Below are 144,179 nucleotides of genomic sequence, written 5' to 3'. Positions count from 1 at the left end.
AGGTGTGATGAAGACCCCAGATTGGATGATAGCTGACCCGGAAATGACTGTTTATTACCCATAGTGCCCATAAGGAGAGGGTGCCAGGGCTAGCAAGGAAACAGGGTGAGGAAACAGGAGGGAAGGAACTTCTTTTGTTCTCTGTTTGGGAAAGAACAGGTAAGGCCTGGAGGGCCAGCTGAGCTGACTTAGAAATGGCCATGTGCACGCTTTCCCTAAGCTCTGAAAAGTCAAGGATAGACCTAGTTATGGGTGTCTGGTGCCGCCACGAGGGGAAGAGTTTCAAAGGTTGAAAGCCTACCTAAAGGAGGCAGCTGGGTGTGGGACTCTTAACTGAAGCCATGCAAAGCTTGTGTCTGGCAAGCGATTTCTCTTCTGGTGTCAGCAAGACCTCAGATGGACAATTATTGGAAATTCAGAAAATTAAAAAGCCGTGATTAATCCAAAATTCATTGCTCTTGTACTCTTGCCAATAGTTTAAAAATATGTATGTACATACAGAAATTAGTTTACAAGATAAAGGTAAAAATTAAAATTCAGACACATTCTGGATAATAGCATTGAAAACCTGCGTGTTACTGGAGTTTTGATGAGAATTCTACACCTTGTAAAATACATTCTCTTCTATTGTCTAGTGGGGAAAATCCTCCCAATTTCTGATAAAATGAACCACTTAAGCACAAAATACTATGCCTGACTCTTGATAATGCATCAGCTGTTTCATGATATGAATAATATATTTTCCGCCAAAACCACAATGTATAATTCAAATAGCAGTACACGATTCAAAAACAGGTTGAACACGAGTTGTGATTTTCCTGGCAGTTCTCTTCTCCCTGGGATGCGTTTCTAAGGTGAGTTTAAAATGAGCTTTTATTTCTTAAGTACCCACCAGCTGGGCAGCAGCTGGTCATTTAGGATGAAGAAGTTTGGAAGTTACAGATGTACGCCAGTCTTCCATTTCATCTCCACAGACTTTAAAGCGTATACTTTTTAAACTTTCTTTATATTTATTCTTTGTGTCTTTCACATCATGCATCCTGATCCCAACCATCTCCCTCCTCCCCAGAATAAAATAAAACTTAAAAGAAAAAAATGGGGAAAAAGAGAAAGGGAAAATCTCACTATGGAAGCAGCAGTGTGACACAGTGAGCCACCCATATATTTTTACAGGCAGATGCTCATTGCAAAGTCCTTGTTCTGGCTCAAGGCCCCTGGTCTCTGCTGCACCATCAACACCCTCACTGGAACTCTTCCTGGATATCCTGTTGCTGCCCTGTGTTGTGGAGATCCTGCAGCCCTGTGTCCACAGTATCAGCCTCACCCCCAGGCCTACCCTGGTGCTCCAGATAGGGTGGATGCTGGGGTGGGCCAACACATAGCCCTGGTTCTGGACCTCGGTAGTTGCAGGGTTGGCCAGTCTGCCAGCTCTCCCTGACTTCACGACTAGGATGGGCTCTCCATCATTGCCCTGACTGGTTCACCCCTTTCAGTTATGAGCAAGGGACAGGGTCAGCTCTTTGCTTTCACACCCTCAAGGTTGGTTCTTCCACACCTACACCTTCAGGGCCAACTCTATTGTGCTGAACAGAAGATGTGTAAGGACCACAGCAATGAGGGGCAGGACCAGCTCTCCTGCTCTTATGGCCTCAGGACCAGGTCTTCGACCTGCCTTAGGCATTGATGGGGGTCCTCTCCCCTGCTAGGCTTCCACATGACAGGTGTGTAATGGGGGACAAGTCTCCCATGCTCACAACTTCAGGACTGTCTCGCTCACACCTCCACCAACAGGGTGAGCTTTATTGTGCTGCCCAGGTGAGGAGAAGGGTCAACTTTCCCAAGTGCTACAGCTGGCAATGGGGAGGGTCAGCTTGCTAGTCTGTCCCAGGCAGTAAGGGGCGAGGGGTAAGCAGATGCATCTCTCCCTTACTCACACCAAGGCATGACAGGCAAGTCGTCATGGAGACAGTACTCCCATGCTCATAACTTTGGGGTTGGCTCACCCACATCTCCACCAACAGGCTTGGCTCTATTGTGCTGCCCAGGTGAGGTGCAGGGCCTGCTTTCCCGAGTGTTAAAAGACATTAAAAAAAAAAAGGCAAAAGGAAGATGTATATTTTTACATAGACCCAACAGTATATGTTCATAATTAAAGTAAATTGTTTGAATAAGAGAAATGGCTGCATTAATGTAATGAGAACTGTTTTCATTGTCTTACTCTTTCTAATTAATTCCTAGTTTAGGTAAACTATCTCTCTTCAATGACTTTATTTTTCATTTTGATTTTGCTTGTGTCTTTCAGTTTTTCTAAATAAAACATCAGGAGACTTATCAACTAGAGATATAGTCAGAGAAATGCTGGAAACAAGTAAGTTTTTGAACTAATCTCAAGATAGCCACAACATCTATGCCACTTAAAGTTCATTTATTCAATCTATTGGGCTGTTTATTGTTGTACTACACACACAAAACTCATTGGTTTTCTAAAGCATAGCTAGAAAAATCCAGAACTTACAATGCTCACAATAATTTCACTTACAAAATGTCTGCAGTACATAAATTTATTACAAAAGAAATTTGACTTTTTATTCTGCTTATTCTTATGAAAGGCCACAACTCTGCTGATCACAGTGCATCTGTGCCTCCCTGGTACTCATTTTCTTTTCTTCCTTTCTACCAATCAATGCAATTAAGAGAAAAGAAGTTAAAGTCTTTTTTCCCCATGGATTTATATCATATTATTGGTTGAGGTATCTTCAAAGTCTTTAATTGAAACTTAAAGTTCATGAAGATGAAAGTGGGAGACAAAGTTATTCCTTGCCCTTGCGTGGGGAGCTCACATGTGGATGGGTTTGGGAAATACAGGTCTTTAAATAGTGCACCTTTGCCATTCAAAGTTCCATGCCTGCTCAGTGTGGTTCTTAGGAGGAGTGCCCATTAAAAGGTCGTGAGAACTACAGTGCTGCAGATGCAGGTAAATTCTGAGAGAGTGCAGCATCTTAGAGGTAGCATTTAGACTGAACTGTAGAGATTGTCAAGCAAATAACAGTAGTGTATGGTACCGAACATCCAATTCGGACAACCAGGGAGCAGATTTGTTTTTGAATCCAAATATATAACACTGCTAATGCAAAGGCTTGATTTGTCATGGCAGCAATGGAAATGGCATGCCAGTGCCTCTTTTCCTGATGCAAATACAGACTGCAGCAGCCTGCACAGGATGACTGTGTCCATAGTGCCTGGGTACTGTGTGATCCCACTTGATCGTCATGGGGAAATATGCTTGAATACAGAGGGTGTTTCGATTTGACTGTGCTATTAGAGACACCAGGGAAACCAAATGCTGTTGTTGAGTTGGTTTTTTTTCTTTTTCAGATAACCCAATTCCATATGAGGTGACTCAGCAGAGGTGACAGAACCAAGCACAGCTCTGAACTGGATGACAGTGTTCCTGTTCCTGCACAGCCCTCAAAGCGCTGTGTGAATCTTTGGAGCTATTTAGGCTGATATGTAAATTGTCTCACCCAGCGTGTTCCGAGAGTCACTGTGCGGCGACATCAGAGATCAAAAGCAGTGTGAGCTGTTATTCTATTGAACTTCAAAGACATCCGAAATAACGAAGTGAAGTGAAAAGTATTTTATATCCAATTTCAGGAACACTTTGGCAGTATCAGCCATGTAGCCATGTGAACAGAAAAAGAAAAGGGAATTGTCACAATTCAAGGATGACATTTAACCTAGTGCTAAAATCTGACAGGAATTACCATTACCTCAAAGAACCTTGGGAAGAGCTGCTAAGTATAGGAATAGACTCCTAACCTGATGCCATTTTGTGTGCTTGGAAGGAACAGAAAAATAGTTTTCTTTCTGTGTCATGTCTGCTTGTCAGCCTTGCCCTGAAGACTTGCACATTAGAGAGACTGAACTAACAAACGTGGGGCAAACTGGGCTGCTGCTTTGACATCTTCTCCTTAACTCCTTTTGAGAAGTGGGCAAATGTACAAACACACACACACACACACACACACACACACACACACGCACGCATAAGAGAGAGGGAGATGTAGAGAGGGGAGAGAGAGGAGAGATAGAGGGAGATGGAGCAGAGAGACAGAGGAGAGGAGAGAAGGGGAGAGAGAGGGAGAGGGAGTTGAAAGGAAGGGAGAAAGAGAGAACAGAAGTTGTAGCATTTGGAAGGATACCAGGTAGACGGAGGGCAGGAGTCTATTTATTGGTAGTGCCATGATGAAACCTGGAGACTATGGCCCTCATGCCAGGAGCACAGAGATTCCCAGAGTTGAGGGTATCAAGATTTTCTGTGGCTTCCATTGTTCCCAGCTCAGCATAAACAAATGCACGGAGAGCCTGAGAGAAGGTGGGAGTAGAAGGCTCCACTTCAGTGCAGAGGAACCTTGTGGGTTAAAAGCTGCTATTTATTTAGCGTGGAGCTGGGGGCAGGCTTATTAGCTACAGCCCTGTACATTATTCACTGGAGAGATTGAATCAGGAGGGCACGAGGTAAAGTTAGTTTGTTTATTTACTAAATGCCTGTACCAACAAAAGTTCACAACCTGGACAGGAATTCATCATGGTGACTATGAAAAATTGAGGGGAGGCCGTGCTAAGAATGCTGTTTTATGAAATAAATGATAGCATCTGATATAATGCCTAAGGACAGGGATTTCAGAGACAAGAGGAGAGCAGGGAGGGGGTCGAGCTGCTGAATTGGCAATAGGGTAAAATAGAAAAGGAGATTCATAGCTTAAAAGGGGATTACAGGGAACAAAAATTTCATTACCTAGATCAGAACTCACAGGGAACGCTGTAAAAGAAAGATTTAATACTGTGAAAGTGGACATGCGTGGCATGAATAATGAGCAGCTTTCTTAGAACACAAGACAAAAGACACAGGAATAACATAGGTGCAGAGAAAGAACACAGATATGAGATGTCCAGAAGAGAAAGTCGAGCTCAAAACCGCACACTCCAAGGAAGAATATTGTCCAGAGTCCTAGCTCCAGCTGTGCTTGATGACACACATTCTGGACTACTGTTGGCCAGCAAGAGAGCCTTCTATGTTGAGACAAGCCTTGCAACAAAACTTCTCAGGAAGGCCTAAACAATTTCGGTTTTTATTTTAGTAGAGTATCTCTCCATTTCTGAAGCTCTGGAGCCATCAGAAGCAGCCTACTAACAACAGGTTAAAAGGTTAAAAGCTGTGCTCACAATCTTATCACTAAGGAATGTCTGCAGGATGATGACGAGTCAATCAATGTGTAATAAGCATAGCCTTTCAAGGGAAAGATTGAAAGCAAAGGATTTTACATAAACCCCAGTTTTACGTCGCAAGTGAAGAGAGCACAATGTCATTTTTACAGAAGCAAAATCCTCAGAGGACTATGGCTTATATATTTTGAAAACTATCATGACAATATAACAGCAAACCAAATGGCAAATCAAATCCAAAACTGAGGGCACTGGGCTAGAAGGTGACTCAGCAGGTAAAGGCACTTACTGCCAAGCAGAATGGTTCTCAAGCAAGATGAGAACTCACTCCCAAAAGTTGTCTTTTGATATCCACAATCTCTCTCTCTCTCTCTCTCTCTCTCTCTCTCTCTCTCTCTCTCTCTCTCTCTCTCTCTCTCTCTCGCCCACCCACCCACCCACACACACACACGAGCTCTCTCTCACACACACTCTCAAATGTGCAAAAAATAAGTGGGTAAAAATGACATCTTAAAATATTGCCCTGCATAGCTGGATAACATCCTTCTCAGAAGCCATAGGTTTTGTAAATAAGAACCCTAGTGTCAGATGTGGGCTACCTCCCAATTAGTTATTGGCCAGGGACGCTTGAGAGACTTCTGAATAAATACAGGCCGTTGCTATGCTACTGTTTGCCCAGCAGAAGATGGTAAATCTCTATTGCTAAACAAACTGTACATGTTAGGTGCAGGGGATATAGAAATCAAGTTGGAACAGAGCCAAAGGCTTTTGTAGCGTCAGAAGGTCCTATTCAGGCTGCCGGGAGAGAAACATCATCTTTGGCTTCCCCCAGCTGAGAACCCTATGAGTCACAATACAAATCGGCCAGGCCGCTTTACAATTGGATTTAAGGCCTGTTCCACAGAAGAAATCTATGTCTGGTCGGAGAGGCTAGGAAGGTCACAGACCCTCCAGGGGACCTAATGCTGTTGCTTTGCTTTGCTAAAGGTACATGGCATCAAATTACCTCCTAAATATGTCTGTTAATACCCGTGGGTTAGTGCTGCTCTCAGCCTTGGCCAGAGAAGGGCCCTTTTTTGCAGCTGGTGATGACTAATGCAGAGATTCATAACTGGTCCAAATGCTCAGAACAAGTGGCTGTTCAGTGTTCAGGCTCAAATGGGACATCTTGTATCTACCTCCTTCCAGGCTCAGGGAACATCACGAAAGAGTAGGTAGAAAGAATGTAAGAGCCAGAGATGCTGTCTTTTGGGATGGGCTGAGGTTATACTGCCCACGAATTCAGCACAATGGCTACCTGCAAGATGGGGCTGATCAACTTTCCAGCATGGGTAAGGACATGAATTTTAAGTCCCCATCCCTCTCTGAGAAGTTGTAGGCAGTTAGTTGTTGCTTGTAGACTGAACGTCATATTCCTGAAAATGGTGTAGCTGCTGGTAGGTTGTATTTGATCAAAGAAATATCCCTCCACCCATGTAATGCAGACAAACCCTAATTAAATGCAGCGGGCTAAAATTATTATTTCTATGGAATCTGCAGCTTCTTACTTAGAAGGGCTCCCTTAGCAACACGGGTTCTGAAGCAGTCTTTCTTTGTTAAACCTGTGTGCTAAGGATTTGTTTCTATGAGAAAGATGCCTCATCTCTCCGTGCTTTTGTTTAGTGAGGCGTGAAGAGAAGGAAATGGTAGTACGTGTTTCACAGGACACACGTAGGTCTCAGCTGTTGTTCCTTCCAGACTCTAAAATGACACAGTATGTTATGTATCATTAATGTGCGTAAATCGTAGAAAAGAGTAAGACGGAAACTTCTCCAGTGGAAACAGCACTTAGAAAGCGCTTAAGAATACTGACTAGACAGGGTGAATTCGATTTCTGTCCCCATTCTTACAGTGGTGAATTTGGAGAAGTTACGGAATCTCTTTTACTTTATAAAATGGAAAAGACACACAATGTTTAATATACAAGTAGGGTGGCCCCCTGTCCTGGTTTCTCCTACACATTTAAAGTTATCCTCGTTAAAGTCCCGTTCCTCAACAGCACCTCAGTCAGGAACTTTACAGGTTATCCTACAACAGAGTTCAGAAGAGCTCACAAGGGCCTGACATGCCATCTGAAAATGTGTGTTTTAATAAATATGTTGTTTCTACTTTGGTGATAAGCCTTCAACAAACAGTAATGCAAACTAACAAGGCATTTCAGTTTTGATAAGCACATTACAAGTACCAAAGAACCCCTGATGGCTCTGGACTACTTTCTTGGGTGGGGTGGGGGTGGGGGAACAAGTCTAGAGTCAGGCAGGTGTAAGTGGAAAGAAAATTGAGAGTCTCTCTCTAATTCTTGTTCTTGCCCTAAATGGTAATTATTTTTTATCTTTCTTGTTTTACATACTTACTCAATATGTCCAAATCCAGAAATTCTTGTGTGAGGTCAGATGATGGTGTAAAAATCCATTATTTTATCTCCTGTTTTAGATCAGTGGTTGGCAATCTGTGGGTCAAGACCCTTTTGGGGATTGCCAAAGATCATTAGAAAACACAGATATTTGCATTAAGTTTCATAACAGCAAAAATTGCAGTTATGAAGTACCAACAGAAATAATTTTATGGTTGGGAGTCACCACAGCATAAGGAACTGTATTGAAGGCTCGCAGCATTAGGAAGACTGAAAACCACTATTTTAGATTATCAACTACAGTGATAAGAAATTTGATCTCCATAGTTTTGTTCATCTGCTTTCCTCCGAGAAATCAGGCAACAATGCACAGATGTAGGAAACCTATAGTTTAAGCGCTGTAGAAAGTCTTAGCTTACGGTTACCCGTCTACTGGGGCGTGGCCTCTTATACTATATATGCTGATGCAGAGCCTGTGTCCGCCCTCTTTTCTGGCTGCTCTTCCTGGTTGCTGGATTCAATTTCTGTTCTCCACTCAAGCAGAGGATTCTGATTTGTGAGTTTTCTTCTAAATAAATAACCATCTATTTCTCAATTCTGAGCCAGTGTGGGATTTCTTTTAAGCGTTCATCCACATTCAAGCCATCCTATTGCTCACTTATTTTTTTAACTAATTCAAACTTAGACATGTTCATATGTTAGCCTGAGTTTGAGAGCTACCTTGGACTTCTGCTCACTCTTTATTAGGCAATAATATTTACTCAAGTGATTATTAAAAACGGCATGGAATACAAAACCATGGCAACCAATATTTAGTGCTTTTAGATGTTTGTGTCAGCTCTCTCTACCCTTTATGGCTATGACTAAGTCTTGTGAGATATTTGTTGAGGGTCTTAATGGGCATCAGAAGCTTGCCCAGCTCTTCCTGAGTTATTGCTCAACATTAGGCGTCAGAATTTTGATTTACGAACTCATGACTGATTATGCAGTTAATAGTAATTTAACTAAAGAAGGAAATTAATAAAGTCCTATCTTTTAAAATACTTAATTCAGGTTTAATATGAAAATAAAATAGACTTTTTACTTGAAAAAATATCTTATTCACTCTAATTACATCCATTTAGGGAAAACTAACTCAGGGTAGATGGTATTTCCTACACATTTGTGTACTTATTGTATGTTCTGTAGTGATATAAAATTTGGTTTCTGATCATTTTAGTTTATTTTAGATAAAGGTACAGGAGGCAGACAATCTGGCTTAGAGTGGCAAGTTCCATCTGGAATGCCAGCACTAATTGATTATTAGTGGCTGAGGGGATCTGTTCTGCCGAGGAGAACTGTGACTCTGAAGCAGTTCTCTGCGAAGGCTCAACCACAGATGTCAGTCAGACCACGGAAAGTGTGGGTGCCTCTGAACACCCTAATCTCTCATTAACAGCGGGCCCCGCAAAAGTGAGAGTGCACAGTCATTATTTCCACAGACTGTCTGGAGCTTCAGGCAGCACTTTAGGAAAAAAACCACAACATACACACACACACACTCACACACACACTTACACACACAAATACACTCTCACACACATAAACACACAAGTGCCCACACACGCACACATATATATACACACATACACATACACAAACACACACACACACAGCTCGTTCAGATCCCAGGGTAGAGGAATCAAATTCTGTTGGAATTCTGCAAAACATGGTGGCCTTGGTCTATAAGGTCACAGGTGCCATCCTTGGGGATGCCTGCATGTTGCCTGGGTACCCTTAAGCACTTGAGCATGGAATGATGCTGTTAGGAAAGGTCAATTTTGAAAATAAGAAACCTCATAAAATAGCATAATACTTAAAGAAAATTATGAAAATATTAAAAGTTCAATTCTACCAGTATATTAGGGGTAAGTTATATTTAGATCATCTTGCCAAAAGACAACATTTGACAGGATTCTACCCTAGCTCTGAGACAGACAAGCAAATAAAACTAGCAACCATAACAACAAAAAGCCAAATAGATAAAAAAAAAATCTAAAGAAGGAGAGTAAAGTCCAAGGTCTGAGAGTGTGCACAGCAGGACTCTGTGCAGAATTAAGGTCTGCAGTTGTACCAGGCTATGTTAGTTCTGTGATCCAACAGGTTCTGCATCTTAGAGGCCTGCTAAGATAAAGTGGGAGGAATTGGTTTTCCTTCACCACTTGATGGAGAACTTTTCTAGAACTGTTTCGGATAGATAGTTTCCTTTTGACGTTAAAGAGCCCTATAATATCTGGTTGTTGCTATTGCTATATTTGAAAGAAATAAATCTCTTCTTCGCTTGCTTCTGTTTTGCTGATTCTCTTGAAGTTCTGTATTTGTCTCTGAAATTGTGTCATCATACCTGAGAAAAACAATGCAGGCCAGGGAAGCTCTGTTCATGGCTTTGTTCGTGTTTGTTCCTGGCTTCAGACCTTTCAGCTCGTTGGCGGGATCCATTGTCTAGAAGCCTGTGGGAAGGCAGCAGCAACATGGTAATATGTAAACAATTTTGGCATAGTCATAGTCTGAATGAGGAAGATTCTTAATCTGTTAAAATGACTTCTTTGTACTATGTAATTTGGCGTTCATTTTGTTCTATTGTTTTTGTTTTTAAAGTTCTGTTATTGGACGACTCAGTGGGAATGAGACTGCACACAATTAAACACAAAATGTCGATCAGTTTTGGCAATGTTTAAAATACCATAATTTTAGTCATAAAGTGATAAGTTTTTCTTCATTAAGCATTTTTTAATTCTGGCAGTATGGATATAGACAATGAAGAATGAGGGGGGAAACAAAAGAATGCTATAAAACTTACACAAGTTACATAAATAATACGGACAAACTGGGGACATCTCCTTGGACACCTGGGAACCCCCTAGAGTCAAGTCTCTTGCCAACCCTAAAATAGCTCCCTTAATTAAGATATATACTTCCCTGCTCCCATATCCACTCTTCCTCCATCCCAACCGTCCCATTCCCCCAAGCTCTCCCCATCCTCCCCTTCTCCCTTCTCCCTTCTCTCTCCCCATCTCCCTTTACCCTCACCCCACCCCCACCCCCAAGCTCCCAATTTTTGCCTGGCAATCTTGTCTACTTCCAATATCCAGGAGGATAACTACATGTTTTTCTTTGGGTTCACCTTCTTATTTAGCTTCTCCAGGATCATGAATTATAGGCTCAATGTCCTTTATTTATGGCTAGAATCCACTTATGAGTGAGTACATACCATATTCATCTTTTTGGGTCTGGGTTACCTCACTCAGGATAGTGTTTTCTATTTCCATCCATTTGCATGCAAAATTCAAGATGTCATTGTTTTTTACCGCTGAGTAGTACTCTAATGTATATATATTTCACAGAGATCCACCTGCTTCTGCCTCCCAAGTGCTGGAATTAAAGGTGTGTGCCTCCACACCCAACTTCTCTCTCTTTTTTAAAACGACTTTATCCTTTTTCTTTTCTTTCCTAAGCCTACATATATTTTTAATCACACTGTAAACTGCTTCGAGGCTTTTTCATCTGAAATTATCTTTAATGTATCTCTTTTCCTCACCACATGAGTCTTTAATTTGCTAAGTGATATGGCTAGGTTTAAAGCCGTGGCTTTGACAGCTAGATCCAGCCCATTCCTTAGCTTTCTGAGAGTCTAGCCTCATGGCAGAGGTACCAGCGAGAGCCATGTTTATTGTCACAACTCTATGGAGTTTCAAGGTCCCTGCCACCACCAAGAAGCATGCTGTCAGCAATTCATGAACACCATTTAAGAGTTTGGTGGCAGGGTCTCTTAAAAGAGCTGCAAAGTTTTTGCAGCTAAAGCTGAGTTAGGAAGCCTCTCTTAAATTAGACACACTTACCTCTAGCAAACAGAGCCCACCTGAGAATAGAAGCAGGTAGATCTCTGTGAGTTCAAGGACAGCCTGGTTTACAGAGTGAGTTCCAGGACAGCCAAAGATACACAGAGATACCCTGTCTCAAAAAGTCAAAACTTAAAAGTAAAAATGAAAGAAATAGAGTTTAAAATAAAGTTACATAAAAATGAAAAATACACAGAGAATGTATGTCATTGTGCTGTCTTTAAATTGTTTGAAGGCTAAGGGAGGAACAAGAGCTGCTAAAAGACATTTGTGGAATAATTTGAGGAGTATTGACATTAATATTCTTTTGAAAGAACTCTGTGATGACCCTGGGGTTTCTGTTTGTTTGTTTGTTTGTTTTCTTTTGCTTGGAAGACTTTTAATGACTGCTTCTATTTCATTAGCCATTATGCTATGTTTAAATTGCTTATCTGATCTTGATTTAACACTGGTAAGTGGTATTTATTGAGAAAATTACACATTTCTTTTAGATTTTTCAATATGGTGAAGTGTGAATTTTTAAAGTATGTCCTTAGGATTCTCTGGATTGCTTTGGTGTCTCTTGCTATTGTCCCCTTTTTCATTTCTAATTTTGTTACTTTGGAAATTCTTTCTCTTCTTTTTAGGTAATGTGGGTAAGGGTTTGTCATTTTTACTGGTTTTCTAAAAGAACCAACTCTTTGTTTCATTGATTCTTTATTCTTTGTGATTTTGTTTGTTTTTTTTCATTTCTCTTGTATTGATTTTGGCTCTGAGTTTTAATTTTCCATCCTTTCTACTCACCTTTGGAGTGATTTCTTCTTTTTATTTAAGAGCATTCAGATAAGTTATTAATATGAGATCTCGCTGATTGTTTTAGGTAAGTATTTATTGTTATGGACTTGGCTCTTAGAGCAGGCTTCACTGTGTCTCATAAGTTTGCGTTTGTTGTGTATTCATTTTCATTCAACTCTTGAAAGCCTTTAATTTCTGTTGTGACTAATTTTTCATTCAGGAGTGAGTAGTTCCACAAGTTAGTAAACTTTCTCTTGTTTCTGTTGCTGATAGCCAGTTTTAATCTAGGGTGGTCAGATAGGACACAGGGTGTTAGTTCAATTTTCTTGTATCTGTCAAGACTTACTTTATATTTTGCCAATTTTGGAGAGAGTTCCAGGAAGTGCTCAAAAGAAGGTGTATTCTTTTGTGTTTGGCTAAAATGTTCTATAAGTATCTGTTTGATATATATAAATCCATTTGGCTTATAACATTAGTTAGCTCCAGCATTTCTTTGTTTAGTTTTTGTCTAGATGATCTGTCTATCAGAGACAGTGGGATATTGAAGTCTCCCATTACCAGTATGTATGAAGGTCAATATCTGCTTTAAGCTGTAATGTGCCCTTGGGTGCCCTTGTGTTTGGTGCATAGACGTTAAGAATTATAATGTCTTCTCAGTGGAGTTTTCCTTTGATGAGCATGTGGTGTCTGTCTCTATCTCTTCTGATTAGTTTGTTCTGAAGTCTCTTTTGTCATCTATGTTACTTGGTCATTTTCTTTTGCAGCTTTTAATATTCTTTCTTTGTTCTGTGTGTTTTGTTTTATGTTTTGACTATTATATGTCTCTTTTGGTCAAGCCTATTTGGTGTTCTGTATGCTTCTTGTACCTTGATAGGCATCTCCTTTTTTTATGTTAGGGAAATTTTCTTCTAGGATTTTTTTGAAAATATTTTCTGTCCCTTTGAGTTTTTTCCTCCTCCATCTGTTCTTTTTATTCTTAAATTTTGTCTTTTCAAAGTGTCCCAGATTTTCTAGTTGTGTCAGGAGGTTTTTTGTTTTGTTTTTTGAGATTTAACATTTTCTTTGACCAAAGTATCCATTTCTTCTATTGTGTCTTCAATGCCTGTGGTTCTCTCTTCCATCTCTTATATTATTTTAGTGAGGATTGTCTCTGAGGTTTCTGTATGGGTCCTTAAAATTTTCATTTCAAGATTTCCTCCAGTTTCACTTTCTTTATTCATTCTATTTCTGCTTTCCAACAGAAATCATTTTATTCATTTCCTTCCATGGTTTGTTTGTGTTTTCATAGATTTCTTTAAGGGAGTCATTCAATTCGTCTTTAAGGACCTCTATCATGTCTATTTTAAGGTTCTTTTCTTGGACATCAGCTATACTGAAATCCCCAGAGATTACTGTGGCAGGATTGTTGAGCTGTACTGGAGACATATAGTCCTGACCATTATTGATTGTATGGTTATTACTGATATCTAGGCATCTGGGGCTCGGAGTGTTGTAATTCTAGGTACTGATATCTGGTCCTGGCTTGCTTTGGGTGGATATTTTGTTGCTTGGTTTCTGCTGCTCTTTCTGGTTCTTAGGAGAATGTGGTAGCTGTGTGTTGCCTGGTAGGTAATTTGTCTTGGATCCCAAAAGGTGTGGCCACTGGAGGTTCTTGGTAAAATGCATTTCTAGGTATTGGGAGCTGACATTTAGCAATGGAGATGGATGAGGTGGGAGGAGTTAGGTAGTCTACAGGAGGGACAAAAGCAGAATGTCCCATCAGGATCTGCTTAGAGAATAAGATTGGAGGTATTTAGGGAATAATATGAATAAGTTACCATGGTTATCTGTGTATGAGCTCAGTACCAACAAAATACAGTCACATATTGTGTGTGTGTGTGTGCGTGTGTGTGTGTATCTGTGTGTCTGTGTTTGTGCAAATGTGTATTTAGGTATGCAGTGGGTAGGGTAGGTTATTGTGAGTATTTGGTCACTCCTATATCATGTTCTTATGTGAGGCATCAGAGATATGTGATACTCATTTAGAGAGAATTGTAGGTGTTGGCCAATTTAGAGACAGTAGAAATCACAAGGGAAAATACCTTAAAGTATGTTTAATATGCTAGTAACTAGGTAAGTAGTTACTAGTGACCCTGTGAAAGTAATTTTTGCAAAGCATATTTAAAAACAAAGATCAGATTAAGGAGATGGGGAGTGACTGACAGACAGAAAACACAGGTCTCAAGTTGTGGCTCCCTGAGAGTCCAGGCTAGAATCCTGTCATTTGACATTTCCACTGAATATGTTAAGAGACAGATACCTTCAGGTCAGTCGATCAAGATGCTTGCTTCTGAGCCTGATACCTCGAGTTTGAGCCTGAGGGTCACACATGGAAGCAGGGAGCCGTTTTCCGCAAGCTCTCCTCTAACGTCTACAACTGCACTGTGGCACAGGAGCCCCTTCCCCACAATAAATAGAAAATAAAATAATGTACTAAAATTATATCAAAGGAAAAAATCTACTATTGTCATTTCTATAATTATCTCTTCTCGACTCCTTTACCTTCAAATTGCCAAGGACATGCTGAGTGGTGTGAAGGTGAATATTGCTTCTATTTATAGTTTCTGGACAAACTAGCTGTTTCAGGGGTTGGATCACTCCCCGTCCCATCACCAGCTGCTGCTTTGTACATTTTATATGGGTTCTCTACCATGGACCCTTTCTAATAGCCAAGACTTTCTTTACTCCTGTGTAAAACACATAGTTTGCCTTTCTCCAAAATTGTGTGTAATATTGAAACTACTAGAAGAATGGTTAAGTTAGTTGATGGTGGCATAGTAACAGAAGGAATTACAGATGGAAAGACATGAAGGATTTCAAAGTCTGTGGCCTTGCCTGGGTTGTGTTGTCTAAACTCGATATTTTGTACTTAGATAAGAGCTCAGACAGGATTATGGGGTGGGGGGACGTGAAGTAGACCCTAGAAGCAACTGTGACCAGCCCCTCTCTGTTTATTCAGCATCCCAACATACTCTGTATCATCATTCCCTGGCCTTCGGTCTTCAGTTCCACAACTGAGAACTCATAGTTACAGTAGGCCAGCTGTGTCAGACCAAGTTTAAAGAGCAGGAAAAGATGATGAGGTAAGACAATTAATGAGTTGACGATAATACCAGAATCAAAGACTAGTATATTAATAAAATGCCATTAATCTTACAAAAGTCAGATGAGCCTATCCCAGTGTGGTGCTGGTGATTCTATCCTCACGGGCAGGGAGAGATTAGTCTCTCCTAGGAGAACGTGTCCCAGGCTTGGGAGAGTTAATTGCATTTAGCTGTTGAGGTGAACGCACATGGAATGTTAAGCTGTCTGTGGCAGTCTTTTGCTGAAACTGCGAGGCAATGAGCTTATTCCCACATTCGTTTAAATTTTAATTGCATTTTTGAAGAAGTCCAGAAGTGTCCAAGATTTTTTGAAGAAGTCAAGATTCACAGATATTAGAATCTAGGTCATTATACTAACTCATGAATTCCACCTGTAGAATCGCTCACCAAGAGTTTATAAGAAATGATTTAAATAGCTCTCCCCTATGGTTTAGCAAGCCAGTAAAAATGTTTAAAAGAACTATGTGAGGCAAGGCCAGGGGATAATCCAGCTCCTCCCATTGTGTGGATTTTTTATCGTGTGTACTGGGAGGGAGGGGGTTTACAAAGCATGTTTCATCAATAACTTCTAGAGCTGTTGTTGCAAAACGGAGACTCTACTAGACTCCCTTTTTTATAGTACCTCGCAGAGGGCTGCCACCTCCAGTTTTATGTCAAGCCATCCCAGTCTGATGATTGTTCCTGCCTCCTCTTCTTTTTCTTCTTCAGAATTATCTAAGGAGTAAGAAAATAATAAAAAAATAAAGCAAGTTGCTCTCTGTTTTAGATTTATATTATACTTAATTTGATATGGCATATTATTTTAATCAATTTCGTACTCTTATTTAATATCATCTGATTGGCAAATCAAAAAGGGGTGTCAGTTTTCCTCAATTTGTTGGGGGACTCCATTTTTCAATTTTTTATTTCAGCTTTTCAGAGAGAATTTCAATCAATAGAGACACAAATCCTTATCTATCTATCCATCTATTTATCTATCTATCATCTATCTACCTATCTATCTCTCTGTCTATCTCCCATGCACCTTCTTTCTTTCTGTGTCTGTGTATTAAATTTAAAGTTTATAGGACAAATAGTAAGCATTAGCTAATGCTAATTTCGGTGGCTCTGTTGCTTAATCAAGAATTAGCACGAGAGTCTGTGGTGTAGTTTATGCTTCACGCAGTGAAACAGAAATATTGTCAGTTCATCTGTAGTGTTGAGGAGCTAGGCATCTCTCTGAACTCCCAGATTGAAAACTTCACAGGTCTGCAAGACAATAAGAAATTGCTAAATCCTTTCTTCCAATATTAAAATAATGAATAGCAGAGGATAAGGTAACAGGATCTAAGACAGGATATATCAAAATATTTACAAAAGCTTAGTAATGTTTAAGACCAAACCAAGAAAAGAGACAATGAAGCAATGAACACACACACACGTACATTTGAGCGTGCAAGTTTGAGTATGCACGTTCTTTTTCCTCCCCTGAGCTAAGTAGGGTCTCACTATGCTATTGTATCTGGCTTGGAACTCTCCATGTAGATCAAGTTGGCCTTGAACTTAGAGAGTTTCACCTGCCTTTGTCTCTCTCATGCCGGGAATAAAGATGTGTGTACTCATACCAGGGTAGAAATATATTTAAAGAGCTTTAGAAAGAAACCCTTTCTTATTTACATTGGTAATTTAATAAAAGAAAAATGGTTAAGTCCATGCTTCATGGAGGCTGTGTGGTTAAACATGATCAGCCCTATGGATAGCGTGTACACTGAAGAGGAAAGATAGCCTTTAGTTTCAGTTTTAAAGTTGTGATGAGTGGGTAACTCCATTTCAAATCCTTTGTTATATGTATATGTGTGTATGTATACATGTATATGTATATATATGCATATATGATGTATATGTATGTGTGTTTGTGTATGATGTATGTGTTTTAAGAAGCTTATAGTAGTAGTTCCATATTACATTTTTCTCTTAAAAATTTTGAAAATCATTTATTTTTATTTTATGTTTCTGAGTGCTTTGCCTGCCTGGATACTGGTGTACCATGTGTATCTAATGCCCAGAGTGGCCCACGGAGGGCATCTGATCCTCTGGAACTGGAGTTACAGATGCTTGGGAGCTGCCATGTGGGTGCTGGAAATCGAACGGAGCCCTCTGGAAGAGCAGCCAGTGCTCTGAACTGCTGAGTCGTCTCTCCAGTTTTACCATATGGCATTTTCAAAAGGCCTTCAGTGTTGATTATCACTCTTTCTATTTCATTCTCTACCCTGCCCTCCCAGCTGTAGCATGAATAATAGATACCTAGAGACAGATGTTGGAGTTCAATCTGAAGATCAGAAAGCAAAGCATCCAGCCGTTTGCTCTTACCTCTACCTCAGACCAAAACGACAATTCTGTTTCCACTAATCCTCAGAAGAAGACCAAACGGAGAGCTGTCTCCTCCCATTTCATATTCCTCTCTAGTGCTGGTGTGTACCCTTACTGCCCAGCTTCTATGGCGAACTAGTATGGCTGCTGGGATTAAAAGTGTGCACCGCCACTGCCTGACTGACCAGTGTGACTGTTTTACTCCGTGATCTTCAGGCAAGCGTTATTTATTAAAATACAAATGAAATATCACTACACCCACCCCACCCCATCTAATCCTTCTCAGTTCATTCTTCTGTTTCCCTCCTTTATATCTCTGTATTCCCTGTGCCTTCCTTTGAAAGCCTCCCCCCCCCCTCAGCATTCTCCTGACTCTTAGGAGTTTTCCAAATGCAGCACACATATGTGATGATTCACAGCTACCATCCACATATGCAATATGCAATGTGTATCTTTTGGGGTCTAAGCCCTCTCATTCAGGATGACTGTCTCCAGTTCCATTCATCTACCTGAGAACTTTTCAAGTTCGTTTTTAAACAGCTGAGTACCTACATTGTGTAAATGTGCCTCATTTTCATCTCCATCCCATCAGTGGATGGACACCTAGGTTTCTCTGTTTCTTGGCTATCAGCAGAGCAGCAGCGGAAATGAGAAAGCAGGCATCTCTACAGTGTGGACCTCAGGGGCACAGGCATCAACACCAGTAATTGACAAATGGGATCACATGGAACTCAAAAGCTCCTGTAAAGCAAAGGACATCATCATCTGAGTGAAGAGGTAACCTACAGAATGGGAACAAAGTATTCAACAGCTACACGTCTGACAGAGGCTTTTGTGTCGGGAATATGAAAAGAAAACATCAAGAAAATAAACAACCCAATTTAAAAAAGAAAAACTGGGGCACAGCACCAAACAGAGAGTTCTCAAAAGATGAAAGACAAAAGCCTGAGAAACAATATTTTAAATGTTCAACCTCCTTAGCCATCAGGGAAATACAACTTCAAATTACTTTGAGATTTCATCTTGCCCCAGTCAGAGTGGCTAGGGTCAAACAAAACAAAAATAAAACAAGGGCAGCAATTGCTGGTGTGGCTGTGGGAAAAAGGAAGCACAAGCCCCTTCCTTGCTGGGGGGAGTGCAAAGTGGTACAGCTACTATAGAAATCTGTGTGGTGCTTCCTTAAAAAGCTGGAAATAGATGTACTATACGAGCCAGCTATTCCCCCATTGGGCATATACTCTAAGGACGCTACGTCTTACTACAGGTATTTGTCCTGAGGGCTTTACCAGGGTCTGGTTTCTTGGGGAGAATGGAAGTGTTAAACTTGAGTCACCTCCAAGTCATCACATAGAGAAAGGAAGCACCAATCTTGCATCCCCTCTAGTCACCCTGTTCCCCCCAAGGGGGAAGATTGGAAAGTGAGGAGTACCGATGATGTTTACAGTCTAAGGGAATAGTCTCATAAAGGCTGTGACCTGATCCAGGGCCTGTATTGCTCCTCACCGTCTCCTGCTATGACTCATTCTGCGTCACTAACGGCCTAAGGGTCATTTACTGTGGTCCAAATGCCTCTCATCCCTTCTCCTTGGGCCTTGTTATTTCATGACTGAAGGTCAGTTTAGCCAGTGTTCCTCATACTCAGCCAGTCGTGTCTGCCCTTCAACCAATACTTACAAGGTCTACTGAAAATTAAAACAACACAGAAGAAAACCCAGTGCAAAGCACTGAAGAAACAGCCCAGCAGATATCCAGGATGCAGGAATGCTTCTAGTCACTTTAGCTAAGGAGGTTAGCTATGCTAGCAGCTTTGTAGAACAAAAGAGACACACAAGAGGACAACAAGGGGAATGTAATCAGAGAAATAGGCATTTTGAAATAGAATAAAAGATACCAGGAAAAAAAAGGCCCTGTGTGTAAAATAAAAGCATTTGGTGTGCTTATTGGTGGACTGTGTACGGCTGCAGACTTCATGTGTTGAGGACGATAAAAACTTGCAAAATTAAGAGAAAAAGACAAAAAAAATAAGAGAACCGAATGGTACTCTCCTACCTGAGAAACCCAAGCTCCTCAATCTTAAACACATCTCATCCTCTCTCCCCTTTAACACAAACTCTTAGATCTGTGTTGAAAGATTTTCTTAAGACAGCCCAACTTCACTGCACAAAAGTGGAGCAAATGGTCTGGGTGTGTGAAAGAAGCAAGAACAGTGAAATAGACACAGGCAGTGAGAATCCTGTACGGGGATGCGAGAGGAATACGGAAGACATCTGAAACAATACACGGCTGGAAAATTCTCTCCTCTTAAAAGAACGTGAAGCAAGCAACAATAGCAAATTACTAAACAAAACACGGCAATCTGACATGTGTCTGGAAAATACAAAGCTAGAGAGATGTTAAAATGGTCTGTGTCAAGAATAATAGCTAAGCTGACCACAGAGGGCTGTCAGAGCTACGGAGTTACCATGGATGCGTGGCATTTGCATCTCTCCAAAGGCTGAGAACCTTAATGTTACCAGGGCTCTCAGGGTGCATGCTGGAGGCTAAGGTCATGCCATAGCCTCTTTCACTGTGACAAGTATACACTCTGTTGGGAGTGCAGTCTTTATATTTTCTGCTCATTTTTCTTCTGAACACTTAATTGGTCGCATTTTTCCTTTTAAATTTTCTGGGGGTAAAAATTAAACTCTTCGTACGGTCAGAATAAAACAGTGATCCGGCAGCATTTCCTGTGTCTTCTCAGACAAGAAAGAAAGCCTTTTGTAATTAGCAGCCCTGAATTTGTACTGATGGAGCTGCCCAGACTCCAATGTGGTGTGCACTCTCGGATTCACACAGAACTAGACGTCGTATCTGCCATGGCAACCTTGACTTGCTGAAATGTGACACCTCATCCAAGTGAGTCACGCTTCTGGTAACCACGACATGATTCTCTTCCCTGACCTCTGCAGCAATTGACTTGTGTGTGAGGAAAAGAGGGACTGTTTCACGAGCCTGTGGGTTGTAAACAGAACAAAGGGGTTATCTGCAATTCTCACTAAAAATAAATTGTAGTTAGCAACAGCATTCTCAGGAAGGCTTTGTTCCAGAGAGGCTTCAGATAAAAATTGGTTAGAAATTTCTCTAAAGATGAATTCAAGCATAATAAAAAAAATTAACGCCTTTCCTGATATCTTTGCATATTTCACGATTTTTTTTTCCATAAAGCCCATTGACTGTAGACTTACTGTACGCCCTCATGCAATAATATGATTGTAACATTTCCTAAGATCTTGTTACAGAATATTAAGTGCCCCTCAAGGAATTAAATCCACTTTCCAGCCAGGAACTAGCGGTAACTAGTGAGTGCACTCAGCCCAAGGTTAGAGCTGTACACACAAAACAGGGATTTGATATTTAGTTCTCCTGCTTAGTGAATACAGAACACAGTGTAAAAGAAAACACTACTGTGTTAACATTTGATAATAAGTCCATGATGTAATATTGAGGTGTTTCCTTTGTTGATATAACTGGGAAGCCCCCCCCCCTTTTTTTACAGTTGGTATAAAAGATGTGTAGAATTTTTAAAGGAGAGAAGCATTTCTACAATGATTTCTCTAAAGATCAGTGGGACCACGGGACACTGAGTACATATGTGATTTCAGGCACGCTGGCTGTAGAAGGCTGATTGGAGGTTAGCTTCTGTCTCTGGGCACGCTTCTTTATACATAGGTGTATTTGTGTGTGTGTGTGTATGTTGGTGGCCCATATGATACTCACAGTGAAAGTATGCACACCCACTTGGTGCATGGCGCATGCGGACTGATGTTTTGCTTCTCAGCAAATCTTAATGGTTTTTCAGGATTCCTCAATTTTCTCAAAAAACCTTGAAAATGGCCATGTGTTTGTGCTTACATGTATTGCTGCTTGCTTAATTAGAAATTAAAACTCAGAAAAAATGAAAGTATATGCACTTATTGATTTAACTTAACACAACATAACCACTAAATAGCAATACGGGTGACAATGTTTGTGTATCTGAATAAGACCTCAATTTCCACAGCAAAGAATATGAAGTAAGGGGAGCTGTTTTATGTTTTACATCATCTCTCAAATGCATGATTGAATAAGAAAAAGCTGCCTCCCTGTATCTCCTTCTATCCCATCAATATATCGATTTGACTAAAGCTTATGAAGAACGGGGAGAAAATGGAGGAAAATTTTAATGGCTTTCCAGACACCTGTCAATACTGTTCTTTGAAGCTACCCTAAGATGTGCTAAGTGGAAATGCACTGGAAGCTTCTCCTACCATCAGACTTTGATGCCCCCATCTCATATATAACCTACTGAAAGTTGTTTGCAAACTGTTCTTGAGGCAGTTTTCTTGGCCTTGAACTTACAGTCAGACTCAAAGTAGTATTGACTGTGGATCTGCCTGCTTCAACTACCCACATGCTGGGATTATAGATGCGTACCAGTTCCCCTGTCTTAGCTTTGCAATTTGAACGCTTCATAACCCACAGTCTTGTGTTCGTCAACTGAAAGACAGTGTCACTTACTTCTGTAGATTTTCCAGCAATAATGCTTTTTATTATGTAATACTAAATTCACCTTTGCCAGAGTAATCACTAAATTCATAAAAAAAAAAGTTGCCTGGGAAGCTGTCAAGCTCGTGGCAGCAAATAGGAGTATCTAAAATTTGTATTTTTTGAAGCTTTGAATTTTATTATCAGTAAAAAAAAAATAGTGTCTTCTGTTTCCCTTGAAGTGACACCTTATTTCATTCAGTTAAAAAAAAAAAACACAAAAACCCACCTGTCAAGTTCCAGTGTCTGAAGTCTGAATAAGCCCGGCTTGTCTGTCAGTTCTTTCAAGTAAAGTTGTCTTCCATGGCAAATGTAGGTGGCTTATTTTGCAGCTCAGACACCAACGGTTTTTCTTCAGGTTGCATACGCAGCGAAAGGCTTTTCCTGTACTCGCCATTTTGTTACACAGTCATTTCCAATTTCAAATGGGGGTAAAATCTTGAACAAATCAGTGGTCAAGTTCTTGAAACATTTTTTTTCTTTTGTGGCTGAATCTGGCACGGTTTTAAATACAATAGGAATTAAAAATAAAATGTGACGTCACACAGGACTCACTGTGGAACTTGCTGTCATTGGCTTCACACACTGGGACATCTGCAGTTCTGCACACCAGCGTTGAGTGTGGGATGTCAACAGCAATGAAGGCAAATAGTTGTGACTCTAGAGGTCCCCTGGAGAAGTGTTAAGGTCACTGGGTATCCAAGCTACCACACCTAAGGGTTGCTGCTCACTGCTGTGCATCCACTGGAGGAACTGTAATCAACAGACCAAGGGTTTCTCACTCTTTCATCCCATCTCATACTTGTGTGAGATAACAATGCTCAGGAAGAAAGATGTGCAGTCAGACGCCGGGGACATAGTCACCGACTGTCCTTCTGACTCTTCTGCCTCATATCTACCTGCGGCGTGACAGGACAACAGAATGGAAATGTCTTGAAAACCCTTCTTCCCTGTGGCCTGACCACTTGGCTACCTTGGACATTCTTCATGCACAGTGATCTTTGGATGGTTAATATTCAGGTAAAGAGACTTCTTTCCTCTGAGGTCACAGTAAAAATTCTTCAATATGTTCATCTGTTGAAATCTCTTGATTAGGGGAGTCAGAGAGCACAAAAGCATTCCACAGGGAATATAGATTTACTCCTCATTGGGAGGAGTTGAAATAGCTTTTGACCATCTAACCTAACACACACAATGTAACCTAGAAGAGGCTCCTCCTTAAATTTCCCAGAATCCCAGAGTTCTTTGTTTTTTTGACTGTAAGGTAGAAATCATAGTAAATCTTACTTTTATCATTTTAAAAACCATTATTTTCTGAAAGTCATATATTAACCAATATTGCCTATGTTTTCATTTCAGTACATACTTCCAATTTTTAAAAAAATTTTGTTCATTTTTGTCTGTGTTTCCAAAAGCATGAGTGTGTGTGATGAAAGGCAAGGGGAGGAGAGAGAGAGAGAGAAAGAGAGAGGGGGGGGAGAGAGGTTGTATGATGTGTATGTGTGAGAGAGTGTGCCATGGTGCATTTGTGGAGATTACAGGGCGCTGTGGAGTTTGTCCTCTCCTCCCACCTTTAGGGGAATTCTGGGAATCCAACTCAGGTCACCAGGATTTCAGGGCAAGGCCTGCTAAGTCAGCCCACGGGCCCAGGGCACACTCCTCTAGAATTCTGCCAGCTTCAGAGTCTTTGAATCCATCTTCATTTGCTTGGCTCTCCTTTTTCTCTTCCAGTGACTTCAATGGAAAATTCAAAGTGCTACTAAGTGTACTTCTTCCCACCCCTGCCATTTAATAGGAAGTGCACTTCAACTCAGAAATTGCTAATGGGTCTGGATGTCATAGTCAGTCAGGAGAGGATCCATAGACTCTGGCAGGGAATAATTCAAGGCTTACTATAGAGCAATGATAACCAACACAGAACACTAACCTAAAAATAGAAGCTGTTGGTAAAGTTAACCAGTTAACTGTTTAGCAATCCTATTCTTCCAACTCTGGCCTCAATAGGTGTGGTTGTGTGCTGGCTGGTTTTCAACTTGACATATGTTAAGATTCATTTGAGCCAGAGGAAACTCAGTTGAGAAAATGCCCCAACTAGATTGGTCTGTGGAGAAGGCTGTGAGACGTTTCCTTGATTGATCATTGATATGGGAGTGCCTATCTCACTGTAGGTGATGCCACCCCTGGGATGGTGGTCCTGGATAGCATAAGAAAGCAACTTAAGCAAGTCATATGGAATGAGCCGGTCTCTGCATCAATTCCTGCCTGAAGTTCCTGGCCTGACTTCTCTGGAAGATGGACTATAAGCTATAAGATGAAACAAACTCTTTCCTCCCCAATGTATTCCATTAGCAAATGAACATGTTGCAACATGCTGAAGTAGAAAGATCTGGAAACCTCTGCACAGAGCCTGTTTCCAGCTGACAGGCCACAAGAAACCCATTTCCAATGATGAGTTCCAGGAAACAAGTTGAGGAGGATGGATCTTTTTAAATTGGTCTATGGTACCCATCGTTTTGTTTTATGATGATTATTGTCCCTATCATGTACTGTCCAAAGCAGAGAACTTCTCTTGTTAAAAATGAATTTTTCTTTCTTTCTTTCTTTCTTTCTTTCTTTCTTTCTTTCTTTCTTCCTTCCTTCCTTCCTTCCTTCCTTCCTTCCTTTCTTTCTCCTTCCTTCCTTCCTTCCTTTCTTTCTCCTTCCTTCCTTCCTTCCATCCTTCCTTCCTTCCTTCCTTCCTTCCTTCCTTCCTTCCTTCTTTCTTCTTTTCCTCCCTCCCTTCATCCCTCCCTTCCTCCTTGCCTCTCCTTTTAAAGAAGAATTGCAATCATATTACTTGGAATGGAGAATAAAGTAGAAGAATAGAACCCAATGACCCCAAAGTCATACTATACCAATGCAGAGAATAAATAAAATTGGAAATGTGCTGCCCTAAAATCTACTGCAATCTTGAAATCTATGGCAGTTCACACATGCAAATAAGAATTATATCTGAAAATAATTTTGCATCTAGTATACACAAGAATGAATCCTAATTCCAGTGTTCAGAAGTGTATGACATTCTCTGTTTTCAAATTACTTAAAAATAGTATCTGAAGAAGCTGAATAAATTCTGCTCTTTTATCTCTCATGTGAAAACTACAAATTAAGAGATCATTGAATATTTAAAGTTAGCCCAGAGTCTTGGAGTAAAATTTGAGAGTGGGAGAGAGGAAATGTAAGCAAACCTATCGTGACTGGGGAAAGCCAAGCTTCCTGGAAGAGGCTCAGAGCAAGTGAGTCACTTGGAGAGGATGTTTGCTAACCTGTTGAGCTGTCTGCAGGTTGTGTGGTGTGTTCGAGGTTGCCTGCTTTCATGGGCTCTCAAACGCGCTGGTAGGGGCTTTGGTGATAAAGCTGTCTTTGAGTCTGCTCCTGTAAATAAACCCCCATCAGTGCTCTATAAGTAGCTATAATAAAACTCATTGGTTGACCATGTTAGTCATCGGTGGTGTCTTTACTTTGGTCTATCATCAGTTCCCTAACTGGAATTGGTAGATGGCTGTTCATGTCACCCCAGAAATAGTGTCACATGACAAATAAAATGTTGTATTTAGAGTTGAATGCGCCACCGTCTCTTATTCTTTGCATGTTGACCTAATGTGAGTGTTAATTGCCATCTCTGAAGAGAGAATGTGAGAGATGTGCTAGCCTATGGGAATAAAGTTAAGAATTATGGGGCAGTTTATCACCATGCCCAATACTAGTATATTAATGCATTAGGTTATCTCTTAGGGATTATGACCAATCAACCAGTTATTCTTGCTCAGTTAACAGTACCCTGTATGAATTCTGTCTTGTAGATCAGGCTTTAATCCCAGCCATGAAGTGGTTGATCACTTCTAAAGCATTCATGCTGTTATTTCACCAGTGGGTATATCTCGCCAAGCCAGTCCACAGTATTCACTAACTGGTGGTACTACTAGTACATTTTTTTCTCCTGGAACTGTTCACAGTCCTTTTCAATGCTATGAAAACTAGTCTGTAGAAATAACGCCTGCAGGTTGGTACTAGCTTTGAAATACCATTCGAAGACACTGTTGGTAGTTTCAATAAAAATAGCCCCCAAAGCTTCATAAGAAGTGGTGCTATTAGGTGGTTTGTCCTTGTTAGAGTAGGTGTGGCCTTGTTGGAAGAAGTGTATCACAAGGGACTGGCCCACTCTCTCTCTTGCCTGTCAATCTGGATGTCAGTCTTGGCTCCTTACCCAGCACCCTGTTTGCCTTCACGCTGCAATGCTTCCCACCATAATGATCATAGACTAATCTCTGAACCTGTAAACCTGCCCCCAATGAAATGCTTTCCTTTATAAGAGTTGCTGTGGTCATAGTGTTTCTTCATAGCAATAGAAACCCTAACTAAGACAGACCCTCACTAGTCTCCCAACTCCAGTGGCTGCTCCAATTTAAACACACATATCAAATATTTAAAGCTAATATCCACATGTGAAAGAGACCATGTGACATTTGTCTTCCTGACTCTGAGTTACCTCATTCAGAAGGATTATTTCTGCTTCTATCCATTTATTTGTGAGCCTTAAGGGAACATTAGCATTCAGAGACCATTTGGGCTGCCCTTCTGGTATAGGAGTTTCTGTTCTCTGTAGGTAGGCCTAATCAGGAGAAGACAGGGCCCTGTCTTGCTGTGGGTCACAGTTGATTGAATATTATATAAACTAACACACAATACTTTTATATAAAAGACTCCATAAGATATCCAGAAAAAGAATTTTGTGAATTTTCTTGTGGATTTTTAGTTTCAACAGAAGTGGCTGTCCACAATCAGTTAGTTTACATGGATATAATTGCTAGGTTGGAACCTCCAGCTTGCCTCTGTCTGATCCTGAAAGCTACAATCCTCTCTCTCTCTCTCTCTCTCTCTCTCTCTCTCTCTCTCTCTCTCTCTCTCTCTCTCTCTCTCTCTCCAAACCCTGCCCTCTCAGAGAATCACCAACAAAGAAAAGGCACAACTCTGTATTCCTGGTGACTCTTACAAAGTCCTCCCCTGTTGCCCCCAGCAGTCCAAGTCCCCCACACACACCTAAGCATTCCAACTTTTGACCATACTTGGGAGTAAACCCAGCTGGTGGTGGTCACATCATCACCCCTCACCTGCAGGCTATACAATCTCCCTGCTTTAGTCCAGGCGTGTGGCTTTTCTACTTCTCTGGCTTTGATCTCTGGGATTGGAGAACCTGCCTGGGAGTTGCTTTGCCCAAATAAACCTGTTGTTTTATTTTTTTCAGTTCAGTTCGATCTGATTTATTGCATCAGTAGAGAAATCTATTAATGGGGTACAGAAAACTTATTAATACTTTTTGCTTTGTTATTTGTAGTGATCTAAATGGTTAGCAGACTATGGCCTTTATACTGGCTCGTATTTTTTCCTTTGAATTACTTTTCCAGATCTAGTTGAATCAATTTATTTTACTTAGTAACATAAATAGGGCATATTTGAAAAAGGAGAGGTTTTTCTTTTTTTAATGTGGTATTTCATATTTCTATTTATGTTTTAATCATTCTCAAGTTTTGGCTTGTGCTTATCTTGCTGTATGCGTTACTGGGTTTATTGACTGGCAGATGCCAATAAAGCCACTGATATGCAATTTTTCTTAAAGAGCTTAAACATCCCTTTTATAATGTCTTTTAAAAATTACTAACAACTATTGTTTTTTAATAGAGAGATTAAATGATTTCAGATAGGTAGTAGCTTTTCCCTGGTTGAAGCCTCGAAGAAATAAATGACTTTTCTAAAGGTAGGACTTTGATCTATTTAAATATCAGCTGAGTACGTAGGTGGTTAAAGTTTTCTTCATGTTCCTAATGCCATTGTATGGGTATGTGTGTATGTATATGTATGTGTGAGTCTGTGTGTGTGTGTGGCTGTGTGTATGTCCATATGCATTTGTGTGTGCATGTGTGTTTATATGTGTGTCTGTGTGTTCTTTTAATATTCTCTTTCAGTGCACTAGATTAAGGCTCGATGGTCACTGCCAGCCCCAGAAAGGCTGACTGTTGTGTTCCCACGTGGCTCCCAAACCAGCCCTGCTGGTTTCAGCTCAGAGGGTAGAGGAGGAGGGCCCTCCTTGTCTCCTTGACAACCATGTGTCCTCTAGGGAAGCTGCTTGGAGTTCCACATTTTCGAAGAGCTCAGGAGAGGCCATTTTGGAGGAAATAAGACCTCAATTCCCTGCTTTTAAAGCAATTTGCAAAATTATGTACACTTTTACATAATGCTATGTGTTTTGACATAATTCTGTTATCCCAAATCCATGCATATACCCTTTTCTCAGCAACAGGAAAGCTGTACTCCAGGGCTCTTTTTCTAGCATCTGGTGTCTATTTCCACACCCCTCCCCCTTCTGTGCTAAGTTTAACTGTGTTTCTGGTTCTCTAATGTACTGCGTTGGTTCAAATATTAATGACCCTTAGAAAGCCAAATACTCCCTCTATCCTGCAGCATTGCTGTGATATAGCATGAATATTTAAAAGAAAAAATTGTGCCCATTTTTTTTCTGCTTAAACAAAATTTTGCATACAATTTGAAATTACAGCACTAAAAACAAAGTCTGTTGCTGGGTGTGAACCCAGTAGTTGACGGACTGAAACAGGGGGATCACTGGGAGTCTGAGGCCAGTGTAGACTATCTACTAAGTTCCATCTGGATTAGCCTGGGCTACAGAGTCAGACCCTGTGTCAACAAACAAAACTAACAAGAAAAATAAAATCAGATAAAGGTATGTTTTCTGTGGAGTCTAGTTACTGCCTCTCACCAGCTGAGGGCCAGAAATCCCAGCATAAAGCTCCCTCCTCCCCGCTGGCTAGCTCGCATGGTGCCAGCAGGTACCGTGAGGCCTGCTGGGAGAAATGACAGTCAACATTCTTCCAGTGGATCCTGTGTGCAATACCAAGACCTTCTCCAGATGTGTTGGCCTATTGGTACAAGGGAAGCAAGGCTGCTTGGGGTAACCAACTGCTTTCTGATTGGATGTGGGGCTTCATAGAGGTAAATTCACATCTGGTACCAGAAACCAGTGAGAACCTTGTAAATGGGGAGATCTTAGGCCCTAGTAGAGAAGTTACTGATGTTGATCTGATAAAAGGACATGATGTACCGTCTAGTTGTCTTCCACATATTTATGCCCACTTCACTAATACCAATCATACAAACATCCAAATCTCCTAAACTTACTAAGCTAATTTGTTAGGAGGCTAATCAGCTGATTTACATTTGCCACACATTTTGAAATATATATATATATATATATATATCCCAAGACAGGGTTTCTTTGTGTATCTCTGACTGTCCTGGAACTCACTCTACCAGGGTGCCAGGGTGGCCTTGAATTTACAGAGATCTGCCTGCCTTTGCCTCCCAAGTGCTGGAATTAAAGGTGTGATCCACATTGCCCAGCTTACATACTTTTTTTTTTCTTAAGATTCTGTTCGCAGAAGATAATTTTGCCTGGTTATGGCAGATAATGTGAGTGGGTTCACACAACTGTCAACCTACCGCTCACCGTGCCTCTTGTTCTCCACAAAGGTCTCTTTGCTCTTTCCAGGTAACTGTGGTTATTTGGACTTTTAGTTCTATGTTAGGGGCATTGTCTGATAGCTGCCTCATGATTTTCAAGAGAGAAAACTAGAAATTTTATCTTAAGTCACCCCATATATTCCAAAGTGTTTATTACCCACAAAAGCCTAACTCACTTCCATTCAAACAAGGGAACATGGCGTGGTCTATATGAGGGCAGTTCTTGAAAAGTCTTTGACCTTTGCAAGGCATTTGACCTAACATATAACACATTTAAAACCGAGACCTGTACATTTGCAAAACTCACTATACTTTTGAAAATGTTGCTGTGTCTAAAACACCCGGTGTTAATTGTGATGTTCAAGAGCTACACACATTTTTAGAGTTTTTTCTACTTGAGTTATTGATTATTCAGGAAAATATTTGATTGCATAGTATACTTGTCTTCTTCTTCTTATGACTTACCAGATATTTTTCAGGCTGTCTTTGTTAGCTTTCATTGTCAACTTGACAGTCTAGAGTCACTTTAGAGAAAAAAGTTGATTGAGGACCTGCCTAGCCAAGATTAGTCTGTAGGCAGGTCAGTGGAATGGTGTTTTGAGTATTAACTGACTCAGGAGGGCTCAGTCCACTGTAGCCAGTACTCTTTCCTGCACAGGTAGCTGGGTTGATTAGAAAGTTAGCGAAACATAAGCCCATGACTGAAGAAACTCCGTGGTTTCTGCTTCCAGTTCCTGCTTGAGTTCCTACCCTTACTTCCCTCAGTGACTGACTGTGACCGATAAGGTCAAATAAAGCCTTCCCTGGATAATGGCCAAAAGCCAGAGAATGCTTTCTCCAATGCTCTTGGCTTTCTCACTACTTCTCTGACTTCTATGCCTGACTTTCTGTCTTCCCTGCTCCGTCTCTTTCCTCCAGCCACCATTTAGAATTACAGATTGCCCAATCTACTGTTTTCTTCTCAAACTTTGCTAAAACTGTCCTCAACCTCCCATGTATACATGTAAGGCAAATGGGAAACTTGGACTCTCTGGTAACAATGCATAGAAACAACAGCAAAAAAAAAAAAAAAAAACAAACCTTAATACAAGGTCATCATACTTGAATAGAGGGAAAGTGTGAGGTGGATTGGATTATACATTGAATTTGATGCCAAAAATGGAACTGAAGTCACGTGTCAGGGCTGCTGGCCCAGTTCATTTTATGTTTTCATAAAATGTCAGCATTGACTTCCTGTGCAGGTAGCCTGAGTGGATGCCATGCACAGGAATGGTATTCCTTATATCCTGTTTAATAAAAGTGCCCATAAGGCGCATCATTTTACAGAGTTCAGTATTTGAAAATCAGAATGTCCAACTTCCTGACACTCTTCAAAATCAAAAGGACAGCCATTCACACCAACATTCTTGGTTAATAAAGCTAAGTTTCCTTTATTTCATGGTCTTTTTGCTTCCGGGAGGAGGAATTTGGTTGCGTCACTGTGTTTCTCAAACAAAATTTCAATATAAAAGTTTTCCTGAAAGGACTTTGTTATGCACAAAAGCAACCATTTTAAAAGTTTACAGAATTACATCCACACCTCAATGTTTGCATAACAACCTTTAGCTCAAAAGGCATCTTCTATAGGTGCTTTCTTTCCATACAAAGCCTTTGTAAATAAATTTGGAAGGTAGTGGTATTGATGTAATACATGTTAACTGACTTCTACAGAAGCCTACTTATTGCTTACACATCAAAAAGCTTCCAAAGACTTAGGATTTTGCAAATCAATCTTTGGCTCCTCTGGTATGGGTCAAGCCTGTAGATTGACTTGTGGAGAAAGAAGCCGATGAATCCCATCAGTGGCCTCATGTCATTTATTCTGGGAAAATGAAAAATGTCTAGATCTGAGTCATCATAAAACACACTTGTTAAAACCCGAGTTTCCCACTGAGATAAAGGCTTGGTTAGGAGTTGACAAAAATGCAAGGGTCCTTGGGAAAGCAACCTACATTCTTAATACCATTGCTACTTTAGTGTCAGTAATACATTATAAGTGAGAATGCACTAAGGAAATAAAGCCCACGAGTGGCATGTTAGTCACCAAGATATCGGGGCATGACACCATTTACATCCAGAGGTGCTGTGACTGGATTCCTGGAAATATAATAAATTAACGGAAATAGACAGCCACTGGTGAGGGGTGCTGCAAATACTGCTGAACCTGAAGGTTGGATCATGCGGGCTGGCCCTTCGATGAAGTAAACAGTTCACAAAACGGCTTTTAACTAGTCTTTATTTTGACAAACTTCTGGGTAGATCATGTAACAGGGTGTTACAAAACTCATGTGAACTTTTATGCGTACAAATGTCAAATCAAATACAGGTTTTCATTAGTTGTGTAAAATTTTACCTGCCAATAATAATTAAAAAAAAAACTCAGTCCAACAAATGAGATACAGTTAAAAAATGAAATATTTATTCTTTTGGCTCAATAATGAAGTAGCTCACCATTCTTTTAGGAGTAGCAATTCCCTGCATGCAGTTCATCAGTATACTACAGTAAATAGTTTTGTAAAAGGGATGAACATTAAACTTTTGGCTTGTGCAAAAAAAAAAAACCCAAAAAGAATTATATCATGTTAGATAATTGTACAACTTTGTCACTTTGTTCCTGGCTAAAAAGGACAGAGCCCATGTTATATCCATGATAGCTTTAGTGCAGCAGAATTTAAAAAAATAAGCCTAGTCTGCATATGCAAATACTACAAAAGTTGAGTTAAAAAAAACAAACTTCCATGAGTGAAGGATTATCTGTAGGTAACCAGAGTCGGTAGAAAATGGTCAGGGTTAGAGATTTTGACCAACATATCTCTTATTAGAATGGTAGAAAATATATTATAACAAAGAAATCCACAAAACCCATTGTCTAACTTTTATTTTAGGAAATTATCTGCTGAAAAGTCTTTTGGATGCAAAAGTTTGGAATTCTGATTAAAAATAAAAAGCAAAAGGATAAGGTAAAATAAATTGCCATGTCATCAACCTGAAAATAATTTTCTTATGTACAAATGCTGACAAAGAAAACTGATATATTTTACATTATTTATATTTAAACAAATTTTGGACTCTTTTTTTTTTTTAGGAAACTATGAAGTATAGGTTTTAGTGAGAGGCCCTATACAGTGTGTTTCCTTGAAATCAATAAAGACACATTGTGATACTCAAGTTGATTTAACAATGCAAAAATAAAGGTGCTTTAAAATAATATCAATGAGATTTTCTTGACAGGTAGACAGAGAGCAGATTAAATTCATTCTACCACCAACATGTGACTCTTCTTACCAAAACGTGTGATAAATGGATTGATTAAAATAGAGCAGCTTAGGCAATATTAACATGCATTAGTGGTAGCCTTCCAGCTATTTCTGTGTGATGAATGGTACAAGATACCTCCCTGTTTGAAGCTTACAAAAGACACACACACTGTGGTACATATTTGATTTAATAGAAGTTGTGTATTAGGCTATATATACGTTTATATATATATAGAGATATCTGCCCAAACATGCACCACAGGATAAAATAACTATTTACATAACAGAGGGTATTTAATTGACACAAACTGTCAGTTTTGCTGAGAGTGGAAGATGGCAAAGAAATACTGCCACAGAAAGTGAATCAACTACTCTAAAGGGGTACTTTGGATAGATTTTTCTAGAAGAGAAAGATTAGATAACTTTGTGTGGGGATGGGGTCATTTAACCAAACTTAAATAGAGAACTCTGAAACTTAGAATACAATTTGCACTTATTGAAACAAAATATTTTGCATAAAAATAATCTTTCAAACATTAGGGGAGACTTTACAAGCACATAACTGCTCCAGTATAAACAAACATAAAAGAGTAAAATACTTGTAAGTTAACGCCATCCAGAAAGTAGAAGTATTTGAAACTGCTAACATTAGAATTAGTTTTGAGCAATAACTTTATCTCTCAGGCAAAATATTTTTTTTATGATTACTGGAGAAATCTGTGGACTTAAGAACACAGGCTTCTTATATATATATATATTTTTTTCCCTTAACGTAAACGACACTTACAAAAATAGTGACATAGTGTTATGAACAGACTATGAATCAGGAACCAGGAAGATCCCCTGGGACAGATTTTGTAAAAATATGGCAAATGTGGATGTTAAAAATAGAGCGGATGGGAGCGATGTACTAGCGGTGTTTGGTGGTGGTGTCATGGTCACTTTCACAAGGGAGTTCTCAGCAGTGTCAGCTGGTAGTGGGCGCAGCAACCTCTTGTCAATGTTGATACCCTGTCTCACAGAGTGGCGGCGACAGAGAGGCCACTGTCTGGTATAGGCACTGACCTTCAGTATTTGTTGAAACAGTCAGTTTGGCATGGACCTCTCCGTGGAGTCCAGTTGACACACACATGTTACCTTCAGAGGCTGTAAACAATTGATTACAAAGACATTTCTCTGTTTCTATTTACTTTTGATTTTCTCTGACCTCTTTCCCTTTGCTTTCTTTCTCTGGTTTGTCTTTCTCAAACTTTTCCGTGTCTGGCTTTGTCACACTATCATAGGAAGGAGGAGAGGTGGTGGAGGAACTTCCATCTGTCTTTTCTGGAGTGGAATTCCCATTTAATTTGTCAATCACCATATCTCCTTTTATAGGCAGGTCAATCCTCCCCTTGATTGTCTCTTTATCGTATTTACTTGATATGTTTTTTAACCTTTGCTTTAAAAGATAGCATCTGTAGTTGCGCTGAATAATGGCAGCAGATACTTCCTCTTGTTTGCGTTTCAGAGTGGTGGTGATCGGTTCATAGGAGACTTTGGAGGGGTTGGAAGCCATGAACCGATCTTCCATCTGGATTCGAAGGGCATCCATCTCTCCACTCTCACCCAAGACACGCTTTGTAAAAGCAAATAGGATGTCCAGGCAGTGGATGCGGTCTCCGCTCACCATGGGCAAATCCATGGCGATGAGCTGGACTTTGTTTGGCTTTGCGATGAGAAGGGGAGGATCCAGGGCAGCTGCAAAGTCAGAGAGCTTGCAGAACTCTATGAACTGAGTGGCGTCTGGGTCGAACTTCTCCCAGACCTCATAGAACATCTCAAAGTCGTCCTCACTCAGGGGCTCTGCGCTTTCTTCTGTGGCGACGCTGAAGTTCTCCAGGATGACAGCGATGTACATGTTTACCACCACCAGGAAGGATATGATGATGTAGCTGACAAAAAAGAATATCCCCACAGATGGGTTCCCACAATCCCCCTTCACCGAGCTTCCAGGGTGAATAGCATCGGGGTCACAGTCGGGAGGAGCACTGTTGAGGATGGGGGCCAGCAGTCCGTCCCAGCCTGCCGATGTGGTGATTTGGAACAGGCAGATCATGCTGTTGCCGAAAGTCTCGAAGTTGAACATGTCATCAATTCCAGCTTCCTTTTTAACGTAGGCAAAGTTGGACATCCCAAAGATGGCGTAGATGAACATGACCAGGAAAAGCAGGAGGCCAATGTTGAACAGCGCAGGAAGGGACATCATCAGAGCGAAGAGCAGGGTGCGGATGCCCTTGGCGCCTTTGATCAAGCGTAGGATTCGGCCAATCCTGGCCAGGCGGATGACTCGGAACAGGGTAGGGGATACAAAGTACTTCTCTATCAGCTCGGCCAGAAACATGCCTATGAAAAAGTACACAGAAGACAAATGAACAAAGAGTTTATCGATGTTTATATAAATGTTGTATGTATATGGCTCTTTTTTCGGGGGGAGGGGGCAGGGTTTCTCTGTAACCCTGGCTATCTTGGAGCTCTCTCTGTAGACCAGGCTGGTGTCGAATTCAGAGATCCACCTGCCTGTGCTTCCCGGTGTGGAGATTAAAGGCATGCACTACTACTGTCTGGCTTTTTGTGCATGTCTAATTTAAAAAATAACCTTACAAAAACTTGTCTTAACTAAACCTTTGAATCCACTCTAATATTGGCATTTAAAAACGATTTAGAGTTTTATTCAATAACTCTATAATACAACATTATGAAGCAATGCTGATATTTGTAAATTCCAAAATAATATAAAATATTAATATGGCAGTTTCTGGTTATACTTCCCAGTTACTATGCTTTACTGCTAAACATGAAATATGGCAATTAGAAATAAAGATTATTTCTAAAAAGACTTAATTCATTGTTCCCAATGGCAGTGGCATTCTTTAGTTTGAGAAAAGTTGACTATATCTGGCCTATAGTTTCTACATGTATAGTTTTATAATATCCTCATTTCCTCTTTCTGCCTGTTAAGACCCCGCCTTTTTGCAAGAGCTGTATCAAATGTCATTTATCTAACTTCTGAAAGACTGTTAAATGCTTTGGACAGTGTTGGCTACTGCTTAATTTTTTTAAATTATATATAGTACTGTTTGAATGAGAATGGTTCCCATAGGTTCATATATTTGAATGCTTGGTCCCCAGCTAGTGGATCTGTTTGGGAAGGATTAGGAGGTGTGGCCTTGTTGGGGTAATATGGCTTTGTGGTAGTAGGTGTGGCTTTGTTGTAGTACTATGGCCTTATAGTAGTATGTATGACCTTGCTGGAGTAGGTGTGGCTTTTTTGGAGTAGGTGTGGCTTTGTTGGAGGGGGTACAAACTTGTTAGAGTGGGTATATCACTGGGAGTGGACTTTGAGGTTTCTAAAGCCCATACCAGACTCAATCTCTCATTCCTTCTCTGCCTGCTACCTAAGGATCAGGATGTAAAGCTCTCAGCTACTGCTCCAGTGCCATGCCTGCCTGTATGCCATGGTGATCACAGACTAACTCTCCGAAACAGTAAGCAAGCCCCTAATTAGATGCTTTCTTGTGTAAGAGTTGCCTTGGTGTCTTCACAGCAGTGAGACAGTGATACTGCTGTGTTATGATGATGTGTTTTAAAGTCAGGTGCCTCATCCTTAAGCCTATTTACCTCTGGCCGAATGTTGTGGTTTGAGTGTAAGCCATTCCCCACAGGCTCAAGAGTTTGGACCTTTGCCATGATGCTGCTTGTGCTGTTTTGGAAAGTTGTGGAATCTTCAGGAGTTGAAGACTTATGGGGAGAAATTATGGGGTCCCTGGGGGGGGGGCAGGGCTTGAGGTTTTATAGCACAGCTCAATTTCCTGTTCTCACTCTCCATCTCAAATACAGGTACACTTTAGCCAACTGACCTTCTGTCCCATGCCAGGCTTCCCACACCAGGATAGAGTGTATCCCTACAACTGTGAGCCAGAGTATGTCCTTCCTCTGTAAATTACTTCTTCTTGATTACTGTGCCCCAACAATGAGAAAGGTAACTAACACGAAGAGGATACACTGAGTTGTTTCCTGCTTTCTTCACCCTTCCCCCGAATCCATTACTAATACTTTAACTTCTGACCCATTAACTTGGTAAAGAAACTCAAGTTTCAAAATTTTATCCAAATATGATAGCATTGAAATTATCATTCTGCACACTCCATTATTCTCCCATTGTATTTCTGCAGCAGGATTTGGAGGAAATGTTCTCTAGGAGCATGTCTCTGTGGTCAAAGTGCTCTTACCTACGATGGAGAGAATGACCACCACAAAGTCAAAGATGTTCCAACCGATAGTGAAGTAGTAGTATCGGAGGGAGATGAGCTTCAGCACAAACTCCCCAGTGAATAGGACGATGAATACAAGGTTGATGCGGGACAAAACCAGGGTCATGTATTTGCTCTGGTCGTCAGTCTCCACCATCATGGTGACCATGTTAAGGCAGATGAGGATCATGATGCTGATGTCAAAGACTTGCCTGGTTACAAAGTCAAAGACCATTCCTTGAAATTTGTTCTAGAATGAGAGGGAAGATAAGGTTACTGAATACATCACATAAATAGCGACCTGGTAACATCACAGATCCAGATGAGGCTCTCATGTATGCACCCTCCTTAAGATACTCTAAACAGTCTTTAAGCTCCAGTTTACTTCCTATTGTTTTTTTTTGTAAAATGAGAAGAACCGTACCACATGCCAGTAAATAGCATACTTGCTTTATTTGGGTTACCTAGTAAGACAGAACTGAATAAGCCAGAAACTGGTAGAAGCTGGCTAAAAATATGTAGAGCCTGTTTGTTTAACCATGAAAGTTTTTATACAGATGATTTCAAACAGTAGTGAAGATTTATGAAAAGGTAAATACAGATTTTTCAATTAATAATCTGTTTCATTTAAATATTTCAAGAATTTTCTGTTATTCCTTATTTTTCCCTCAAATGATGTTAGTTATACTTATTTAATTCTATTTGTTTATTTGCTAATTTATCTGTCCCCCCATCATATTTTCCTATCTATGCTTCAACAAGAATTCATGAAAGGATTAGAGCACTGTTGGGTCTTCCAGAGGACCCAGGTTCAATCCCTAGCACTCACACGGTGGCCCATAACTCTTTGTAACTGTAGTTCCTGGGTATCTGATTCTCTCTTCTGGATTCCATGGGTACAGGCAAGTACATGGTGCACAGACATATGCATAAGCCCAATGCCTCCCAAACACAGCTTTTTAGAAATGCATGAAAAATGCTTGCCTAATTAATACCTGTTTCAGGAGACATATGCCTTTAAAGTCCCATGTAAACCCAAGTGCAAATCTGGTTTTGTTAGATAACTAAAAATAATTTATAATACACACAGAAAATCCCATGGCTTATGGGAAAAAAATTCAAGGTCATAAACCAAGCATGTTTGTAGATATCAGTGACTTTTGGTGAAACAGACAGATTCATTCCTTTCCGGGTTCAGTGTCTTCCCATCGTTCCTCCTTGTACTACATCTCCCAGTTTCAATTACCTTTCAATGCATAGTAAGATGATGTCACTGATGAGGGTTCATGAAACTTTTCAATTGAGAGTTTTGATGACCAGAGGCTTTGTGGGCAGGGGTACAGTTACCTTATGGGCCTCAGTGACCTTTCTCGGAGGGCAGATGAGTTAGGGTGCAGCTCTGAGCATGACCCATCATCATCATGCCATTCTACGTTTGTAAGTGTGGCACACTATGCCTTTGAAAGATCTTTATTCTCTTGCTGGTGACACAAAGTTTTTGAGAGAGTTTTTCTTTCTAAGCAAGTTGGAAATGCTTTCTAGTCTCAAGAGTGAGAGAACCCCAAAAGACAAATGGTTTTCTCCTGTGTAGAACCTAAATTTAATATATATCAAGTCATAGATAATATGGAGAAATTATACCATGAATCTAGATAGACAGGGAAGCATGAGGAAGGAGAGGATGGAAGGGGTAGGGGGAGCTATGAAATGAGTGTGATGTGAAAACAAAAGAGTTTACTATTGGGGGGGGGGTGCCGGAAGGCAACCAGAATGCAGGGTGCAGAGGAAGTAAGGGGGGCAGCAGAAGAGGAAAGTTACAACGGAGTCTAATGATACACATGTATGAAAATGTTATAAAAGTATTTACCTTGTGTGATACCTTAAAAGCTAATAACAGAAGGAAAAGCTAAAATGAGATTTATACTAGGGAGGAAACAAGAGCATAGAGCAAGGGAATGGTGGTGGGCTGGGCCGTCTGGGAACCTCCATCTACTTAAAAAGACAAAGTCAGAGGAGTAGCCACCAGACACATTGGCAGCAGGAGAGTGAATCTTGGTTCAGGGCCAGTTCTTGGGAACTCTGAGTTGGAGATTTCAACACACTAGCTACTCAGAACATCCCAGAATTTTAGGAACTTGACACTTGTTACCAAGTTTGTATCTGTAGACTGTACCGCACAGTATAAGATTTGTGAATCGTGCTATAGATTGGTGGTATCACCCTCTGTGTTCTGATCTAGACACTATCATTAAAATATCATCTTAGACTCTTAATGAATACAAGATACCCTTCTTACCGAAGGCCGAGGGATGGGCTTCTGTGGTTTTTTGGAGCCGAGTTTCTTCATTGCATTGTAATACTTCTTCTGTTCTTCCGTCATAAAGATGTCCTGACCTCCAAAGTAAACACACAGAATAACCTGGTTACAATCCCAACCTGTGTCACAATAGCATTATAACTAAAATACTTCTGAGTCCTCCTTTGATCTTTTCTCAATTTTAAGTGGATTTTATCTTGCTAAATATAGATTCATTAATCTGCTTTTCTCATTTATGTGAAATACTGCAGAGTTTAATATTATGCAAAGCCCATAAGCATGCAAAATTCTGATTAATCCAGCATCCTAATTAGATTATATTATATTCACAATGCATTTTAAAGTACTCAAATATTTATTTTCATTGAGCCAAATATCTTTTCTTCCTCTCTTACAGTTGAGAGTTTTACTGCTGTATGCAACAGTTTTTAGCATTTTTGTTCATCAAACAATGTGATTGGCATAATTGCAAAGGTATATAACATGGTGTCATGCTTTTTACGTGGGTAGGTCATTGGAAAGGAAGGTGGATAAATGTGCAATCTTATGCAAAAGGGGGAAAGGCATAAAAAAAAGAACAAGCAAATGAACAGGAAGAAGGAAGAAAAGTTATTGTAGACACAACAACAAATTGAGAGAGTCAGGATTAAGCTTAAGACTTTAAAGGATAATATAGAGTTTGCTGGGCAATGCACCTCAGGAAGAGAAAATATCACATATAAAGCCACGGAGACAGCAGTGTGTGTCTGAGTTCAGAAAAGGTCAGAAAGATTCCTGCCGTTGCCATCTGACAAGTTCTGTTGATGATGTGCGTGAATGGGGGAATGAGTAAGTAACAGGGTCAGGGCTGAAAAACGAGGTGTGGGGGAAGAGGAGGCTGATGTATTGGTGAGGGTAATTCCTGAAAGACTCCATAAGCCATGCTAAGAGCTGGTAACCACTGGATGTCCTGAAATAATGGTTATATTTCTGGGCCAGAAAGATAGCTGTGCAGAGGGTGAAAGGAGAGAAGTCACTGAGTAGGGACTGTAGCCTAACTGGCTACAGAGCAAGAGTGGAAATAATCGAAATCCAATCTCTTGGAGTCATGACTCCAAGTATCTGGTTGGCTGGGTGCCACACAGGAGCTCTGAGCAGGGAAGGGTGAGCCATGGCAGACACTCATCTTCTTCTTTTGCTGGTTGAAGTTGTCTATGATGACACCGATGAACAGATTGAGAGTGAAGAACGACCCAAAGATGATGAAGATGACAAAGTATAAATACATATACAGATTTTCTTCATATACAGGCTGGAGTTTGACCTAAACAATAGTGAAAATACAGAATACTATTAGCAACGTGGACACTTCAACTAAATAATGTAGTGAGTGTTGGTACTTCCTATGAGCTTGTCTTATCATGTTTTCTGATATTATTTTACAATATAATTATTTTCTCAAAGTAGCATGACATTTGAAAATTTCACTTTTTATATCCAACATGTTTTTCCATTATAACCTTCCTGCCAACTATTCTACAGCACAAATAACACTGATAAAAAATGCATCTAACAGTTGGAATAGCTCTATTTGCAGGGCTGATGTGATGTCTCATTTTCCATGTAATCTGACAGCTTTGTAGAGTTAGACATACTACCTATTACATATCGTACCTACCGGGACCAAACTACTATCACCACATAAGCACCTGTCTTAAAACAACCGTTTCTACCTGCATTGGTAAATACTTTGGGTTTACGCACTATGGAATTCTGGGTCTCTCGGGTCAGTTCTCACCAGTGTCTACTGGGGACAATCTAGAAGCTGCGAAGAGTGTCTGCAAGCTACTTACGTCCCGCGAATCAACTGCTGCATACATAATATCCATCCAGCCTTTGAATGTGGCCTGTAAACAATACATATTAGAATATGTATGAATATCTCACCTAAATGTATTGCATTTGCCAGACATAAATACAATGGCGCTGTTTTAAGTATGTGTTCATACATCACCATAACATTTTCTACACACACAGGTATTGAAAGGAGTCAAATGAGGCTCTATGAAATACCACCCTACTACTGAATATCAAAATTTGTGTTTAGAGTTTAGAATTTGTTTTCTTTTCTTCCGTTTGGAGAAATTCTATTTTTTTTTTGGTTTTTCTATAGCAAAATATACCTGGAGAGTTGATTAATGAAAATTTCATCTCAATCTCATCTTAATTCTTTCCAGAAACAAGATAAAATTTGTGGTTGAAGCCTGGGTTGTATTCAAACACAATTCATTTTCACTAATAACTGACTAGCAACTGTGCTGTCATAAAGTTAAAAAAATATACATTACACATTTGACAATGTATCCCTTAAGATTTCACATGTACAATGACCTCATATTATTTTAGACATTGCTATGGAAATATCTGGCTAAAAATTCATGCATTTAATTCATAAATATAATATGTAACTGATATTTCAATCTATACAATTTTTACATAAAATAAAAAATTGAAATAATTATCAGTGATATAACATGAAAAACACAGGAAGAAGAAATAAATTCTGTGAAAACATTAAGATTGCATTCTTGGGGGATATAAAATCACTGTAATGTCTCCCTCACAGACAGATAATTAATTAGAAGCATCATCAACTACCTTCCTACTTTTGAATATGAATTATTCTGAGAACAACACAGAACGTTGTCAGATTTGCACAGTAGCCACTTACCACTTGCAGCAACGCCAGGTAGCCCGCCCCCACGTTGTCAAAGTTGACTTTCACGTTCTTCCACCGGGCTTGCTTGCCAAGAGCTTGGCAATCACTGAAATTGTTGACTTCGCTCACGTTCAGCGTGTTGCCTGTTGTCATGTTAACACAGTGATAGAACTTTCCAGCAAACAGATTCACACCCATGATACTAAAGATCAGCCAGAAGATGAGACACACCAGTAGCACGTTCATGATGGAGGGGATTGCGCCAACAAGAGCGTTCACAACCACCTGTGGGGGGACAGGAGAGCCAGGGCTTGCTGAAATGGAAGCTGTTGCAGATGTATATGCATTCGGCACTCAGACACATTTGGAAGGGATTAAATGGGTACCTGGGTAGACAGAAAGTTCTAGAATGTTTGTGTGTGTGTGTGTGTGTGTGTGTGTGTGTGTTCTACTGCATATTGACTGGTAGAAGCAAAGAACAGTACAGCTAAAGTGATAAGCAAGAAAGGCAAGCAAAATACAACAGAATTGAAAAGAAACAGACAAAATAGAATAAGATGGAGTCAGAAAGTGCACACTAGGGAAAAGGGGGTCAGGGAGGAATATGCATTAAATGCCAACAGTAGTAATTCTTTGCAGTAGTATATTAATTTTTGTGAACTTGAGTGAATTAATGATGATCTGAAAGATTAAGTACGCAACCCCATCACAGGTAAAGTGTGTAAAAGGCAAAATCTGTTTCCTCACGTCAGGTACATTTATATGATCATGAAAGTGAGGATTAGGGGTTTCAAAGTCTTTTGTTTTGTATTAGAAAATCTCTATCTTTTAGACATAGAATGAATTACAGGCAGAGGTAAGATTTCTCTTTAGATGTAAGACTAGAAAACAGATCCTATTATTATTACTTGTCAATTTCCTACATACATGTTCTCCTTGAGCCTATATTAATCTTTTTTGCTAGGCTGACCTGTTTAGTGAAGAAATTGCCCAACCACCTTTTCTTTCTCAGAATCTAGGAAAGATTAAGATACACTGAAGATCTCAAGGATAGCAAAAGCAGTTTTTATAACTTCACTTATTCTACTCAATAGTGGATTACTCTGCTAAGTATCCTACTCAATGAAACTATTGTCTTATTTAAAAGTATAGTCAACATTATTTTAGAAATTGACAGAAAAAAATGGTAAACTAGCATCAAAATTTGAAATCCAAAATTGTAGTGTTTTCCTGTTAATCCAATTTTATTTCCTTTAGAAACTAAGTCATGTAGATTATCCTTGCTAGTTTTCTTTCCAGATTAAAATTATGTACAATGACCTCTTCCATACTGCTACAAATTCTATCTTCAAATAGAGTGGCTACATTTGGCTGAAATCTTAGGTGTTCCATATGAATTAAAAGTACTAATCTTAGAATATTTTTCAGATAAGAGAAAAATTGTACGTTTTCAGACTTATTCAATTGATAATTCCTTTCTGTTATAAACTATAAATATGATTGTTGACCAAAGTCCCATGTGAACCCCAAACCACTCAAGCTATTGCCAAGACTCCAAGTTGCTGTCATTAAAACTGGTGGCGAGGCCCCATGGCTGAAGACAACACCCACATAACTCACTGAACATGGAGAATTAAAGCTGGTGCCTACATAAAGCCTTTATGCCAATGGGTTAGCATCTTTGGTACAGGAGGGTGCTCGGTAGGATACCACAGTAGAAATGTATAGAAATGTAAACAAACCCAGCTACAAACCTTCTGATCTACAATGGTGTCTTGCCTGCAGGATATGCTAGTGCAATAATGGCAGAAAATTTGTGGGAGTAACCAGCCAGACACTGATTTGATTTAAGGTCCACTTCACGAGATGGAACCCATATCCGGCACTGCTTGGGTGACCAAGAACCCGAGAGCTCGGGTAAAACCAAACAATACTCTTCTGAGAAAACAAACAAAAACATAGCAAAAAAATGACATTCTGCTACACTCACAGATCAGTGCCTTGCTCAGCCATTACCGGAGAAGCTTCTCCCTTTAGCAGATGGGAACAAAGACAGAGACCCACTGCCAGACATTATCCTGAGAGTAAGATACCTTGGAACACACAGGCAACCCTAAATGGGATGTCTCCATCAAATTCCTCGTGTGTAGGAGCTGGAGGGGATGGAGGACACCAAATAAACAAACAAGACCTCTAAATCAATAGGATTGATGTACATACGAACTCACAGAGACTGACAGAGCATGCATGGGGCATGCGGGGGTCTGCTCCAGAGGAATCCTACAGCTGAAAAGAGAAGTGGACACAGGCCCCCATCTATAACTCAGAAGCTTTCTGCAATTGACAACCACCTGAAAATCTAGCTTTCTCGAAGGGAGTCTCACCAGGAAACAATCTACTCTTATGGGCAGGAGGCAAGCCCAGCTGTAGATGGCCGACAGGAAACAAATTCAAACAGCATCTTTAAAGGTTCCTTGTCTTATAATGCTGCGCCAGGACTTTTTTCTTCTTTTAATTTTGTTTTTAATTTTATCTTACTTTTCATTTCATATATATTCTCTCTCTTTTTACTCTATACTTTGTGTATATTTTAAGGTTTCCTGTTTAGTGATTTTAGTCTTGAGTGTATGGAAGAGTGGGTCTCTGTATTTATATCTGCGTCTTGAACTCTTTTCTTTGTTTTATCTTCTTTCGATTTAAGGTTTCTTTTTCTGCCTTATTTTATTATTGTCTCTTAGAAGCCTGTTTGTTTTCTATTGAGAGATAGAAAGGAGTGTATCACGTGTCGGAGAGGGGGTTGGGCTGAGGGAAGGGAGGGGAAATTGTGATCAGCATATATTATATGAGAAAAATAATCTACCTTAAATAAAAAATAAAACAAAATAAGTTTACAACACGAAGCTCTGAAGCATCAGGAAGGCTGAGATGGCATCAGCCGACTGCTATTTAGAAGAGATTTCTATGAATTTGTTAGCATAAGCAATGACATAGAATTGGCTGCGGGCAAGCCAAGCGTGTCTCCGCTCACAGTGCTGCGAGAGCAGCTGGAGGGTGGTTTCATTTTCCAGGATGAGTAAATTCTGCAGTCAAGGCTGAAGGGGTTTATTGCCCCAAACAAACCACCTCCTAACATAAAAACCCCATGGCCTTGAAGAAATTCAATATCCACGTGCTTTTGCAAAGCAGATTAAACAAAGCCGGCCTTCTGTGCAAAGCAGTCCTGAAGGCGTGGCAGGCGTGCGTTTTCTGTTGTTGAGACAAGATATCCTTGCTCAGGAGGAGAGCAGGGGAGGACAAGGCTGGTGCTGTGGAAAAACTGAACATCACTCAAGATGTGTGCTTCGAAGATTTGTGGAGCAAAGCCAGCTTGTTAGAAACATGTAGCTAATTATCTTGGCAACTCACGGTAGATGTGAGGGATATACCAGTTTTGCTGGGTGCTATGACTTACTTTAATTCAAGAAATAAAGCATTGCCTTTTTAAAATGTTATTACTGATACCTTTTGAGAACTAAAATGTATCTACTGAAAGCCCAGCTGGGATGAATGTTGCCAATAGTCGTTCCAAAGTGACCGAGCAATGTAAATAATAGTGACACATGGAAGTTGTAGTGTGTGAGTGTGTGTGTGTGTGTGTAGTGTGTGTGTGTGTGTGTCGGGATGCAAGGGAGAGGGACAAGAATTGTGAACTCAAGTCCCAGATGCTGGTATTTGCTTTGTCTCAATTCCTGGGTGTGTGTTTAAATAAACGGCAATTTCCAGAAGAAAGGCTTGCTGTTCTCTGTGGCTTTAGCCCCGAATTATCTAATTCTGCGGGGATCACTGTGTGTCTGAGTCACGTCCTGCATGGAAACCTGACTTGAGTTCTAGAGAGCACCGTTGGCTTTTCTTACCCTCATGCCTTCAAAGCGGGATAAGGCTCGGAGGGGCCTCAGCGCTCTCAGCGTCCGCAGGGATTTGATGGCACCAAGTTCGGAGTAACCAAGAGCATTGGCTACCAGGCTAACCAGAGAAACCTGCAGATGGAAATGAAACTGTTAATCTACTACAAAATCAAGTGTTTGATCAAGGCACAGCATATACTGTCCATTCTTCAGTGACAGCCAATGGACGTGTGACTAGCACCCTTCTGGCTTCATCTTCCACACCCTCTGAAGCTGCCTGCCTCATCCCTAGCTCTGCTTTCACGACCAGTAAAATGTGATACTTATTCATACTTATTATCACTTAGAGGGATGTCATGTCGCAGGCTTCTTTGAGAAATATGTGTATTTTTATCATTGATAATTCAGGGCTTAGTTCAAAAGCCCAATCCTGTTGCATTACCCTGCCAAATAAAACTTAAGACTTCTCTCCTGAGTTGTATGATTTTAAGGTTGTGAATCCTAGAGATACTTGCCAGGAACCAGGGCTGGTCAGCTGGCTTGGTGTTTGATCTCTGCCTCTGTATCACAGAAGCATTTTAAAAGGTGGATGTGAAACTCTGTTCTTAATGTACCTAATATGGTCTTGTTAGATATCAATTAGTGGAGCCATTGTGTTCTCGTTGGATAAATTTGGCATATCATTTATAAAGTTCAAAACAACAATGCACTGGATTAATAAGGATAAAATTTATCTGAAAATAGTTTATCAGGTGTGGATTTCTTAATAATACAATACTCTTCTGATAGTGATCACACATCTTTCTGATACTTGTAATTAAGTTGAATTTTAGTTAAGTATATGCAACAGTAAATGACACACATCCTTTTGGGGGTAGGGGAGGTCATTTGACTTGATATTCTTTCTGTATCCTTCCAGGCCTCCGTTCCCAAGTCTGTATACATGAAGGCGGATACCACTGCTTGCTTTCATCCACCCTGTCCAGCCATGCAAGAGAGCAAAATGAAATGCTCTCTTCACAGCCAAGAGGGAGAGCTGCACTTGCTCAAGAGATCAGAGTGTGGATGCACAATCCTCACTGCTTGGGTTGCCCTGTGGCCCAGCCAAAGGCTATGAGGGCTTCATGCAATTGAGGTTTTCCAATGAAGAATACAAAAGTGTTTGAGTGGCGTGTGGGTTATCACAGAATTTCTCAGAAAAATGGAACCTGAAATGTCAGCTTGCTGGGTATGTAAGATGAGGACAGTTTAGATAGATTTAGAGGCAGGGACCTCAAAACTACCTGTTCTAATTCTTGAGCTTGGCCAGAAACACGAGATGACTTTGATTCTGTCCTAGCCACAGGTGGTGAATGCCAGAGAGAGTTCTAATTTCTTATCTCTAAATGAAATGAATACCCTGTTTGCAGGCTACCTGTGAAGTTGTGGCTAAAACTCCAGCCCAGACAGAAATTAATTCCTTCTGGTGAATACTCTAGAATTAAATATCTGAAGTTTCATTATAGAAATGGATACACACACACACACATATATACATGGGTATATATACACACATATGTAATTACACATATTTTCAATTTACTATATACATCAAATCATACATTTTATAATACATAATATATGCAAAATTTTGTTTTATAATTCATTGTATATAATATATAACATACAATTTTATATGTTATTATATTTTTGTATATTTATAATTTATTATATTTACTAAATTGTAAGTTTTACAAATTATTTTACAGTCTAAATTCTTTTTTTTGTATGTTGAAAAGATTAATTGTAATTCTTGTTTTGTCTCTCTTCTCCATGCAAGCATTTAGTTGAAAATAAAAGCCCCTTTTTTTCTTGTGAAACTATTTACATGCTGCTTTGGTAAAAAGAAAAAACTTGTAACTTTCATGTTTGGGTCAGAAAACTGACAAATGTGGTAGGATATGTATCCTGATTGCAACCCTTGAGACCCAGTTAGATACCCCGGGGCGATTAGGGTCTCCACTATTGAAGAAGAGAACATTATAGGAAACTCGGAGGCTATTAAGGATGACTAACAGGACTCTGTTGAGGCCCATTGAGGGAAAGCTATTTGCTCCTAGTCAAAGGAATGCACTATTGCTCTGGCCCTGGGTGGAGACTCAACAGTGTGATCTGCTCCACAGACTGGAACATTATGTACTATTGTTTCCTCCCTTAAGAATTAATCCAGTTGGGCTTGTCAATCACCTGACCAGGAGGCCGCCTCTCATGAAGGTCGATTCTCCTAAAGCCATGCCAAGGAGCTGAGGAGAATGGTTCTTTCTGTAATGAGATAATGTACTTATCTCCCCCAGAAGCCTTCGCCCCACTCAGCCACTTGAAGAGCATCGCCAGGCTGTTATGTGGCTCCTCAGCGATGTGTCCGTCTGCTTTTCTACGTCAATCAAAACAACAAAGATCCTTCTTCTTCTTTTTCCCTACACTGGTCAAAGGCTGGGCATGCTTTCCCTGGCATCCTGGGCCTGCCCATGCTTCGAATGCCTTCCCCTAGTCCTTCTATCACATAGCTTCTTATGGATGGCACGGCTTTCTCTCTTCCTCTTCTTCATCTCCTTTTGCTGGGAAAGTCCAGGATTTACAGTTGTCTGCCTTACAGTACTTCTCTGAGCCAGTAATGAATTTGCCCGTGAGCTTTATTTTTAACTTTGTTTTATTTTATTATTGTTATTAATGAGGCTAAGAAAGGATCCCCAATTTGTCCTCTGACAAAAGGGATAAATATTTTAAAAAGCCAGCTGCATTCTTACCAAAAACTGTTAATGGAATGACAGAGTCTCAGAGCTGAACTAGAGCAAAAGTGTGCTAAACCACCTGGGTCCATCTAGAAGCCCAGAAGATCACTGACTGTCCTCTGCTTCATTATAATAAGATCTCCATATCATTAGCCTTGCAAAACTATCTGCTACCTTCATTCATAGGATGTCATCAGGAAATACATAAGGGCAGAAAACTAAAATGTTGTATCGTGATTTTTTTCCTTTGGGTACAATGGAGTACTACTATTGGACTTTGCCCCTGATAACCATAGCAACAGTTGTCAGGCCTGTAGTAAGAGCACTCCCTCCCTCATAAGGGGAAAAAGGGAGGGTCCAAGACTCTCACCTGAGATGCCAGCTATTGTTGCTCTGCTCCCCCCCTTAGCTGGAAGGGATTGGGGATATATAGAAAGCAAAAGATTAGTTGAAAGCAGACTCTGTCATGCAGTTCCCATGAGGGCACCATTCATGACAGGGTGGAATTTTGCTGTGTAGTGTCTATGTTCCTGGTTAAAACTGCTTTACCTGTGCTCTGTAAGAAAACCCAATGAACTACTAGTATCAAGGTAATCTTGGATGAAATTATAATTCGCTCTGCCTTTGGCTCCCCCATAGGTGAGCTGATATTTGTCTCTGTCTCCCCAGAAAAAGATTAATACAACAAAGGAATGTAGGACAATCCCAATACATTCCTAGAATCCCACATCTCCTTGCCTGAACTGATATTTTTTTTCCCACTAAACATGGCCAAAAGGAGGTATCCAAACCTCTGGGGTCCATCTCTCCTCTCCCTCTTTCCTCCCCTCCCTCTCTCCTCTCTGATTGAATGGAGAGCTTCACTCATGCTAGATAAGCATTCTATAAGTTACAGCCCCAGCCTTGCATCTTTCTGTTCCCTTAGATGTGGACTGTGTCCTATAGCAAAGTTTCTCCCCATTCGTCATTCTGTTTCATCTTCAATTGTTTGCTTATTTCTTTACTGGTGACATAAGCTGGGAAAGGGCTTATGGATGGAAGCCTCAGATTGCTTTCTGAACATGAGATCCCCCACAACACACACACACACACACACACACACACACACACACACACACACACAGAGAGAGAGAGAGAGAGAGAGAGAGAGAGAGAGAGAGAGAGAGACCTTACTACCAGTAAAAATGGGGCGTATACCATAGGACATTTAGTCACAAAGGCTCTCAAATTATGAAATTGCCTGCGTCTTGATCATTGCAGTTTTGTCTATGATAGTGAGACGATGACCTAAATACTAATCTCTGGGCAAAAGATACATCCAGTGTGGTAGATACATCACCGGGGAGTGCTATGTAGTACCTCTAAGTCCTGGTTTCCACAAAATAACTCCATAAACCTTCAAAACACTATTTTTGTTTGTTTAAAAATGAGTGATCTGAATCATGTGATCTCTTCATATTTACTTCTTTGATCCTTTAAGGTGATTACAACAAAATCACACTACATGTTATTGATGCTGGAAAAATAAAAAAAGACCAAATTACAGTGTCTTTATCAATGGGCATATCATCTTTAATCAACTGCAACCCTGGATTTGAAATGCTGATTTGTTTGACTATGACAATGATTGCATATGTTTATGATGTCTGTAATTGCAAGTGATGAAGATGATTTTGCTGATGGATGATGTTATGCTTGCATAAAAATCTGCAAGGACCACACGCCTTCTAGTTGTTTTCAATACATTTCAAGTAAATATTAATTCAGTTACACATTTAGCCCATCAGCACTGGTAAAAAAAATAGTTTGCATAGTTCTGGAATATTATACCACATTGTGCATTTTTTGAAGATGAGATCATTTTGGTAATAAACAGCTACCCAAATGGCTGGAGTGATCTGCCTTGTACAATCTTGCGGCATGCAGAAGCATGGGTTAAGATGGTCGTCCATCTGTTGTCTGTGGACCTCTTTGTCACCATTCTTCTCACTCAGAACTTTATCCCACTTCTTCCATGTGACATCTCTTATCCACGACACCACTGACCTCTGCTTTCTATGTCCTAGCTTCTGTTTTCTGGGGTTACCCGTCTAAATCCCCGTGAAAACTTAAAGGGAATATGTCTTCCTTTAAAAAAATCCCCAAAGACATTTGATTTTCCTTTAAATTGTCACAGCTCAGTCTAATTTACTATTTGTTACTGCTTTGTTTTGTCTTTTGCCCAACTTCTTCACTGTGTTAAAGCACAGATTTTACCTCTGCGGTCCCTTGTTCGTTTCCACTCTGCAGTGAAAGCATGTCTGTAGCTTCAAAAAACATCTCTAACTTGCAAGGCCCTAAATTCACACATGGGATCCTGGTTTCTCTGTTGACTATCTTGACCATCTACACCTGAGTATCTGATAAACATCCCTTTCCTGACCCACCATTCTGCCCTTGTGCCAAACCTGCTTTCTGATAGTCTGCCTCCCAGTTGCTCATTCTGCCTGATACTCAGGTGTTTAAGGTAGAAGAAAACCTGTGTATGAAACTTACTCCATACCCTATCCACAATTTATATACCATAAATCATGACGTTGGTCTGAGACCAAATCTCCTCTTTACTGGAAGACTAAACAACTTCGTCATCCATCTCCCCACTTCCATTATTTACAAATGTCATTTAAAAATGTTGATTACATCCTTGCATGACTTGACTCCCCAAGCCTCCATCCGCAGGTACTGCATACCTAATTACAGTACATAGTGATGGCTTCAGTACCTTCAGACCCCATTTCTGTCTTTCCCCCGTGTCTCATCCCAGGCAAACACAGCAGTTTTCTTCTTGTCCGTGGCATTTCCACACTTATCCTCCCATCCTCACAACAGAGCCAAGTGGCTCTTTGCCTTTCTGCTCTCTGTTCTTTGAAGGGAGGCTGCCTCTCTCTGCCCACCTCTCAGGGACACCTACTTGGACAGCAGTTGACAACGACTTCCTGCTCCCAATCCGGAGTCACATCCTATCCATGACCCCTTGCTATTGCTCACCAATAATCTTCATTTCGACTTGGTTGTTTCCCTAATTGTTTACCATACCCCCAGCCTGCGGAGTACAGTTTCTGCTAGAAGTTGGCCTGTTTCCACCTATCTCCTTTGTCTCCAACACCTTGAGAATCCTATCAGGTTTTCAAAGAGATTTACTGAGTAAGTGGATTAATTTTAAGAGGTTAAAAAGATCATTGTAGCCTCATTTTGCATTTAGGTAGGATTTGAAAGAGGTTGCATTTTTTTCAAAACAGAAACATGACTCAAGTATATGAATGCATTTTTCAAAGATATGAAGTATTCCTTGTTCCAAATCCTAACTTTCTGTGGCTGTTTGGTATAGATCAGCAATTTACTTCTAAGATATTTTATTTGGGACTGGGGAGATGCTCCATCAGAGGTTAAGAGTAGCAACTGCTCTTCTAGAGGATCTGGGTTGGATTCCCAGCACCCATTGTGGTTTACAACCAGCTCTAACTCTAGTTCCAGAAGATATGATTTCCTTTTTCATCTTTTGTGGACACCAGGCACACATGTGGTCCACAGACATGTATGCCACCAAAGTATGTATACACATGAAAAGGAAAATAAAAATAAAAAAGATACTTATACTTTGAAAAATAGTGTTAATCTAGTGTAAACTGTAACTCAGTCGATTCAGTCCTTTGAAGATAAGTTGTTATCAACTGCTAACATTAATTTATATATTTTAGATCTTGTTTGGGATTAACGGATAAAAATATAGTATAAAACAACTTGCCTAGAAGTAGAAGGGTTTAACTAATCAGTTCCAATCTGGTAATTTTTTACTCAGTAAAAGACAAATAATTTTGGCATAATTGTCTTATTTCCTTTAAATATTACTAAATAGAATATTAAAAGCATCAATATTACATATTTTGAGCATTATATAAACCCTTGACCTTGAGAAGTTTAATTTTCTTAGAGAAAGAAATCCATGAGGTTACCTCATCAGTAAATGATTGCCATACATGACAAGAATAAAATATGAACAATTACACAGGAGATGCAGAAGGAAAAGGGAGATCTGAATTGAGGATCAAGAAATTTGGACACAGTGTTAGCTTTGTGACTAGTAGTTATTTCAGGAAAATTATTTAAGCGTCAGTTCCCTAATGTGTTGATTACAAGAAAGGCCAGCTTTCAAGACCCACCCCAGCTACACAAGAAAGAACATTAAACTTCCCTGTGTGCAGAGACTTCCAGAACAACCTAAGATAAATCTCTATTATCCATGAAAAACCAGCCGTGGAGATTGACAGTCATTTGTGGTGTATTCAAAGAAATTTAGCGGAAGATTTCTGATGAACTCAGAGGGTTGACCACATTTTGGCTGTAGGATGAGTGAGTATATGTAAGAAGAGAGACGATAGTAGTTGAACAGACCCAGGCTTGCTAAAATTGCTCTACTGAGTGGATGATCACATACAGAAATCACTGATTCATACTGTAAGGGTTAAGCTAAAAATTGAGTGCTTTTTTTTTATTACTAAGACACATCCAGAACATAGGACTTGGAGTGCCTTGTTCCACTGGGACGCTGTACAGTCTTAAACTGTGAGACATCACAGACTACAGGACACCAGCTGGCTGTGATTTCCATACTGTGACCCCATTGGTTAGACTGAAAAGATAAAACAGTCCGCAGGCCAGACAGATTCCAGGTTGTGATGTTTCTCTAACCACTGAGCCTATGTCAGTCAGAGCAGACCTTGTCTTACTCTTTCCATGGTAAATTTCTCACTGGCTACTGGGATACCCAACTACTGATTTAACAATATAGAAGCATTTCATTGTATATGTGTCTGATGGAGTATAGTAAATGAATCAATTATTCTTACTTAGTAATAACTACTTTAGTTGCGACTTAAAATACAAATCTCTCAATTCCTACCCCCTCTCAGTCTATCATGACAGTGTCCCCTGGAGATTTTTAAATGATCTCTTAATAAGCTAATTGCTCAGATCCAATCAATCGGCTAAGACTTACTTACATGACGCAACCACAGCTATCAGCTTGTGGTCCAGAGAAGACTCTATGTGTGTATTTCATCTTAACACTTCTACATTTGGGGCATGCCCTCTATTCTTGCATGTGAGCTACTTCTCATTGGGGAATTTACTGTAGGTTTATTATTATTATTTTAATCTCTACAGTTACATCAGCATGAGTGACTCAAAGTCTCAATCATGGAAATTATATATAAACGATGGAGCCTCCTTCTTTAAAAGTACTTCCTAGACATCATCTCTGGTACTCACATCAACAATCAGGAAGTCCAGCCAGCACCAGGCATTGGTGAAATAGGTTTGAAACCCATAGGCCACCCACTTGAGAAGCATCTCCAGGATGAAGATGTAAGTGAAGACCTTGTCAGCATACTCCAGCATGGTCTTGATGGTCTTTCGCTGCTCAATATATATATCTTCAAAGGCCTGTGAATCAAGAAAACCTTATTTATTACCAGAATGGCCTGCCTTCCCAAAATGCTTTAAAATATTTTTAGTCTAATATCAAGAACCAAGCAATGGTTGAAGCAGTATTGGCTAGGATCACACAAATGTTTTCTATCAGAATAAGTTAAAGGTTATAGCTAGCTGGGGATTAATAGCAAAAGAATGTCAGCATCTTCATTGACTGCATGTGTGTTTTTATCTCTACTTCTCACCCAAAAGTATCTACCTCAATCACAGCAAAAAGACATGCTTCAGTTCATGGAGGATGAACAAAAGATGTTCAGTTCACAAGGGGTAGAATTGGCTCCTTCCAACATTTTCTATGATTTCATTGCTTATTTTCAAAGAGTAAGTTTATTAAACTTAAAGCAAGACACACAGATAATCCATAAGTATAGTAATTATGGCAGACAGGGTGACATTTGACTGTGATGCTAGCATAGCCAGGGAAATGTCTCTGCAACTGGTGAAAAACACCAGAGGCGAGGTTCCTTCTGACTGTTTCGTGGTTGTTGAGGAATAGTCCTTTATACTGTGTGAAGATGTGACACTGTGCTTGGTTTAATAAAAAAGCTAAACAGTCAATATAGCTATATAGCTAGGCAGGAGGTATAGTTGGGACTTTAGAACATAGTTCTGGGAAGAAGAAAGGCGGCTCCCCAGGCAGATGGAGAGGAAGCAGGATGGGCAGTGTAGAGAAAAGTTAACTGAGCCATGAAAAAGAATGTAGACTAAAGGATACGAGTTGATTTGAGTGGGATAAGCCTAATCTATAGGCTGTACTTTTATAATTATATATAAGTCTGTGTATCATTTTTTTTGTGAGCTGGCAGCCCAAAATAAAAACCTGCTACACCTGGTTCTGGCTTGTTTTGAACAAAGTTTTGTGGAGAGTTCGCAGCTCTGCATGGCACAGATGCACGTGTTCTTTTGATCCCCACACTAAGCAAACACTGCTTGCATTTCCAGAGTCAGGTCCTCCGCTAGAGCCTGGTTCTCCCTAGTACTCCTTCACTCACCAGAGCGCCGCTGCTGAGGAGGATCATGAAGACAATGAAGGTCTCGAACCAGTTGTGCTCCACAATGCTATAGCAGGTCTTCCTGAGATTCCACCAGATCTTCCCTTTGCCTTCTTCTGTACTTACTTGGCAGAAGGGAAACTTTTTAATACACCCTAAAAGGCAGCATTAGTATAATTAAGAAAAATATGCTTTGATCATTAATTCAAAAAAAATAACATTTTTTTTTTTGCTTCTCCCTCACCCCAATTCCAGTTCATCATTTTATAGGTCACACTGGCTGCTTTATTGTCTAGTTTTGTTTCAACACTCTCGTATATAATGAGCCATACTTAAGCTTACAGGCTTAGAATTGATGGAATTTCTGTATATTTGCTTGAATAAAAAATATTATTGTTTCAATTCAAGTTAGAGTCTCTTTGCCTTGAGGTCACAGAGGAAAATTGAGTCATTTTTCATCGCATTGGTTTGGAAGCAAAGCCAGATATGAAAAGTTGTTTATTCATATTTCCACGTAACCCAGGTTTTCACTCCCTTCTTTTAAAGGACAGAACATCCCACTGTCTCCCCAGGTGTCAGCCACTGACAGACTTCTCAAGCTAATTTGTATTTGGCCTCAGCTCTCTTCTTCGTCACCCCTCTGACTCCCGGTGCAGCCAGTGTCTCTTACTCTGCTCTATTCTCTTCTGCCTTTTAGACTTCATGCGATTTCCAATTTCTGTCTAATCTGATGCTCTCTCTGAGCTACTGCCTGTCATGTTGAATCCAACTGCGATGGATCCATAAATCGTCATTGATTTCTGTGCAGGATGAGTTGATCACTGTGAGAATGACGTGGTAGCATACCAACATTCTACAACACGGCACCATCTCCAAACAGCCCTGGTCAGAGCACACGTTAACCAAAATTGAAACTGGGAGGAACGGGATGTCGTTACTGCAGCAGCTGCGAATCTAGTTACCCTACTCCCTGCATATTTTAAAGGGATAGCTGCGTGGTATGACAGTGAGCACCATACGTCTCAAATGTTATTATGTTCTGAAAGATAAGGACAACAAACGCAACGCAGAACAAACAACCAAACAACATCCACACTTAGCACACTTCCCTTTGTCCAGACACAGTCTCTGCTGTAGTCTCTGGACATCTAAGATCTGAGGCGACTTAAGAAGAGACAAGTGAAACAGAAATAAATATGCCCTCACCATTTCTTTTACATGTTTTTGTTTGTTTGTTTGTTGTTGTTTTTTTATAAATAAGACCTATCCAGATCCTGTAATGATGGGACATTTCAACACCTTAGAGGTTCTTTACCTTCAGTAAAGCAAGCTTCCGGTTTAAGGTCTTCCTCGGGTTCAATTTCAGCCTGTTCACCTTCTCGGGGTGGAGCAACATCAACTGTGCTTCCTTCTGAAGAGCTGGTTGCGTTTAATTTCTGGAAACAAAGCCCATGTAAAGGTGTAAATCTCTTCCTTGTTAAACAAGGGATCGGGAAGCACTCTGTCACATGGGAGAAGATGGCAGGGACTAAGGATGGCTCCATAATGCTATTAATGATAACGCGCTAGGGACATGAGCGATGTCTACTCTTCAGACAGAAAGGACAATGGTTAGTGTTGATGGCACGGAAAGACAGACTTGTTTTAGAATCTTCACTTGTGCATGAGCGCAGTGTTCAAACAATTATGAGTACTCCGGCCACAGCAAGAAGAGTCTCTTAAAGTTGAGTGTGCTCGCATCTGCTAATGAGTATTTTAATTAAATGCATCAGATCAGATCACAGCTCCCACCTCTTTAGATGGGAAGTTTCAGAGGGCAAAAAGCACCGTCAGTTGCTTCTAAGGACTGTCCGTGTTTCTGTAATTTTAGCAAGGCAGGGCTACAGGTTACCATCAATCACACTCATTATGGCTCAGCTTTGAGCTATATTTTCCCTAGCTTACATAATTTTCTCCTCACTTTACTAGCAGAAAATGATGGATCTCCCCCTCTCAGTCTCTTTTGAACTGCATAAATGAATTCAACACTCGCCTAAGAATTCTAAATGAAATGGAAATTTCTCTATAAATTACATTGTCTGGAATCTTTATTAGGAGCTCATTCTGAGTGCAAGGTATGATCAGGCTGCAAATTTTTCCTCTAAATAAATCACTGTGACACGGCACACAGCAAGAATAGCCACCTTAATGTTGCTGGAATAAATATCCAATATGTTTTCTGAGATCATGTAGGAAGACATCACGGATGTGCAATGTTTCATGAAAACTGAGGCAAAGACATGACATACAGCCAAGCTTTCAGGGGACGTAAAGCTTTCAGGGTAGAAGAGAAGTTCATGGACTTGCTAATGGTTTCAAAGCCCCATTAATTTTCAGCAGCTAAGTGTTTGGGTCACACGGCTCTAGCCTTTGGAATAGTTAATGTGATATCCTAAAAAAGCCCAAATGACTCCCCAAACACACGTTCTATTGGGAGAAGTTTGGCTTATAATTCCTGGCTTCCCTTAAATCCCATTGCTAATTATGATTTTAATATTTCTGGATGTGAACTATAAAAAGTTGAAGAGTAACATTAGCATAGTGTTTTCTGTATTGTGATTGTGAAGGCAAGACTAACCATGCCCAACTAAGTATATAAAGAAAATGGCTTTAAGTCAAAATATAATTTAATATATGGTCCCTCCAGGTGAGTTGCATGCTAAGTAGGTGAACTGTCTCATCATTTTGGGCTGATGGCTCTTAGGATTGTTACAGAATAAGAATTTTTACCATCAAATTTCTTGACTTTTGGGAATGTGGGAAAGCTGAGATAGACCTCCTCCTGACAGTTTCTGTTTCTTTCACCCAGGCTATTTTTTATTCTTGGAAAAGAAAAGAAAAGAAAAGAAAAGAAAAGAAAAGCCTAGGAAAGCTGCCACTGGATAGTTGTAACTAGTTCTGTTATAACTAAGACCACACTGGAAAACTGATATCAGCAACTCAGCTGCACCAGCGGCTGCTATAGTGAATGCTAGGGCTTTTGATAAGTGAGTGCAATTATACCACTGCGTCAACAGCACGGATAAGAAACTAGAGTAGTCTTGGTTTCAGAGATCGGTCACCAAAAGGTCCATTTTCATCTTCTCCCTCTTGGCCGAGCAGACTCAATCATTTCCTCCATGCATGATTACGGTCCACCTCCTCCATGAATTCTTACATGATTGCTTCGGTCACATCTCACCATCCACTTAGCCCATTACACTTATTGCCTTTGGGCAAATATGCCCATTTAGATACAGAGAGAGCAAACACCACATACACAAATATGTATACAAACATATACTTACACGTGTAGACCAAGTAGACATAAATATTATCTATTAAAAGATAAAATATATAACCAAATATGGAATAGATATGGAATCTTTATGTTGCTCTCATGAAGAGTGAGTAAATTAATGCATTTTGTTTCTCTTCTAGAGAGTTATGATGTTTAGATAAACTCATATGTGTTTATGATAAATTATTTGAATAAATTGATTTGAATGAAGTCTAACTATAGAAAATTCTTTTTATGAATATAAATGCTTTAATATTAGAAACATATTTTCAAAATGTTTTTCTATCATATCAGAAGACTTTCAATAAAAAAGTTTGTGGGGAGAATATTATAAGCATTATATATAAAATACATGCATATATGCTTTATTATGTAAAAATTTAAGAAGATATACTTATCGTTCACTTTCCATTTTGCCAATGGCAATATGTCTAATTTTCAATGATATCTCACCTATGCTATAGTGGTATCTTATATTCAAATACAAATATTTAAAATAATGTTTCATGACACAAATGATAATAGTTACTAACCTTGCCCAGTGTGAGCCTCTGGTTGCAATTTTACCATTGTCTTCCCTTAAGATAATAAATGAATGGCTGTACCCAACAAGCTTGGATATCATAATATCTAAATCCAATTGGCTCTGGAGATAACACACTTGAATCTTAAAGTAGGGAGAAAAGTATTCTATTATCCCCCCCCCCCCCATCTCCAAGGGCTCTGAGGTTCAGCATGTCTTCAGAATGGTGGGGAAAAGCCCTGGCCCTCTTTCTATTCTTGTCTTAGGAGCAGAAACTAAGTTCATGGAAAACTGTTTTGTGGCCATCCATAATGCTTACTGGTTGCTAAGTTTCTTAAGCTTTGGCCCTGGAAGCTTCCCAGTGAATATTCAGAGGGATTCCTACAAGTCCTTAGGATTTCCAGGGTCCAAAGGTAGAAAGATGGTATGATAGTGTCGGTCTCCTCAGTGTGTTTTTACAGGAGGCTTTGCCTCTGTGAGGGTTGGCACAGCGTCAGCTGGCACAGTCAGAGCACTCGTCCAGCTGAGGGCTGATTGGGGAGCAAGGCCACAACATCGTTTGAACCCCATAGGCCAGATTTTGGTTATAGGAAAATGTGAATGCTTTACTCCATAAACTATGTGAAAACTTCAAAAGTAGCGATTTTACTTACATTAGAAAATGAAGCCATAAACTGAGTTCAGATTGAGCAGCATCAACTGCCCAATATACTACCTGGCACTCTTGAGTCACTGGGTATATGAAGAAATTCACATCTGCACTAAAAATCACTGATTTACATTCTAAAAAATTAAGTTCTTTATATTCTATACATTGGTATAAGAGCAGTCTATGCTAATTCTACACACCATTATAGTATAAATAATCTATATACCAAACACTATGGAATTCATACAGTAGTAGAAGACATAATTCTTATAGTTATGGCAAAAGGATTACCATATTAACTGGAAGTATATGATTCATTTAAAAGCAGTGACTAATAAGAAATACAAAGAAAAACTTACTTTCATTTATATTGCCAGAGTTGTGATACTACAATGATATTAAAAAAGCAAAGAAACCAGAAATGAAATTTACCATATTAAAAATGACATAAATACTCTAAATAGCCAAAGTTAATACTTATTCTGAGGTAGTTAATACAAATAAGCACATAATGAAAATAGAGGCATAACAACAGAAAGCTTCCATATAAAAACCACATAGTACAAGCTCAATCTTGTTCTCTTGTACTATTTTCTTTTTAACCCATCCAATGTTACAAGGCCCTTAAACGTTAGAGTCTTCCATCCCTTGCAGAGGCGGCTGAGTCTACAGAGGGATGATGCTCTACGAATGCACGCCGGGAAGCAGGTTTTAAGATGCAACATTCTCCAGGCTGAACTCAGCCGCAGAAAACATGCCCGGCTGTAGCAGAAGCCTGGCGCAATGCTGTGGAAGCTGCTCGCTGATCCAAGAACCATGCCCTTAAACATGGTACCTGATTGTGACGCTTTCAAGGTTAACTACAGCTACCACACACCGAGAGGAATGGGTGATCTCAACAGAAGAATCACAGAATTAGCAACCAAACAGGCCATGAGAACATGCCCCCAGATCACGTGATGTTATAGAGCACTTCCTCCTTGTGATGAATAGTGCTCCTGAGGTTTTATCCAATTAAATAATAGAATTGAGCTTTCCGAGACAGAAGAGAATGTTAGCAACTGGCCCACTTCCACTGAAATGCGCTCACATTTCTTGAAGTTTTCAATCAGCGCTCAGATTTTTGACTCTTACAAACTGCTATATGGTTCAAGAGACAAAATAATAGATTCAGCCATTACAGATTGCCTCAAAAAATTGAGCCATTATTACTCTCAAGAATCTTGATTTTAGCATACAGGTAGCTAAAGAGAGTCTTTTGAGAGCCTTGGTATGATAATTTGAATATGGAAATCCATATCCTGATTTAAAATGTATTACATGAACAACAAGCAGCCATAGACTGGGGCCGTTTGTTGCTCGTCCAAGGCAAGAAGTGACTAAAACCAATAACTCTCTTGAACCACGTACTGAGTGGTTAACAAATATAAACTGCCACCATCTGGTTTCTCCTTGACATATGTTAAACGAACAGTACCCTGAAGTGCTCCTTTAATGTAAAAATAGCCATCATAAAAGCATGGTATGGAAAATGGAAAGTAATTACGTGGTGGATGAAGAGGAAGTCAAAGGGCATCGAGAAAGGAGGAGATAAAGGCCACTTATATCAAGAAGGGAGACAAACATTTCCATCAGAACCAGACTTAATTGGGGTTTCCTCTGTAGAAGAACACCAAGCCAGTTTCCTAAAGGTCAAGATGGAATAAAATCGCTATTCACACACTCATCTTTGCCTCTTGAGAGGTTGTTTGAAGGACACAGGCAAGATATCGAAAGCCAGAGCCATTTTCCCATCCATCAATGCCTGAAAACAACACAGTGCTTTTCCCTGTAAGTCCAATGCTCAGGAGCTCAGTCAAACACCCATCTCCACAAAACCTTCAGAAACAAGTGTTCTTGCAATGAACACAAGACACACAACTTCCCAATACTATTTCATTCTATTCTGCAAAATCACTAGCACTATATTTTTATACTTTTCATAAAAAAATATTTCTGAATTGGTTGTACTAACCAACTAAGTATTAGTGACCCTACAAAAAAAAATGCACGTATAAATTAAATTTGCAAACAACTCTAAATTAGAAGTAGATGCTGGCTTGCAGAACGTCAATGCCTAGCAAAGTTTGGCTTCTGGGCAGTATTCCTCCCAGAGCCTCCTTTTGGCTGAGATCAGTAATGGAACCAACAGAAGAAAGCTGAGTCAGAAGAGTAAAAAAGCCTTAGCTAAACCAGAGAGCCACAGCCATCACAGGAGATGACCCTGCTTCTCAGAAAACTACAATCAACCATCAGAAACAAATACATGATCCAAGTACCATTTTTTTTCATTTTTTGCACACTCAGTCTAGAATAGAATGTTTGGGAAGACCTTAATATACACAGGGAGATACCAAGTCAAAGAGAACAAGTACATTAGTGCAATGACTTAGTGATCCAGTTGCCACGTGTGTTTCCTGCTGGCGGCACAGACTTTTCTTTTGGATTACTTTATGATGACCACTGTGTGTTTTCAGATGATGGACTGAAAAAAAAATTACTCGAAGTCCAAACTGTATGGTACCTAAATGCGTGTTCAGACTAATATCTGTCTATACCAAGATCTCACTGCTGCCCTCTGCGTTTCTCAGAGCCTTTCCGAAAGCATGGATGCAAACCTCCCCCTGGAGCACAGGAATTGGTTCAGTTGAAAGTGCTAACCACTGATCTGAATATAATGACTTGAAAATGGCAGTACTATCACACACACCAAAAAAGGCCCTGGAGGCGTATTTTGGTGGCACAGTTTGCATATAAGGGCTGAATCATCAATAACAAAAAAAAAAGTTGTGGTCTTATTTTAATGAAATTAAAAAAAAAACAAAAATATGCATGCTCTCTTAAGTCCTTCATTATCTCAAACTGTAAGCACTTCTAAAATGTTTAAAATCGATATTATAAGAAATTATAGGGCATGCAATTATTGCTTTTTAAAATCTAAAAGACTAAAGTGGAAAGCCCATGGGCAGAATTAAGTATGATGTCAGGACTGCCCGTCTCGCCTGGTCATGCTGTGATGTGCCACACGCTTCAGCAGAGAGCAGCTGGGCCAGCCTCGCACTTCCTTGCCACGGCAGGGGAAGGATTATAGCTGCGGAGCATGCAGGCCAGTCAAAATTCGTTTACGTGGTGACTGTAAGAACAACTTGCTTTGGTAACCTGGGTAAAAGTGATGGCTCGAGCCTCTGGCGGCTTAAAAAACACCAGAGCGGCATTCTTGACGGCTCCAGCTTGGTCTCACGCCTGGGAGAAGTAAGAATGGTCAGAAGTGAAGGTCACAATAGGATATTGCTAGACTGAATTGGGAATTCAGTTAAGAATATGATCATTAAGAGCATTTATTCTAAATCTTTCCTTGGGGAAGATAAGCCAGTAATCTTTTAAGCACTAAATTAGATCATGATTACGAGAACATTAAAACCATAAAAAAATACCTCAAGATTGTACATTAGAGATTGCCATACTATTTGAAGAATTAGGAGTTTACTTAAGATAAAAAATATAAGTATTCTGAAATGCGAGCCTTCATTTTTTTTTCATACAAAGCTTTGGGTTTGCTTCTATACCAGCCTAAGTGGTATATACATACATACCTAATGAACACATTTACGGAGTACACATTTGGTAATATATAAAATACTAGAGTTTACACCTATGACTTTGAACACTTTCAGGTATTTTTTTTATCTCTGGCTGCAGTTACCAGTCATATTTTATTACAGATGAGTGGAAATACCTGAGTAGCAAGGGTTTTCAAACCCTCTAAGCTGACTGGTTTACTACCTAATGAGAAAAAAGAAAATGCATGCAATTGTGAAATAATTTTATTGTTTAAGGATAAATGTAATAAAATTCTGCTGTGTTCAGCCTAATGATTGCTAAGTCTGTGAGCGAAGCCAAAGGATGCTACACGCTATCCAAAGAGGAATTCAAGGTTTTCCTTCTAGTGTGGTCAAGATACTAGCGAAAACAAATCAAAACATTGTGTGTGTGTGTGTGTGTGTGTGTGTGTGTGTGTGTATGTGTGTTCAGGGTGTGTTCAAGGTATGTGCATGCGTGAGGTAGACCAAAGTTATATTTAGGTGGAATTAATCTAAATCTGCCCTGCAATGTTAGAGTATACCAATTTTTGTTATTTTTTTTAAGTTCCATCTTACGTGTTATGTGTTAGCATATATGAGAATTTTCCTTTTGCTCTTGGGTAAGTTTTTGGGGTACTACTTAAAATGTTTCATCCACATAAAATTTATTGTTAAATAAATGTAGAATTTATTGATTGTTAAACAGAACTTGAGTTCAAGCAACACATGTAATAGCATTTTTTACTTAATTTTTTCAGAAAATAGGACAAAGAATTTTGAGCCTATTCTTTTTCCTCCCCCAACTTCTCCCAGATTCTCCCTCACCTTCCTGCCCACCCCTCTTCACAGCAATCTATTTACTTTATATTCTGTGTGTGAGTGTCTCCCCTGCATTTATGGGTGTGTACCATGTATATGCAGCGCCTTTGGAGTCCTGAAGATTGTCAGATCCCCTGGAACAGGAATTACCTGGGTGCTGAGAAACAAAGTTAGGTCCTCTGCAAGTACAGCATGCGCTCTTAATCTTTAAGCCACCTCAACAGCCCCACAGTGCAGGCAATATTTAATATTACTTTGTAGAGTCATTTCAAAACTTAACCAAGCATAAAAATATATGCATAAGCTCAGGTTTTCATGAATTATTTCCTACTAACATTTATAGATTAAAAAAATTTCATTAACTTCTGCAATTAGATTTCATGAATTCAAAACTTGGTTGAAAGAGGATAGAATTATAAAAATTGTCCAATAATAAATTTTTGTTTAGGCAGCAAACTATTTCTGAGAATTGATGATGAGGAATTACGTCTTAATATTCCAAGTTTATGATGTGATGTTTAAGCTTTTCAAAAAAGAAATATCCGTAGATCTTATGGAGGTTCTGAAATGTCTTGAAACGAGCTTTTCAGCAGAAGAAAATGGAGATATTTATTCTTCATAACTCCACTGTCATTGGTCTCTGCTATTAATGCAAACGAAATTTCTTTCTTTGGCTTTGCTGTCTTTTCTTGACCTTAGGCTGGTCCGGCAATTGTGTCCTTAGCTGTATTCTATTTTGGGCTTATAATTATTTCTCTGGCCTCTCTTATTTTCAGGGAACCAAATAATTTAAAGTCTTGCATTATCTGCTCTACTTTTAGCTCCGACCTCACACCCTGCCCAATGCTGTCACCTTCAGCCCAAGCACCCCTTGCTGTCCACAGAGGATTGGTTCCAGGATTCTACAAAAATCCCAACCAATGGGATGTACACATCCTGCATATAAACTGGTCTGGCACCTGAAGAACACACAGGTAACCTACATAGTATCTTATATCTAGATTATCTGTAGTACAAAATGAAATATAAATAATTATTGCACTGTAATCTTTCAGGGAACAATGGAAATACAGCATTATCTATTCAGCAAATATATTTTTCTGTGATGTTTTTGATCAGAGGTTGACTGAACCCCAGTATGCAGAATCCATGAGTGTGAAGTGCAAAACTTAAATCCCTAATTAAACTCTTTCCACACAAACCTGGTAACCTTTCTCAAAAGACCATTTCAGTCAGCAGAATCACCACTTTTCGGATTCCTCAGATTCTTTCCGTCTGTTGAATTGCCAATTACTCTCCGTTCCCTATTACTTTAGGCCAGAATTACCTCATCTCGGTGCTATAACAATGGGTAAGATAATCTCCATTATCTCTCAGTCTAGCCTGCTTTGCACTTTAATATCAGACTTTCCTAAGGTGCCAATTCCTAATTGCTTCTGTGTTTCAGAATATTCCTTCTTGACCAGGTAGCCAATTCCAAGCTCTGACTTACTTTGAAATGCAATCAGAAGCTTCCAGACACACCAAGTGACCCCTCCTGTTGTCTCTCACTCACTATCCACCTTGGTAGTGGGTCGGAGCTCGTTCTCGGTCCTTGCTCTCCCTTTGCAGAATAATATCTTTTTCCTTTTCATGATGTGACCCAAATAGAAGGCCTATTTCAATCTTCTCTCATTTAGCAGCCTTCTCCATTCTTAAACACCTAAGAATTTATCACAGTCCTGTAAGGTCAAACTTCAAAGTAGGGTTTTAATGACTTTGTGAGTTTGTTGGGGAGCATGTGATAGAATCTGTCTTTGACAAAACTGGATAAAGTGGTCAGTGAATGATTGCTAGGTATTTGGTGTTTTTTCTTCAATCAGTCTATGCCAGGTGATGGGAAAGGAAGCTGGAACTTAGTCTTAGTTTACTAGGATGAGCGATGTGAATTAAATGTGCTACACACACTCTTGAGTGTAACTCTGGAAATGAATGTTGCTACTTCACTTAGTTTGCTGCCTTTCTTAGTTTTCCAGAAATACTTAAAATATGAAATAAATAGGGACACTATGTTGTAATGCTATAAACGTCCTATAAGGATTTTAAAGCAATTATCTTGCTTTTCAAAAGTTTCAAGAGAATTTAGAAAATCAAACATCACTCGTCTGATTCCTATGGTGAGGATGCTACAGCCTCAAGCTAAAGTATATCTCTTATAACTCCATCTGTGCTAGATTAACTTCCAGCTGTTAAGTCCAAAGGCCATAAATAAATAATAAAAAAATCTTAATTGAACCAATGTCACTATTGTCAGGAGAGTTCAAATTGTAGAACATAAGAAATTTTTCTTTTTTTCATTCTAACAACTATGAACCTGATAAAACCAGACTCTCTGAACATGGCGAGCAATGAGGACTGATGAGAAGGACTATGGCACGGGGTTTTGATCCTACTTCATGTTCTGGCTTTGTGGGAGCCTAGCCAGTTTGGATGTTCTCCTTCCTAAACGTGGACGGAGGGAGGAGGACCTTGGACTTTCCACAGGGCAGGGAACCCTGACTGCTCTTTGGACTGGAGAGGGAGAGGGAGAGGAGTGGGGGGAGGGGAAGAAGGGTGGGAGGAGGGGGAGGGAAATGGGAGGCTGGGAGGAGGCTGAAACTTTTTTTTCCTTTTCTCAATAAAATAAAATAAAATTTTTCCATCTGCAGTTTCTCTATAATCCTCAGTAGTTTCAAGTTAATATCGAAAATGTTATAGGTTTGCTCATCTTTAGCAGGGAAAAAAATCAGTGCTGCTTGTACCTTCTTAGTAAGCAAAATACTTTCTTAGATAATGTACTCTATTATGGTAAATGAAATACTCAGAGTAAAGACTACTTAAAACTCACAGTGATAGCACGACCACCGTTAAAATAGAGTTCGTTGATATTCCTAAACGGACAAAAGTGTTAAGTAGTATCTCTTTTTTTTTTTTCAGGGTTACATTTTAAATTGGGCTTTCAAGCCATCAAGAAAAGCGAACATTTTAATTGCTCAAATGGTGATTTCCCGTGGAAAGCTATAATTAAATGAATTTACCAATTTCTCATGATGTTCCAACATTACCAATACAACGTTCAGCTGTTTTGCATGTGGTGCTGGGTACTAGAAGACCTCCTGCCTGTTAAGCATTCTACCCTTGAGCTACACACCCAGCTCATTAACACCTCTTAATAAAGCACCTCAAAACACTTCAGAGAAGCCATACTGCAGGGGTTCTGCCAACAGTGCAACCTGGACTGAGAAGTACACATACCTCCTTGCTTTCTTCTAGTTCCGACTCACTGCTGAACTCCTCCGTATTTAAATTTTCAAAGTCAGACTCTCCCACGGCAATGGGCACGGTCACAGTGAGACTTGGGTTGTTTATGAATGACATGTAGTCATTTTCGTCGATTACATATTTCTCAACACTGCTTCCGGTACCTACTCCACTGGTGGTTCCATTGCCATCCTTGAGGTAATTAAGCTCCTTGCTTATCTCGATGCCGGTGTTATTGGACATGCAGCTGTCTATTTTGTTGCCTTCATGGATTTCTATAACTTTGGGCTTCCTGAAGAAGGCTTTGCGGAAGCACTCCCGTATCTTATTGTTCACATAATCAATTCCCTTCTGCATCCTTCCCACTGCAATCTGGAGGTTGTTCATCTCGTTATCATCATCAGTAGCAGCGAGGTTGTCTGAGCTAAAGGAGCTCAACAGTAAGGCCAGAAAGAGGTTCAGAACCTGAACGGAGAAACAGTAGAAGTTCCATGTTAATACTGAAACATGCCTAGAAATAATTTAGTGGACAGGGAGCCCAGGTCTTTGCTTCAGCGGGTTTCACAAATCCTTTTGAATGCAGGCTCCACATTAAAATCAAACACCATTTGAAGAGCATAACTCCTACCTGTGGTAACTAACAGGATAATGGTAACTTGGGCACCCTTTTCCAGTGAGAATAGCAGGGAGAAAAAATAGAATTAAATCACATCTACCCAGACTCACCAGTGAAAAGACAGAATCGCACTTAGAGTGGCTCTTGTCATGAGAAAAAAATATTTTTTTTATTTCTCATTATGTAACTTCCTCTTACCAGTTTGTCTATGGAAAGTCTAGTTTCATGTGTCCATGTAACAAATTTAATAATCTGCTGTTTTGTATTTAAAAAACCAACAACAACAAAACAACAACGAGCAGAAACAGATTTTTTTGGTTCGGTGACTATAGACTGTAATAGCAGATAAAGCAATTTGAATAAGGGCTAACCTACTTCCCCTCAAATACGCTTTAAATTTTTATGTGTCCAAATAGCATAGAAGGTGGAGAAAATTCTACAATGTTCTAGGGGTTAGCCAGACTCATATAATGTAATCCCTTCTCTCTTCGGTTTTGTCGAGTTTTGCCATGGCCCACAGCAGAGAATACCTGGGGATCTGGGGATAATACAGGGATGGCTCAGGATGTCTGACACAAAAGGAGATTTATTTACAGGGCTATTTTTGGCTTAAAGTGTAATTACTGAGTTTCTTCACACGGCAGGAGGCAAAAGTAAAGCAGGTTTCCCAATTTTCTAGCTATACATCATATTTTGTTCAGAATCTAGGGCTCTCCAATATACTATTTTAAGAAAAAGTACATGTATCCCCAGATCATTCTTTTGAAATGTACCCTTCAAAGGGAAGGCCTAGTGTGACTTTATAGACAATCTCAATATTTGCATATGATTCAGGAATTTAAGTATTTTGTTCTTGGGCAATTTCATGCATGTGAACAACACACACTGATCACTCCCAGCTGCCACCCTCCAACTACACTATCCATCGCCCTTCTCTGGGCAAATCTCTCTCTTGCAATCAAGTCCATTCCTTTTCTCTACTGCGGTTAACTGGGGCCATTTATGTGACCGCAAATATATTTATAGCTAGGTGGACTCAGCAGTGGAGACATAACTGAAGACAGTTGTCCCTGCTCTTCTAGAGTCCAAGCAATGGCTGGAAGTATTTTAAATTTTTCTGTATCGTCTATCTCTATCTATCTATCTATCTATCTATCTATCTATCTATCTATCTATCTATCTATCTATCTATCTATCATCTATCTATCATCTACCTACCTATCTATCTATCATCTATCTATCATCTACCTATCTATCTATCTATCTATCTATCTATCTATCTATCTATCTATCTATCATCTGGCATCTATCTGGCATCTATCATCCGTTTGTGTTTGTTTCTGTCTCTCTCTCTATGTATGCGTGTGTGTAATTATTCAAACTACAATAAGTCATTTTCTTTTCATAAAGCAAATTCACATAAGAACACATTTTATGCCCTATAGTAATTATAAACCACAGCTAAAGTACAATTCTTTATTTCATTAAAATTTGGTCTTAGAATTTGGGTCTAACCTATACTTTTAAAGAAAGAAATCTGAATTATGAGCCTGTAAAAAGTCATTTCAGTATAAAGTAATTGTATTTGTAGGGTTCAAAGAGATTATCATATCAAAATAATATCAGGATACAGTTAGTCTTGGTAAGAAAACACATCTTTTGACAAGAAGAGAAAAAGTAAAGGCAGTATTTACTGATCTTAGCAGGCATTAAATGCACCTCCCACCCTCACTTCCTCCACAGCAGGTCAGCTTTACTCCACTGTCACAGACAGGGGCTCCGACTCCAGAGAATTTAAATAATGTGGTCCTTCAATGGCTGCTTGTAGGGGGCTTTGACTCTCAGCCACTGGTTTTAAAATTAGAGCTGTGTTTACAGCTTAAGCCACCGTTTTACCCCCAGCACAAACTCAATTCTTATCTATGAACATCTGCAGTCCATACGTACCACAAGGTTGCCAATCACCATGACCAACATGAACACAATAAGGCACATGGTCTGGCCCGCGACCTCCATGCAGTCCCACATGGTCTCTATCCACTCGCCACACAGCACGCGGAACACGATCAGGAAGGAGTGGAAGAAGTCGTTCATGTGCCAGCGCGGGAGTGTGCAATCCTCGTTGATCTTGCAGACGCACTCCTTGTAGCTCTTTCCAAACAGCTGCATGCCGACCACGGCGAAGATGAAGACAATGATGGCCAACACCAGGGTCAGGTTGCCCAGGGCGCCCACCGAGTTGCCGATGATCTTGATGAGCATATTCAGTGTGGGCCAGGATTTTGCCAACTTGAAGACTCGGAGCTGTAATAAAATAATATGAAATTGAGTACATTTGGAAGCCAGGTCATTATTTTGGGAGTCACACATAACATAGATCCAAACCAAAAGTGATAATAATATTAGGATTACAAATCAAATCATATCATTTAAGTGCAATTTTCTATATAATTTTCATTTCATATTTATTGAAAGGTATACCTATGAAAACTATTATTCCTTTAATTACACAGACACTGTTAAAACATCAACTGTCACCTCAGATTCTGTTATAGAAAATGAGAAGAAATGCTAAAAGCACGAATTAAATTTTCTTTATCTTAAAATAGATGTGAAATAAGCTAATTTGACTTTTAAAAGCTTCGTTCAATTTGAAATACATATTATGTGTATATATATAAGTGTATATATTATATATAGCATATATATACTTAATTTCCAACAAAAACATATGTACTTTTAGTAAATATTTTTTGCCATAATTCAAAATGATTCATGATATCATTGTTTAAAACACCAAACGCATCAAACATTTTTGTATATGTTGAATCTGTTTTGTTTTGTCTTGATTTTGGAGACCGTCTCATGGAGTCCAGGCTGGCCTCAAACTTATGGTATATCTGAGGGTAACTCTGAACTAGGATGTCTGCCTCCAGCTTCCGAGTGCTGGGATTAGCGATAGGTGCCAATATTCCTGGCTTGCCACACGCTTTAGAGGAGTGTTCTTCTAATATGAGTGGGCATGGTTAAAAACCCGGCATTATTAATTGGGGTTTAACATTTTTATTAATCTTCTTTTCTCTTTTTCTTTCTTTACATTACAAATATGAAGTCAAAATAATTTCAGAATATAAAACTGATTTAGAAAGGACATATATGTTTGTAACATGTGGGTCTCCTACATGTCGAATTGTCAAGTATTTCAATTGTTATTTTTTTATCATTCTTAGAAAATAAATTATACTTATCTTCAAAGGTCATGTGTGTACATTTTCTGAGGATATCGACTTGGTGTAATTAAAAACACTATTTTAAACACTATGATCATTACATAAACAGACACTTAAAAGTAAGTCCTATGCTAATGAGAGATGGGACATGAACACCAGGGAGGTACCAGTCTGAAAGACCGAAGCACGGACAACCCCTCCACATTTGCCAGGCCAAGCTCCATTAAACTCAGGCTAACAATAATTCCGTCAAAAATATTCCAGCCCTCTTGGAAATAGTAATAGGGGTCCATGGCAATGATTTTCAGAACCATCTCGGCTGTGAAGATCCCAGTGAAGACCTGGAGAGAGACAGAGAGCGGTGCTGAGCATGGGTGAATCATGGGTGCTGAGCTGCGGGAATCACAAAGCGCATTAAGTCGGACCAAATACAAACATCTGACGTTTAAATCAAACAAATCAATACTGCCTTAGAATTTGTTCCACAAGCCAGCAATTGTGCTACATAGATTTGTCATATTTAACAAATCAGCTGGGTTTCTAGGGAAAACAAACGTTAAGATCGTTCGCTGTGCGCATTTTCAGTCTCACACTGGGTAATAGTTGTGGCATTATTGTCACTGGGCCCATTCAGCTTCCACACAGCAGCTCGCTGACTTTCTGTAATGCTACAAAATGCATTATTGGAAAGAAATCCACATATTATTGGAGGTTGCTAAAAATTACTTGAAATTGGTAAACATATACATTTTTACTTCTAAACTTTGTAGTTTCCTTGAAGGGGTAGCATTTGGTTTCTGCATTTTATGAACATTCCTCAAACTAAAGAGCGTCTTCCACAATCGTTTTGTAATAATGGTCTCTGGCTCCCTGCCTCAGAATTAAAGTTAATGGATTAATAGATTTAATTGAAGCAAGCAGGAGAATATCCTCAGTATTGCACATGAATAATTAAGAGTAATATGGTGAGCGGCTCCAAAAAAAATGTGTGTTTGACAATAGAAACAAATAAAACAAAACACATTAAGCACTGATCTCAAACTTGAAACCACAGGCAATAAGAACATAAGTGTATAAAGGGCTTTGAAATTATTATTGCCAAATTTTTTTAAATAGTTTCCTAATTCTGTATAGGTAAAGGCTCTGCTTTATGATGGCAACGTCGAAGTTCTCTTTATCTTGTGAAGAATCTCTGTCAAAATAAATTTATGAGAAACACTTAGTGTCTTAAACCAGCATACCTTTGAAAAAGAATACTGACTCATTCTATTCAAAGCATAAATGCAACCAATATCTCATTTTAAATTGTGCAAATATTTTAAAAGGAAATATCAATTCCAAAAAAAACATATCTTAACTGCTGTTAGTCATGTGTTCACAAATATAGAAGGAAAATGTATTGTGAGCAAGGTGGAACACATTTTGAAAAATGATGTTTTCATTTTACACAATAGTTCACCATGGGAATCTCTCTCTCTCTCTCTCTCTCTCTCTCTCTCTCTCTCTCTCTCTCTTTCTCTCTCTTACAAATAGTGCTCCCTGGTGAACTTAAAAATCAGTTCTAATTCATACAGATTTGATTTTTGGAAAACTTTCTGAAACAGAAACAGATATTATTTAAAATAGGCACCCTGATGATATAAATGCATTAAAACAAGCTAAAAACTCTTTAGCTAAATGGTTCTCCATATCTCTTCCTACAAAAAATCAAAACGAATCCTTTCATGTCTGCTGAGACGACTAGCTTCCTGCAGCTGGCAAATGGATATCCCAAAGTCAGACATTTACCTAAAATGCAATGCCACGATGAAAATTCTCCTTAAGGATATTTGAATGTGCATTTTTATTTCAAAATTACAGGCATCTCCCCTTCAATTTTTCCAGGGGTGGGTCCCCAAAGCACTGCTAATGCTGTTGTATTTTCCTGTGGTTTTATTCAGGTAAGTTGGCAAGGAAGAAATTCTCTAACGTAATACAATGTGTACATAGACTCTCTCTCTGGTTTCTAGGATCCCTATACTAGCTTAAAATGGCTGGGAGAAAAAAGAAAACTGCCTCCTGTGAAAATATGGAGTACCAGAGAGAAACTTGACAGAGGTTTGTAGGCCTCCAGATACTCAAATTGAATCAACCCAATCAACAGGGAAGTGATGTAAGGTTTATGTACTTTGGAAACAGACTGCAAAAAAGGTGGACTCCGTGATCAAAGTTAAAGCAGAAGGTCCCATAACCCTTTGCTGTTCTTTGGTTTTTAATTTGTCTTACACTTTTATGGTTTCATATATAAGTCACTGCATAATTATTTAAGTAACAATAGACTAGTATATTGAAATCATCATTTAGATAAATGAGTGAATTTTAATGAACTCCCAACAAAATATAACCATCTATCACCTATAATGTATAATTTAGAGCTAATGAACTCTTGTGTTGAGACTCAGACTTGAAGCCATCAGCATGTGCTTTGCTGCCTGATTATCCTGCTTCCCAAACTCTGTCATTCTGCGCTTTCATGTACAACAGCGTCAACACTGGAAGGCCATCAAACGTCAACTTCCATCTACATTCTGGAAAGTTCCCCAAATGGTCCACACTTGTTCAATTTCCCCTACTTCCCAGTATCCTGGGAAAAACGTAAGGGATGGGAGCAGAAATATTTTCCGTCAAGACTTCAATGAAAAGTTCAAGAGGTTAATGACATACATGTGGGAGGAAGGAAGCTGTTCAGCGAGTCCATGCTAGATGCTAGGTACAATGCTAGACTCTTCCACATTACCTCATTTGACCTACACAGCAACCTCACGGATGGGTACCATTACGCCCATTTCAATAATAAAAAACAAGGCTCGGAGCACTGTACTTTTCCAGAGATTATACTATTCATCTCCACCGACAGTTATAGTCAGGTCATGCTGTCTGTTGACTCTAAAGTGTGTGTGATTCTTACCAAAGCCTGATGCCTGAAGCAGCCTCTCTGGGAGTAGGAACAACCAGCCATTTGTTTATCGAGCAACTCCAATATAGACGCAGTGGGAGACACAAAACAAAATGCGATCCAGGGTCTGCCACTGAGAAACTCACAACAGATGGTAAAACCACAGCTTAGAGTATAAGAAAGTACTTACTGCGGGCTCAATGCCATGTTAGAAGACAGAGAGGAGGCAGGGGAACTGGGAAGAATATTAACTGAGAAGTGAGAAGCCTCTAGATGCGGATGCAGGAAACAGTGAACGGAGAAATATTGAAATAGATAAGCCACTGCGTGACATGTGTGTGGGTCTGTGTCGAGGCTTTTCTGATGGGACCGAGGATGACTATACAGGAAATAACAGGCATTAGTACTAGAAATATTTTAAAGGTTTTAATGGTAAAAGATAAATAGCCTGAGAGAAGAAATAATGGATTGTCATATCAAGTAGATATGGGAAATAAAGGAAAAGTTATATCCCTGTGGCTCTGTCTCTGGGACTGTTAAAGGTATCACAAAATTGAAGTGTGGCTGGCAGCCCTTCTGATAAACTGTGGGAAAGGTGGCCATTCAGCCGTGACCACACAGTGCTTACAGCAATTCTCGATCAATGGCCTATGACAGCTAGGCACACAGAATGGAATAAAGCTCATGCTGCAGAATGTATCATCCCTAAACTTGCTGGGATGTAAAAATATTGAGTGAAAAAAATCATAAATAATATAAGGAGTTCAATAACAAGTAATAGAGGTGCTGGAAAGTGTCAGGGATGGAGTGATTGGTATTATCAAGGAAATCGTCAGAAAGAAAACAGCATCATAGCATTGTAGTTGTCAAAGCTGAAGGAAAAGGTGGACGTTCTCCTGAGTCAAACATCACAGAGAGGATGAGGTGACTTATAGGCATATATATGCCATTTTCTTCCCAGCATTTCCCCCTCTTTGTGGTGGGATCAATTTCTCCACCTGTATGACGACCCAGGACTGCCATGTTTCCAAATGGCCACACCTATTCCTTCCCAGGCTGGTTAAATCAGAAGTGACTGTTTCAGAAACATGCCCAACATGAAATCTTTGGACTGGAACTCAAAATGAAATATATGCTTTTCTCTATTAAACCTGTTAGCTACTCTAGAACTGAGAGATGCAGAACATGTGTGAACCTACTTGCAAGACCAGCTCCTTCATCCTTAGCTGCACCTCACCCTACACAAGGTCTGGTCCTTCACCTTTCCCATTCAATGAAGCAACTCCCTCCCCATCGCCAAGCTTGCTGGAGATGGTAAAAGGAAGGTGTTGATGAATGCCCTATGTAAACTCAACTATCAAACAGAAACTCCAGAGAAGAGAGGGTCGGGATGATGTAGAACCAGAAGGAAGGGAGAATGAGCATAACATTTTTGTGGATTAAGTATTTCACTTACAGTAAGTTAGCCTTTTCACTGATGAGACTCACGTGGTTCAAGGCTTCACTTCTAAAGTACTTCTTAATTATCAAGAACCTTGGGACATCCCCTTTCATGTCTCTCCCTCTCTCCTTCTCTCCATCTCTCTCTTTTCTTTTGAGCCAGGATCTTACGTCGACCATGCTGACCTAGGATTTTCAATGTACGCTACCTTGTCTACTTCGATCATCCTATTTTGAAGGTGTAATACTTATTAGGGACTTTCTATCCCTAAGGATTTGGGAATTCTAATGCAAAACTGATGCGAATAATATCCTGTCTGCCTTAAAGCAAGAAAGATTGATTCATAGAGTACACTCAATAGTCACAATTGGAGAGCCCTTCCACTTAAAGCCCTGATTGTAGCACCCTTTGATCAGAAAGAATCATGTAATCAGCGTCAGGCCTTCTCAAGTCAAGCACATCCACATCCGTTTATGAGTCCTTGGAAGACATCTATGTGCTCTGGTTACAAAGTATGTATTCCCAGAAGCTACAGTAAGAAATCACTTATCCCACACCGCGTTTGGGAAGCATTTCTGGATATTAGGTATTGAGGGTTCATTGGAAGAAAAAGAAGATTCTCTTACTGTCTTTTATATAGTACAGTTATTAATGAGTATGAAGTTTGATGCATTCAAATATAAGAGCAAACTTATGTCTCAATGCAAATGGTTAAATAAAAAAACTTATGTAGCACAGAGGTTACAGATGGTATAATTATCATTCGTGTCTGTGTTTTATGGTTTTAGGGGAAATGTACACCTGTATCCAGAAACAAAGGCAGGTTCAGCCCAACTAAATGAAAAGGATGGCTAAGACACAAGTGCATTTTTGCTCACTTCTGCATTAGAATAGAAGCTTAGTTGTGATGGTGCACAATGCACTCCAGGTGCGCCACGAGGCTTGATTGCTAGGACAAGGGTAGAGTCGTCAGTTACCCAGAAGGAAGCAAAACGCGTGAGCTCAGGTACTCTGGGGGAATGTAGAACTGGTACTTAGAGTTTTTATTCCTGAAATGGGCTTGGGGCTTCTCAAGCTGCACAGGGTTTGCTATCATATGTGCTTTGATGCTCAGAATGTGTCTAAGATGTGTCCAAGATCATGTGGGTCCTCTGAAAGGCACTGATAGCAGTATGATAATAGTACTAAATAAGTTCATACATAGGCCAAGGTCAGGATCTTAATGAACCAGATCTCAAATCATTTTCCTGAAGATGGATGCAAAAATGTCCAGTGAAAACGAGCATCTTTAAATAATCCAAATCTCCTTCCGTGCAGCTTTCCAAAATTTGACCAGTATTAAATGTTCCAAAGAGGAAGTTAACTAAAATCAAATAGATAAAAATATTTTAAGTCTTTGGGTGGTTTTAGTGGAAAGCAAAGGAAGCCTAAGTGTATGAGATCCTGAGCGAATGTGGGTTGTTGACATGAGTCACCCTGAGCACAGACCCATGGGAAAAAATGGCAAAGCCTTCTTCCTGGCAGTGAGGCTCAAAAGAATGGCAGCCCTTCCTCTGGTCCATGTATGGACATCGATAGTGGATGCAGAAAACTCCATACACACAGAAACCTGCCTCCTTGATTCAGCTGTCCATAATCCCCCAGCCTCCATGTTTATCTGTATGTAATAACCCTGCTTCCTTGTTGAGCAATATGCAATTACCCCACCTCTCTGCCCAACTCTATATAATAAACACAATGAGTTTCCAGGGACTGAAGTTTCTCTAGCAGGGAGCCCACCCTACCCAACCCCAGCTAATCTGTGTCTGTTCTATCTATTTGTCTTTTCTTTAGTCCCTCTCTGTCCCATTCAGGTCCATCTAGGGAGCCTTGCAAGGCCGCAGCAGCCTTCACAGGAACACAAGGTGACCAGGGATTTGCCTACTGATGATTAAATATCAGAATATTTATTCATACTTTATAATTGGCAATGAGCTCTCTACTGAGTTACTCATGGGTCAAAGGCTTAAGGCTGATGTTTAAGATACGTTACAGGCTGCCAAAATGCTTTTGAGTGCTATGAGTCATCCTGAAATAGATGAGTCAATGTTGTCACCACCAAATTCTAGGAAGAACGGGTTAAGTTGTGCTAGTTTTAAAGTCTTAAAATGCAGGAAAATATCCCTAAGTGCAATCTTCCCTATGATTAGCTACCTTCATGTACTGAAAGCCCTACAAATTCATTTTACCCACTAGTTTTTCTATTGGACGATTACCACGGAGGCTATTTATCATGAACTGATTCACTTCTAAACAGCTGTGCCCTTTAAAAATAGAAATTGACTCTTTGGCCATTCTTCCCATGCACATGGTAAAGCCCTTCTGTAAAGCCCTTGTCCGTGCAAACCTTGCGAGTTTCCCTATACATGATCCTCTAAAGTGTGAGGACTTTGCAACTCTAGGACACCATGGCTGTTGCCCTACATAGTCAGCCCCAACACAAGTTGCAGTTCGGATCCTATCTGAGGTGTGCATAATATTCCTTTAGATGTCTCTTCATGTGAAGAAGGAAAATACCATTTTCAATTTGGAACAGCATAGGGTGTGGGGGGGTGGGTGATATTTTTCCATGTTCCATTGCTCCCTCCCCTACAGGACTTACCAGGTTTCCCACAGTCAACACACTGCTGAACTGGTCAGTCATGGGATAGTGCTCCATGGCCATAAACAGGGTATTTAATACAATGCAAATTGTTATGGCGAGATCAACAAATGGATCCATCACAATTAAATTCACAAGATGCTTCACTTTTAGCCATGCATTGCAGCAGTCCCAGATCAAAAACACATTGGCAAATCTATACCAGCATGGCGGACACTTCTGTCTAGATTCTTCAAGTTCTGGTGGGTAATAAAGGAGAAAAGTAGTAAACAGCAGTAAAAATTAATTGTAATGAATAGTAAATGACATGATAAAACTGATGCTTATTTTTGGGCATACAAGTTCATGTTACTAGGATTAATAGACTGTATAGAAAACAATCTTATTTATTACTTATTTCCATAAAATGCACATTAAATAGCATCTGGTATTGGCCTTCTTTCGCCTTTTAAATACAAAAAGTACTTTAAATTTAATATTCTACGTCAAAATAACTAATAATTGAATAAAAAGTACAACAATATCACTATCAAATTGAACTTTTAAAAGTAATTTTGTGGGGATGTTAAACAATGAATGAAATCACCAAACATTTGTGTAGGGTGTACTTTAGAGTAACCTTATATTTGTGAATATGGATGATGGAGGAAGCACTTTTTAGGGACCTCATTTGAATGGAAAACAGGCTTGGCTTTGCCAAACTCATTGCTGTCACTCTCTTACCCTAACATCATTGACACGTACAGGCTGAAAGAGAAAGGGTTTACTCTGTTACCTAATGTAACATTAGAGCAAGACCTCAATGATATGGTAACAAGTTTGGGAATGCCACCCTGCAGGCAAGGTAAGGATCCAAGTGAAAGAGGAATAAGTCAATATTCATTTTTATAACTGATATAAAAGATGTTTTCTTTCACATAAGTATATTTGTAGCTCAGTTCTAGGTGTGGGAAGCCCTTAAGGGGTCTGCAAAAAGAAGAGGTGTTCAGAGCAGTCACTGTGCATCTCACCCTCCATGGTGTTGGTCAGGATGCTGGCTATGCTCATGGCTCTCTGTCTTCCAGAGGAGTCTTCCAGCATTTCCATTGAAATCTGGTAAGAACTGAGCCTTCTCTTCCTGACTTCCGTTTCAGTGGTGGTGCCCTGCAAACCAAATACTGATGGCTCAAACCACCCTTCTCCAAGGATATCATAAGAATGTATAGCATCTCTCTGGAAAGTCATGCTTCATGCAAGCTTTTTAAGGCAGCAATCTCAAGTAATAATATGACATTGAGTAGATTATTATATTCTATAAGCACATTATTTGAAAAGACCACAGGTCCTTTGACAAGAGTTCACTGGCTGGATGCAATTGTATAAAGCAATTTGTTCCACACAAGCATTTGAACATGACAAAGTTCGGGGCAGAAACTTTTTTATAGGCATGCTGTAATTAGTTTTCATTCAAATACAAATTATTTTTCAACGTATAGCAGCAAGGAATAGGTCACTCTTTCCACAAAGCTAAATATTATTATATAGTCTCAAGGCTGGGTTATTTTCTTTGAGGCTATATCGACAAACTGACAAATATGGGCCTTTTTTTTCATGCACAAACACAGATGTACAATGAAATGTGTGTGCTTTCCTGAGATTTCTTTTTGGCCATTTGCCATTCTATAATCACCACTTTTATTTTGGAATAATTTTTCAGATAGAACTATAATATTGACAGTTGTCCCAAACTGTCCATTGTCAGTACATCAACCATTACAATATTTAATTTTGAGAATACAAACATTTCAGGATATGAGGTGAGGGATGATCACATAATTTAAGGGAAAAGTTAATAATGAAGATCTGATTATGAAAGTGCCAATTATTTTGTATTTGCGCTAAATCTACTGTAGTTGCAGATTGGTGTTTGTTTCAGACTCTACATTTTGAGTACTGTTAACCTAAAAAAAACTAATAGCCCCACACAAGTCAAATGGCTTTCTTATTTTGTTTTGTTTTGGGTTTTTTTATTCACTTAATCACGTGATATTTTTAAGCACTTTCATTTGGAGGAAGTAGGATCCCAGAATAGGCTCAACTGCCCGGGCCTGGATTTTTTTTTTTTTTCAAATTGAAGTAAAGAGTCAGTAGTAGCTGGTTTATGTATTATCACCTCTGGCAGAAGTTGTCCAGTAGGTGACGTAAGAGCTGAGGGTCCACCCACCAAGGAAACCACACCATTGCAATCCACAGTGCTGTGCATCTTCCCATTGGCTGGAAGCCCTGGCACCATCCTGGATGACATACTGGCCTGACTAACGTTACTGTTGCGTCGCTCTCCAGGTCTGTGCGGCACAAACAGTGAGTCTCTCCTGCTCTCACTATCTTCAAAGGTGCTGTGCTCGTCATCCGCAAAGTCATTCTCAGACCCCACGTCCTTCGCCCGACCTCTGAAGCTGAAAATGCTCGTTTTGCTATTGCGTCTTGGGGAAAACAGGGAGCCACGGATGCTCAAGAGAGACTGAGGAGAAAGGAAGGAAGGAAGAGATCGGGGACAGGGGCGGGGTGGGACATAATTGTTTAATAAAATATCTTAAGATTGCAGAAACCACTTGCTTTTAGGTTGGTGTCAGCTTGTTTTTAAGTACAGGTAATGGAATTCACTCATGGCTGTCCTTTTTGTTTGGAAGACCAGAGTGAACAGTCAGTGCACACTTAATTATAAAGCACACCACTCCAAGAGTCCTGACTCATGATTGCCTAAGTGCATGCGTGTTTTCATCTATGCTTCATTCTCGCGCTGTGAGAGGGAGGGCGCTCTCACAATACAGTGGGCGAAGTGGGGATATCTAACCAGCAGGCAGCTGCCCCTTCTCAGTGCTGTGGTAGGAAGGGCCTGCAACTTGGAAGGGGAAAAAAGGCTCAAGTGTGTTAGTTCAGATTCTAAATACTTATACCAAATTCTAAAAGTACTTATATCAAATCACCTGGATAACTACAGTATTAGCAAAGGTATCATTGTGTCTTTATTCCCTTCTGGCTTCTACCAGGAAGGTCTCAGGGCATATCTCTATCCGATGGTGAGAGGCGGGTCACAGAACTTGCCGTCCACATTTTTTTTTTAACATTTTCCACTTGATCTGAGGGCCCGTGTGTCACAGCAAATGTAAGAGGATTTTAATGCTCTTTGTGGTAGCCTTCCTACTAAAAATTTAACACTGGCTTAAAGAACTAAGGTATGTAATATGACTGGATCAAAGAAGGTGGTTCTTGTGACATCATGTTACTTACAGTAAAGAGAGCTAGGTAAATGAAAATGAAGATGCCATGGCTTTCTTGATTTTTTTTTCTTACTTGTTGTGCTGGGCAATGCACCCTCTGCCTCGCTCACTATTGGCTAGACAAGCATACACTGCTGGGCTATGTGCCCAGGCCAAAATGACATTTATCATATGCTATCATATATATTTACAAATAAACTGGTAAGTTGCTCTCTAATTGCAGAAGAAGGAACTTGGTTCCTTCTTTGACTCTCTGAATGAACTTTTAAACTGCATTGATAGCTCAGGAAGGACCTTAGTGTGGTGATTGTTTTTTTTTTTTTTTTAAATACTCCGGGCAGGCAATGGAATATTGCTTGCTCTCCTGACCATTAATAATGCTATTTCTTTTTGCTTCCTTTCTTGCTCTTATTCCCTGCCCCACCTTTCTTCATAACCATTGTAATTACACACACACACACACACACACACACATATACACACACACAAATATATACACACACACACTTCCTACACATGCACACACATTTAGCCAGGTGTGGAGCATAGAAGCTCACACTTATTGTACTAGCACTGAAGCTGAGGCTGGAGGATGGACAATTTTAGGTTAGTCTGTGTTACATAGCAAGATTCGGTCTAGAAAACAAATCAAATCAAAAAAGAAGAAACTAATATACGCATATGTTAATATGCAAAACACACACTGGCAACAACTAGCTTGCCCTCCCCTTTTCCTCTCCAGCATAAAACACAAATATAATCTTAGAGGAGAAAACACAAGAAAATCAGATTCAGAATTTTTTAAATATTTCTTTGCCTAATTAGCCAAGACTGATTCTCTTGGGTTCCCATTTTTAGCTTTATTTTTATAAATTTTCCCAGATGACTGACTTTGTCCTTTGGAATTCTGGAAAGGTACTTTTCCTTCTGACGTGTGTCTTTTCTTGGGTAGGTTCTCTATAGGACATAGCAGATGTGGGGTGTGTGTAAACTGTATTGTGTCTCAGCAGCATGCAGTTCCAATGAGAGTGTGCCTCCAGTACTGCTAGGCAGGGGTTAGACTGACTCCTTTTCCAAGGACTCAAACGCTGTGTCTTCCCTTTTAATAAAGAATGCTGGCAAGCATAATCTCGCATCCAACTTACATAATAAATATTGGCTATAAGAGAATGAGTATTTTGAAACTTTACACATGCATCACTTTGTATTTTGAAAATGTGCCTTTTCAGGAAATTAAATTTGGAATTCTGACTCAGTACATTTAAACATATGTACCAAGCATTCATTTGCAGGAAACACAATTATTCCATAATGGGGCAGTGTTCAGAGATGGAGCCCTTGTGAATGAATTACTGCTTTTCTGAGTTACCTATCACAGGGTTTGGTCCCCTCTTATCTCTTCTGTATGAGGCCCTTGGTGCTTTCCCCCACAAGGCTCTCTCAGAAACCACAATGAACTCAATGCCATACTCCAGTCTCCAGATAATACACCAACATACAGATCTGTATAAACTACACCCAGTCTCTGGTGTTTGCTACACACGCACACGCACACACACACACACACACACACACACACACACACACAAAGAGAGACAGACAGACAGACAGAGACAGAGACACAGAGAGAAAGAGACAAAGACAGAAAAAAGCCATGGCAGGAGTGAGTCTAATAACTTGGATTTTTAACCCACATTCCATCTGATGCCAAACCCAGGTGGATCTCTATACTCAGAGAAGCATAAACTTCCATTTTACTCTAGTACATCTTACATTAATTTCTAGAATGGTAAGGTGTAATCATCTTACTCTACCTGTGTTCTAAAACTATCTCCGGAAAGTGAAAATCTGCTTATGTTACACGGCTTGGGCGTATGTGGCATGTTTCTACCACGATAACATATCTGAGCATGCTGTTAATTGGCGTGCTTTTCTGTCAGGGTGTTTTCCAGAGGCGTTCCAGATCTTTGAGTTTGTGTGAAACTTCTTTTCACTCTTTGGAAAGTATAATAATGGGTGTGGGCACAGCTTTCAAGACAACAGAGCCCGAAAAAAGGAGATTACAAAAATAGTATTCAGAGAAAATAAACCAAAAATAACACCCTTGAAGATGTGGCAGAGTTAAGGGAATACCCACAGCTGTGGCAAGCTCTACTCCGGAGAAAGAGCTTCTCTGCTGAGCTCAAGGGCCATTCTATGCCTCGTGCCCATCAGAAAAAAAAAATTACGGGTGTTGGCTTTATTTTATTTCCCTCTGTGCTAAGAAGAAACGTGTGGATATTTTCTTAATTTCAATAATAAAGAGAAAGTGTAAGTATTGAATCAACCCTGCAGATAGGATCTAAACCCAATGTGGGCTGAGAACAATGATGAAGACCCAGGGAATTAACAGGTGTTTGAGTAGACTATGTTGAAAGACTATTGGTTGAAAATCTCATCTGAGCCACAGCACAACTTAAATATATCTGCAACTATATTTGGTTATAGCTATAAGCCTCTGGTTTAAAAATAAATGGTCCCAGTGTGACCAAACACCATAGTCAAAATCCTGAGAGACAGGAGTTTCCATTATATACTTTGAATGAATTTTTAATGTTCCACAATGACTACGTATTATGTTTATAAAAGTAAATAATGCAATAAATGTAAAATACCATTTCAATTCACCCCAGTAGAAAAGGACAGGGTGCCCATAATTTATGCTCCCTCTGCTTTGACCTTTTCAGGAGCAATATTGTTTTGAAGAGTATGCCCAGTCCACTTATGCTTGCTGCCCCTGCTGCCTTTATTCTCATTTCTATAAGACAAAACCTTTGATGCCCACAAAGCTATCACTGCAAAGAGTTTCCAGCTAGTTCTGCTTGAGCCTTGTATGGATGCCTTCTTTTTGAGTTGGGTTTGTAGATTCAATGCTCATCAGTCCAGCTGTCCACCCACCTATTCCATCAAAATCTGTCATCTTTATCCATCTATCTACAAACACAAAACGAATTGTTCAAATGTGCATGCTGCTTTTGCTTTTAGTGCTAACATATCAACTACCAGCTACCTCCCCTCTGCCACTGCCTTTCTGGGGTTCCCTCGGCACCAGTCACCCAAGCTTCGTTGCTCTATGAGAGTTGTGGACATATTGTCACATAAAGATTTTGAAGCTTCCCTTCCATTGGACCTGGAAGGAAGCATCATTGCTTAGTTCCTTCCCATGACCCCTCCAAAACTGAGAATGTCACCTTCAAACCATCTGATTTAAAATTTTATTTCCAATCATGTGGCTCTTGCTCCCACAGTACTCATCACCACACCAAATACTATGACCTGTCTGATATGCCCACTGACTCAACCTTTAGAATAAAGCTCCATTATATCAGTGAATGGGATCTAATCTTTCATTAAGGCATTTTCAACATCTAGAGCTCTTTCTGTTACATCAATGATAATTGTGATGATTAATGCTAATTCTCAAATTAATAGACTCTCGATCACCTCAGGGAATGGGCCTCTGTATTGAGTGTAGAGGATTATCTTAATTGGGTTAATTGAGGTGAGGATACCAATAGTAAGCATGAGAGCCACCATTCATGGGCTGGATCTTAGACTGAAGGAAAAAAGAGTGGGTGGCGAGCATACGAATCATGGCTGTCTTTCCTGACTTTGCAGCCAGGGACTACCTCTCTCGAGCTCCTGACCGTTTAACTTCCTTGCAAGGATGGACCATACATAACCTGGAACCATAAGCCAGAATAAACCCATTCTCACTTACATTACTTTTGTTAGAGTATTTTACCACAGCTCCTGGCTACTGGAAAAGAAGCCAAAACAGTGCTTAATAAATACTTACTGCTTGAAGGACCTAATATAGAAAGTTTTAGACAAGAAGGGAAATCCCGTTTTCAAAAGACATACAATTGTCATGCAAATGTCAATAATATGCATGTGCTTTCATAAATAATTGAAACCATTCAGCATTTTTTAGTTTCTTTCATTAGAAGTTATCAATTTTTACTTTTCCTTAATTACATGAGATTCTTATATAATGTTTGCATGGCTCTTTAAGACAGTGAATTCAAGGCTAAAGTTGTGAGTTCAAGGAGAGACCTGGCGATATCGTGAAATTCTGCCTAAAAGAAAACAAAATCAAAACAGGAAAATAACCAAGCGCTATACTGAAGCAAAATTTGTGGTTGCCACTCTTTTTGTAAAATTTTACGATTGTCACATTTAATTTCATTAAAGTATTGTTCCTTAATTAAGGGATATAGTACTCTTTGACTGATTTACAGGTTTTTGTTTGTTTTTGCTTTAAATGGATTGTTTAGCATTGACGTTAGGGTATAATTTTTGAGCAAAATTAACATAATTGGGAACCTTTGTAATTTATAGGACACAATGTTCAATCAGATAAAATAAGCCTCAAACCAGAATGGTACTTATTGCGGTTTCCAGTAGTGTTTGCTGTTTGTATTAAACAGACCTTGTTTAAGTTAAAAAAAAAAAAGTAGAAACTTTTTTATTGTCTTTGACATAAAAAAAGGCAATGATAGTAACACTGGCACTGTGAATTGGATAGCTGGCCTTAATTCACACCCCTGATTAAAGGACTTTGGTGTCCCTCTTCAAGAGAGGCTACACTGTAATTCTTCCCTTGTATGCACCATACCATGGTAATGGAGACGTCTAAGTAGAGTTTTCACAATAAAGAAAACAGGCAAATCAGGAGGCATTCCTTCCCAGAATTCATATATACGTTATAATATAACCTCCTATAATCAAAGCAGTAGTTTCATAAAAAAAAGCCAGGTTTATCCATTCTTAAAATGGGAAAACTGAACAAAAGCTTCCGATATAATCCCAATGAAACGGATAAGGACAGGCTGTGCCAAATAAATAAATAAATAAATAAATAAATAAATAGTTATCAAAATTGTGAAATGTTCAAAGACAATTATCTTAAAGTATTGCCTGACCTAATTTTTAAAATACCCTTTCTAAGACAACCGATGATATAAATTTACATAACTGGATGATGCCCAGCACCCTGTCACTCAAAGGAAACACAATAAAGATCTACCAAAAAAAAACCATACACTGGTTTGAGACTGCTTCCCAGACCTCGGTACCTGGTGGGGGGAGCACAGCTTCTTCTCGCCCGTCAGCCGGTTCCCATCCAGGGAGAACAGGAAGCTCCTTCGCTTGACGCTGTCTTCGGATTCCGACTTGGGAAACCTGTCCCCCTCGGTTCTGTGGTTCCCCTCCATGTGCTCCCTCTGTCTCCTTTTTTTCCTCCGGTTCCTCCATTCCTTGGCACTCTTGGAGCTTAACTTGGAAGCTTCTGAAGAACTCTCCAGAAGTTCTCCTAACCCTCCTATCCCACTGAAGTCTCTGGATGCCGCCGAGGCTGCAGCCACCGCCTGTTGAGAATCGAGGCCAAGAGATGTTTGCAGTAAAGGGCTGGAAGCAGAAGAGAAGGCAGGCATGCTGCCTGATGATCATCAACCGGGAGGGCGAATTCTGCACTTCGGTTTACTTAGCAACAGGTTTTACCTTTTAAATGGCATAGTACAAAGTCCATTGAACCCAGAACGGCGCGGTGTAGCATACTGTCTGCACTGGTTTTTAATACGAAACTCTCGAGGTTAGCTTCAGTTCAGGAGACATTTGCTGACCTGAAAGAACTCTGTCTACCTTAAGGGCACCCCTTTCCTTGGAGCTAGACCCTCTCTGATCACTGTCCCATTTCCCCCGGAGGATCGTTTTTCTTCTGTGTGGTTGTGAATAAGCATGTGGTCCTGCTTCCTTTGTTTGCTTTGCTTTTAATTTTGTGACATGCAAAGCTCAGGATGTGGTGGTGTACATTTGTAACCCTGGCACTTGGGAGGCAGAGGAAGGAGGACTGGGAATGTGAAGCCATCCTGGTAAATCCAAGGTAAACTTTCAATGTGTGACTATTGTACCTGAGATGAAAGAGCTGGAAGTGGACGAATCAGTCCCTTCTCACCTTTGGCTTGGATGACACCTAATCCTAGGGTCCACACCTCTGCGGTGTTTTCATGCCAGACAGTGTTGCACAGCACTTCCAGCTGTGAAATTTTAAATGTTTACAAATTTCATACTATTGCTATAAACGATAAACCTATCAATCAATAAATTACTGATTTGTTCTTAAGATTATGAGAACTTCTCATATATTTTCTTTGTGGATCTCAGCGTCATGCATTCTTAAAGATTTTGCGTTTCTCGTTTCATCAATGAAACGAACACAGCTCTGTGGTACAAACGTAGTGAGTGTTTTGCACTTTCATCATAGTTTTAGGCTCGAAATGATTTAACCACGACTTAGTGAGGCTATGGAACAGCATAGCATGTCTTGAGCCAAGAGCTCATTAAATATGTTCCTGTTTTTAAACCCAAGCTCAGAGTAGAAAGGAGGGGAATTATGAAAACGCTGGTCACCTTTTTACATATGACATTATTAGATGTAAATAACTCTAATGTATCTGCTATTTTGTCTATCTTCCTCTTGAAGTATAAGTCACATAGGCATGGGGTTTTTTTTTCTTTCCAGTGTCTGGTATTCCCTCTGACTCAGAAAGTCCTCAGGAAGCACTTGATGAGCAAAGCCTCAGAAGGCATCTTACTGTCAATCACCTGACACTAGTGGAGGGGGGCCAGCTTAGCTTTGATTTTTCCAGATCCCACAGAAGGCTGTGTGGAAACGGTGTGCATAAGGGCAGTGAGCATTCGGAGGAGAGTAAGGAAAACCCCATTTAATAAATTTTGTCAGCCCTGTGTGCTGTTTTTCTTTTTCCTGAGAAGAGGCAGGCCCTCTTCAGTCATTTTGTTTTTCAATCTTATGTTAAGTAAAATAAAAAAAGCCTTAAAGTGAAACACACTATCTTGAGACATTTATTGGGTCAGCGGGATCTCAGTGGGCAGTTGGGTACTGAATAGAATCTTACAATTGTGTGTTGGAGTCAGCAATACAGGACATATAACATGGATGTATGTGGATATTATTGAGTGCTGGGCCCGTGCTCATTTAAGCATTGCTATGAGACAATGCTCATATGTAAATGAAACGGTAAGTCAGTATGTAGCTGTTCATAAAACTGTGTAAGATCATCAATTTTTCATTTTTGATATCCATCATTTCCTAAGTCATCCATGATGACAATGAATAGCGAAGATGCTGCGTAATATAACTATGTATGTTCACTAAAGGAGATAAACAAAGCACCTGTTGAGAGCAGATTAAATACCATCCATCCTACGTTATGCAGAAGCACATGATATATATTGTTGCTGAATATATGAACACATATGTGTCTTTGTTCTGTCCAAACAAAGTTTTCCTTTTCTCTCTGTACAGACACAAGCACAGGATGCCAGTGCCGATCATTTATAGCCTTGTTTGTCCCTGGAAACGTAGGAAGTCGTCGTGGGACTCTCTGGCCACAGTCCTGAAGCTGTCATTCAATGGCAATCACTTCTGGAGTTTGTTTTGCGTAGGACACGATTTCCCTGCCTATTCTGAGTAATGGTTCAAACAATTCAAAACCAAAACAGATTCCTTTTTTACGGCAACAAAAGCGGCCTCCGACACAACACATTTTCCGTGTCACTTGTCAGCTCAAAGTGGTCACTTGTTCCCCTGACTCCTCAGAGGCAGATGTTTCCTGCCGTGGCTCATGTCCACGCACCTGTTTGTGCCCAGCTCTGCGATGCTGCCAACGTCCTGCTCGCTCAGACTCATAGCCAATCGCTCACAACTAACATCCTGCATTCTTCTCATAACAAATAGCCAGTTAGTGCTTAATGTTTATGTAGGTTACCTTTTCTTAGGACATTTCTCTATGACGCAAAATAAATGCTGTAATGTATACTGTATCTAAAAGTCCTTGAAAATAAAACCCCATGACTAATTTTTCATTTTAAAAGTTGGATAAAGTTGAAACCCTGGTCAAAGATATAAGGCACTAGCTATATAATTATTCAATTTATATTACATATCTTAAATGTCATAATTTCAAATTGTATCCTATAGCTTACTCTAATATTTTGCCAGTAGAGCTATACAGCTTGGGGTAGGCTAAACTGGATAATATTGAAATTTAAAGGTCACAAATTAAATATCAAGTACAATTTCAGTGATGGAGGACAGAACATTTCTGACTAATGTCAGCTTTCCCATTTTCAACGCTGTCTTGTGTGCATTTCCCATCTACAGAAATGATTAAACCTACAGGAACTTTGACAAACATTGAGTAAGAAATGAAAGCCATGCTGTGTTTCGTGAGGACATTGGCTAGATGGCAAATCCTAAAGGGACCTAGGCTGTCGACAAGACCTGGGCCTCATTTCGGCACACAAGCTTCACGGTATACCGAGCCTTCCTTCCCTTTTTCCACCCATCGTTCACTAGCCATATTAACCATGTCATCAGTAAAAATGGACTTGGTACTCTGACTTCCTCACAAAATAACCCTTTCTCCGAACTATGTTTCAGGTGATAAAAGTGAATGCAATATTGAATCATGGTGATTTGGCCACTACAATCCAAAAACGGGCTACTGAGTGGAGAACGACACATTTTAGCAGATTTAACCATGAAGTAGACAACCAGCCCCTTTAATCTCTTATTAGACATACCCCAAACCTAACATAGAATTTCATTTCTGAAGTTTGAAAGACTAAAGTTTTTTAATTTGTCTATTTTGCCCCAAAGTGACTGCATTTCAGGAGAAACTTATTCTTATATTATCTATGTAGCATCTGCAAACAACTCAGAATAGTTGAAAAATAAAATGTTGATTCTATAAATTCCAATTATGCATTGCAATTCAAATAATAATTCAATGATCTATATCTATTCATCTGAAAAAAAGTAAACTCAAAAAGAAAATGCTGTTAGGTTAAGCACTTTGGTTGGACCTCTACTTCTGGTGCAGCAGTTCTAGTGGGAGCCAGATGAGCTCTCTCCTGAAACAATCAGAGCAGTAGAAAAATAGATAAAAGGACGGTTCTGGAGATGCTGACTTCTAGTCAAGATGTTCTAAAATACTGGGAAACAGAAAAGCATAAAAGCTCCATCAGTGTCCTAAATTACAATCCTGGGCTCCTAGATGGAAACCCAGTAGAAAAGAAGACATCATGAGTGGAGGAGGTGGAGCTGAGACCACAGGAAAACCAAGGTGGCTACCGTTCACAGGAAAGGCACATAAGGAAAGGTTGAAACAAGATAGAACCCTGGAGCCCTTTTGAGATCCACCTTGAGTACTAAGACTACTCTGTGGTGTGTGAGTATGTATGTCAGGTGGGAAGAGAGAAGTGGGGGAGAGAGATGAAGTTTCCTGGCCGTCTGCAATAGCAAGCACTTCATTTTAAAGCCCAATGGGTATTATTTAGGGAGGTCATCACTCCACTGTAGGTAAATAAACATCTTTATGTTAAATACTACTTTGGTCCTATCTGCCAAATCTTCAAATGTTTGAAGATACGAAAGCATCAAACTGCTAATTCATGTTAAAATTGTCTCATGGCAGAGACCAAGAATTTTTATAGGAATGCAAAAATATCCATTGATACCCCAAATAAATTTTCCAGAATTGAGTTGAGGATTTTTAGAACTTTAAACAGGAAAAAAATGCTATATATGTTCAAAATATTAATTAGAGATAGCCACAGTGTCTGATATAAAAAATACACCAGATGGAAAAACAGCAAATTGGGCAGTATAGCAAAAGATCAACTTGAAGATAGTGATAGAGAAACTATGCAGTCTGGCATAAAGAAACTTATTTTAAAACTTGATTGGAACTACAAAGACTCAAAATATCTTTGAAAAGCAAACCAAAGACAGAGTGCGAACATGATCCTCCATAAAACCTAATATAAAACTACAATAGTTCAGAGTTTCTCTGTGGAAGTTTCTCCTGGCTGTCTTGGAATTTACTCTGTAGATCAGGCTGGCCTTGAACTCACAGAGATCCACTTGTCTCTGCCTCCCAAGTACTGGGATTAAAGGTGTATACCATGACTGCCTGGCTGAGCAAGTGATTTTTGACAAAAGTGCCAAGTCAGTTTAGCGGAGATTCCCTAAATGGTTTTGAAATGGTTACCTTTCTATGTACACAAAACGGAATGCATACAACTAACATTTCATGTACATATTTATTTATGATGGGCATCGGGCATAAGGGAATGCAGACAGCTACATAACTTTGGGAGGCCATATGGGGGGAAATCCAAAGTACTTATTTAAAAGGTAGTGTAGATGCTACACCAAAAGCATTAGGTCTAAAAAAGAAGAAATAAGTAATAAGTTTTGCTTCATCATATTAAAAACATTTACTTTAAACCCATTATCAGATAGGAAACCAGCTCTAGCAAATGTCAAAAACTTGTACCCATCACACATAAAGACCACTTCAGACTCTGCAAGACAACAACCAACTGGGCTAGAGAGATGACTTAGTGGTTAAGAATGTGTGCTGTTCTATTAGAGTGTCCAGGTTCAATTCCCAGCACCCAAACTATCTGTTTCCCTACGTGGAGATCTGACTCCTCGGTCCTCTGTGGGAAATGCACATAATTTTTTTTAATTTTTATAAGAAAACAAAGAACCTGGAAAATGAAAACAAAAGCAAACAAAATAAGAAAGGAAGAGGATGAAGCATCTGAGGATTTCAGTACTCATTTCATGAAAGAAAGGCACAGAAGAAAAGCAAAACCACAAAAAGGATGCTTTGCATCATTAGTTGTTTGAAACCTACGAATTATAACAGCAAAGAAACTTATCAGCAAGGCCTACACAAAGACTAGCCATGCTAAGCATTATCCGCAGCAGGAGGAAGGGAACTGGGAAGGGCAACAGTGAGAGACAGAGGTAAGGTTCCTCTGCAACTGCCCACGACCTTCTTCTTGAGTGCACCCTCCACCTTTCCATCCACTCCTGTCTTCCCATCTCTTCCAATTACATCTGTCTTAGCCACTCCATCTACATTACTCAGTCATTAAATATACTTCAGCGTTGAAAATCTTGTTCCTTGATTTCAGATGTGCTTCTGGTACCTTAATTTGACCGACAAACTATCTTGGTAATATAGAAACCCCCAAGAAGTCTGAAGTGCAATCATTTGCAGAGGTTTCTGGTAAACATTAAAGATGAATTAACTTCACAATACAACTTTGAAGGTTTTATTCTATTGGAATACAAGATTGTTTGTTTGGAAATCTCAATTATATCTCTTAAATCCCAACCTCGGTGTCCATGAAAATATTGCATAATAAGTCTTATACTTAATGCATTCCTACCTATTAGGTAATTTCTTTATGTTATGTGATGTGCAAAAAGTTTATTTGACCCCAGTTTTATGAATAATTTTGAGTATCTTGCAGCTTTCCAATGCCAATAGCTACATACAATACAGAATGGTAGCTCTAGCTTAGTCATGACGGCTGAAGATTCCTAGTAAGAAACTAAAACAAGAAAGAGCTGATAGCTGCTTCCTACCTGAGCCTCCTCCTGCTGCTTCTTCAGCTGCTCCAGCATCTGCTGAAACTCCGCCTCTTTCTGCTCAGCCTCCTCCAAGGTGGCCTGATTCTGCTCCTCATAGGCCATGGCCACCACAGCCAGGATCAAGTTCACCAAATAAAATGAGCCCAAGAAAATCACCAGAACAAAAAATATCATGTAGGTCTTCCCAGCTGCACGTAATGTCTAGTATAGAAAAACAATAATTTAATTGATGTTTTAATATAATATCCCCAAATAAAAATCACACTACAATAGCTAGATAATCAGGAAATCGATGATTTTTAATATCTAACTTTTTGACCAAGTAAGATTTGGTATTAAGTGAGCAAATATCTATACATTAATGTATCAATCAGATCATCAGCTGTATGACTGCTGTGTCATTTGACATAAAAACATTTCAAGATAATACTTGTTTGACTATATCAAAGTAATGTTATAAGGGTTCCTAATGAAGGACAATGCTATAAATGGCGTGCTCCCCCAATTTCTACAGATTCAGCTAAATGACTTTCACATAAGAAATTCTCCAGACATGTACTTCCATAATAGGAGTATGCTCATGTACATATATGAATGTAAATGCTCCATGTAAGAAACTCTCAATATGGTTTTTTGTTATCTAGCCCTAGATATCTATACTTCCAGAACAAAGCCCATAGCAGAGGGCCTTTTATCTAAGAAACTTTCTATATTGTTTGCATATGTGCATTTCAATATGAAAGAGATGGGGGTGGGGGAGAGATAGGGATGAAAGGGGGAAAAGGGAGGAGTAGGTGCATCTACTCTAATATTACTACCTTCATATCCCTGAATGTTATAAATCAATTCTTGGCATTTGTATAAGTTCATCAACACAAATCCTACTCATATAAATTTAGTTCATACCAACTGGTAAAGGTTCTCCCAGTAATCCTGAGTCATGAGTCGAAACAGAGATAAGAAGGCCCAGCTGAATGTGTCAAAGCTTGTGTAGCCATAGTTGGGGTTTCGCCCAGCCTTCACACAGATGTACCCTTCTGGACATTGTCTGTGAAAAAAATAAACAGTGTAGGTGTGTGAGAGGAAGTGCAGCTATTCCCAACAAGCACTCCTTTTTTTATAGAAATTGTCAAAAGCCAAAGTTATTATCTATGATGAGGCTTTCATTCCCAGAACATTTTAGTGGATTGCTCACAGGTGAAATTTGTTAAGAGACGCCAGCAGAAAATGGAAGAACAGGGGAGTCAAATTTATGGCCATTTGGAAAGGTGATAGTATAGCAACCAGATATTCCCCTGCCCCGATGTCATCTTTATGCAGTCTTTACCAAGTGGGAAGAATCAAGAATTTAAAATTAAGGAGAAAGTGTCGGCAGTGGGAAGGAAGTCAGCAAGCTGGTCTGTTAGCCAGTTCCATGGAGCTGTCTGAAATAACCGCACATCTTAAAACTCAGTTTTATAACTATGACGACAGTAGAATGTCCTGTATCATGATGCTCGGGTCTTAATGTCAGTACATCATCCTTAGCTACGATCTTTACTCATAAGTCCTCAGTTTTTCCTTAGCACCCTACTGTCCCAGGTAGTTGACATTGACATTTTCCTGCCTTCCTAGATCCGACTAATCTTTTTCTAATTCCCAAGAGAGCACTAGAATAGGGCATTCTTCTAATTAGCCCCGATTCTTTTTTTTCTTTAATTTGTTTATTTATTAAAGATTTCTGTCTCTTCCCCGCCACCGCCTCCCATTTCCCTCCCCCTCCCCCAATTAAGTCTCCCCCCAGCCCGAAAAGCAATCAGGGTTCCCTGGCCTGTGGGAAGTCCAAGGAACCCCCACCTCCATCCAGGTCTAGTAAGTTGAGCATCCAAACTGCCTAGGCTCCCACAAAGCCAGTGCGTGCAGTAGGATCAGAAACCCATTGCCATTGTTCTTGAGTTCTTTATTCCTTTTATGAGACAGGGTTTCTTTGTAGCTTTGGAGCCTGTCCTGGAACTAGCTCTTGTAGACCAGGCTGGCCTCGAACTCACAGAGATCCGCCTGCCTCTGCCTCTGCCTGCCAGGTGCTAGGATTAAAGGTGTGTGCCACTATTGCCTGGCTCCTCTTAAGGAGAACAGTACCAGAAATCAAAGTCTGGGTGGCAACTGGTGTTTATTGCCGCTCAGCTATCAGTACTTCTGGGCCCTTGGGGTGATGGGACGAGAAAGTATTTGTGTGTATTCTGACTTACAGCACGCACACATGTAAACACATAAATATCTCTACATGTAGTCGTTTGTGTTTCTATTTAGCTTCACATCCCTTACCTCATACTCTAAACCCTCAGCACCACGACCATACTAGACCTCGCCTGACACTTGCCTGTCACTTGTCACTCTCCCAGTGAGCAGCCAGGCTCCCTCCATCCCTCTCCATTTTCTGTTGTTCAACACCAGTGTATAGCACAGGGGCTTCGAGATTGGCCATCCATGCTACTGTGGGCAACACTTTATTGCTAGGCAACTGCTCCTTTCTGTCTGCTGTCACAGACTCTGCTCATATCCTAAAGTTAAGACCTTTGCCCACTTCTCTTTTTAGCTCACATTCTTGAGATAGTTTCATATATTTGTGCTCTCTTTAAATTCTTTTGTCATAGTTTTTTTTTTTTTTTTTTTTTTTTTTTTTGGTTTTTCGAGGCAGGGTTTCTATGTGGTTTTGGAGCCTGTCCTGGAACTAGCTCTTAATTTCATTTCATCTTGGGATCCCCAGATCTCCCAATGAGTTTTAAAGTTTGCATCAATTATTTTCCCCCCTACGTTGCATGACTTGACAAATACTTTATATATATATATATATATATATATATATATATATATATATATATATATATAATACAGTACTGTTCCCACCTTAAATATACTGTGCTCTTCACCTAGTTCACTCCCCATCCAGAGTTCCTTTAAACTCTGATCTTTTGTTCATCTTTGCTGTTTTGTCCTTTTCAGACATCGTGTGATTATAATCTTGGGAGTGTATGGCTCTTTCAGGTTGATATTTTTTCCTTTCTCACTTATGAACACTATTTTCAGATTCATTTATCACTTAACAATATTAAATTATATGTGCTTATAACAGTTTATGTGTTTATTTAGATATGCAAAGACACCTTGGGTGTTTCCAGTTTGGACTGATTTATGTATACAGCTGAGGAAAATAGTAACTTGCGGATTTCTGTGTAAGTGTATTTTCTAATTAGTTGGCTCTCTATCCAGCCTTGTGGTGGTGTGGCTTATTTATTTTCTAAGAATTTTACAAACACTCTTACCATGATCATCTATAGTTCAAAGACTGCACTTCCTAGAGAGGTAGCTACTCTTATTATTTAGACATAAGGCATTTCTCCGATCTTTCTGTGTTTGTTTTTGTTTTTGATTTTTAGAGACAGGGTTTCTCTGTAGCTTTGGTGCCTGTACTGGAACCAGCTCTTATAGACAAGGCTGGCCTAGAACTCACAGAGATCCACCTGCCTCTGCCTCCCAAGTGCTGGGATTAAAGGCGTGCACCACCACCACCCAGCTTCTCCCACCTTTTAATATAAAATTTCCACATCTTAATTATTACTGTCATTATTGTTATATCTTTCTTACCCTGCATCAGAGCCATTTCCACACAGCAGAGGGTCTTTCTGTCCATCCAAAACATAAAAGTGGCCTGTTGATATAACAATAATCAATTTGATTTCATATGAAATTCTATTTACTTTTAAAACACAGTGGAGTTGGGGGCTGGTGTAATGAGATGACTCTGGGTAAACATGTTTGCTTCTGGCCTTGAGGTCCTGAATCTGAGCCCCAGAACACACACGGCAGAGCGACAGACTCCCATAATTCCTCCGACCTCTTTGTATGTGCTGTTTTACACAGGTGCACTCCCCCCACCCCCATATTTTTATTGATTTATTTGCAATAAAATTTGTAAAGAATTCATCAGAGTTTGATGTTATTTCCAAAAGTTCACCAATAAAGTCTACCCGGAAAGTGACTTCTTGTAGAGAGTTGGAATTGTTTATAGTTGAAAACTCCCTTCGCAACACTAAGGCAATGTTTCTTACTGTCATCTGCGATGTAATCCTTCCAGTTGAACGTGCTCACTGTTACATTCACAAATGTCCCATTGGAGTCCATTGTGCCGTTGAAGTAGGAAGTAGTGTTGGTTTCAAAAGCAGAATCACTCGGGGGCCACTGCAAGCATTTATTTCTCAAGTTGCCCATGAAGAGCTGCAGCCCGATTAGCGCAAAGACACTGAGACAGAACACAGTGAGGATCATGACGTCAGACAGCTTCTTCACCGACTGGATCAGGGCCCCCACGATGGTCTTTAAACCTTTGGAGAGAGAACTATATGTCAGCTGAGGGATAGTGTGATATGTGACAAGATTTCTTCTTAGTTGAGGCATACATTCTACATAGCCCATGAATGGCAGCTCAGCTACATGGACATAGAAGCTTTATGGACAGCCTCAGGACTTGGGAAGACATGGAGGGCTGAGTTTCTATATGAACACCATGCTGCCAGAAGGGTCTGAACCACTGTCCGCCAATCTTCAGGAAGTTCTGCTTGTGTGATATCATATTGCCACAAACATGTAGGAAACTCAATTGTGGATACTTTTTCTTTCAATCACTGTGTTTTATGAAGATATTTCTCCCAACCCATTCTTTATGCCAGCCTGCCGGAAGCGGTGATTAAAAGGCAAAGGGAATTTGGGGGCTGTAAAGATCCCATGCCACACACATGCTGCTCCACAACCTTTCCTCCTTTATAAAGGATGATCTATTTTTGGAATAGATCTCGAGCACATGGTCAAATACAAGGCAGTTAGTAAAGCCATTGAGAGCAAAGCTTCATGAGGATGCAGAAGAGAAGACATACATCTTAAATGCAAGAGAGGGGTTACGACAACACTCATCAATGAGATGTCGATGTCTCATGCAACTTTCTGTTAAACTCAGAGGCTGACTTTATGCATAAATTGAAATTGCTAACATTGTAAGGAACCGAACTAACACGGAAACACTCTCTGGCATTCTCGAATGCGGCAGACCTGAATATCAAGCAGCAAGGCCGATGGTGGGTTTGCAACTCCAATATTATTAGGGTAGGTTTAAAGTCAGCCTCGGTGTTTAACCTAGCTCTCACCTGGAATGACTGAAATGGTTTTCAATGCCCGGAGAACTCTGAACGTTCTCAACGCTGAGACATTGCCCAGGTCCACAAACTCTGTCACATATCTGCAATGGGGAGTTCACACACAAACACAATAACACACAAGAAAAGTTGGAGATATAAGGGCCTACCACCTTATACCAGTTTCTTCTTACCTGGGATTACAGAAATAGTTTTCAGAGCTCGCAAGACTCTGAAAGTTCGAAGGGCTGAAACATTGCCTAGGCTTACAAATTCTGTTACATACCTGTAGGATTAAATCAGAGTTACAGATAGTTTTGGCAAAGTTCATTTTAAGTAACTAACTGCTGGGTTGGCGTCTAGAGCCCCTGGAGATACACAAACAAAATTGAAAGGAAGCTCAGGGTGCCAAAGCTGAAAGCTGCCCTTAAGGAAAAAAAATATTGCTTTATTTCAATGCAATTTTCATTTACATAAAGATGATTATTTGCAAAAGTTATCACAGCACAGCAGTTTCTATTAACTTGTGGTTAATAAGTAACTTGGTTTTGATGAAGAAGATGGCAAGATATGAAGTCACTGCAGTTATTGCTCAAAGACTATGGAACAATAGAATAATCCCATGTGTTGCCAATTTGCTAGACCTATCTACCTTTCGATATTTAGTTTAATGCATATTATCATAATGTATATGTAATAGAGTTGAGTTGACTAGTGAGAAAGCTCTGTATTCAAAACGTATCTTAGCTTGATGTATATGACAAGTATTTTCAGTCTTTTGAATTTATCAGATAAAGATAAATTACTCACGCCATGACGATGACACTGAAATCCAGCCAGTTCCATGGGTCACGAAGGAATGTGAAATCTTCTAAGCAGAACCCTCTCGCCAAAATCTTTATAAGGGATTCAAAGGTATAGATCCCAGTGAATGTATACCTAGGAAAAGCAGCCAAGGCCAAGTCAACAACAGTCAAGAGAAAGTAAAGCAAATAATTTTGAGCATGGCAAACCCTAACTTTTTTTTTAATCTTCCAGAACTTTGTTTCTTTTTGTACTTACCCAAGAATCTTAATTTAATAATTCTTATTAGACTGAGTGAGGATTAAACTAAAGAGACAATAACATATTTGTCATAAATATATTCTTCAAAACTGTTGATGCTAAACTACCTATGTTTTAGAACAATGATTTATTGGAAGAGTTGGGGGTGAATATGATCAAAATACCCTGTACAAAGTTCTCAAGGAGTTAATAAAGGCATTCATAAAAGGAAGAGCAGTTTCCCATATTTAATAGATTATCATTGCTTGAGCTCTTGGAGTGTCCACAGAAGTAGAATGTCAGCCTTATGGGCAGTGTTCTGCTAGTGGACAGGTGAAAATTATCAGCCAGATTTTAACCATCAGTAGTCACATTGTTGGTTGTCTTCTTTGACAGCCTTCCCAATGGGGATTCATGCACCTTTACTGAAATATTTGTATTCAAGTTTTCTAATGGCTAAACTCATTTAAGGTTATTCTAGTAGACTGAAACTAGATTTTGTTTTTTATTCTTGCATCAGGTATAGAATTTTAAAACTGCCCCCATCTGTCTCTGTGTCTCCTTCAGGTATACATTTATGATCCCATAAAATGTATTCATTGTCTAGGATCTGGTGTCTGTATTTGCCTGAAATCCTTAGAGCACAGATACACTAAACTCTAACTTTGTATTCAAACTTGCTTGAATTTCTACTCTCAGCTTTCAAAGGGGGAACAGCTCTTGAGTTTGTGGGCTATCATTGTGCGCCCTAGCCCATTTCTCTGAGTGATGACAATTGAAGTTATTTATGTTTCCTCCAAAAACAGTGGCGCGTGCTTGTTTTTAAACACCATGTTCTTGAAAAGTACAATCTGAGCTTATTTTTCAGAGCATTTCGTCTAAGTCATAGAAGCATTTGATTTTCTTATGGCAACTCATTGTGTTTTACAGCCTACAGATCATTTCTATGTGCGAAGTAGTAGGATCAGTGCTGTGAACGGCTTGTTGTGAGATGTTCCCTCATAGGGAGGAACAAAGAAACAGATGCAGAAATCATCACATTGAGTACATTTTCCTCTATCCTCCACCCCTACCAGGCTCAAGTGGTTACAGGAGCAGTAAGTAGAACTGCTAATTACAAAGTAGCTGAGCATTGAGAAGAGATGCATTTTACCACGCTATACGTGTATGGACTTGTATTTTAGTTTGGATGTTTGTATACTATATGAAGTTACTTCTGCGTTCACCTCAGAACCGAGGTATCTTACTGCCTTCTCTTTTCCTTGGAGTCCATATATATTTTGCATTTGTTTGTTTTCACTTTTTAAATTTTTTTAAAATTGTTTTTGCAGTGACAACCACTCTGTTGCTTGTTTCCCTACCACAATGCAAAACTACTACAGGTAGCTGAATAGAAAAGTTGCACAGTTACTCAACAGAGATGTGTCAGCTGAAAACACTTATAGCTCGGACTGTTTTTACAGTGTGTATAGCATCTCTAATTTGCCCTTAAAAAGAGACACTCAAAGCTAGACACATGATTGTCTTCCAAAAGACTCAGGTTGTGTTCTTTATTCCAGTCCCAGGGCATGCGCAGGCACAATATACACATGGTGTGCAGACATATGTGCAGGCAAAACACTCATACACATAAATAAAATAAAAATAAGATAAAAAGGTTCATTTCCAAATATTCCCTTTACTTAACTTTTAGTGTTAAAATTAACTGAAATTTATATGAGCCTAGATGACTCTATTATAGGAGTCTTATAGGAAAATGTTTTACACAGTAGCTTTTGTAACTGTTCCCATTTTGTTGGCTGTACATCATAAATGGTACCTAGTATTTCCGTTGAAAGAGCTGCCTTAACCTATGAACAGGATCCACTATGGCAATACCATCTAGAAAGTATTTTAAAATGTTCCAAATGATCCTTTGCCAAAATATAAACCACTGACAAATGCTGGCTTAGAATGGCACAGTACACTTTCTTAGCAACCTCTGAAAGGGCTAATAATAAAAATTGATGTTTAGGCATCGTTCTCAAAACTATAGAATCAAAAGACAAAAGCGTTTTCCTTTACTTCAAAAGGTGGGAGCCCCAAGTCAGACCATTACCACCAAGGGATTGCCAGAAAAACAGAATATGTTTTCTTCGTTCCAAGAAGCTGGTCGTACTTACTCTACATTCTTTGTCCAGTCCGGAGGATTACTCAATGTCATAAACACGCAGTTGGTCAAAATCGTGCACATGATGAGCATGCTGAATAAAGTAGATTGCAGTTAAGGAATAAGTGTCAATAGACACATAAAACCCTCCCAACACAAAAGATGCAAAAGCCCAAGTTAGCCGTGAAATGAATCTTACTTAGCTGGGTTAAGACAAAGGTTAATGAGAAAGGCCAGATCCTTTCTTATGGTCTGGTATTTTTTCTAAACAGTTTGCACGGGTTAGGAATTCCCTGATGAGCAGATGCTGCAGCAGGCTCACAGTGATGACAGCAATGGCACCCATTTCTCTCTCAGGTACAGCAGAGAGAGGGGGTGTGGCTTTGTGCTAGCTCGTGCTGTCATTGGCTATTCTGCTAGGAACATTGCTCTTGCTATTTCAATACAGACTTCACTACAGGGAAGTTCATGTGACAGAGAATTTTATTTTAAAATATAAACACTTTCTGACATCAAACTTCAGAATGGAGAATCCATATGTACTTCAACAGGTTATCTCCTATTTTCTGTGTCTATAGGATAATGTATTTTGCTTTATGTATGCCTGTTTCAAAGTTTTCTATGGAAAATGCCCACTACTAAGCACCATTTTAAACCCATTTTGTCATTACTTTAGAATTTATAGTAATGTATGCCTAGTCTTCCCATCACAGGTATTTTTTATTATTACAATTTGCACATTTGTGTGTTATACTGGGAATCCATCCCGGCACCTTTAACGTGCTGAGCTACTATTTTACCACTGAGTCACAACCCAGGCTCAAAAGGAGTCTGAAGGTTGATGACTTCTTGACATATTGTTATCCAAGTACATAGATATAGCCTAGCTACTTGAATATTTACAGAATGAAGAAAAGAAGCAAGAAGCAAGAAAGGAATGGTGGATGTGAGGGAAAGGAGGAAAGGAAGGAAGGAAGGTGAGGGGAAATGAACATAAATTTGCTGAGGATAAACATGCAATTAAGACATGAATTTTGGAGAATCTGTCAATATGTATAGTGACACTATATATATATATATACATATATATGTGTGTATATATATATACCATAATAACTGTAATAGGCTAAACCTCTTTAGCAATAATGAATGATTTAGTTGAAGCTAGTACAGGGCAAAGGATTTGCTTTCATTTCTGTTACACAATATGATCCAGTGACACACTTTCTAGCATGACTTCCTGTTTGATTCTAGAGCCATAATAACAATTTTATGATAAACTTGTTATATAGATAACAGACGGCCAATGGAAACCAATCCCTTAAACTAACAGTGTTACTATTCTCTGCAAATAAATTTTATAAATATTAAACCACGAGAAAAGGCATTTCATTGGAAATCAACCGCTGGAAACAGCATCTGGACAATTCGCGTGAAAAGGATATGAGTGGACCAAAATCTTAATAGCGATTTTCCTAACGGGGTTTAGCGGAGTTAAAATGTACAAGGCGGAGGTGGCACTGAATCGAAAGATCGCCTTCCCTTTATTCAACACCACAAAAGTCTGAAAAAGAAAACACAGGGGACATTACTAAGTTAGACACGTGGGCTTACTTGAAGCATTTACGATGCGCACCAAGAACTTTTACCTGATTTGTTCGTTCAAATGTGTTTGTTTAGATGAGTTGGAACTTAACAAATACCCTGTTTTCTTCTAGATACAGGCTACGTGTTTCTCCTCTAAGCATATAGCCACAATAAAGGTGTATTTGGCCAGTATGTGGTCTGTCTCTAAGCCTCTAAACTTGATACAAACTGATAGCCCTACGCATTTTTTTTAAATCAAATTATACAGCCTTACAGAGTTCATTTTCTATTTGAGGCTTGCCATCTGTCTCCAACTTCGGTAACTTCTCAGATTATTTTGTGTGCATAACTGTTAAAATAATCTTTTCTGATAGTTCAGTCGTATCAAAGTGCTAACCCTAATTTTGCAGTGGCCTTCCTTCATCTCTGTGGCATCTTTTTTTTTTTGATTGAAGACATTTTGATAAGTCATAGAACCTGATTTTGTGGGCAGAGAAGGACCTGATGTGTAGCTTAGGCTGAGAACAAGACAGCTGCACTGAAAATTCATCTTAAATACATGACTGCAAAGGCCACGCCACAGTTCAAGTCTATGATCTGGAGCGTGCAATAATCACCTTAACATTTAAGCTATGCAGACCCATGACTACCTGCCAATCCCCCAGGATGGATCATTTTTTATTTTTTACCGCTAGGGTCATCACTGCTGCAGCCACTGAATCCACTTGTCAGTCCCACTCAGAGCCTGTCAGTCTCCCCGAGCTGTGACTCTGATGAGCGTGCTCACAGAATCAAGGACGAAGGCTCCACCTGCGGAGAGTCTGCCCCTCTCCAGGTAAGCCCATCCATCCATCAGCCCCCTCTGTTCAAAAAGGAGTTTAGAAAACACCTCCTTGCTCAAACAATTGTCAATAATTGAATTTCGGAGACGGGCAGACATTGAGGTATTTTAAACATTCTCCTCAGGTAATTCTAACACTCAGGCAGTGGTACGATTCAATCCTTTTTTTCATTCTCAAAACCCAGATCACCTCCCCGCTCCCATTTTCCTAGATAAATCGCACCACCTTCTCATAATTCCCTAGCCGTTTCTCTTGCCAACAGGTCTTCGTATATTACTCTGCACTCTTCATACATTGCTTGTAATCACCATCAAGTAGCAATTTCCACGTCGGGCTCCTTCCCGGGAGAACCTGGTTAGATGTTTTCATAAGCGACGGAGCACAAAGAGCCTGCAGCCTATAGTTGCCTTTCTCCCACAGTATTTAATAGTGCCGTTTGCAAATAAACACTTGTGCTAATTAAATATGGGTTTACCTTGAAGGCGTTGTTCACCTTCACGACATCTGTTGTAGGTACTTAATAACATGTTTGCTCACTTTAACTAAGGCCATATCCATCCATACACAGTGACTAGCTACACACTCTGTTTGAAGAGGCAGGCGGGAGTGTTTATACTGTGAGCAGAGAGGGCAGGGACAGCAAGCCATCCTCTCTCCACCTTCCTGTGTTTGCGACCATGGAGTCGACCATTACCAGACTAACCACTTTCAATGAACTGCGCTCTCTAAATTCTAAGAGGAAGGCAAGAAAACTATCCCTTGCTAGTATCCGGAGTATCTGCAAGTGATCCTGCACCTTGCTAAGCCTGCCCTTGAACTTCAAAAGCATTAGTGGATCGTCCGGCATCCACAGTCAAGCAATCAAGAGCCATTTAGGCATCAACATCAACCACGGTGTGTAAAAGTTCCCAATAATTTGAAGTGCATTAACTCACAAGCTTTGAAACAATTTCCCTGAAAAACAAAAAAGGAGTTTCTACGTGCAACATTAGAAGGGAGTTTTATTATGAAATATCTCTAAAAATCTAGGAAGCGGGGATGAACAGTCTTTTAAAGCATGAAAACTTTGTCTTGGCCGGCAAGGTGAGCCTGTCTGGGCGTGCTAGTGGATCCTGGGTTGCTGAGTGCAGTACATCCGCCCGGAATTTACAGCTCAGGCACAGGACAGAACCGAAGAACACACACCCTGAGCGCTGAGAAACAAGGAGTAAAATTCTATCGCTCTACGTAGTGACCGAGTTCCATGGAGATGTTTGAAATGTGGAGCTTTCTCATGCTGTTGAATGTTGTATCTACACCAAAAATGACATGAGGACACAACAGTGGGCTGGGTGGTGGCTAAAGAACACCAGCCCTAAAGTCAGGTTTCTAAGTAATAAGCAGTGAGGCACCTTGAAAAGGTTTGATGCATAGTGCCAAAATCCTTGCAAACCCTGTGGCCTGTTTGTGGCAACAGTTATTTTCTACTCTGGAACGCTGCTTCCTTCTTTTCTGCTGGGTGAATACTCATAAGCTCACTGAAATTCTTGGCATTGTGAAGGAAGCTGCATATGACACCTCAAGGCAGCAGGGCGGCATCAAGCACTGAGTAAAAAAAAGAAAAAATGTTGCAACCAATCTTGGAGAATCCTTCTTGACATTCACTGCCCCTGCAGAGAGTTTGATCAGCGGTCAAGAGCTCCGAAGCTGGGCAGACTAGGCTCAAAGCCTTGGTCTGCCACTGATGGAGAGTGACCCTGGTCAGTTAAGGAACTGCCCTTGGCTTTCCTTTCCCATCTGCAGACTGAAGCTAACAATAGCAACTGCCTCCCTGGCTCACTGGTATGAAATGAACTGGAGTATCCAAGTGGCTCCTCACATAGGGTGAGCCCAACAAATGTTAGCTATTATTATCACGCCACTATTTTTAAGCCGTTAACCTGGCCAACTTAAATGCCATTAAGATACGTTGTGGTATTACTCATCTAGTTATATTAGTCCCTAAGATACATCACTAATTAGTGACAGCAAATCGTTACCTGAGGCCCCACAGCTCCATGCCGCCTTTTACATACCTTGTCATATAGTGGCATGGCTTCGTGCTACGGTAAAATTCTCAGTTCATGCATCAGCTCCTCCCTTTGGCTCCTAAGAATCACACGTCACTTTCCTGAAAGTAGCTGCTTAAATCCTCACCCTCAGAGATATTTCATAAATGAAGCCAGGGCAGGCGGCAGTAAAGGGGCTGTCCAGAGCCCTAGCTATGGTTCAGAATCACTGCCAGTGAATCATGACCCGAGTATGGTTTCCACTTGGACTGAGAAATGCCTGTCCCTTCCAGTGCACAGAGAACAGGTCTGTTTTCTAGTGCCAGATTCACATGAACCAAGCTTGGATGCCTGGCCTGTAACCTCAGATGCCAATCAATATACAATAAAATGGGTATGTTATTTTTCTCATGTGGAAAAGAATTGTAGTGATGCTTGTCCCACAGGAAATCTTTGAGAAAATAAATTATGGACAGAAGAGTCCTTGTTGAACATGGAGTCCAAACAGCTTACTTCATTTAATTGGTGGGGGAGGGTATTAATATCATCTCTTAGATAGCCTAGGGTAGTCCTTTCACAAAGAGGTGATGTTGTCTTTGGGAAGGAAATTCTTTTAATATAAGTAAACATAGCCCTTCATTGGATAATATCTCTATTTTTCTACTCCCCACCCCACCCAGCCATAAGAATAATCAAACTGTTTGCCTCCTTAAAAGAGGTAATAATACCTTTATCTTATCAAAGTAAAACATACTCTGTGTCCTTACAATAACTTTAAAAAAACATATACTTTGGGGTTTATAGCTCAGGCTGTACTTTTAGATCAGGCTGGCCTTGAGCTCACACTCCTTCTTGCTCTGTCTCCCAAGTGTGTGACAGCACATTTGGCTGCCAATGCATATTTTAGGCCAGAATTCCTCAAATTCTGTCATTTTCCCAATTTCTGAGAGGAGTCGCTTATTATTATTCATACTTTATAACAACAGTTTCCAAATCTCAAATATTTCTTGATCATCTCTGCAGTAAACACGGAAATTTATTTTAGAAACCCAAGAATGTATGTTTAATTGGAAGCATATGGATGTATATTTAATGCCTTCCTTTCAAAAGGAAAGAACTTTTTTAAATATTTATTTTATTTGTATGCATGTGTTTGTTTATGTGCATACGTGTGTGAGCATGCTCACAGGGGCCAGAGAGAGGTCAGCTGCCCTGGAGCTGTCCTTGCTGACAGTCATGAGCCTCCTGATGTGGGTGCTGTGAACCATTTCCAGTACTCCATAAAAACAGCAAGTGCTCTGAACCACTGAGTCGTCTCTCCATCCCCAGGATGAATAACTTCAAATTGTGTACTACTTAAAGGAGGCAACATCTTCAACCACTGCCTTGAAAAAAATTCTATTTTGTCAAGTAAAAGTGTTTTGTTTCTTTCTTAATTCACAAGTCATCAACTCAAAATGATGGTAATCTTTACAAAGAACTGTTTTATTGTTGTGAAGGCAAGCTATAAATCGTGATTAAAAAGAGACAAAATATCCATTTAGGAATTTAAACAGTACCCTTTATTTAGATTCTCTACGAGTTTCACGAAGTTGGTTTAACTATAGAAAATGTCTAATTCTGTCAGAACTACGAAGCTATTTTGAACGTGGATAAACATAGACATTGTTCCTTTAAATTATGTGAGGATTAATATTGCTATTGTTATTATCCTCGTTATTATTTTCTCCTCTAATCTTAATATTTCTTTCTTTGTGGAAATGTTTTAAATATTTCCAGGTGGCTCTAGAATTTAGCTTAGGACAATTTCAGTGACGCCTGTAGAAGTTCCTAATCATATGCCAGGTCAGAGATAAAGACTAAAAATGTATGCCTAGGTAAACATGCATCTGCATAAATTATCTGTCTACAGGGAGAGATGTAGATCACTGTCTTCTAGAACACAGATGATTGTAAGAAACATCAAGCCAAGAATGAACTAAAAACTAAGTAGAACATCCACCCCCTTTCGCCCTCATGACTACAATTTTGCTGTCTATCAGGCAGTTAAATGGGTTAGCAATAGCAGATACTTATCTTCGCTGTCAACTCTAAGTTTCCCCATTCATCTTGATACTGTGAAATGGTAGAAGTTGTTTATGCTTATTCCTCTTATTTAACTTCTTATGAATCTTCTGTGTTTGCTTTACTGTGCTTCAAGATGTCTGACAGTAAAGAGTGCTATAGAAGAATCCTTCACAAATGAAAATTACAATTCTCTAACGTACATAAGCCCTGCTTTGCACATCTAATTGGGAATGCATTGGCCAAGTAACATCAGCACTCACTTTCTTACTGACGTAGTAGGGGTCCAGGTCCTCCAGAGGCTCTGACACCATCTCTGGAGGAATGTCTCCATAGATAAATGGAAGGTTCTTCCCAGCTTCCAAGTCACTGTTCGGCTTTGGTTTGTTCTCATCGTCAATGTCTTGCTCTTTCTTGGGCTTCTTGGCTTTCTCTTCTGCAGCACGCTTTTCGATAGCAGCAAGAGATTCTCGCGTGAAAAGGCGGAAGCTCTCAGGTCCTGGGGGTACCAGCAGTGCCTGGGCCATCTTTTCATCCTGCACATTTAATTGCGTTTAGCTTCTTGCATAAGAATTGCCTAAGTGGACAGAAACCACACATAAGTGTTAAGAAAGAGAAAGGCGGAGAAGGAATAAGAAAGAAAAACCTGTGGTCATTGGCTTTGGGGAAAAGAAAATATTGTCCTATTTTGGTGATTAGTTACAAATTTTACTTGAGAAACAGCATCTAAAATGATTTTCTGTTATTTCCAATATGCTTCAGTAATTTAAAATAATAAATTTAATAAACAGAGCGAAAGCCTGTTCTGAGTACTTATTAGCTTAATGTAGCCATTTTCAATGTATGCGTATTTCAAATTGTACACAATATATAAGGTCTATTGGTTGATTGAAATAATAAAACATTAAAAATCATCTTTTCTGAGACCTTGAGTCCAAATGCATTATAGTACATTTTTGCTAACAGAACAATGACAGTAATGTTTGTCAATCAATTTAAGGGATCATTTTCCACCACACTTCCTGCATCACAATATATTAACTTCCCAAGTAAGTGTTGATAGCAGCACAGTTGTTGTGATACATGCCTGATCCATTACACTGCAGAATAGAGAAGAAATTTTGTCTAACCCAACCATGTTCTGATTGTCAGCATCATTAACTGAATCACTGAGAAACATCTTGGCAGCAGTGGCTTAATGGAAGCCAGTGCTTTCAGAAAGACTTCTGTCTGTTAAAAATACATACGTATCTTCCTTTATTTATGTGTGTACATATGCACTACTGTTCATGTATGGGTACGTGTGCATGTGTGTGGATACACATGTGCGTGCAAATGTGCATGCACTTGTATGTCCATGTGTGGATGGAATGTGCAATGTGCATGCACCTGTATGTCTCTGTGTGAGTGCATATGTGCATGCACTTGTATACCTGCATGTGGATGTAATGTGCGTGCACTTGTATACTGCGTGTGGATGTAATGTGCGTGCATTTGTATACTTGTGTATGGATGCAAATGTGCAAGCACTTGTATATCTGTGTGTGGATGCAAATGTGCACACACTTGTCTACTCATGTGTGGATGCAAATGTGCACACACTTGTATACTCATGTGTGGATGCAAATGTGCACACACTTGTATACTCATGTGTGGATGCAAATGTGCACACACTTGTCTACTCATGTGTGGATGCCTATGTGCACACACTTGTATACTCGTGTGTAGATGCAAATGTGCATGCACTTGTATACTTGTGTATGGATGCAAATGTGCAAGCACTTGTATATGTGCATGTACTTATATACCCATGTGTAGATGCAAATGTGCATGCACTTGTCTACTCGTGTGTGGATGCAAATGTGCATGCACTTGTCTACTCGTGTGTGGATGCAAATGTGCATGCACTTGTCTACTCGTGTGTGGATGCAAATGTGCATGCACTTGTCTACTCGTGTGTGGATGCAAATGTGCATGCACTTGTCTACTCGTGTGTGGATGCAAATGTGCATGCACTTGTCTACTCGTGTGTAGATGCAAATGTGCGTGCACTTGTATACTCATGTGTGGATGCAAATGTGCATACATTTGTATATCCGATGCCAGAGGACAACCTGTGTGTCACCCTCAGAAATGCCATGCACCTTTGAGGCAGTCTCTCATTGGCTGAGAGATCGCTGATGAGGGTAGACTGGTCAGTCGGTGAGCCCCAAGGAGCCATTTGTTTCTGCCTTCAGCACTAGTACCCCAAGAGTGTGCCCATGCTTGATATTTTCTATGTGGGTTCTGGGAATTGAGCTCATATCAACAGGCTTGTAGGGGTACCACTTTAACAACTGAGACATCACCCCAGCCTTTTTCCTTTTTAAAATTAAGCCAAATCTTTTTGTCGTTTAGTTTTTCTCTTTGGATCCTTTGGAGTCATTGGATTAGCCAGGCAAGCTATCTTTAGTACCTCTTTGGGTTTACTGCTCTTCAACTACTTGAGACAATTTTTGATATTGTACTGGACTTTGCAGGTGTAGCAAAACTCTGGCGAATGGACTCTTAGACCACACTCCTGGTTCTGCACTGTAATTCTGTCACTTACAGGTTGTGTGATATTGGATAATGTGCCCCCTATTGATTCAGTCTTCATCTATTAAAGGGGGGGATGGTAGAAAATTTGATCTCTCGTGATTGCTAGGAATAAATGAGTTAATTTATATTGTTTCTAAAAGCAGCTCTTTGGAGGAAAAATCACTTTATTAATGGTACGTATCATCAGCTCTGCCTATCAGTTTCCTTGTTATGTGTCAAGAATCCTCCCAAGCTAACTGTTCTCCTCTAAGTGAGATCTGGATGTGCTGGGGCAGCTACTGACCCAGAGCTTCCGAAAAGCCTGGAGAATTAAAGTCCAGGGACACAAGCCTCTCACCTGACGTGAGAGGAGTGGAGAGAAGGCAAGGGATTGGAGGGCCCTGGCTCTGTTTCTCAAGGAAAGTAATGACTTTCTGCAGGAATTATGACAAACTGTCAAAAACACAGGAATCTGGTGATAGGAACATTGGAACCAAAGTCACAGCTACTTTATTTGTATTGCCCACGAAAATCACCACTTTAAATTCCAAAAAGGAAAGGAGAAGCCACGACAGCAAACTGTGATGTGTCCATCAGTCATCTTGTAGAAGGATCTGCTGCTGCAGCCTGAAATTAACTGTCAAAGTCTTGTGAAGTTGCCTCCATTCCCAGCCTCCTCCAGGCCCCACATTGTTCTCCTCTTGGGCAGTTTGCTCCTAAGTCCCCTTCCTGAGGCTTGGCTAGTTGCTGTGTGGAAATACTAAGCACACAATCAGAAAACCTGGCTGGTTTAGTAAAGAGGACAGATGATATGGCTTTATTTTTATTGAATTTGGACTGGAATTACTAGTTCCCTGATGTGTTCCAGCGGCAAGAACTGTTCTCAACCTGAGAGGTGTTTAAATCAGCGTTTATAACATTGTGCCGTCACATGGAGCCCTGTCAAATGTCAGTTCTTTCTTTCACTCATTTTGCAAAACACCTGTTTAGTGACTCTGAGTTTTTTGTTTGTCTTGCTTTATTTATTTTTCTAGATCAAGTAGCGCATGGATTAGAAAGGGAGCTAACAGTTCCATTTGACTTAGAGATGGAGTAACCATTTATTCTGTGCTGTGTACTCGTGGCAGGCTGCAGAAAACTGAATTAACGCTTTCAGTACGTCCCTTTGAACCCATCCTAGGTTGTGCATCTCTTGATTTTTGAAATCTGGATCTCTCTCTCTGGACAGCTTTGGCTGTTCTGGAACTCACTCTGTAGACCAAGCTGGTGTTGAACTCACAGAGATCTGCCTGCCTCTGCCTCGAAAATTTTGGGATTAAATATATTCACCGCTATACTTCTAAATGTGGAAGTCACTGTTTCCTGCTCGTTTTTAATACCCAGAGAATCAGAATCTCCCTGTTGTACAGCTCTGGTCATGAACTCAGTGCCTATGTGCCATCCCAGTTGCTAAATAAGAAAAGCCATAGTGGGGCAAACATGGTGCTTTCCTGGTTGGGTAAAGTGCCTTTTATATTTGAGCGTCATGTTGAACGGACAGAGAGGAAGTGATGCTGAATCTGGGGTGGGCATCTGGGGACTCTGTAGAGTCACCCTCGGAGAGCCTGGCTGTGTCGTTTAGCCCTGCCAAAGCCACGGCATTATGGAAGAACCTCAGAAAAGCTCAGTGGCTAATGCTCTTGTTGCAGAGGCTGACAATCTGAGCTCATTTCCCAGAACCGGCATGGGGAGGGAGAGAACCAAATACCCTAAGCTGTTCTCCGTGTTCCACATGCGTGCGGTGCTATGTATACACACACACACACACGCGCACACGCACACGCACGCACGCACACGCACAGGCACACAGAGAGAGACAGAGACATACACACACAGAGAGACAGAGAGAGAGAATTTAAAAGGATTTTTTAAAAGAACCTTATTTTAAAGATGCCAATACTTTGTCATTAAAAAACGACTGGTTATACATTGATTGCATTTGGTTTCACCGAAAGCTTCTAAACCTTCAGCTTTCAAAATAAAATTATATTTTAAATGCCAAACGTGAAAAATCTCTCAATAATCTCCATAGTTCACTCTGATTTCTTCAAAATGATATGGAGCAAAACACTACCACAAAAATCATAAAAACAAAGGGTCCGTGAAATTCTCAGACAGTTTTCTGAGCCCTGAGACATATTAGTCCCTGTTCTCCACTTTTCCCTGATGTGGAGGAATTAGAGAGTGGCCAGTATTTGGACCAGCTTCTATATCCAGTGAGCCCAGGATCCCCTAACTTCTCTTACCACTTTGCTGTATTGTAAAGTCCCATTGACTTCCAGTTCTCATAAAAATGTTTTTCCACTTCTTTCTAGTTCATTGAGAGCTTATTATACAGAACCCTTACATAACTTTATATCCATGTCAGAACAGATATTTAAATTTTAATTCCTATTGAAGCCTTGATGTGGAGTATATAATATTCATGAGTATATGTGCACTATAATTTATTAAAATAATCAGTTTTATATGCTGTGTTGTCTCCAGAGCTATCTTTTCAGGAGCAGAAAAGGTAAGAGAAATCCAAGGAGATGACCCTCTTGATTAAAAAGCAAAGAACTCAAATGTGAGTATTAGCAAAACAAACACACCCATCTGCCAGTTAATACAAAAATTGACACTCAGTGCTTCTTTTTGTAAAACTCGATCACAGAATTTGATACCTAGAAGGAACCCTTGGACCATGTACTCAGGAGCTATTTGTCACAGGAATAATATGAACCAGCGACATTCCATGGACCAGCCCTTTCCTAGAGGAGATGGCGAACCAGTGCAAGATACAGACGCTAACAGAAGTTAATACAGGCAATTAATACATAACCATATACATTTGGCTACCAAAGTTCACAAATTGGATCTATTTATTCTGATCAGGCAAAGGAAGGAGAGGTATGATTTATAAATTTTCCTTCAGGAAGTGGTAGGTTTTCGAAACTAAACAGGATTTGGCATGTGATGGCAGTGTAGCGACAGTCTGGAAAGGGCTGGTTGGAAGATACATCACTGGAGACACCGAGCTAAGGTGTATGTGTGCATGCAAGGGGCCAAAGATGAAAAGGAACATGGAGAGCTTGGTAAGTACTGTCAGCAGTTCGTTAAGGCTGACACCAATCTGCACAAAAGACTGATGTGAGTTCAGCCTGCAAGGTTAGAGTGTGGTGCACCAAGGGTCTTCAACGGCTTGCTTAGGTAAGCATTGAAGTGGAGGGACACAATCAACTTGAAGATAAGCAAGTCAGAGGCAGCCTTATGGGAAGACAGGAAGGGAGAGATCTCAGAGCAATGGTTTCTGTATGACTCCTGTATGAGTTTCGGTAGCCTCCTTTATCCCTTTACTGGCATATCCACAACTAGACAATTCTAGGGAACTGTCTATTCCTTTCTCAGGAACTGTGATTATTTTTCTCTGGTATCATATCAAGGTTCTACAAAGGATAATTCATTACACTGGAATCAGAAATCCACAAACTTTTAATCAATCTTGTCTTTTGAATGTATCTTTTATACAATTATGCATCTTTATCTGATCATAATGAAGTATTTAGAAGATAGCAGCACACTGTTATGCAAATCCTCCCATTTTGATGAATTTTGTCATATGACACCCCAAAGCACATTCCTTAATGTTGCCCATGATCACATGAGAAAAGTCAGAATGTATTGGGGGTTGTCATGCTCCCAGGGGCAGGTGAGAGCGCTCCCAAATTCCAATTCCTCTTGGGAGCTCCAGTTTAACACTGACAAGTGCTATCATTTGCTTTTTCTGAGTGACAAGCTTTTCTTTTATTCATTTTTAAGAATACATGCGGCAAATACCCAAGTCTGAGTATCACTATTTGCCATTATTCATTCAAATGATCATGGTGTTTCATGACTACACATACACACACACACACACACACACACACACACACACACGACAGAGGAGACAGACACAGAGACACAGAGATAGAGAAATGGAGAGACAGAAAGAGAAGAGCAGACTAGCTTGACTCTTGACTCCTATAATTGCCCTGGACTCCTTCTAGAAACAACCAAGCAGCTCTAGTGTCCAGCAGAAATACTCTGGGTATTTCTTCCATTTCATCATATAAAATATTAAAACTGTGGCTTCTTTAGGGTTGAGATTTACTGTTTCATCAGAAATTTCTTATGTGGTCTGACATTTTTTTTTCTTACTGGCGGTATGTGGTATGATCAATGTAGTTGACTGCACGCCTGCTGAGATAGCTGCTGAACCCCTGCAACTACTGCATGATCAGTGCAAATGCTAAACCATGACCAAGGCAAGTGGGATCTTGGTATGATTATGAGACTAGCATGGACGTCACAGTCTTCCCTATAAAGCGTCCTTAAGAGTTCCTGCCATGTCTTTGGCAATAGTACTCAAGAGGGAAGCAGTCGGTGAAACGGGGAGAGGAGAGTCCACCTGCAGCCCTATGTGAGCAGGCAAGGAGGTGGCGATTGTAAATGGACTCCAGTCTTTCTGCTGGATGAGAACAGGTTGCTATCCTTTCTAGTCTCCACATCCCGTCACTATGATAGGGAGAATTACAGCAAGGGCGGTGCATACTTTGTAGGCTTCATGTGACATCTGCATATGAAAATCCACCTAAGCGGTGAGCACGGTGACCCAGAGAGAGAGCAGGCCACTCAGACGGCAAGAAAACCCATAGGCAAATGCCTGTTCAAGGACATGGAAAACCAGCAGCTTTTGTAGCTGACTTGATGCCGAGAACAAAGTTTGGGAGCCACACCTCATTCCCTGGTCTCTGGAGTAAGCCACAGCTGACAATAGCCCAGGAGAGCAGCAGAGGAGATTTGTAAGGCAGAATAATAAATTCTGATCAGCACCTATTGAGTTGGAGATGCCCGGGGGCCATCTGGTAGGTAATTAAAATGTGTGTCTAAGATGCAGAAAAGTTGTCTGAGCTGAGAAAATGTTGATTAAGGGGCAAAGACCTCACATAGCATCATTTAGGAACAACATGAAGAGATGAAAAAGCAGATCTAACATGGCTGCCAGTCTTGAAGGCAGGGGGACATAAAGGGTACCAGGCAATGAGGCCAGAGTGGTTACCCACACACAAGAAGAGAAGCTTGCAATATGTTAATTAGAGGTCATGTATTGGATCCAACAATGAGCTGAAATGGCCATCTTAAGAAAAAATGAGAAAGGGGCCCAGAAAAACTAAGTGATATCTTCTGAAATGGTCACATGCAAACACACGTGTTACATCGAGACAAAAAAAAAATCTGTATATTCTATTTTTTGTTGAATTCATTTTGGGGATATTTTTGTCCTATTGTATTGTATCTAGCTATTTTACTGTTGGATTTTCTTAAGACCTAAGTTGTATATAAATAACTACATAAAAATTAATTTGAGCCGTTCAGTTTTGTTTCCTGTGTCAGTGTGCTATGACTTTATCACAAGCTAATGAACGTATGTAAGACCAACCAGTATCATGGGCCTACACCCTGCTAGCTGTTAAAGGATCAGAGTCAGAGAAAAATCACACAGTAAACGGTCGGGACATGCTGAGGAACGTTCAGACTCTCAAGGCAAAACACACACCACCACTTGTGTGGTCCCTGGGTTCTCATCTTTACTAATTTTCCAGAGGAGACAGTTGGAAAATCTCATTGTTAGCTCTATAACCTGTTAATATTCTCTCTTCCCTTTTCTCTCTCTCTTCCTTTTTCCTTCCTCCTCCCTCTCTTCATCTCTGTGAGTGTCTTTTTCTTTTTTTATGATGCTGCATGCTACAGACAAAATCGATTAGTTGCAGTCTGTTACATCAGGAAGCTGCAAATTTACCCTCTTCAAGGATGGAAAGTTACTCTATGTCCCATAACTCAAAAGATCTTACACTCCCCCCCCCCCCCCGCCCCGTACAAAAGAAATTCACAGTGTATTTCCATGTACTTGATGATGAATGAGTTAATATGAGGGCCTGGGCCCATTGCCAAAGGAAATGTGTGCTGTGCTCTTGGTATCCACAAAAGAGATTATTATAGGGAAGGCAGAGTCTAAAAGATAAGATGAACCAATTAAACATCTACTGCTAAAGAAAACTGTTTATTTTTGTGGTACTGAGGATCTTACCCTGTCCTTATGCATCCTAGGTAGCACTCTACCTAAGCTAGATCCTCCTCAACCTGAATAAAAGGTTTTACTTCTTTTGTGTGTATGTGTGTGAGTATGTGTGTGTGTGCATGTGTTTGTGTGAGTGAGTGTGCATGTGTGTGTGTGTTTGTGCATGTGTGTTTGTGTGACTAAGTGTGTGTGTGTGTGTGTGCACGCGCATTCATGCCTGCTTGCTGGGGATTGACTCTGGGGCTCACAGGTGGTAGACAAGCTAAACACGAGCTTGACCTCTGAATGATACCTACACCTACTCTTTCCAGCAGAACTCTCACTTAGGACTAATACCGTCCCATATTTACTGGAGTATGGCTGTTAGTACTATAAAGAAGAGCAGAATGGTTTGTTGAATATATAGATTGAGTATTTGGCACACTGTATTAATAACCACTAGATAGCCACAAGCTGGGGTTACATCATACTTTACATATTTCAAAAGAGCTTTGGAATTATAACTGACTGGGATGACATCCTAACCAGATGACTTTGAGATTAAATACTAGCAGTTAAGTGATTTCTACATATCAGATACGCCAATGCAATTTGTGCCTCTGGCCTTATTTAGACACATTGCAAATTTACGGATGGGCTTGCCCTATTGATATTATTTATTCTTATTTTACATATCAATAAATGTAAGTCCATGTCAGCTATACAACTTGTCTCAATTTCAAAGTTAGTAAGCTGAGCAGCCAATAGTCAAATCTGGACAGTTCAGACAAAAAAACTCATATTTCTAAGACCGTGAAATGACCAGATTTCTCACTCATATTTGCTGACGTGGAACTAAGATGGCAGCCATATTACTTGGGAATGACTGTGTGTGGAATCTGCATTGGAAATACATGGGTTCCACCTAAGAGGCTGAGAACGCTAACCCCACTTGTGTAAGCAGGGAACACTGAAAACAGGAAAACATTGATGATAAACATTAGATACATATGTACCAAATGTATGATAAGATATAGTAGTCACATATGTAACCAACATGTTCACATATATGCAGGGAACTTCTGAGCTGTCTTAAAAGGCATGCTAGCCCTAGGCTTGCTCTTCTTGGGCATGTGTCTTTCAGTGTCTAATCAAGGGCGTTGGCACCTCTATTAGTCTGAATAAACTCATCAAGAAAAGTGATTCTGTGGCAAAGTTACCAGGCCATTGTTGAATACCAAAGCAACCCTGACTTTCTTTTACTGATGCTCCCTCTCTGTCTACTGATAAGCACGTGACTTGTCAGCACATGATGTTATTCATTTATTTCCTGCTTAACAAGTGGATTTATTATTGTCTTTTTCTTCCACGGACTCATATCATGTGGGGAGAACTGGTCACAGGAAGAAAGCCCAAGTCCAACTCTGTCTTTGCTATGATTATCTAGGAAATCATAATTAGCTCATAGGGGCTGATGTTGACTGTGACTTTGTCCTCCTCTGACGGCTTATAAGCCGAGGAGACAAGCACCAACTAATGACAACAATTAAGCCAACCTTGTTCTACAGGCATCAGCCTTACTGGCTTTAATAGCTCTTGACATTTCCTCCTGAATGTTTGCAAACTGCAGTAGGTTTTCTGTGAGCCCCCGTGCACACTCCACCCTGGATACCTCTTCTAAGCTCTTTTGCAATCAGTGCTTAAGGAAGTGAGAGGTGACCCCATCCTGGCCAACGTAATGTCAGGAAGATTTGTCAGGGTGCAGTCTGTTAAAGCGTTTTATGCTGGTTAGAAAAGAAATAAGAGAAAGGCGTGTTTTCTGCCTTGCATGCCCCCCCTTTTGATTTACATCAGACTAGTATCCCTAACACTCGCTCAGCTTGCTTCCAACCACAGCGGATGCCACTCTGAGGGCAAAGCTGACACAGTGAGTGTGGCCGATCACAGAGACATGTTTACCCTTGGGCTCTTGATGGACGGCTCAGCTCTTGGACCCAAACAACCTCTGCACTGCTTGTTATGTCTAATAAACCTTTTTCCTGAATACAATCGTTCTAGACAGTTTCCCTAGTTAGCGGCTGCTGATATACCAAATAGACAAGTACTTCTGGTCAGTTCAAAACCTTAGCCAGTCCAGAAGCCAGCTTGCATCAAATGCTAACCACACGTTCGAGAAACAGGTGAGCGCTGGGTCTAATTACCAAATAAATATAATAAAATTCAAAATAAACACAATGCCAGGCAATTTATAAAATGCCCAACACAAAGGTCCCTCTTAAAAGAAAAAGAAATCGAGATGGGCTAATTTCTCTTCCTGGCATTTGGCGTCATTCCATGCCCCAAGGCCATCCCTGCCAGGCCTCTTCCATTTGCTTATCCATTGGGAGAAACACACTAATGGGAGGGGGTGCCCCTTTCTGCCTCCTTTTTGTCGGAGCACAGCTGCCCTGGCCAGCAATAGAAAGTTCAGCTCGCGTTGCACAAACACAAAGTTATTCTAAAGGAGTAGGTTCGATACCTTTGAGAGACACAGCACCTCTGTTTGGAAAAGCTCCAGGCCCCTTCTGGGAGTTATCTCATCTGTTCTTACAATATCCCTAGAAGGGATTCTGTGGTTTTTCCCCAGTAAGTCACTCCTCCACGAATCCTTGACAGATATGTCATTGCTGACTAACTCTGGTGTGCTTGACTTCAGCTCTCTCGCTCCATTGTCTGCGTGGAAAGAGAACACAGTGGTATTAGCTGGGCACGCTGGGCACTCAGTGCGGTGGGAACGCTGGCTCTGGGTCCTGACCTGGGGGCTGGGTTTACCTATGGCTTTTGATCAGAAAAGCAGCTTGATGCAAAGCAGGCCCTTTGATCCTGTTAGACAACATGCCCTGGCATGCTGCAGGAAGCAGGGCCAAGAACCGCTGCCAGGATCCCAGGGCAGGGGTGGGGCTCTCTGCCCCAGCTGCCCTGGTTCATTTGGTCTTTCTAGAGACGTGCTGGCTCATGGAGGCTTCTGTCCTAAATGCTACTTTCTTGTCCCCTTGCCCCTTCTATGTCTTCCCCTTGGCTTTTTTTCCCCTCCAATACCTCAAAAACCACAGCAGGAGCTAAGAGATTCTAATTCCTCACTTTTCTCCCCTTCTGAATGGTGGTTTAATTGACTCATTAAGATATTAAGATAAGACAAACGTCATTCAATGGCTTCCGAAGGTAAATGGTAGACAAGCCTGTTAAACCAGAGTGCTATAATAACCTAAACTATCTGATCTCTTCTCTCTCTCCCTCTCCCTCTCCCTCTCTCTCTCTTATATCAATGACTTATCACAGGTTAACTCAATAAACGTGGTTTTTCAGAACAAGGTAGCTAGTCTAAACTCAGAAGCTGCTTCTTAAAACAATATGTGCTTTAATCCCCCTCCGCAATGTTCACCAAATCAAGAAATCTTCATTTTCCGTTTTCTGGCAAAAAGTAGGTCCTTGTTTTAAAATTTCATAACACCTAATTAAAATTTCTGTCTTTAGATGAACTCTCTCCCAATTCACCAATCTTTCGTCCTGTCCTGTCACCAGACACAGAATATTATTAAACCCTGTCAGGGGCGCTCAGTGATTTACAGTCACTTTAGCAGAGATTGACAACGACCTTGTGACCAGGCCTGCACCTAGCTCTCCAGCCTCTTCCTCTATGGTGGCAACAGCACAGCTCTCTCAGTCTCTGGGTGTGTAACATCACATGTCACCAATCCAGATGTCAGTTTCTTACATATAAGTGAAGATTGTATCCAGAAAATTGTTTTTTTTAGAATAGGATTTTAAATTAGCATATGTGCATATGTTCATACATAAGTATACATGTATGTGAATTTATGTAAAGTAGGTTTTCCACAAAAGCTGGAACTTCTTAATATATTAGCTTCACTAATAGTATCACAGATATTATTTTTTTTAACAATTTCCATGTGCTATAGACCAGATCTGGAATATCCACCAAAGATGGATGTACAGAAAGCTTGGGCCTTGGCCCTGGGGCCATTGGACAGGGCCTACTAGGAGGAACTTAAGTTACTAGGGTCACAGCTAAAAAGGAGTTATTGGGACCCTGATCTTTCTTCTTCCTGTCTCTGTTTCTGGCCATCATGAGGTGAACCAGCGTTTGTTCCAAAATTTGAACACATTGAACTCTGCCGTCACAGGCCCAAATTCACTAACAGGGTTATCCAAACATGGACTTCAGAGACATGAGCCAAAACTACAAATGCGATCCCTTAAATCGGTTTTCTCAGCTATCATAGTCAAATGTCGGAAGTGTGACAGGCGCTACCATACAGCAGCTTACGTATCTGAACTTAGGCTTCACGCTGAAATTACGAGTCCTCCAATAACCGCTAGTGTTTTTGACGTCCCAGAAACAATCCTGCTGAACATGGCTTCCCTCGCCTTCACAGCTCACAAGTAATTAGATTTTAAATACTCGGGTCTCTAGTTGGACATGTAATGAGAACGACTTTGAATAACCAAGAAATCAATTTAGTCATATTGCCTAATAGTCATTTGTGAGGGCTTCCCCGGGGACAGGGCGGAGGTGGGGTGTGAGGTGAGGAGAAGAGGTGAGTCTCACCAACCTCCCAGTCCAGAAGGCTCTAACTCATCTGCGGTCTCTCTGCTCCCCACCTCTGCAAAGCTGTATTTACCAACAGGAGGAAACGTATCTGATAGCTTAGGCTTCAAGTAGGAGGACGATGTTTCCAATTCCAAGTGGGTACTGGAAAGTGCAGGGATTTCTGGATGCAGCCTCCCACTCCAGTCTGCACTGTATCTTTTGCTTTCTTTCTTTTTATAATTTAGTATTTTAAGACAGGGTCTCGTGTAACCCAGACTGTTTCAAACTCACTTTGTAGCTGAATCTGACTGAGAACTCCAGGCCCCCCATCCCCCAACTTCTTAATGTTCTGGGACAATAAGCATGTGTAGCCACACCTGTCTCTTTTTTACTTCTTGAGACAAAATATCAACCAATGATCAGATTCAGATCGCTCTAAAGTCATTGTATAGCTCAGGCTGGCCTTGTACTTGTGATCAGTTTCAGGCTCCCAAAGTATTTGGGTTGGAGGCAGGCCTGTACCACCAACCCTGACTACTTTGTATCCTAACTTGACTTCCTCCTCACTTGCCTTTAACCTTGAGCTGTGTTTTACAGACTGACTGTGATCTAACATTTGATACCTTAAAACAGTTCTGAACTGCAGTGTAAGAATGACTTAGGCTGATTTTTATTTTTGTGAAACCTTTACTGTGTGCACATGTGTACAACACAAAAGGCTGCTGGCCACAAAGCCATGCACACGGGAAGTGAGGTCAGCAGGCTGGAGTTGGCATTCTTCCCCCGTGTGGACTGTGATTCAAATGCAGGAAGTCAGGCTCTGTGCCTTTTACCTGCTGCTGACCCACATCACCAGCTCCATGAAGCTACTTCACAAACATTTTATTGCATTTATTATCTTGTGGTTTCTGGTGGTTTGCCTGCATGTATATCTGTGTGCTAGGAGCGTGCTGTGTCATTAAGTCATTGTTCCAGTCCCTAGGCTACTTTTTAAAAAATAACTTTTTTAATTCCTGTTTTATTTAGAAAAGAATTTTGTACAATATATTTTGATCATATTCTTACCCCTTTCACCGCCTTCCATATCCTCTCCATCTCTCTATACACCCAACTTCATGTTCTCTCTCTCTCTCTCCTTTTTCCCCCTTTCTTTCCTTCCCTCCCTCCCCCTTCTCCCACCCCCATACAGATTTCCAGAGGTAAGTTGGGGTCAGGCAGGATCCGGGTATCTATTATTTTAAACAAATATTCTAGGTACATTTGACCTAGAAACACAGGCATCAAATTGAGAAGGGAAAGAGCGATGTCTATGAGGAATCTGATATGCGTTCATTATTTAATACAGGATAGAATCCAGCTCAAATTAACCCAGCAGCCAAGACAGGAATGGACCATGGATCTCAAGATTTTGATCTTTTTCACCAAAACAGAAGCAATTCCGGAAATTTCTGTGTAAAAAGACAAACATGGTCTAAGAACTAAACTGGAGAGATGAAAGTTTGCTTAGCATTGAGCCTAAGAAACAATTAAGTACTCGATGGGTATCCAAAGCCAATTTAGCAGATGTTCGTCTAAGCCCTAATCAAGTCAGTCTGCTATTGGAGGAAAGGAGTGCAGCCCAGTGAATCTCATTTAGGAAGTGGTACAGTGGTTCCTACCCATCGCGCTCATGTGAACCCAGCCGCAAGCTGAACCGAGAAAGCCTTCCTAAATGGTGAGCCTACCTTCAGCCCAATCTTATTAGAATTTCAGCACTCTAGACACTGTGGGGAGAGACCCCAAGACACAAATGAGGAAGTAGTAGTTCAAACAGCATGATAGGAATTTTACCCCGAAACTGGTCAATAGTACCAGCTGTAGAGCCCGAGACATATATACCATAAATTTATTTTTCTTAACCAATTCTTAATTTTACATTTGATGCCATTAACATCAAGAGGTAAATTTTCTAGAAAGTTGAACTTTTTAAATTCCCTTCAGTGTAATTTGGCAGCTTATTAAATTTTTATGATGTCCTAATTCCCAGAGTTCTGTGGTTAGGGACTCTATGACTGTGTTCTTACTTCTTACTTACGTATGTGAACAGGTATGCATAGAGAGTGACTGAAGTCTTGTGTGAATGTATGTGGTTTTTCATGGGCATGGCCATGTCGGGGACCCCAATGCCTCAGACCCATGAGAAATGGCTGTCTTCCTCTGGTCCATGTGCCAATGGCATCAGCGTGTACACGTGTCTACCTTAGTTTTCTCCCCTGGTCTTTATAGCCTGAAGGCTGCTTCCCTACAGATTGCTCCTACCAGGATTAGCTAAAGCTGTCTCCTTGTTCAACTGTATACAAAAACTCCGCTTCCATGTATATCTGTATGTAACAGCCCCTCCTCCTTGTTCAATTGTATATAACCTTGCTTCTGTGTGTATCTGTATGTCATAGCCCCTCCTCCTTGTTCAGCTGCATATAGCAACCCTGCATCCCTGTTTATCTATATGTAATAGCCCCTCCTCCTTGTTCAGCTGCTTATAGCAACCCTGCATCCCTGTTTATCTGTAATAACCCCCTCCTTGTTCAGCGGGGTATAACAACTGTGCGTCCATATTTATCTGCATGCAACAGCCCCTCCTCCTTGTTTAGCTCTATGCAATAACCACACCTCCATGTTCAACTGTATAAAATAAACACACTGAGCTTCGGGGGTACTGCAGCTTCTCTATGTGAGAGCCCAGCCTACCTGATCCCAGCTTTTCTAGGGGACCATGTGCTTTTCCTTTCTTCATCCCCTCACCTCCTTAGTTAGTTCAGTCCCTGGAGTCCTGAAGAGTGTAGCAGTTCACCAGGTAATCTTTAAAGACAGGCTCTCCTAGTGAGCCCGGAGCTAAACGCAAATCAGCTAAACTGGCTGGCCACCTGCTGCTGGGAATCCACCTGTCTCCCTTCCAGCACTGGGGTGACACCCAAACCCTGTTATGCCCAGCTTCTTATGTAGGCACTGGGACTCGAGCTGAGGTCTTCATGCTTACACAGTAAGTCCTTTACCGACTACGCTGTCTCTCAGGTCCCCTCCCCGGGCTTTAATATCCCTATTGTACTAGATCTTTGTGAGTTTACCATACTTCTGCCTCTTTGTTTTGTCCTTTCATTTGTGCCATTCATGCTGTCTTCTTTTCTTCCAACACAGTGTTTAAACGTAACACTGCTTCAGAACCTACAGGTTCAAAATCGCCCTGACTCATGGCCTGGAAAACCTTGCCCCCTGGGTACTTTGTACAGGAACTGACCAGGCTTAAAGCTGCTCACAGGACTTCTGGGCAGTGTTTGCATGAGGAAGGGACACACCTATTCTCCTTCTGTAACCAGGTAACGGCTCCATCTGCACCTGCTCAGTTGATTTTGAGCCTTGAGATGGTAATCACGAAGATGGCTTTAAAAGGCCAAACGACCTGTTGAGATGACGTGAAGTGAACTACTGAGCAGTGCCTAGGCAGTCAGCCACACAGCTGGCTGCCAGTGTCCCTGCCATTCTCCCTGGAGCACGCTTGACTCCCTTCATGGTGGTCTGTGGTCACTTAAACGCTGAAGCTTCTTTTAGTCGTATAGAATTTTATTTCCTGCTTTGCTCCCAGCGTGCTGTAGTCAGGAGAGTCACAACTAAATGTACATCCTAAAAGAGCAGCTCATTAACCCATGAGTCCCAGCTTGTGGTATATCATGTACATATGTAAAAGACTCTCCCTGTCTTGACCTTTTTATTGAATGTGATCTAGAAACCAACAATAGCAAAAAAAAAAAAAGACAACCCCCCCCCAAAAAAAACAAATAGCATTATCAACAACAACAACAAACCCATCAGTTTATACCATGGGTTAAAAAGTGATACATAATAATTAAAACTTAAATTCATCTAAGTATTTCCTTTAAAAGCTTTATTTATTTTTGCTGGCAGTGGTGGCATAGGTCTTTAATCCTACCACTTGGGAGGTGGAGGCAGATGAATCTCTGAGTTTGAGACCAACCTGATCTACAGAACAAGCTCCAGGACAGCCAGTACTACACAGAGAAACTCTGTATTGAAAAACAAAAATTACTGATTCTTAAGCATGAATCTGCACTTCTTGAGAATAACCCATTTTTTCCTAGAGTATTATTCCTTAATTTTATACCAAAAGTAAATATTGGATTTATCAGTAGAACAACTAGGGATTGGAAAGGCCCTTTCTGGCCACCTAGTTCCTCTCATCTAGCTGATAGCAGGGCACTTACGACATAGCATCAGAATCACCTAGAGAAATGCTTGTTAAAACACAGCGCTCCCAGCCCCACCCCAAAGCTGCTGCAGCAGCTGAGCTGGGTGAGGCCTGTTCTGCATTGCTAGCATGCACGCAACTGGCGATGGCACTGTTGGGCGGAAATCGCAGGTCCCATGACAGTGCTTCATTTATTGAATCGGTGGCACAAGAAAGGAGACAAAGCAAGGAAAGGGGACCACGGTGTAAAAGCAGGGAAAAAAGAGGAACAAAGACCCCACAAACCCAGAATACAAATTTGGACGGGGGTACACACTGTTGCTTGGAGAAACGATCTCACAGAGCCCAGGCTTCTGTCTAGTTCAGCTGAGGATGACCTTGAACGTTTGATTCTCCTGCCTCTTCCCCACGAGTTTTGGGGTTACAGACATGCATCCACACAGCCAGCGATACTTTGTTTGTATTGTTTAAAACAAGAAACACACACACAATATGTTCTATGCGTATACGTAATGTGTCTCTCGCTTTAATGACTTCTCCGAGAGGATAATCATAGTTTCCTCTGTCTCATTTATCTACTTAATGCCCCGCAGTGTGATTCCACCAAACCTGAAGCCTTGAAGTGATTGATGGCGGTGCTTCACCGAAGCCACCGAGCTCTCTGTCTCCCTGCCTCCAGCCTGATTGCCATACAGCCTATTTTAGTCCCACCAGCCAGAGTGATCTGGGGAGAACAGAAATTTAATCACATCGCTCTGCACAGAACCCTACAGCAGCTGCATAGAAAATGTAGGAAGCTCTCATGCTGCCTCCAAACCAGCTTCTGGCTGCCCTTCCTACCTGTAGGGATACAGGCTGTGTTTCCCTGAATGTGTCTCCCTTAGGAAGCTGAAAACCGGGGTACTCACTTCAATACTGACCAAAATGTGCCGCGTTAAAGAGAATCGCTCACCTCATCAATTCCCTCAGTTCCCACCCTCTTCAAAGGCTCTCTCCCCTTAGCATGTGAGCCATACCTAATTTGTAATGCCAGATACTCCTTTTCTGCCCACTGAGGTAGCATGTATTTCCCCCCAACCAAAAAAAAATAAAAATAACTGGAATATTTGCTCTATTCGGGAATCCACTCAGTTCGCCATCCATCCCATGTTTTTGGAACAATGCAAATGGCACAAGCTGAGTGCTCAATGGATTTTATTTGAATCACGACATATTTAAATTATGTTCCTCAAAAACATATCATGGCTTTGCATTTAGAGTTAGTTTTAAGCAATTCACCCCAAGCTTATGAAAGTATGCAGACATTTTATAACAACACCAGGGGGGAAAGGAAGTGTGCGCTGAGGTAGAGTTGGTTAAGTAAATAAGGCAGTTTGTCCATCCATCAGGGTGACAAAACAGGAAAAGGACGTATGACAATAACAAGGCCATTCCCTCCAGGTTCAGGATGCTCTCATTATGTAGTCCTATTCAATCCAGACAAAACACACATTACAACCCTGTGTACCCCGAAGATAAAACCATAGCCAGGCTAAGTTTACTAGATTCTCTTCACAATAAAGCAAGCTGAGGAGTGCATGCTTCCCACTGAGATCAGTGAACTTCTATTTAGACAAATGACCAGCTTCTCTGAAAGCCTTAGCCCATCTGCTTCACCAGTAAAAGTGATCTACTTTCCCTTCTCCCAAAAGCTCCTCAAGTCTGGTTTGGGTTTTCTAATAGGCTCATTCTTCTTGGTTCGAGTCCTGCCTTGGGGGGCATAGCACACTGAATCCAAATCAGAAGTCATCTGTGCCTTCCTCTGGCCTCTCAGAGGACACTCAGACTGTGTTTGGATTCCTACAGTGATTAAAAGGTCATCTCCTGTTTGCCTGTGAAGGTGTCTTTCTCAGGTGCTAACTGATTCCTTGAGGAGAAGGCTCAGTGATGCTTGCAGTAACCAGAAAACTGTTCAATAAATAAATACCCACCAAACACAATTGCCTAACTTGAATTCTGAAGATGTCTGTTTACTATAAATCCACTGATCACATAAAAAAATTCAGCACTGGAATTATGGTGCCAAATTTTAAAATAATAATAATATACTGCTTCGTGGCCTTAAATAAAACGTATCATCCATAAAAATTATTTTGACTTTTCCCCCTTTTTCGATTTTTGCGTTAGCATCTAGAAAATGTAAAGGCGCATGTGTGGGCCTTGTTCCATTTCCACTGGCGAATGGCTGCCTTGTAAGAAACTGTCTCCTGCTTCATCACCCTCCTGCAAACCTCTATCCATCCCTGGTTCCCGGAGCATCACGTAGAACATGCTAAGTGCACATGAAAAAAAAAAAAGGCATTACTGCAGAAATCTCCTGTTCTGAGAAGTGTGAAAAAAGAGTGTCGTTCCCTCTAGATTGACAGTTTTCTCTTCCTTCCTATCAGTGTGTTGCTTTTGTCCTTAGGGCGTAAGATTTTTGTATGAAGAAATACTCGAGTGGACAAAATGACTTTGCCCTCAGCAGACATTCTGGGTGTGCGTGCAAGGGAGCAAAACCCACATTTAAATCTGAACACAGCAGAATTATGGGAAGCTTTCTGTGCTGAAATAAATTGGCCAAAAAAGCAAACCGTATATTCATACAAACAGCCAGTCCTCCATCCTTACACCCACCCGTAACATCAGCCATATTGACAGCCTTGGGAGTTGCCCTTAGCTGTCTTTCCTCTACTGTTCCTGGTACTGTGTGCTTTAGGCAGCTTCTTTCCAGGCAAACACAGACTGTTTACTGACTGTAATCAAAGTGACAGCACACTGTTTTCACAACGGACTGCTGGGAGTCGATTGCCTTTTCTGCTTGGCAACCTGAGGAAACTTTGGATCTGGGATCTGGAGGTACAATTTGTTTGCGTCACTTTGAGATGGCGATGCCAACCACCCCACCACCATTCAGCCACCATTTTGAGGTTTGTGATATAGAAGAGGGGGGTTTTCTCTACTCCCAAGTGGCAAGGCTTTGATCATTTCCTTCAGATCTGTGCAAGTGGTAAACCCTGCTTAGGAACAGGATGGTTTGAGAAGTTGCGAATTGTGTGCTGTGTGATTCTTGATCAACCCAAGGCCACGCACATAAGGAGGCCTTCACTGACAAGAATGTCCTGACAGTACATGGTTCTTACATCCCAGGGCCAGATCACCTAGTGGTGGTACACAGAAGGCCAAGCAGAATGACAGAATAGATACTCCTGCCTCACGCCCCACCCCTGAGACAACATTTAAGGAGATCAATGCAGGGGTTGGGGGAGTCGAGAACATACATAGTCTATGATTCCAGCAACCTGTATTCTAGACTATTAGGCTATTCTCTGCGCTCACTTGCTAAGATATATACTGAGGACCCAAGAGCTCAGGTATTTAGTGTCTATAGCCAGATAAAAAGGAAGAGAGAGGACATTGACTTTAATTTGGATGGTCCCTTTTACCCAAGAAAACACTAGGTCTGTGTCCATCCCTTTTGATATTAGAGCTGGCAAATACAGCATTAACTGGTATTCTCAACAGAGGTCACTGAACCCTGCTGCAAAACATTCTCCTGAGACAAGAGTGCTATCCTAGTAAAGGGTGTATGTGTGGTGGTTTTGAGATGATTTTGGTGAACTGGGCACTTGCCAGGGTCCTCTTTATCTCTACTTAAGTCTGCTTGTTGGTGAATAAACACTATGAAAGCCTTTTGGAAAACACAGTTTTGAATGCTTTCTAGATGTAGGCATTGACTATCTGCCAATGAAGATCCAATTCTGTAGAAATGATTTTTCATGAAATTATCTTATCAAATCCTCTTCCAGGAACTCTATACAAATGCCAGGTTTTTTTTAAAAAAAGAAAACTTATAAAACATTAAGTCTACTTTTCAGTGAAATATTAATAATGACTTGGTTAAATCCCCTTAAAAGATGACCCTTTGACCCAAAGAAAGTGTAAAAATGGCGTATCTCTGCAAGGATCAGAATTAAGTACCAAGAAAGTCTGCAACTTTTTTTTCTTGTCATGGAGCATAGCAGGGGCACTAAAATAGAGCAAAGAGACTCTGTGCGCTGGCCTGATTTAGGTGTGGATGATGCCACTTACTGCAGTGGGAAAGCCAGAGAAGGGCTCCGCATGGAAAGACGGGACAGATGCCAGTCTGTTCATCTTTTGCAGACAAAGAAGAGCCGGCATGCCACCGGTAAGTGAGATTTTGTCTTAGATAGTAGCTACAATGGCAAAGTGCTCTCAGGAGAGCCAAGGACATGAGATGGTCTCTCTGTCTTCACCCTTCTAAAGACAAAGACTCCAGTGAGCAAGAAGCTGGTTGGAGCCGGCAGGAAGCCTAGGGAGAAACCCAAAGAGATCAGAAATGAAGGAAGGTGGGGTTCTTACCACGTGCCAGGCGTCTCATGGAAGATGTGGGTGATTCAGAATTCCGACTGGATTCTGAATGGGACATTGCGGCCACTCGTTCTTCAAGTGCCCACCCTACCCCACATTTTAAAAATTCATGGCTTCTTTCTTAGAGCTATTTCAGATTTGTAGAAAATTGATTGGAAAGCATGGAAAGTTCCCACATCAAGTGCCCCTTCTTGTTTCTTAACTATTTAGTGCTTAGGGTTTTTAATAAGAAAGAAATTGAGAGAATAATCAGTAATAATTTCTGTGTGCATAAAACTTCCCTGATTGCTTTCTTGTGTGATGCTGTCAAAAAAAATAGTTTTTCCCTCTTATTAGATTGATCTCATATTGTCTAACACCAGCATCATTACAGTACATTAAAGAAGTGCATATTGCAATGATTTAAGATCGCTTCGAGGTGCCAAGCAAAAATTGTGTCTTACAGGTGCATAAGAGGTTGTCCTGTTTCTTCTGGTGACATGCCTTGATTTTTCTATGTCAGTCTGCATAAATAGTCACATCCTGATTTGCATGCATTCTGCCACTTTCCAATGACTCCTGAACTTTCTTTTTCAAAATGTAGAAATGATATTGACTATAAAGTTGGAAGGCTCACCCCACCCAAATCAAATTCGTTCTTGTAGCTGACACCATGTTGGTAGAGGGGTATGGGTAAATGAACAACAAATTTACTTTCTATACTATATATAGTATATACTATATACTATCCTGGTCTTTCTCCTACTGGGGTCCTCATTGTTCAACATTACTACTTAATGGGGCTACATAACAAGCCCCTAGCATTCTATCAATCAAGATAGTACCATGATGATATATAACAAAAGGTGTGCTGAGTCTTAGGTTGAGAATATTTATATTAAGTTGGCCCTTCTTTGGCCTTTCATTATTCTTAATACCTTACGGACTTATTACTTATAGTTTCAGTCTAGATTACTCCCACTATATTATTTTGTGTGTAATAGAAAGAGACACCTTCTAAAGTCAGTAATCCGGTCCCAGCGTGCAAATCCAAGTAGCGTGGAGTAGACTTCCATCATTAATCGGACTTTGAACACTGTGATAATGCATTACTTGTGCATCTCACAGAAACATCATCTACCTGTGTCAAAATATAGATATTCTCAACCTAAGACTCAGCACACCTTTTGTTATATATCATCACGTTACTAACTTGATTGATAGAATGCTAGGGGCTGGTTATGTAGCCCCATTAAGTAGTAATGTTGAACAATGAGGACCCCAGTAGGAGAAAGACCAGGATGTAAACTGCTCTAGAGAGCGGAGAGTACTGTCCCCTTAGAGATGCCTGGGACAAACCAACAGAGAGAAGCACCTAAGGTGTTAACCTGGAAGTGTCTCTTTAAGGAGCTGCAAAGCTGACTCACCTGAAGAACGGAATGCCTTTTTAGAAAGGCATTGAATTATTAACCTACTTAGCGATTAGATCAACTTGCTCTCTTCTCGGAAACACCACTTTCTGAAAAAAAAAGAAATTTAACAAAGTGGTTTGACTTTAACTTTTTAGTTGTTCTACAGAACCTGACTTTCTTCTAAACCTTCCAAGAATTACAGTTTCAAAACCTTGGATGTCAAAGTGTCTCATTGGGAGCTGGATAGTTAAAACGCGGTCAATAGAGCCACTCCTTTCTGATTATTTAAGACTTAACTCTCAAGGCAGAGATTCATAAAGAACAGAATAATGAGGCCAGAGAATCTGTGGTCAAGTGAGTTAAAGTTCCCTGATGTGTATACAACTGTCTATACAGCTACTTTGAAAACTATTCAACAACCAGCATTTAGGTTAGGTCAACTAGCAAAGGTAAGGGTAAGAACTTGTCTATCTGAAATAAATATCAACTCATTTATTCCCATTATTTTCCTTATAGGAATGGATGTAAGTGCATTGTTTGTTATTTCCTTAGTAATCTCTGCCTTTCTATAACACATGCCCAGTCATCAGCATCTCCAAATTGTTTTGAAAGTCATTGCGTTCAGCTCTCTTTAAGTTCTCTCAAGCCACACATTTCTTCAGCTTTACTTAATTTTCCCTGCCTTCTTCTAGTTAAAATGATATTAAAATCTGGCTGCATATTTCAAGCATGTTTACAGCACTTTTAAACATACTTTGAAGCCTGGACTTGACCCCAGAAAATCCAACCAAATTGGCCAAAGGAGCAGGCAACCATTGCTCTTCCATCTGAAGTATTCACAGCTGGGGGCTGTGCTGACTAAGGCCCTGGCAGCCAGCATGTTTCTGCATCTTTTTCCTTTAAGGTACTCCTTGCTGTTGCTGACATTTTAGCTAATGAGGTCTCACAAATCCATACCTTCTTTCTTTGCTTTTTCTTTCTTACTTTTCATTACCGGCTAGGTTCTCATCGTAAAGACATGAATTGTAACCCAGTATTACTTGGGCTGTGCGAGAGCACACAGAGTGTTGGTGAAGTCGCCTTTTGTGTTTGCCTCCTATACTGATTTAATTTATATCAGTTTTTGGTATAAGCAGGTAGAGATTGGTGGGAGAGCCTAGTGCAGCCCTTGGAAGCTGATGGTACAGAAGAACACAAGAATTTCCTGGGCTGAAATGGGGCTAAGTGGCAGAGCACATGCTTAGCAAGAGGGAGACACTAGATTCAAGTTCTAGTAATACACACGCACATACATATATACATACACACACACACACATATGAGGGATTTTCCTTAACCAAATAGTTACTAACAAATTAATTAAGTAATTACTAATATTAAAGATACTTTTAGGACTTTAGGACTATATATTATTCAGGATGTGTATAAATACTAGCAATGACTTTGTAAAATACACAGCTAAAAGGCGAGCACATTCCCTCTGTTTAAAGCTTTAAAAGACACATCTCAATAGCTTTAGCACAGAGTAGAAACGGGTTTACTATAAGGCACCAACCAGCTCACCAGGCGCGGGATGTAAACAGCGTGGGAAGGATCAACAACAACCAAAGGGGAAAAGAGTGGCCATAACTCTCATGAAAGAGATATGGTAGTAGGAACGTCATTAGGAGAAGCAGAAACCCGGGAGGAGATGGAGCAACAGTGGGCAATGGGCTGGGGCTGCAGCTGCTCATAAGGAGTCTGAGTGTCAACACGGCATGGTTTCTACATACAGGCCATTGTTTCTTCTCTACCAGGTTTATTTTGTCCCTGGCAAAAACACTGGTTAGATTGAGGAAAGGGATGACACAGAAAACACTAGATTCTTCCAGTAGGTGTTTTCTGTTGACTGGGTTCTTTATCATAAGAGGATACTGATAAGGAGAGAGGAATTCTCTTTAAACTCTGGGATTTTCTACTTTTCAGAGAAACCACTCAATCCAACGATTCCCTAACCAGAACATGGCGCTCTCTCATTCTAGAGTGACTTGACAGGAACTTCCAGGCTCCCTAGTCTCACAGTGATCATAGTGAACAGCTTCACTAATTCCTCAAACCCACTTTGTCTGTACAGACGTTTGAATTCCTTTCCTTTGGCTTCAGTTTCTAAGGTCATTCCCACCATGGTTTCCTAGAACACTTTGGAACATTGTAAGTTAGACAGAAGAAATTTCATAAAAGTAAATGTCGCACACAGACATCAGGAAGTCCAAAGAAAACTAACAAACAAGTGACCAGTTCTCAGAGACTTAAGCCCACATCGTGTGCACCCTTGAACCTTTTGCAAGAACATGTCAGTCACAATGCCACTTAGGAGCAAGAATTGGGATTTAATTAATTACTTCAACTCAAACTCCCGGAAAAGTGAAAGTACAAAATGTTCTACATAACTCAAGAATAAAGAATATTCTGACTACCAGGAGATTAAAAGCCCCTAAAGGGAACTTTTGGGCAGAAAACGGCCAAAGTTATTTAAAGAGTGACTTCCGTCTTTGAATTCACCCACTGACTAAAACAATACTAAATCACTCTTTAATAATGTAGGCACCATCATTTTTCTTACTCAGCTCCAGCATGGAGCTGGATCACATGAAGGGCTTCCTGTTTGCAATCTCCAAAAGGATGAAAGCCTAATTCAATTATTATAGAAATAAAAGAGACGTTTAAACTTTTTTTTGAACTTTGGCAGTCCTTGAAGATGCCCAGGTATAGTCACATCCATGCTGATCTGAACTCATTTGAATATTTTCTTCGTAAGTTTTCTTTAGTCATATATTTTGGACAGAATTTTCTTTCTATAAACTTCTTCAACTTCAAAAAGAGTGAAAGAGATAGGGACCTAAAATAAAAATCTATCAATAGTTGGCACATTGAAACTTAGGTGTCCAGTTGATTAGGTATTCATATTACATTTTAGAGACTTCTACTGAGGTTAATTATATATTCAGATAAAAACTGAAACTTCAGAGACCCAGAGAACCAGAGCGGAGGTGACAGTTCATAGAACAAAGCACTTCTCTGCCTTGCAAGCAAGAGAACTTTTATTATTGCTGCACAGTTGACAAAGTGAAAATCAGGATTCTTTGGCCCTGACCTTGGTGGCTACAATGACCATTTGTTCCATCACGCTAAAGCACAACCAAAGAAAATGCTAACTTCACCCCAAAGTGAAACACATTGTTGGGTAAAGGCAACCTATAAAAGTTGCCAGTCAGAGGCACAAGATGCAGTAAAGGCCCTTCTGATGCTTCTCCTCCCCAAATTGCTGAACACGTGACCAGGTAGGAATTCAGATATCTTGGTGCATTCTGGTTGCCTGTGAAAAGCGCCCACGGGATAACATGCAAATGGGGGTAAAGACAAACTCGAACTGAAGTTTATCAAACGGAACCTAAAAGCAGAAAAACAAATTGTTTTCTGATTTGTAGACTGAATAACATAGCCCATTATACAAGCGCAGGAATGAAGAATATCTCTTCAGATGACAAGTGAGACATTGCACAGAGCTAAGTTCACAAAGTTTCTATGCATGGAAGAGAAGAAGAAACAACAATGCACCCAGCCACTCTGGGGAGAAAAGGCCACTATCTCATCAGATGATCATTTTGTTGGGAAAAAAAATTACCTCATTACTTACTTGCAGTTACAGATGGTTTTAGATAAACTTCACACTGGCAATTTAGAACTCACAGGAGCTAGGAAGAAGCCGGAGCCAAGAGACATGACTAGCAACAGCCAGCTCAGTGTGGGTCCTGCTGAGAAATCTTACCCTCCAGTTGCTAAGCCTCCCTGCTCTCGGCCATCGGCTCTGTGCTATCCTGAGTCCATTAAGTCATCCTGGCTGCCATGAAGATGGGGCTGACAGGGCAGTTACCGGAGTCAGTTTAAAGAGGCCCAGGGTGGTTGAAGGGAAGGATTAGGAGGCCTGGGGTGCTGAAAGGCCACCCCAGCTCTAGCTCCCAGAGATCCCCGGAGCACACAGCTGTCAGGAGTCTGAAGCTGCACTTAGGGAGTCTTTGGGGAGAAGGAGGGCCCTTGTAGCCTGTCAACAGTTTCATCAGGCATATTTTGCCTTCCCACCTTTCACTGTACCCTTAAGCCCAGAGAGTTCGTGACTCAGGACATTTCTGAGGTTTAGATGCTGTAATCGGCTTATCAAAGTAGCACAGAAATTACTTGTTTTTAAAATGTGATGTGTCATGAAACATAGGCTGCCTGTGTGAATCCTCCCAGAGGTCCTTTGTCTGCAAAGCAAGCCCTATTCAGGTAAAATGAAATAAAGTCCTTGGATTTGATTTTGCTCAAAGGATGAAAGGAAGCAAGCAAGCAAACAAACAAACACATCGCAGTCCATAATGACATCAAGGGACAGGAAGAACCATCTCCTAGGAGTTCTAGGAACTCTCCAGAAAGTACCCACAGTGTCACCACTAACTGACAATGCTCTGGATAACACATTTGTCCTGCTGATGTTCAGCCCTGGCCCTCTTACAAGACGCCAGTTGCCACTATTAAGCTACAGAATTCCTTGTGGTTTCATCCTCCCTTCCTGAGGCAGTAGAAGGTATTTCATCACTGGCACTAATAATAGCAACGATACCTGTTCCTTTCTGTGGGCACTGGGGTGGCAGGTGACGAGAGGAAGGAGGAAAGGCATCAATGACAGTCTAGCATCCGCAAGAAGCCCTGAGCAGACCGTATTTCTTTTCTTGGGTTTTCTAAGTAGGTTCATCCTTGTCTTGTTGACAGTGTAACAGAAACTCCAGAAGTTTGCTTTCTTAGGAAACAGGGCAACTGTTTCTGCCTGCTATCCTCCTCACCACTTCTCTATCCGCTCCTTGGTGTTTCTACCAAAGAAGGAACTGGCCAAGGACCACGAAAATCTCTCCCCTTCTCTGTTTTTCTACCCTTATTCTTAGAGAACCATCGTCAGATACACGTTGGGAGATCCAGGGATGCCACCGATGTAAATCGTTCCAAATCCCCAGGAAGAAGTCTGAATGAGTTAGATTTGGTCTTTGACTCCACTGTGAGAGACAAGGAAAATGCACTTCTGTAGTAGGTGGTGTCCTTTTGGAGCCTACAAAGTCTTAGTTAGTGGAGCCTGAACCCTGCTCCCATTTCCAGCTCAGAGCTGAATGTACTTGTATCTAGTACATGGGAAAAAAAAATAATACATGTCTGGATCGTAGAAATGAAATCACCACTGCATTTTTGTAAAGGATGAGATACTCTCATTTGTTTTAGATGGCATGGAATCAAAGCATTTCCTTTCCAAAGATGTCCAAGAGCCTGTCTTGCAAGGTGAAGAGATGTGTGTACAAGGGCTTTTCACATTTGGGAATAGGAGAGGAAGTAAAAGACGCGAACGACTAAGAGAAGTGAGCAACTAAGCTAAATGAACAACTGAGGCACCACTGTGACTTTAGAAACTAAACAAAGCAAAGGTAACATTCAGGGTCCAAATATAAACATCCATTCATGAATATAACCCAGCCCAATCTACCAGCGCCCGCATTTGCAAAGAACAAAGTTACTCACATCCAGTCACCTGCAGAAAGGCATGGTGTGTATGGTACAATGCTTACATCTGAGCCAATTAACATTTCCTTCTGAAAACCCTTTCCAAGAGAACACTTTTCTTTATTTCCTATAGTCAGAGTTTCTCTGAAACACGCGAGACCAGGGCTTTTCTCTGAGGCAGACACTATTTTGAAATGGTTTAAGGGGGTGTATTATTGCCACTCAACATAAATTACTAAGTAAGATCCCTTGGTTTGTTCAGGTCCTGATGAGAAAAATATACTTCAGGTACCTCCAGGTCTGGTTCTTTAAGCCCTTTGTGTAGCATAGACCAAAGCCTGGGTTGAAATCACAGGTCTTTATTTCTCGCAGGCACACACTGTTCAGAATGGATGGGATGAAATATTTCCATGCACATTCTCACGAACACTAATGCCTTCATCTTTGTCCTCACAAGGGACATTGCACTATCCATTGTATGTGTATACACACACACACACACACACAACTGCACACACACGCATATGTATATGCAAAGCTTTCTAATCTTAAAAACTTGTCTTTCCACTATTGCCTGGGGGGTTTTCTGGTGCTACGGTAATGGTGTGATTGCCAGCTGAATGAAACGTTATGAGTATGGTGTGAAATATTTTAGTGACAACCACAGATTCTACACAATAGAAATTATTCTCATTCGGTCTCAAATGGATTTTCAGGGTAATTGGTAGTAATCGGGCTAATAATAAAAACCAATCGTAAAATGTTCCAGGAAGAACACAAACAGTAGCCATCTATCAAGATTATGGTATGTGAAAAGACACCAAAACAGAGGGTTGTAGGACATATAGGAATCTTTGAGGGTATTTTTAGCAAATCATAGGTGTTTTAATATTACTCTTGGTAAACCCCTCCCTATTTGCTACTAGATTTCGAAGGAAAATGATGATGTTTAAATAGCCAAACACCTTTGCATTGTTGCCACTGCCTGTATGCATGGCCTCTCCAAAGCTGCCAGACAAAAAAAAAAAAAACACCTCAAACACAGGAAAGATAGTTCTAATATCACTACACAATCACAGTTTAAAGATGCTGGACATGCTGAACACTTATATAGGTGATGTGTAGCTGTGAAATCCAGTAGCTTGGCATTAAGTCTAACAAAACAGATGTTCTCTCCATAAAATGAGCCCCAAACATTTGCTTGTTTCACAAACACACACACACACACACACACACACACACACACACACACACACACACACACACACACTCCTTAACCCCCAGTCTGTATTGTAAGTCATCATTTCCAGACAGAAGCTCTGCTTCCTTTGAACGATAAAGGACTGGCAAGCAGTTTACAAATCAAGTGATGCCTTTGGTTCTAATAATTTACATTTAAACATTAGGCTCTAATATGGCAGCATAGAGAGGATTTTCAAATGAAAAGATGACCCGGCAGCTAGATTCTGCCGAGCATATAATTGAATGTGTTGTCAGCTTACCTGATGGAGAGCCTTAGGAATCACAGCTCAACAAAGGCCAGCATCCAAGAAGGTTAGGACGGAGCGTGCCACCCCCTGCAGTTCTTCAGACGTGGGCCACAGGGATTTGCAAATTCAATTTAATTTTTTTTTATCTGGCGTTCTCTGTGGACATGAAAACAAAGGGACCTTTCCAGAATCCTCTCTGCTTATGCCTCCGCTTCCTGTTCTGAGATTCACTCTATGGTACCCAACATATATCAGAAAACGGCCCTGGAAGGGGAAAAAAAAAAAGCTGGCAGCACCCAACGTGTTACCGCCATCTACTGGCAGACATACGCAATTGCGCAAACGACAAAACATTCCTATTATTCCACATTTCTTCGGAAGGCAGGGGGTAAACCTGTACGGAAACATTATGAATCACGACAGGTCCCCACGGTGACAGCAGTGAGGTGAGGGTACCTAGCTACCACGCGAGTGTGCACAGACAATCCTCCTCGACGCTATTTTTTTCCAAATTTCTAGTTGTTTGAGTAGAAATCATAAATATTTTAAAACCTAGCAATTCTTATTCAAAATTAGATGTTTAGGCTGTCTACTATATTGAAAATAGGTTTTTAGAAACTCTCCCCTAAGTCTGCTCTTTTGAGATGCGTTTTTTTTTTCAACGTGGAAAATCTGGCCTCTTAGAGAATAGTGTAATATGTATCCTGGCATAATTTTTTTCATGTTGTTGTTTATTTTGTTTTGTTTTTATTTTTGTAAAATGCCAAAAGTAATATATGAATGTACAAAAATTCTGTATCTCAATGAAGATCACTAGTTTTGACCGTTGGATAGTTTGGGTGTGTGGACAACCCCTCCCCTGCCCCACCCCCCTCCTGGGCCCACCCCCCTCCGGGCTCCACCCATCTCAAAAGTGGTGGGGTAGATCTTGAGAGACATCCAACATCATCCCATACCCCCGACCCTTCATGAATACATGCACACTAGTGCACAGACCCATATATATGCTACACACACAAGAAATAAATAGAAATAATTCAAATCAATTGTCTATTTGAATTCTAGTCTATTTGAAACCACAAGTCCTCCAAAACACTTAAGAATATCTCTTTCCTTGCTCTCGTCTCTGTTTTTTCTCCATCTTGATGATCCCGTTCCCTCAAGTTTTCCTCCCCTCTCCTCTTCTCCCCCTGTCTTCCTCTTCTGCCCTCCCTACTCCCCCCACCCTCAAGCCTCCAATTTTGTCAGGTGATTTTGTCTATTTCCCCTTTCCAGGTGGATCTAAGTATGCTTTTCTTAGTATATTTTGATTGAGGGAGCCATTATGGGGCTAGCAAGAAACTTGGCACTAGAGAAATCCCCAGGAATCCACAAGGATGAACCATTAAGATCCTAAGCAATAGAGGAGAGGGGGCCTGAACTGACTTTGCCCTGTAGTCAGACTGATGAATATCTTAAATATCACCTTCAACCAGCAACTGATGGAAACAGAGGCGGAGTCCTGCATCAGAGCACTGGGCTGAGCTCCCAAAGTCCAGTTGAAGAGTGGGAGGAGCAAGAACATGAGCAAAGAGATCAAGACCGTGATGGGGACACCCACTGAAACAGTTTGCCTGACCTAATGAAAGCTCACCAACTCCAGCTGGACAGGGAAGGAAACAGCATAGGTCTAAACTATTCCCTCTGAATATGGATGACAGTTGTATGGCTGGGGCAGACTCCGGGGCCACTGGCAGTGGCACCAGGATTTATCCCTACTGCTTGTACTGGCTTTTTGGAACCCATTCTCTTTGGAGGGATACCTTGCTCAGCCTAAATGTAGTAGGGAGGGCCTTGGACCTTCCCCCAAAGCAATGTGCCTTACCCTCTCTGAGGAGGGAATGGGAGGTGTTGTGTGTGGGGGGGTAGGTGAAGGGAATGGGAAACGGGAAGGGAATAATTAATAAATAAATAAACACTTAAGAAAGCAAATGCTTGCCAAGCATTAAAACACAGGATTACATAATCAAAGTGAAACCATGTTTGTAAGATAAGGGTTTTCTTAAGCTGCTACTTTTCCCATTTAGAGAATATTTATCTCAATGAACCTGGCATTTGACAGGCCAGTGAGTTCCCAGGGTCTTCCAGACTCTGTGCTTATTGCCAGATTATAGCACTGCCTCTGAGCCAGGCTTTTTCTTGGGTACTTTCTTGGGTACCGGAGACTTTAATTGAGGTCAAGCTTGCTAGGCTGGTACCCTACCAACTATCTACCTCAAACATCCTTGATGTACCTTTCTAAAGATGGATTTCAGCTACTCATGATGTCATCCACCCAGCCAAACAAGTCTGTGGTCAAACTAATCTTGCTTCACGAAGAGCAGATATTGATGGAACAATTGCACATCTACATGTAACTATGTGGGTGCCACAGCCGAACACAGGTGTAGCTTTGGAGCGAGGGATGCTTCTGGCAACTATGTGGTCAAAATATCTGTGGGGACAAGATTGCTCATGACCACATGACTGAGAAAAACAGAACTGGGACGTGAACCCATAAGGACTCACCAACAGGAGAATGGGTCAAGGAGTGGAGGCATATCCTGGATCCGTCAGAGCAACATAAACAAAATAAAGGAATTTCAGGTGCCCAGAGACGCAAGCTGTCTCTCACAAATACCCAGATGTAGAGAGAGAAGGTTGGCACCCATACTCAAAACACTGTGGTTTTGTTATTAAATTAAAATCAGGGTAAATGAATTCTAATACCAGAAGTAAAGAATACTGGTTTGCCTTGAGATAAGACAGGCAAGCTTGGTGGCGAGGGGTCATTACGTGGGCTGTGTTTCCAATTACATATACACATTGGCGGTCGGATGCTTCTCATTCCTTCAGAAGGAAAGGGAGATAAAGGAGAGATGGATGGGACTTTCAGGGCTTCCTGCTTCTATTTCTCTTCTCCTTAAAGTTCCACATTTATGTTTGTATTTTATTCATGTGAAATTTTCTAGAGAAGAGTGTTGCGATTCCAGACTGGGCTAAAACTCATGACCCTCTAGTTCCGGCCTCCTGAGGCACGTAGCAGCACACCTTACCTATAACAGTGTCCTTTAAAATATGAGTATAAAGTGCCGAGATACATTAAAGTCGTGTCCACTCTACTCATACACCCCTAGGTCCTTCCCTCTTTCTGTTAGATGTAGAATGATTCTGTCTGCTATTTTGTGTGTGTCCCCAAATTCCTTTTTATTCACTTCCTTGGCTTCTGTCCTTGAAAACAATGTTTTCTCCCATGCATTTTCCTTTGTGGGAAACAAACACACGTTAACAGATCTCTTGCTATCCATGACTTTCCAGCCCCAGAGTCATCTCTGCATTGCAGTCTTCTGAAGATCAATCAAAAGACAAACCCGAGAGGAGCACAGTTTAGTCAACGCCTGATAAATAATATCTCATAATTAAAGGAACGAATGCTTCTCTCCTGGGAAGACAATCAAAGACTTTCTTAGATAAGTACACCCCTTTTCTCTGAAGCGTCTTTAAAAATTGAGAAGCATAGATAATGGTCACATTTTTCTGTTAGAAAAACTGATACACTAAGCAAATATTAAATGACGGTAGAATTGATTTTAAAACCGTGATAACTGCCACTTTAAAATCTGCTCACTAGAGCGACGGAGAAATGGTTCACACCGTGAATTGTCTGGCAAACAAGCATAAGGTCCTTGAGTCCATTCCCTCAGAATCCACATAAGAAGCCAGGCATGATGCACGGACCTCTAAGCCCACTCTGTGGGTACGGCCATAAGGGGATGCCTGAAGCTCACAGTCAGCCAGCCTAGTTGAGTCAATGATCTTTGAAACATGAAAATGTGGAACAATAAAACAAGAAAAAACACTCAACATTGACCTTTGACCTCCGCATATATGTGCACCCAGATATATGTGCACTTACACACACACATACACACATGCGCATGCACACACACTCACTGATGCCGAGTAAGTATATAACAACCACACTGTGCTCCACAAACTAAAAGTAATTCACCTATTCCATAAAATGAGTGTATATCAAGGACTTGAATATTCCAGGCTTAATTGCTAAAGAAGCATAATATATGAATTAGGTATATTTTAATGAGGCACCATTAATATATTTTAACTTTCATTGGGAAGGAGGAATACAGTAGAACATATTCAGTCTCCATGTGGCTTCTAATGGCTGAACAGCCCCACGACTGCAGTGTTATCTTGAGCGACTATGCCCCGGCGGTTGGTTCTGTTGCTTCCATGTGAAATTGCTTCCCTTTACTGTCATGATTATCACAACTTCCCTCTAACACCTGGGCAACTGCTAATTACTCCAGTACACCCAGTTAGGGTAATGAACTTGATATCCCGTTGCGCTTCCCGTAAATGACTTAGGAAACCTTTTCTTTATCCCCTAGAGACCACTTCAGCAGCATTTTCCTTTTCTCCCCCCGACAACACTGTAAATACTGAGCTCTTCCCAGCTGTCACCACCACGTTCCTTCCCAAGACTATGGGTTCCTCGAACACAAACACCGCAGCTTCTCAGTGCAGTTTTTCTTCCTTTTTGACTTGTTTTACATGGTGCCGAGAACACGGCAGGCACCTTCTATGTCAGCACCATGATGCTCCTCATGTTCTTGTGTTATAGGCCTCACGCATTTAGAGAGACAGTAGCAAAGCCTGGCTGCCCAAGGACGGGTTAGAACAAGCACTGTCTTGTTTTGAAGAGACAGACAAGATGACTCCCCCACCAGTCACGCACAACAGTCTGTACTTCAGTGCAAAGCGTCCGCTCAAGGGCTGCATTTCCCAGATCTGCATGCATTAGGTGTGGAAATGAGTCATCCGTTCAAATGACTAAGTACTTGCAGGTGCCTGTAAGTGCCCATGGCTTATGTCGGGGTTTCATCAAGGAGAGGCAGATGTGAGAAGGGCAGGTCCGTGGTGCCGGAGCTGTACACCTCTGCCGCTTTCGGGAAAGGCTGCCGGATAATCTATTTCCCCATGTGCACACTCGCCACTCTAGGGTTTTGTGACTAAGCAACAGGCCCTTTCATTTTTCCTACACAGACTTTGTTAGGATGACAGTGTCACACTGTCGGATCATCCAAGCTAAAGGGGGAAAAAAACACTATTATTTCTCCCATGAGGCTTTGCGTCCATTGCTAACAATAACAAGAAAGCACATAATCCAGGTAGACAGTCTCTCATTCCATCATTTAATATTTAGTGCACATAAGAAACTATGCCCGATCTACGTGTGATTAAGTTACTAGGTGAAACACTAAGAGTTTAGTTCTGTATGTTCTGTGTTTTGTTGTTGACTATCGACTTGCCTCATCATTTGAACTGGCTTTGTACTTTTACCATGTTTTATATTCATTCATTATAAAGTAATCGTAACT

The 144,179-nt window shown here is 40.4% G+C and overlaps 1 protein-coding gene across 2 annotated transcripts; it reads right to left on the bottom strand.

Moving 5' to 3' along the window:
* Positions 1-32,333: 32,333 nt before the first annotated feature.
* On the bottom strand, positions 32,334-138,991 carry Scn3a (sodium voltage-gated channel alpha subunit 3). Of its 2 annotated transcripts, XM_075985012.1 has the most exons (28): positions 138,772-138,991; positions 119,594-119,787; positions 108,662-108,975; positions 103,324-103,442; positions 101,892-101,981; positions 99,496-99,624; positions 98,698-98,789; positions 97,609-97,881; positions 97,145-97,208; positions 94,427-94,568; positions 93,515-93,721; positions 87,123-87,413; positions 80,898-81,245; positions 79,756-79,888; positions 78,746-78,984; positions 71,896-72,069; positions 70,446-70,802; positions 67,877-68,347; positions 56,989-57,109; positions 55,674-55,828; positions 54,460-54,633; positions 46,391-46,513; positions 42,510-42,782; positions 41,632-41,685; positions 40,965-41,102; positions 39,779-39,883; positions 37,462-37,732; positions 32,334-35,575 (listed from the first exon to the last, which is right to left on the bottom strand). In XM_075985012.1, the coding sequence occupies exons 3-28, from the start codon at positions 108,923-108,925 to the stop codon at positions 34,380-34,382; spliced, it is 6,003 nt and encodes a 2,000-aa protein (XP_075841127.1). In that variant the 5' UTR covers positions 108,926-108,975; positions 119,594-119,787; positions 138,772-138,991; the 3' UTR covers positions 32,334-34,379. The 2 variants fall into 2 exon arrangements, with proteins under 2 accessions (XP_075841127.1, XP_075841128.1); XM_075985013.1 differs by lacking the exons at positions 93,515-93,721; positions 94,427-94,568; positions 97,145-97,208; ... (6 more) ...; positions 119,594-119,787; positions 138,772-138,991 and having other exon boundaries at positions 81,032-81,245; positions 87,123-87,258.
* Between the last annotated feature and the right edge of the window lie 5,188 nt (positions 138,992-144,179).

This window comes from Microtus pennsylvanicus, chromosome 9, assembly GCF_037038515.1.
Source record: "Microtus pennsylvanicus isolate mMicPen1 chromosome 9, mMicPen1.hap1, whole genome shotgun sequence".
Classification (NCBI taxonomy): Eukaryota; Metazoa; Chordata; class Mammalia; order Rodentia; family Cricetidae; genus Microtus; species Microtus pennsylvanicus.
The sequence above is the reverse complement of the archived record's forward strand: the minus strand, read 5'-3'. Positions and strand labels throughout refer to the sequence as shown.

Excerpts from the sequence above, each read along its gene's own strand:
- Scn3a (XM_075985012.1), bottom strand. The coding sequence starts at position 108,925 with ATGGCCCAGGCACTGCTGGTACCCCCAGGACCTGAGAGCTTCCGCCTT. Across the intron at positions 103,443-108,661 it reads CCTACTACGTCAGTAAGAAA|ACTTTTGTGGTGTTGAATAA; the intron begins GTGAGTGCTGAT and ends TTTCTTTTTCAG. Across the intron at positions 97,882-98,697 it reads AACCATTTCAGTCATTCCAG|GTTTAAAGACCATCGTGGGG; the intron begins GTGAGAGCTAGG and ends CTCTCTCCAAAG.